The 114,961-nt window shown below is 43.7% G+C and overlaps 5 protein-coding genes and 1 non-coding gene across 11 annotated transcripts in view; 5 read left to right on the top strand and 1 right to left on the bottom strand.

Annotated features, from left to right (window-relative positions):
• Positions 1 to 5,140: 5,140 nt before the first annotated feature.
• LOC110498967 lies at positions 5,141 to 34,925 on the bottom strand. 3 transcript variants are annotated; one of them, XM_036955771.1, is made up of 12 exons: positions 34,827 to 34,925; positions 21,127 to 21,169; positions 20,053 to 20,255; positions 19,685 to 19,766; positions 19,040 to 19,324; positions 17,725 to 17,933; positions 14,846 to 14,881; positions 14,297 to 14,377; positions 13,812 to 13,925; positions 11,816 to 11,860; positions 9,245 to 9,364; positions 5,141 to 7,498 (listed from the first exon to the last, which is right to left on the bottom strand). In XM_036955771.1, exons 1-12 carry the CDS (start codon positions 34,845 to 34,847, stop codon positions 7,379 to 7,381), a joined length of 1,359 nt encoding a protein of 452 aa, XP_036811666.1. In that variant the 5' UTR covers positions 34,848 to 34,925; the 3' UTR covers positions 5,141 to 7,378. The 3 variants fall into 3 exon arrangements, with proteins under 3 accessions (XP_036811666.1, XP_021431382.1, XP_036811667.1); XM_021575707.2 differs by lacking the exon at positions 34,827 to 34,925 and adding an exon at positions 23,582 to 24,102; XM_036955772.1 differs by lacking the exon at positions 11,816 to 11,860 and having other exon boundaries at positions 34,827 to 34,924.
• A 198-nt stretch (positions 34,926 to 35,123) lies between these two features.
• Positions 35,124 to 45,849, top strand: LOC110498965 (metastasis-associated protein MTA3). The gene is made up of 14 exons (XM_021575705.2): positions 35,124 to 35,591; positions 37,102 to 37,169; positions 40,173 to 40,266; positions 40,432 to 40,570; positions 40,738 to 40,801; positions 40,915 to 41,032; positions 41,124 to 41,226; positions 41,313 to 41,412; positions 41,535 to 41,723; positions 41,923 to 41,997; positions 42,142 to 42,200; positions 44,757 to 44,875; positions 45,050 to 45,207; positions 45,371 to 45,849. The coding sequence occupies exons 1-14, from the start codon at positions 35,564 to 35,566 to the stop codon at positions 45,614 to 45,616; spliced, it is 1,560 nt and encodes a 519-aa protein (XP_021431380.1). The 5' UTR covers positions 35,124 to 35,563; the 3' UTR covers positions 45,617 to 45,849.
• A 151-nt stretch (positions 45,850 to 46,000) lies between these two features.
• Positions 46,001 to 52,336, top strand: LOC110498966 (metastasis-associated protein MTA1). 2 transcript variants are annotated; one of them, XM_036955770.1, is made up of 6 exons: positions 46,001 to 47,364; positions 47,530 to 47,691; positions 47,779 to 47,807; positions 48,184 to 48,314; positions 50,044 to 50,071; positions 51,659 to 52,336. In XM_036955770.1, exons 1-6 carry the CDS (start codon positions 47,244 to 47,246, stop codon positions 51,716 to 51,718), a joined length of 531 nt encoding a protein of 176 aa, XP_036811665.1. In that variant the 5' UTR covers positions 46,001 to 47,243; the 3' UTR covers positions 51,719 to 52,336. The 2 variants fall into 2 exon arrangements, with proteins under 2 accessions (XP_036811665.1, XP_021431381.1); XM_021575706.2 differs by lacking the exon at positions 50,044 to 50,071.
• Positions 52,337 to 56,783: 4,447 nt separating this feature from the next.
• trnai-uau lies at positions 56,784 to 56,878 on the top strand. Its single transcript has 2 exons — positions 56,784 to 56,821; positions 56,843 to 56,878. It is a non-coding gene; the product is annotated as a tRNA-Ile (tRNA).
• A 3,975-nt stretch (positions 56,879 to 60,853) lies between these two features.
• Positions 60,854 to 85,470, top strand: LOC110498963 (protein phosphatase 1B). Of its 3 annotated transcripts, none has more exons than XM_036955769.1 (8): positions 60,854 to 61,200; positions 73,379 to 73,873; positions 81,356 to 81,529; positions 81,649 to 81,822; positions 81,998 to 82,115; positions 82,349 to 82,460; positions 82,631 to 82,688; positions 84,867 to 85,470. In XM_036955769.1, the coding sequence occupies exons 2-8, from the start codon at positions 73,391 to 73,393 to the stop codon at positions 84,888 to 84,890; spliced, it is 1,143 nt and encodes a 380-aa protein (XP_036811664.1). In that variant the 5' UTR covers positions 60,854 to 61,200; positions 73,379 to 73,390; the 3' UTR covers positions 84,891 to 85,470. The 3 variants fall into 3 exon arrangements, with proteins under 3 accessions (XP_036811664.1, XP_036811662.1, XP_036811663.1); XM_036955767.1 differs by lacking the exon at positions 84,867 to 85,470 and adding an exon at positions 83,214 to 84,402; XM_036955768.1 differs by lacking the exon at positions 84,867 to 85,470 and adding an exon at positions 83,214 to 84,402 and having other exon boundaries at positions 60,855 to 61,200; positions 73,382 to 73,873.
• A 23,092-nt stretch (positions 85,471 to 108,562) lies between these two features.
• The window catches only part of LOC110498742 (protein kinase C epsilon type), an 18,412-nt gene continuing 12,013 nt past the window's right edge, over positions 108,563 to 114,961 (top strand). The window contains exons 1-2 of the mRNA XM_036955766.1: positions 108,563 to 109,786; positions 109,885 to 110,031. Coding sequence (XP_036811661.1) covers positions 109,586 to 109,786; positions 109,885 to 110,031 — 348 coding nt within the window. The 5' untranslated portion in view covers positions 108,563 to 109,585. The remainder of the gene's footprint in view (positions 109,787 to 109,884; positions 110,032 to 114,961) is intronic.

The raw sequence follows: 114,961 nt of genomic DNA, 5'->3' as shown, positions 1-114,961 counted from the left end.
AGAGACTTATTTATGGAAAGGTGGATTTATAAAAGTAGAAGCTCGAATTGTTTGGGCACAGACCTGGATAGTATGACAGAACTCTGCAGCCTAACTCCGCCCCCTCTGGCAGTTCTATCTTGATGGAAAATGTTGTAGTTGGGGATGGAAATTTCAGAATTTTTGGTGGTCCTAAGCCAGGATTCAGACATGGCTAGGATATCAGGGTTGGCGGCGTGTGCTAAAGCAGTGAATAAAACAAACTTAGGGAGGAGGCTTCTGATGTTAACATGCATGAAACCAAGGCTTTTACGGTTACAGAAGTCAACAAAAGCACCGCCAGCATTCAAAAGTGACCAAAACATCAGCCAGGAAGCATAGGAACTAAGAAGTGGTCTGTGGTCACCACCTGCAGAACCACTCCTTTATTGGGGGTGTCTTGCTAATTGCCTATAATTTCCACCTGTTGTCTATTCCATTTGCACAACAGCATGTGAAATTTATTGTCAATCAGTGTTACTTCCTAAGTGGACAGTTTGATTTCACAGAAGTGTGATTGACTTGGAGTTACATTGTGTTGTTTAAGTGTTCCCTTTATTTTTTTGAGCAGTATATAACATTCTATTGGTTGCAAGAATTTTGTATAGTAACTTAAATTGGAAATTTCGAAGTTTTGAATCCGGCGTTGTTTTGCGTATCAATTCATAAACCATGTGCCATGGAATGGGTACATCGAAAATCTCTTCCCAACTATTTTGCAATTTACAGTGCCTTGCGAAAGTATTCGGCCCCCTTGAACTTTGCGACCTTTTGCCACATTTCAGGCTTCAAACATAAAGATATAAAACTGTATTTTTTTGTGAAGAATCAACAAGTGGGACACAATCATGAAGTGGAACGACATTTATTGGATATTTCTAACTTTTTTAACAAATCAAAAACGGAAAAATTGGGTGTGCAAAATTATTCAGCCCCTTTACTTTCAGTGCAGCAAACTCTCTCCAGAAGTTCAGTGAGGATCTCTGAATGATCCAATGTTGACCTAAATGACTAATGATGATAAATACAATCCACCTGTGTGTAATCAAGTCTCCGTATAAATGCACCTGCACTGTGATAGTCTCAGAGGTCCGTTAAAAGCGCAGAGAGCATCATGAAGAACAAGGAACACACCAGGCAGGTCCGAGATACTGTTGTGAAGAAGTTTAAAGCCGGATTTGGATACAAAAAGATTTCCCAAGCTTTAAACATCCCAAGGAGCACTGTGTGCAAGCGATAATATTGAAATGGAAGGAGTATCAGACCACTGCAAATCTACCAAGACCTGGCCGTCCCTCTAAACTTTCAGCTCATACAAGGAGAAGACTGATCAGAGATGCAGCCAAGAGGCCCATGATCACTCTGGATGAACTGCAGAGATCTACAGCTGAGGTGGGAGACTCTGTCCATAGGACAACAATCAGTCGTATATTGCACAAATCTGGCCTTTATGGAAGAGTGGCAAGAAGAAAGCCATTTCTTAAAGATATCCATAAAAAGTGTTGTTTAAAGTTTGCCACAAGCCACCTGGGAGACACACCAAACATGTGGAAGAAGGTGCTCTGGTCAGATGAAACCAAAATTGAACTTTTAGGCAACAATGCAAAACGTTATGTTTGGCGTAAAAGCAACACAGCTGAACACACCATCCCCACTGTCAAACATGGTGGTGGCAGCATCATGGCTTGGGCCTGCTTTTCTTCAGCAGGGACAGGGAAGATGGTTAAAATTGATGGGAAGATGGATGGAGCCAAAACAAGCCAAAACTGCTGTTCACAAATGCTCTCCATCCAACCTCACTGAGCTCGAGCTGTTTTGCAAGGAGGAATGGGGAAAAAATGTCAGTCTCTCGATGTGCAAAACTGATACAGACATACCCCAAGCGACTTACAGCTGCAATCGCAGCAAAAGGTGGCGCTACAAAGTATTAACTTAAGGGGGCTGAATAATTTTGCACGCCCAATTTTTCAGTTTTTAATTTGTTAAAAAAGTTTTAAATATCCAATAAATGCCGTTCCACTTCATGATTGTGTCCCACTTGTTGTTGATTCTTCACAAAAAAATACAGTTTTATATCTTTATGTTTGAAGCCTGAAATGTGGCAAAAGGTCGCAAAGTTCAAGGGGGCCGAATACTTTCGCAAGGCATAGCATAGCATAGCGAAAGTATATGGCACAGCTGTCAGTTTTTGGTCCTGAAATTAAATTGGTAAATGTTTTTATTTATCACACTTTTCTTTAACCATTTATGTTCTTTAATACAGGGCCGACATACAACTTCCTTACTTTTCTCCCCTTCTACTTGCCTCTTCCATTTATGTGGTAATGCTGCAATTAATTTGTTGTAATTTTGGGAAGAGCAGACATGTCCATATGTCTGTGTTAGCTGTATGTGTGACATAACTCCACCAGTCCTATTTATGATATCATTTACTAAAATTATATATATTTTTTTTATTATTCGAAAAATATGTTTTTTTAAATCAATTAGTAGTATATTTGAGTTTAACCACAATATTTGTTGTATTATTTGTTCTGTCTTTTCAGGTGGATTAAACTGAAAGTGCAACCAACTTTCTAAGGCTGGTAAAAAATAATGATATTTTGGAGAAAGTGAGCAGGTGTAATCTGAATAAAGGGAAAAAGGCCCTTCTTGAACATAGGATGAGACATTCTTACCAATTTACTAGAGAACCAGTTTTGATTTAAGTATAACTTTTGTATGACTGATGCCTTTAGTGAGAGGTCTAATGCTTTAATATTTAATCATTTCTGCCCTCCAAATTCATATTCGTTATATAAATAGGCCCTTTTAATTTTGTCTGGCTTGCCATTCCAAATAAAATTTAATATTTTTGGTTCATATAATTTAAAAAGCAGGTCACTCGATGTAGACAAAACATTGAGCAAATAGATAAACTGTGATATGACTAAAGCGTTAATCAGGGTGATTTTTCCACAAATAGACCGGTATTTTCCTTTCTATGGTAGCAAGATCTTATCTATTTTTGCTAACTTTCTATAAAAATTATTGGAGTGAGATCATTTCTTTCTTTTGGGATTTGTATACCGAGTATGTCCACATCTCCGTCATACCATTTAATTGGTAAACTACATGTTAATGTAAAATTAGCATTTTTTTTGTGATCCAATACGTAGTATCACTTATCATAATTTGGTTTTAATCCAGAGAGGATAGCAAAAGTATTTAGTTCCTCTGAGGCCGTGGAGAGATTCTAATTGTGTTTTTTAAAGAAAGCATGAATCATGAGCGTACAATGGTACATTAGTTTTTAAGCCACGGATTTCTAATCCCTTAATATTATTGTTTGATCTGATCTTACCAGCTAACATTTCCATGGCAATAATAAATAGATATGCCGATAGTGGACAACCTTGTTTTACTCCTCTAGATAGTTAAAAACTTTCTGAGATGTAGCCATTATTTACTATTTTACACCTAGGGTTACTATACATAATTTTAACCCAGTTTATAAGAGATTCTCCAAAATGTAAATGTTCTAGGCATTTATATATAAACTCCAGTCATACTTTATCAAAAGCCTTTTCAAAATCAGCTATGAAAACCAGGCCTGGTGTCCCCAATATTTCATGGTATTCTATTGTTTCCAGTACTTGTCTTATATTATCTCCAATGTAAAAAACATCCATGTAAAAAACCTGTCTGATTAGGATGAATAATATCTGACAATACTTTTTTAATTCTATGCGTCAAGCATTTTGCTAGGATTTTTGCATCACAACACTGAAGCACGTTGTGTTAGCTAATCCAAGTTTATCATTTTAAAAGGCTAATTGATCATTAGAAAACCCTTTTGCAATTATGTTAGCACAGCTGAAAACTGTTGTTCTGGTTAAAGAAGCAATAAAACTGGCCTTCTTTAGACTAGTTGAGGATCTGAAGCATCAGCATTTATGGATTCGATTACAGGCTCAAAATGGCTAGAAACAAAGACATTTCTTCTGAAACTCATCAGTCTATTCTTGTTCTGAAAAATGAAGGCTATTCCATGTGGGAAATTGCCAAGAAACTGAAGATCTTGTACAACACTGTGTACTACTCCCTTCACAAAACAGAGCAAACTGGCTATAACCAGAATAAAGAGGAGTGGGGGGCCCCGGTGCACAACTGAGCAAGAGGAAAAGTACATTGGAGTGTATAGTTTGAGAAACAGACACCTCACAATTCCTCCACTGGCAGCTTCATTAAATAGTGCCTGCAAAACACCAGTCTCAATGTGTAGAGGCGTCTCTGGAATGCTGGCCCTAACGAATACAGTCATGTGTCGTAACTCTGCAATTCATTCGAAAGACACTCTGGGAAATATGCAAATAAGGCTTTACACTAAGCAGTGTGTTAATTTAACACTGACAAGTGTGGACCCATACAGACACTGGACTAGTGTTAAATTTAACACTCAGTGTGGATTTAACACTCAGAATTTGCTGTGTGGCTCCCTGATGAGAAAAAAAATAACATTCATTACTGTAATAACATTCATTACTGTAGTTTTAGTCCTCACGTGATTACGTGAGTGAGACAGAGAGATTATTCATAAGGAGGGATTGAATAGTAATAGAGAGATATATGGGTGGTGCTAATTGTTGCAGCAGCTCTTACCTCCCCAAGTATCTACGCCTGCTTCAGACTGGGTGGGGACAGCAGTAGTTGACAGACAGTTTAAACAGCTCAGTCTGACTACCACAGAGGAAGATACCTGGTCCTGCTCTTCTACCGTCTGGACCTGTAAGTCTTACCACTGGCCTGCTGGTTTCAGCTCATCTCCTCGAGACGAAGTGAAGCCAGAGTCCCAGATAACGTTCATGAAAGTTGAGGTGTAATGGTGCTTCGATAATTCCGTCTCTATACCCTTTTTCAATAGTTTTTATTGAATCATGTCAACGGCAGTACAATTAATAAGAAGCAGTAGTTTTTGTTGTTGTTATGTCTCCGTTTATGAATCGTTTGGTTCCATTTTGTATGATAAAGCATTTGCCTTTTTTTTTTCATAATGTTACTAAGTCGTTTTTTTTGTGTGATAACAGAATTAACTGCAGATGTGATTATCTTGTATTTAAAGCACACAAACGGACAGGCAGAGCAGGGATTTTGTATTATGTTTATTGAGGTGGATATGTGCATGTCCTACAGACTATTCTACTATAAATGCTAACGATATTCATAGAATAAAAACAAACGGAACATTCCACAAGGTCTAATGATATTGCTTTGGAAATCATCTAGACAGTTACAAAGTGAGAAAAGACGTTCTGTAAGATTGCTTTAAAAGTTACTCCAAAAGCTCATGTGGTATCCCTAAAGAGTGAGGTAACAAAATGTAAATTAAAAAATGAGTATCGGGAGCCTGGGTTGTAATCATCAGCGCACTGCGCACACCGTAGCAAACTAGCGAAACATTTGCAACGGAAACTGTTAACTCCAAACGCTTTACAACATGACACAATTCCATTGAAACACATTTCACTAGTCTACACTAATGAATATGTCCCTGGAGTAGCAAGTTTGTTTACAGCTCATGAGGGTATTGGTAACCGACAAAAAAACAAATGCAGTGGTAGAGTAACCTTAATACACTTGGGCCCTGGTCAAAAGTAATACATTTTTATAGAGAATAGGGTGCCATTTTGGACACATCCATGGCTTCATTCTAATTGGTATGATAGTGTGGATATTGGAGTAGAGCCTATATGTGCATAGATGAAGGAATGAGAGGTAGAATGCCAACTCTGGTTCCTTGGCAGTGTCACATTGCAATGGGGTTGAAAGATGACTAACGACAATGTAATGATGAGAACAAAGAACTAGGCCAGGAAATTTTTCTGGTCAGGTCACATGGTCTGGAAATGCTCGTCGCCCGTTAGCGTAAATGTCATTGCTGTTCATCATGTTAAGTTTGTACACCGCAAATTAAAATGTTCCTTGAATATTTATACATACTACATATTTTAACATAATTAATATTCATATATTAATATAATTCATATTAACATGGCTGATTATATACAGTAATAAAGTGGTAACTATTCCAACTTTGTGATTTACATAGGCTCTTGTGGAACTCATACGCCTCTGTTAGCCTTGTTGACGCTACAAAACTGTCCGTGTTCAACCTAACGTGATGACAATACAAGAGAACAGATGCACAGGAATGACATTTACTCGGGTCAAAAGTAGTGCACTATGTAAGGAATAGGGGGCTATTTGGGCCTAATAGAATAGCACCCGCCTCCCAATTGTTTTTAATCATAAGCTGCCAAAACAGTTAATTAACTCTCCATACCCGGTTGAAATGACAGTAGTTTCATATAAAGTACTAAAATGGTCCATCATGCATATAATGACAAACTAAACTTTGGAACATAAAGGCATTTGTGATTGTATTTACATGTATATACTTGTTTATAGAGAGCTTTGCTTTGTCTATCCAGAGTGATGATGAGTTTTCCTGGTACCATCTGATTGGATCATGACTGGGTGTGATGTAGGTTCTCTGGTTGGATAATGATCGTGTTTGTTTTTTTGCGAGATGGTTGGCAGTTGGAGTGTTTCATAGATACCATCTTTACTGTTGAGTTTAAAAAAAGACAAGTTAGAAAAATCTAAGGCTACACGTTTAAAACAATAAATGTAACATAACCAACCTTTTCTACTGCCTTCCCAACCCTCGCCCCTAGACTCTGGCTACATTCCAATTTTCTACCCTTCTCCCGAAGTGTGCACTCGTACAATCCCCCTAGTATATTTAAAATAAATGGACAGGGAATATGGTGGTAACTACCTTCAGCCATTCTTGCACCAATCCCATGATTCCATTGTCCGTTTCAGCCATTTTGACAGGCTCTGTATCACAGCTAATGGACACTTCCTGTCCCTATACAGGAAATAGGGGCATATTCCAATTGCCTACTTTCCTTATCTCCTTTCCTTCACTAATACCCCATTTACACAGAGACAAAACCCCTTATTTTTACATTTTGTTACCTTTGTTTGTTTATGTGAAAGGGGTAGGGGGTAAAAAAAAAAACACAGTGAATAAAAACACAGCTCGGGACCTAGTTATGTCAGCTGTTTTTTGTTGTTGTTGTGAGAATGGATCACTGCATTTTCGTTGGTAAATTCATTAGCACTTCTCTTGTTTAACACCTCCCTAAATTGAATCGCAAACAGCCCCCATGGTTTATACCTCCCATTAATATCAGTGGTCACACAGGGAAAGCAACGAGGAAAGGAGACGAGGAAAGAAAGCAATTGAGACGTATTGGGACGAGCCCCCATTACGTTGAAAAGGCCGCTCCTGATTGGGCCATTGGGTGGTGTTCTACAGGAAGTTGGTGGTGTTGGTGGTGGTGTTCTTTCCTGTGTCGATGTTAAACTGGTAGGCTCCGTCCGAGGAGTGGAGGACGTCAGAGGCAGGCACGGGGGCGGAGGGCGATGACGCCTAAGGAGTGAAGGTTGAGAGTTGAAAACCATGTTTCGATAAAGTACAGTGCCTTGCGAAAGTATTCGGCCCCCTTGAACTTTGCGACCTTTTGCCACATTTCAGGCTTCAAACATAAAGATATAAAACTGTATTTTTTTGTGAAGAATCAACAACAAGTGGGACACAATCATGAAGTGGAACGACATTTATTGGATATTTCAAACTTTTTTAACAAATCAAAAACTGAAAAATTGGGCGTGCAAAATTATTCAGCCCCCTTAAGTTAATACTTTGTAGCGCCACCTTTTGCTGCGATTACAGCTGTAAGTCGCTTGGGGTATGTCTCTATCAGTTTTGCACATAGAGAGACTGAAAATTTTCCCCATTCCTCCTTGCAAAACAGCTCGAGCTCAGTGAGGTTGGCTGGAGAGCATTTGTGAACAGCAGTTTTCAGTTCTTCCCACAGATTCTCGATTGGATTCAGGTCTGGACTTTGACTTGGCCATTCTAACACCTGGATATGTTTATTTTTGAACCATTCCATTGTAGATTTTGCTTTATGTTTTGGATCATTGTCTTGTTGGAAGACAAATCTCCGTCCCAGTCTCAGGTCTTTTGCAGACTCCATCAGGTTTCCTTCCAGAATGGTCCTGTATTTGGCTCCATCCATCTTCCCATCAATTTTAACCATCTTCCCTGTCCCTGCTGAAGAAAAGCAGGCCCAAACCATGATGCTGCCACCACCATGTTTGACAGTGGGGATGGTGTGTTCAGCTGTGTTGCTTTTACGCCGAACATAACGTTTTGCATTGTTGCCAAAAAGTTCAATTTTGGTTTCATCTGACCAGAGCACCTTCTTCCACATGTTTGGTGTGTCTCCCAGGTGGCTTGTGGCAAACTTTAAACGACACTTTTTATGGATATCTTTAAGAAATGGCTTTCTTCTTGCCACTCCTCCATAAAGGCCAGATTTGTGCAATATACGACTGATTGTTGTCCTATGGACAGAGTCTCCCACCTCAGCTGTAGATCTCTGCAGTTCATCCAGAGTGATCATGGGCCTCTTGGCTGCATCTCTGATCAGTCTTCTCCTTGTATGAGCTGAAAGTTTAGAGGGACGGCCAGGTCTTGGTAGATTTGCAGTGGTCTGATACTCCTTCCATTTCAATATTATCGCTTGCACAGTGCTCCTTGGGATGTTTAAAGCTTGGGAAATCTTTTTGTATCCAAATCCGGCTTTAAACTTCTTCACAACAGTATCTCGGACCTGCCTGGTGTGTTCCTTGTTCTTCATGATGCTCTCTGCGCTTTTAACGGACCTCTGAGACTATCACAGTGCAGGTGCATTTATACGGAGACTTGATTACACACGGGTGGATTGTATTTATCATCATTAGTCATTTAGGTCAATATTGGATCATTCAGAGATCCTCACTGAACTTCTGGAGAGAGTTTGCTGCACTGAAAGTAAAGGGGCTGAATAATTTTGCACACCCAATTTTTCAGTTTTTGATTTGTTAAAAAAGTTTGAAATATCCAATAAATGTCGTTCCACTTCATGATTGTGTCCCACTTGTTGTTGATTCTTCACAAAAAAATACAGTTTTATATCTTTATGTTTGAAGCCTGAAATGTGGCAAAAGGTCGCAAAGTTCAAGGGGGCCGAATACTTTCGCAAGGCACTGTAAGCAAGTGTGTATTTGTGGGACGGAGATGGAGAGAGAGAGCAAGAAAAAGACAGAGAGAGAGAGAGAGAGGACTGACCTGGGGGGGTTGTGGGGGGTGGGCGAGGAGGGGATCAGCAGGAGACATGTTCTCCATCTTTATCTCCTCCTTCACTGGTTCACCTGGAGGCATGGCACTGTACATCACTGGAGCATACCCCTGAAACACACACACAATTAGTCACACAAATACAGGTCATGTACACACACACACACACACACACACACACAAACTACACACTGAGATGAGAAGGATCCAAACCGGAGCAGCGTATGACAGATACAGATGTCAGTTCTTAACTTGATCACTCTTTTGTCGCTAAGAATTTTCCTGCTGCATCAAAAAATTTGAATAAGCCTCGACAGTCCCTGAAAAAAAGAGCAGTAATCTTTCCTTCCATGAGGGGACAGTCCAGTCATTGGGATCAGAGTTTGCTATCAAAATCATTTTCTCTCTCTCGCTCAAACGCTAGACCTAGGCCCTGTTACTACAACATTGAAATGTACAAAATGTATCTGAAATGAAGCCATACACATCAACATCTGTCGTTTTATATAGCCTAATAACACAAGATAGATATTGGTCTCTACTTGGCGACGACGTACAAGTGTCAAGTTGATCAGGTCAACATTTTGAATTGTGCCCTGGGGTGGTCTAACGGTTAGGTCTGCTTTCTTCAGTGTGTACATAAATGTCTATGGCGTCGGCTTGGGTTTGATTCCCGGCCCACACTCTGATGACACAAAGAACTCAATCCCCCCGATTGACTTGATTTATTTACACATTTCAAGGACAGTCGATCGTGATAAGAAATGACCATACCAGACACTTTTGGATAACCTACATAGGAAACAAATAAAATAATAGCAGTCGGCTACACCAACATTAGTTTTCCGTTCATTCAAAAAGTGTGGGGTAAAATGCCACAGTAGATTTGCCGTGGTAAACTATTAAATACTTTATTTTTATCGTACGGAATGCTCGTTAAATAGATACATCGCCCTTAGTCTGTTAAAAAATAACTCAATTGTTCCGATTACAATACCAACCAGAGGGCAAACATATCTCAAAAGACTTTGATTGCAAGCAGGACTAAGGACCACCGATCCTTTAGGGAACAGTAATGAGGTGACTACTAATGGTTGCAATTGCGATCAGCTGTGCGGGGGAATTTAGCGCATATTGATGGTATAACAAGACATCCGCTGGCGATAATCTAGTGCCATTGACGGTTGCAATAGGATTATATTCCAATAGGCTACATTCTGTAGACTACCCATTAGCCTATCCATTATCACATAATGAAAGGAGTGAGAACTGATAACAGGCTTCTGTGTTTCCCTGGCTGAGTTGATCAGCTGATTTGGGCCATCAGTTGATTGACAGATGTAAGACTACCTACCGTATGTTCGCCCTCCCATCCACGTTTTATAGTTAAGCTATGTAGAATTTGTCAGTATAGTTCTGGTCTTTGGTGTGGTTTGAAAGCCTGTATTGTGTGGCTTTAATATTTAACTTCGTAAAGCTGTCAAGATGTTTAGGCATTTGAGCCTATCCAAAGATGATTTTTGTTGAGCTGAGACACTTTTGTATAATATGTAAATGATTAGACTATTTGCTTTACTTATTGAAATAAATGCAATTCACAATGTAGGATCAGCCTGGTCACTATCTCACCCAGCACTGGGCACAAACTCATTAGGTTCAGAGTTGGAGCATGCTGCTTAGACCACTGCACTACGACAGTTCACTATACTTTCACAGGCACGAAGAATACTATAAATACTGATGAAACATAGGCGCGTAGTTTTACATTTTTTGTTGTTGTTTTAAGCCTTTCCTCAACCATAGCCCTAACCGTAACCACTCAGAAAGAATGCCTAAACTGTGAACCTTTGAATTATTTCTGCTTGAATTATTTCTGCTTTAACGCGGAGTTAATGTGTTAATGTGTGTAATAGACATTCATCCATTTTTTTACCTTTATTTAACTAGGCAAGTCAGTTAAGAACAAATTCTTATTTTCAATGACGGCCTAGGAACAGTGGGTTAACTGCCTGTTCAGGGGCAGAACGACAGATTTGTACCTTGTCAGCTCAGGGGTTTGAACTTGCAACCTTCCGGTTACTAGTCCAATGCAGTGGGCCGGATTAAAACCCATGCCAACTCTGGCATATGTGTGCTATGGTCCACACAGACACTGAGGAAATGTATAATTTATTCTGCCTATTGCTTGCCTTCAACATATAATAAAACAATTAATCTGAAAAAATGATTTTCCCAAACTAAAAATACATCTACCCCCTACAAATATGTCAATTTATTATAATTCACATAAGAATTCACACGAGATGCCCTGTAGCCTGTACGTAGCCTACATAAGGTACAATGTAGGTACGGTGTGCATTGCTCACAAACACCGCTTCCAGCTGCCCCCTGGTGGCGATTCTAAATATTTATTCAGATATTCAAAACCTACTGCTGGATTATTTTCCTCCAGCGACTAATGGAGTCAAATTAAGATTTGACATCTGTTGACACAGAGGACATGGGTGATGGGGAGGACTGGGAAGAGACACTAGACTATGGTTAAGTAGAGTAGATATATACCATCGGAGCCATGGGATACTGATACTGGTTAGGCGGCCCACTCCACTTAGGGGTCAGAAGGAAGGCAGCGTGAGATAGATTGTAGAATAGAGGGAATAGGAGTAGAGGCTGAGTAGAGTTTTCAATAATATAACCAAATATGGTAGAATAGGGTATAGAAAGTAAAGTAGAATAGAACGGAGTAGAGTAGAAAAGATTAGAGTAGAATAGAACAGAGTAGAATAGTAGAATAGAATATAGTAGGGTAGAATAGAACAGGGTAGAAAAGATTAGAATAAAGTAGAACATAACAGAGTAGAGTAGACTAGTAGAATAGAATATAGTAGGGTAGAATAGAACAGGGTAGAGTAGAAAATATTATAGTAAAGTAGAATATAACACAGTAGAGTGGAATAGAATATAGCACGGTAGAGTAGAATATAACAGAGTAGAGTAGAAAAGATTAGAGTAGAGTAGAATAAAACAGAGTGGAATGGTACAATAGAATATACACGGCTCAAAAAAATAAAGGGAACACAAACAACACAATGTAACTCCAAGTCAATCACACTTCTGTGAAATCAAACTGTCCACTTAGGAAGCAACACTGACAATAAATTTCACATGCTGTTGTGCAAATGGAATAGACAACAGGTGGAAATTATAGGCAATTAGCAAGACACCCCCAATAAAGGAGTGGTTCTGCAGGTGATAACCACAGACCACTTCTCAGTTCCTATGCTTCCTGGCTGATGTTTTGGTCACTTTTGATTGCTGGCGGTGCTTTCACTCTAGTGGTAGCATGAGACGGAGTCTACAACCCACACAGGTGGCTCAGGTAGTGCAGCTCATCCAGGATGGCTTGTGGCAATAAGGTTTGCTGTGTCTGTCAGCGTAGTGTCCAGAGCATGGAGGCACTACCAGGAGACAGGCCAGTACATCAGGAGACGTGGAGGAAGGCAAAAACCCAGCAGCAGGACCGCTACCTCCGCCTTTGTGCAAGAAGGAGCAGGAGGAGCACTGCCAGAGCCCTGCAAAATGACCTCCAGCAGGCCACAAATGTGCATGTGTCTGCTCAAACGTTCAGAAACAGACTCCATGAGGGTGGTATGAGTGCCCGACGTCCACAGGCATTTGCCAGAGAACACCAAGATTGGCAAATTCGCCACTGGCGCCCTGTGCTCTTCACAGATGAAAGCAGGTTCACACTGAGCACATGTGACAGACGTGACAGTCTGGAGACACCGTGGAGAATGTTCTGCTGCTTGCAACATCCTCCAGCATGACCAGTTTGGTGGTGGGTCAGTCATGGTGTGGGGTGGCATTTCTTTGGGGGGCCGCACAGCCCTCCATGTGCTCGCCAGAGGTAGCCTGGCTGCCATTAGGTATCGAGATGAGATCCTCAGACCCCTTGTGAGACCATATGCTGGTGTGGTTGGCCCTGGGTTCCTCCTAATGCAAGACAATGCTAGACCTCATGTGGCTGGAGTGTGTCAGCAGTTCCTGCAAGAGGAAGGCATTGATGCTATGGACTGGCCCGCCCGTTCCCCAGACCTGAATCCAATTGAGCACATCTGGGACATCATTTCTCGCCCCATCCACCAACGTGGCGTTGGTGGATGGACTGTCCAGGAGTTGGCGGATGCTTTAGTCCAGGTCTGGGAGGAGATCCCTCAGGAGACCATCCGCCACCTCATCAGGAGCATGCCCAGGCATTGTAGGGAGGTCAGACAGGCACGTGGAGGCCACACACACTACTGAGCCTCATTTTGACTTGTTTTAAGGACATTACATCAAAGTTGGATCAGCCTGTAGTGTGGTTTTCCACTTAAATTTTGAGTGTGACTCCAAATCCCAATTTTTTTGAGCAGTGTAGTATAGTAGAATAGAACAAAGTAGACTAGAACAGATTAGAATAGAATAGAACAGAGTAGACTAGAACAGATTAGAGTAGAATAGAACAGAGTAGAGGAGAAGAATATAATAGAAGAGTGTATGGTAGAGTAGAGAGACATACCATAGGAGGAGCACCAGGGTTATACTGTGGCTGGTTGGGGGGCGGGCCGTTCCACTGCAGGGGCTGGGCGGGGGGGTACATAGGGTCCTGTGGGTGGTAGCCTGGGTTGAACCCCTGAAACAAAACACAGCAAAACAACACCGTCTCAGAGAGACATATTGCTTGTTGATGAATATTGACCAATTGAGAGTATTAATCAACTGGGACAGACAGAACCTTATTCCTGGAAGGTTAGTGTAGCGTCACAGCCCCTAACTCAGCCCCAATCCTCCTGTACAGAGAGTGGATGTGTCACAAATAGCACCCTATGGGCCCTGGTCAAAAGTAGCACACTATAAAGGGAATGAGGTGCCATGAGGCCAGACATTTTCTCCCCAGCTCCTTTGTTTTCAGACCTTACAGTTGTGCTGCTAAGTGATCAAATGAACAGATGGAGAGAGAGAAGGCGTGAAGGAGAGAGAGGAGAGATGAATGGATTGACTCACTGGTTGGAATGGGGGTCCAGTCCACTGAGGCTGGCCAGGCATCCCAGGGTTGGGGGGAGAGTAGACCTGGGGGTAACCTCCCTGTACATGGAGGAGCACCACAGTTCCTACAGTTAGACAGAGGGACTGAAATATACTTTTATATAATCATATTCAGGGATGGAATTTAACGATTTGGGGTCCAAATCTGTGCCATGCAATGTTTGGCCTATTTACTACTAGCCCAGTCTGAAAAGTACTAGACTCGGGCTAGCTTAATTTCCATCCCTGCTTAGACTATATATCCATGACAGTATATACTCATACACAACCTGAACATACACAGATACTGTACATGGATACCCACAGATAGACATAGGGACTTCTACTCCAATACACGCATGCTACACGCACAGTGCTCATGACATGACTAAGACGGAAATAAGAAAATTATGTACATACGGAAGGCATTATTGCTTGTCGTTCAGATCAGTGACACAAAGCCGATAACCAACCACACACACACACCACAGTGTAGTTAATTGAGTAATAATAAATTGCATCACGTACCATGTTAGGATCTGGGCCTGGGCCATGATAAAATACCTGCAACCATCACAACAAAAACACAATTTATGTTATTATCGACCGTTCATTCACAAAACCTTACTGCGATGTCACTGTGATCGTACATCAAGGAGCGAGAGGGGAGACATGAGGAACATAAAGGCAACGTGTGGTCCTCTGTAGCTCAGTTGGTAGACCGTGGTGCTTGCAACGGCAGGGTAGTGGGTCTGATTCACGACACCCCCCCCATACCTTAAAATGCTTTGGATAAAAGTGTCGGTAACACTTTACTTGACACCCAGTGTCATAACACGTTATGACACAGTCATAACAGATTACATAACTTGTCATAATATGGTCATAACACATTACATGACGCATATATTTACACTTGTTCTGACAAGTATTTATTTCAATAATTTCCCCCCCCTGCCAACAAGTTTCCCTTCGTTTGAAAGCTTGTTCCTTAAATCATTTGTCGTTGTTGTACTCGATTTTTTACAGTCGTGTTTTTTTTCAACATATTTTATATAACTAGATAATACACTGTATGACGCTGTCAAAAAAGCATTATGACCATCCTGTGTCACTTTACTTGGACTAAGAAAATACACTTTATGACACTGTCCAAGGAGCATTATGACATCATAATCATGATTAACCAGAGAGGCCTATCACGTACATGCCCTTATGTCAATTAGTATTCCGTCAAAAAGAGAATCTTGTCCTGCTCCTGAAATCTGCTACGGCATTCATCCTAGTCATCATTCATGTGTGCACAAGAACAATGATCATTTAATATGGTCAATTAAAAACAATATATATATATATATATATATATATATATATATATATATTCACATAAACATACTGTTGACATGTAGGCTATGGTGTAATGGAATGTTTTGCCTTGTGTGGTAGGTTTTGACACTCTTATGTAGGTGTCATAACCAGCCATAAAATAACGCAGTATATGTCACAACAAGTCTAAATATATGGATCATGACATACAAACAGTGTTCCATACATGACAGTGTTATGACCATATTATAATGTGTGTTATGACCCCTTCTCGTCAGTTGTTATGACATGGTTATGACATGGTTATGACCATAAAGTGTGACCAAAGTGGGTACTACATGGCATGTAGTATTATGTACAGTGCATTTCAGAAAGTATTCACAGCCCGTGACCTTTTTCCACATTTTGTTGTGTTACAGACTGAATTTAAGATGGATTAAATTGAGATTGTGTCACTGGCCTACATGTCAAAATGGTATTATGTTTTCAGCCATTTTTACAAATGAATAAAAAATGTATTCAACCGATTTGTTATGACAAGCCGAAATAAGTTAAAGAGTTCAAATGTGCTTAACAAGTCAAATAATAAATTGCATGGACCCTGTGTGCAATAATTGTGTTCAACATACTTTTTAAATGACTACCTCATCTCTGTACCCCACACCTACAATTATCTGTTAAGGTTCCTCATTCAATCAGTGAATTTCAAACTCATATTCAACCACCAAGACCAGGGAAGTTTTCCAATGCCTCGCAAGGTAAGGCACCTATTGGTAGATGGGTAAAAAAATAGAAAAAAAAGCATACGTTGAATGTACGCTGGGGGCGGCAGCGTAGCCTAGTGGTTAGAGCGTTGGACAAGTAACCGAAAGGTTGCAAGATCGAATCCCCGAGCTGATAAGGTGCAAAATCTGTCGTTCCGCCCCTAAACAAGGCAGTTAACCCACTGTTCCTAGGTCTTCATTGAAAATAAGAATTTGTTCTTAACTGACTTGCCTAGTTAAATAAAGGTTAAAAGAATATATAAGAAAAATGTCCCTTTGAGCATGGTGATATTAATTACACTTTGGATGGAGTATCAATTCACCCATTTTCTTCAACGGAATGGAGCTAAGCACAGGCAAAGTCCTAGAGGAAACACAACAGTCTGCTTTCCACCAGACACCAAAATACTGCGTTATTTTATGGCTGGTTATGACACCTACATAAGAGTGTCAAAACCTACCGCACAAGGCAAAACATTCCATTACACCATAGCCTACATGTCAACAGTATGTTTATGTGAATATATATATATGAATTCACCTTTCAGCAAGACAATAACCTAAAACACAAGGCCAAATATACACTGGAGATGTTTACGAAGACGACATTGAATGTTCCTTAATGGAAGAGTTACAGTTAACTTGAAAATCTATGGCTGTCTAGCAATGATCAACAACCAACTTGACAGAACTTGAAGAATTTAAAAAAATAATAATATGGTAATATTGTACAATCCAGGTGTGTAAAGATCTTAGACTTACCCAGAAAGACTCAGCTGTAATCACAGCCAAAGGAGATTCTAACATGTATTGACTCAGGGGTGTGAGTACCACAATATGTAAATTAGATATTTTTGTATTTCATTTTCAATAAATGTGGAAAAATTTCTAAGAACATGTTTTCACTTTGCCATTATGGGGTATTGTGTGTAGATGGGTGAGAGAGAAAATATATATTCAATCCATTTGGAATTCAGGCACAACAAACGTCAAGGGGTATGGATACTTTCTAAAGGGGTATATAACAAGGGTTGTGTCCCAAACGACGCCATATTCCCTATAAAGTGAACTACTTTTGACCAGAGCCCATCGGTGCAGTACTTTTGACCAGAGCCCACTAAATAGGGAATAGGGTACCATCAGCCATGGTCAAAAGTAGCGCACTACAGTATATAGGGTAGCCTTTGGCACTATTCCCTACATAGTGTACTACTTTTGACTAGAGCCCTATGGGGTGCTTGGTCAAAAGTAGTGCACTAAATAGGGAATAGGATGCCATTTGGGATTTCGCCAAGCCACCATCAAACTACCCCTTACCGGGCCACCAGGTCCAGGGGACACCCCTCCAGGGATATTGTAGCCGGGAGGAGGGTGCAGAGTCTCGGGGGTCCCCTGGAGGACTGCTGTGGGGTGGGGGGCTTTCTTCTTGAAGATCTTCTTCTGGCAACAGCAGCAGATACCTGCGGGGATCCCCAGCAGGAGGAGAAGGGCCATGAGGGGGTTAGCCGCTTCATAGTCATGGTGGTCTGGAGGGGGAGAGAGAGGGGACAGAGGAGGGAGGACGGTGGGAGGAAATTAGAGTAGGAAGGCAGGAGAGGGAAGAGGACAGAGAAAGAGTGCGACAGAATAAGAGAGTCGGTGTGAAAGACAGGGAGAGAAAGGGGAGAAATCAGGAAAGCAAAAATAGAGAAAGAGTTCAGAGAGTCAGTTACTGTAGGTGCCTATGAGGTCTTTCTCAAATAGCCCCAAAAGCAGAAACTAAAATACAGACCGTGATAATTTAGCGCAAAGGACACAAAGAGCATGTTTATTAGAAGACTATGCTTAGTACATGCTTGGGGGAGGCAGGTAACCTAGTGGTTAGAGCGTTGGGCCAGTAACCTAATGGTTGCTAGGTCGAATCCCCGAGCTGACAAGCTAAAAATCTGTTGTTCTGAACAAGGCAGTTAACCCACTGTTCCTAGGCTGTCATTGTAAATAAGAATTTGTTCTTAACTGACTTGCCTAGTTAAATATAAATCAAATAAATACAAGTACAGAAACACAGTTGAGACCAGTAGAAGTGAGTGTCTGTGGAGACCAAATGGCACCCTTTTGCATATTTAGTGCACTCCTTTTGATCAGGGCCCATAGGGCTCTTTAGAGGAAATAGGGTGCCATTTGGGACATATCCAGCGTATATGCAGACCAAGGTTTGGAGAAACTAACAATGCCAATAATTCATTCAGAACTATCCGTAATGATGGTAGCATCCACATTAATGTAGAAGTTTCATCGTTGTATCATTTCAAATCCAAAGTGCTGGAATACAGAGCCAGAACAACAGAAAATGTGTCACTGTTCCAATACTTTTGGAGCTCACTGTAAATAGCACAATTTATATTCTAGAATAAAATCCCTTCTATGTCTATGATGAGAACCATATATACACACACCCTACTGTTGCTGCTCCCAGGCAGGGTTGAGGTTAGGTATGTGGGGCTAGGCCATTTGGGAAACAGCCAGCATATATGCAGACCAAGGTTTGGAGCAACTAACAACGCATGGTGACACAGCAAAAAAAAACACACACACACACACACACACACACACACACACTCCCCTTACACACGCCCCCCACACACACCCCCACCTGTGAGTTCCATCCTGATGATGGAGACCACCCTGTCTCTCCTGTCCCTCAGCGTGTAGTAACCCACGTCCGTGGTGTTGACGTTCTCGATGGTGATCTTGGTGGAGTAGGTCTTGACCCGGTTCCAGTAGTCCGGGTGGTCCTGGGCAACCACGGCCCCATCATGCACCAGGGTGACATTGGCGTCGGCGCCAGAGAAGGAGAGTTGGGCGTCGGCTAGGTCAATGCCCTCCAATGAGATGTAGAGGTCCTCGCCCGCCACGCACTTCGGGTACTCATGCCTGGCTGGTGGGGCGAGAAAAGGTGTGAGAACGTGTTACGGGTGAGAGAGGTGTTGGAAACAGAGATGGGGCAGGCACATGAAGGGGTGAGAGAAAGCAAGAGGAAAATTAGCATTAGAGAAAGAGAGTGAAAGAAAGAGAGGGGTAGTACATGAGAGACGAGAGAGGGGGGTGGGTGAGAGCGAGTAGGTGGAAAGAGAGAGAAAGCGTGAAGGAGCAAGCAAGAGTGAGAGCGAGAGAAATGGAGAGACAAAAAGGCAAGAAGGATCTGTACACCAACTGACAACAACAAAGGACAATATTTCAATAACATGCAAAACAAAAACTCCCCACCACCCCACCGTGCACCCCCTCCTGCACTCACTGTTCACGGCCACTTTGAGTGAGGAGATCTCCTTGTTCCAGTGGTCTCTCTGGACGTAGGTTCCCTGGTCCTCGTACGTCACCTTCAGAGGGCAAAGATCAAATCTAAGTGCATTTAAAATTGCTTCACAATAAAAACAAGGCAATTAAATTAAAGAGATAGATAGAGGATGGTAATCACATTAGCGGAGGTGGTGTAAATGTATTACTAATGGTCAAAATCAAGTGGACCTTTTTGTTAAGAGGCGGACACCCCCCCCCCCCCCCCCCCCCCCCCCCCTCAATTGGACGTCTGGTGGTATGATATGATATACTTTATTGTCTCCTTGGGAAGATTTGACTTGGACAATTGAAGAGTCAGTCAGTCACCTTGTCCAGATACCAGCGCCTGTCAGTCCCTGTCCCAGACACCCGTCCCTTGTTGGTCCGGGCACCATGGTCCCAGTACAGGTAGGTCTTCGCGGGCTCTGCAGCAGGGGTGAACTCCAGCTTTGAAGAGCTCTTCGGGAGGTAGATCTTCAGCTGACGCCCGTGGGACAGACGCTCGTGCAGGTCGTGCATCGCATAGCCATCTGAGAGACAGAGAGAGACGGTGGGGAGATAGGAAGGCAGAGAGAGATGGTGGGGAGATAGGAAGGCAGAGAGAGATGGTGGGGAGATAGGGAGGCAGAGAGAGATGGTGGGGAGATAGGGAGGCAGAGAGAGATGGTAGGGAGATAGGGAGGCAGAGAGAGATGGTGGGGAGATAGGGAGGCAGAGAGAGATGGTGGGGAGATAGGGAGGCAGAGAGAGATGGTAGGGAGATAGGGAGGCAGAGAGAGATGGTAGGGAGATAGGGAGGCAGAGAGAGATGGTGGGGAGATAGGGAGGCAGAGAGAGATGGTGGGGAGATAGGGAGGCAGAGAGAGATGGTAGGGAGATAGGGAGGCAGAGAGAGATGGTGGGGAGATAGGGAGGCAGAGAGAGATGGTGGGGAGATGGAGTGAGAAAGACAGGATTAAAACACTGTAAATTGAAACCCTTTTAATTATGTATTTTCTCTACAGCTGTTTCCAATATGGACCCTGAATAAAAGTAGTGCCTTATACAGACCCTATGAGCCCTATGCTGCTGACTAATGCCGAATGTGAGGTGAAAGTTAACAGGTACAATAATGGTGTAGGTTAGGCCTTATTGTACACAGTAGTTTACCTTTTAACATTGCAGCCTATTCATCTTGAAATGTCAACAGACCTCCTCCTTGGCTATGTACCATACCCCCTCGGGCTTTATTGCTTAAGGAATTTGTTCATCGACGTGTTTTCTGGATGACATTTCATTGGAATGTAAAAGAGCTAATACAGTAAGCTAAAACTTCCACATGCGTCTTTAGGTTCGAAACTTGTACCACATTTTGTACTTCAAAAATAAAACATTTTAAATTATGGAAAATAAATGACTCACCCACACCGAGAGTTCCCAACAGGATCCACAGACTCCACATCATCTGCGTGGGAAATAGAGATTTTTTTGTGAACAAATTACCAGAAATATAATGAATTATAGTGTGAACGGGTCGTTGTGGGGGGTATAACACAGACAGATGATGAATCAATAAAGAACGACCAAATGAAGAAATCAGTGAAAAGAACACGCTCTGGGGTTGTTTGCTGCCTCTGGTACTGGGGACCTTGAACATGTGCAACATACAGCCCTTAGCCGTGGTATATTGGCAATATACTACAAACCTCCCGAGGTGACTTATTGTTATTATAAACCGGTTATAAACTTAATTAAAAGAGTCAATCAGCATTCAGGGCTCGAACTACCCAGTTAATAAAATATTTTATAAACAACTTTATAAACTGGGTTGTTCGAGCCCTGAATGCTTTTGGCTGACAGCCGTGGCACATCAGACCGTAAACCAAGGGTATGACAAAACATGTGTTTTTCTGCTCTAATTATGTTGGCAACCAGTTTATAATAGCAACAAGGCACCTCGGGGGTTTGTGGTATATGGCCAATCAGTATACCACAGCTATGTCATCATGAATTCAGCAGATCATCAGGTGTTTTGGACTCCAATGTTCAACACAGGGTCCGAAAACTGGGTCTCCATTGAACGTTGTGGGTCCAGCAGGACAATGACCCCAAACACATGACAAAAAAGAGCAACCAGGAATGGTACAAGATGAAACACTGGACTGTTCTGGAGAGGCCAGCGTCTAGTTCAGACCTGAATCACATTCAAAACCTATGGCAAGATCTGAAAACAGCAGTAGGTGGAGGGCAGCCCTCAAACATGGAAGAATTCAAGCAGTTTGCTGCTTAAGAGTGGGCCAAATTACCAGTAGAAAGGTGAAGCAAGCTCATCAATAGCAACAATAAGCATTTGACTGCCGTTATATTGGCCAAAGTGCTCCGGGTGGCAATCATTTTGTCCATGTCATTTGTCTTTATTTTCTCAAATAAAACGTAAGTTTACAAAATAGTGCAGTGCACTACTTTTGACCAGGGCCCATAGGTCCAGGAGTTCGGCTACCTGGTTAACGTTGGCCAGTCAAACAACTACCTCCCCTCCACTGTCTCAGACCAAACTTTACAACCGTTCATGTTATTGTAAGGTGGTCCAACCACCTTGCGCGCACGCAATCCGCATCCTTTTGAATTTGGAGCGCATCCGTCAAGTCAAGGGCGGTGTGGGGTCGTGCGCGTTTCATAAATGTGTGGGCCACAACAATCGTTTAATAATTGTCACACAAGGCCCGCCATTCAATTGTACATGCAATTGAGATTTGTTATTTAACTAGGCAAGTCAGTTCAGAACAAATTCTGATTTACAATGACGGCCGAGGAACAGTGGGTTGACTGCCTTGTTAACTGCCATAAAGACAGATTTTTACCTTGTCAGCTCGGGATTTCGATCCAGCAACCTTTCGGTTACTGGCCCAACGCTTTAACCACTAGGCTACCTGCCGCACCGATTAGAGATAATGATTAGAGATAATGAAACAAACATAATTTCCATGATTACATAAAATTCTACAATAGGCCTACAGGGCCACAACAGCCCATGCAATTTATAACGTTATATATATATTATTTTTTTTACAATTATTACTTCTGTATTCATTTGTATTATTATTGTAAAGCCATACATACAGCTATTATTTGGCATCTCTCGCGCCTGATAAGCCTATATGAAACATTGGGCTTCAACCTGTTGAGGATCCACAGAATATCAGGCTACATTGAGGAGCCTAACGGCTATCTCTCCAGAGAGCTAGCGGTTCACGTGGGGCCGTAAAATCTACGGAGGGTGCCGCGCCTTTCATTTGGGAAGGGGAGAACGACGACAATAACTCTCGGAAAAAAAACAATAACAAAAAAAATAACAAGGATGAACCATATCGAGATGATTTAAAATAAAATAAGAACATCTACTATATGATGATCTTTTCAGTAATGAAAAGCTAAACATGATGTTGGGTAGATAGATAGAATACGATTAAATCGCTGTGTGACTCGGTGCAACGGGTAGAAAGCAATCCCAACACAAAATAATATGCACACGCATACGGTATATAACCGCACACACCTACAACCACCTCTCTCCTCTCCTTGCTAGACAGAGGCTCGCACGCAAGCGCCCAGACCACAAATCACCATGCGACAAAAATAACAAACATCACTAACGGAGGCAATGCAACAACAAAACATGATCAACGGAGGAGAGTTTATTGTTCGCCTGTGTTGCAAAAAAATAAATAGACAAAATAAAACTAAAAGCCGCTACTGCTGCATGGAGAAAGCAGACAGCTGCAATGAAAAATCGAATTATGAGCCATGAACATGGCCATCGCACAAACATTCTTATTGTGCATGCAGACGATATGTAGTAGGCCTATAGGCTACATACCTTGATAGGAAAGAATGTAGTTGATTATTTCCCTGTTTTTCTCCTCGTAACAATGTATCTATGACGGGAGTGTCACGCGGTGACTCGATAGGCAGCGGATAGTAAGTAGTAGGCCAAGTGTACGATTGATGCCGGAGCTCTGATGCTCCGAAGCGGTTTTCAAAGCACTTCTCATCCGACCAACGAAACTATAAACCCTAGATGACAATCCACTGTTTTGAAGCGACTGCGCTGCCAGTAGGTTATATAGTGGGGTAGGAACTCGTCTAGGCAGTATTATATATTACTGTTTTTTTAAACCACACAGCTGCACATTGGTGTTAAATTAATTTGTTTTATGTGCTATAATGTTAAGCTATTCGTCTTTATCATGCAATAGATCCACAGAAGCTAGGTGGTAGTTTAACTAAATTCAAATCTCCATAGTCTTTTCATTAGCTAATTACTTTTTTTGCCATGTAGCATTGTAGCTAACTACTTGAACTACCCACACAATTGTTAACCCCCAAAGAATAAAAAACTACAATCATAATTTTCGCAAAAAAACGATCCCCTATTTTTCTCTCTCTCCCTGACAACTGGGCTAAGCCAATTGCACTCACTCTATGGCTGTCACTGATACCTCACTACACTGTTAACATCTGACTCCAGAGTGATGTGTTCGGTTACACTTTATTGTAGGGTACACATATTAGCCACTAATTTGTAATTTATGTCATGACTCCACTTTCATTAATCTGATGACAGTTAGTTAATTAGATAAATAACAATGTTTAATTGTTACCCGGTTAAATTAATCATGTAACAATTAACCAGGGTTGGGTAGGTTCATTTCTAAATGTAATCCATTACAGTTACTAGTTACCTGTCCAAAATTGTAGTCAGTAAAGTAACTTTTGGATTATCCAAACTCAGTAGCGTAACATTCAGTTACTTTTAGAAAAAAATGTATGTCACCAATTGAACGACATCTATTGCAGGATCAATCAATGTTAAAGTTTACATAGCTGGCCATATATGGATGTTAAATTTGACTTTATGGGTTGGTTATGTAGGCTTCTTCCAACCCATCACTTTCTACTACATATAATAATACGATTAAATTCTTTCTTTACATTAAAAACCAAAGTCTATCAGAATTCTAATACATTTTATACCCCTTGATGTTCAAGAATAGGACGTGGAAATATGGAAGTATAGATTAGCCAAATTGTTTTACCTGAACATAACCTCAAAACTAAAACGATCTACGGTCCGGAGTCCCCGGCCACGATCTACGGTTCGGAGTCCCCGGCCACGATCTACGGTCCGGAGTCCCCGGCCACGATCTACGGTCCGGAGTCCCCGGCCACGATCCACGGTCTGGTTCCTCCGGCGACGATCTACGGTCCGGTTCCTCCTGCAACGATCCATGGTCTGGAGCCTCTGGCGATCCACAGTCCGGTTCCACGAAAGCAGAGGGATCAATGAGCGGAGCGGGGTCTACGTCCCGAACCGGAGCCGCCTGGCAGCTGTCTATCGTTGTCTCTGATTGGGGATCACACTTAGGCAGCCTTTTTTCCTCCTTTAGTTTGTGGGATCTTGTTTGTGTGTAGTTGCTTTCAACACTGTATGTAGCTTTACATTCGTTTTTGTATTTTAAATTTTTTTTGGTGTCATTTAATAAGAGTAAAATGTACGCCTACCACGCTGCACCTTGGTCCAATCCATCTCTAAACGATCGTGACAGGTGCCTTGTGAGAATTTGTCAGCGAGTGGGTAACCCGCCTCTACCATCCTTTCTATTGGCCAATGTGCAATCACCGGAGAATAAACTCGATGAGCTCCGTTTGAGACTGTGCTACCAACGGGACATTAAAAACTGTAATATCTTATGTTCCACTGAGTCGTGGCTGAACGATGACACGGATAATATGCAGTTGGCTGAGTTTTCCATGCATCGGCAGGACAGAACAGCTACGTCCAGTAAGACGGGGGGGGGGGGGGGGGGGGGGGGTCTATTTGTCAATAACAGCTGGTGCGTGATGTCTGAGGTAGAGTAGCTCATAATAAGCTGTTGACCACACTATCTACCAAGAGAGTTTTCATCTATTTCGTAGCTGTCTATTTACCACCACAAACCAACGCTGGCAGTAAGACCACACTCAACGAGATGTATAAGGCCATAAGTAAACAAGAAAAATGCTCATCCAGAAGTGGCGCTCCTAGTGGCCGACTTTAATGCAGGCAAACTTAAATCCGTTTTACCTCATTTCCTCATGGGTGGTTAGAGCGTCGGGCCAGTAACCGAAAGGTTGCTAAAGCGAATTCCCAAGCTGACAAGGTAAAAAAATCTATCGTTCTGCCCCTGAACAAGGCTGTTGTTGTAAATAAGAATTTGTTCTTTCCTGACTTGCCTGGTTGAATAAAAAAATACATAATAATTTCTACCAGCATGTCACATCTGCAAACAGACTCTTGACCACCTTTACTCCACACACTAAGATGTGCATTTGGCAAATCTGATCATAATTCTATCCTCCTGATTCAGAACAGAAAGTACCAGTGACTCGCTAAATATGGAAGTGGTCAGATGACGCAGACGCTATGCTAAAATACTGTTTGGCTAGCACAGACTGGAAAATGTTCCAGGATTCATCCAATGGCATTGCGGAGTTGTTCAGTAATTTTGTAATCAATGTTAATAAATTCCAATTATCTTTATCTGTCTGATACCCAGAGGTTGTAAAGTTATGGTCTTAAATAAAACAGACAGAATTCCCAGCTCACAATTGATCAGATCCAGGTTTATTTGCGAGAGCTCTCCCGTGCATACACAAATACATTCCTTTCATACCATTCTAACCTAAGCACATGCATACACACCAACATAAGGATTTTCTCATGAGTCACACCACAGTTTATAACCACTCAGCTGACAGTTCCAGTCTCCCCCAGATACTAGAGTTCAGGGGAGGGGCTCTCCCTGTCTGTCACGCCCTGGCCTTAGTTATCTTTGTTTTCTTTATTATTTTGGTTAGGCCAGGGTGTGACATGGGTGATTTATGTGTTTTGACTTGTCTAGGGTTTTTTGTAGATTTATGGGGTTGTGTTCTTTTAGGTGTCTAGGTAAGTCTATGGTTGCCTGGATTGGTTCTCAATCAGAGGCAGGTGTTTATCGTTGTCTCTGATTGGGAGCCATATTTAGGCAGCCATATTCTTTGGGTATTTTGTGGGTGATTGTTTCCTGTCTTTGTGTTTTATGCACCAGTTGGGACTGTTTCGGTTTTCACGTTTATTGTTTTGTAGTTTGTTCATGTTTGAGTTTTCTTATTAAAGAACCATGAACTATAACCACGCTGTGTTTTGGTCCGCCTCTCCTTCCCAGGAAGAAAGCCGTGACCGAATCACCCACCACAACAGGACCAAGCGGCGTGGTGACAGACAGCGCCAGCAGGAGCAGCGCAATCAGGACTTCTGGACATGGTAGGAAATCCTTGACGGGAGAGGACCCTGGGCAAAGCCAGGGGAGTGTCGCCGCCCCAAGGTGCAGCAGGAGAAGCGGCAGCAGGAGCAGCGCAAGGAGGAATGGACATGGGAGGACGAGTTGGACGTGATGGACCCTGGACACAGCCGTGGGAATATCGCCGCCCCAAGGCAGAGCTGGAGGCAGCCAAAGCGGAGAGGTGGCGGTTTGAAGAGGCAGCACGGAAGCAGGGCTGGAAACCCGAGTGTCAGCCCCAAATATTTCTTGGGGGAGGCACACAGGAAGTATGGCGAAGCCAGGTAGGAGACTTGCGCCAACTTCCTGTGCTTACCGGAGAGCGAGAGAGACCGGGCAGGTACCGTGTTATGCTGTGGAGCGCACGGTGTCCCCAGTGCGGGTGCATAGCCCGGTGCGGTACATACCAGCTCCTCGCATCGGCCCGGGCTAGAGTGGGCATCGAGCCAAGTGCCATGAAGCCGGCTCTACGCATCTGGTCTCCAGTGCGTCACCTTGGGCCGGCGTACATGGCACCAGCTTTACGCATGGTGTCCCCGGTTCGCCTGCACAGCCCAGTGCGGGCTATTCCACCTCGCCGCACTGGCAGGGCGACCGGGAGCATTCAACCAGGTAAGGTTGGGCAGGCTCGGTGCTCAAGAGCTCCAGTGCGCCTGCACAGTCCGGTCTATCCAGTACCACCTACATGCACCAGCCCACCGGTGGCAGCCCCCTGCACCAGGCTTCCTGTGCGTGTCCAGAGCCCAGTACTCCCTGTTCCTCCTCCCCGCACTCGCCCTGAGGTGCGTGTCCTCGGCCCAGTACCACCAGCGCCGGCACCACGCACCAGGCCTACCGTGCGCCTCGCCTGTCCAGCGCTGCTAGAGCCTTCCTCCTCTCCAGCGCCGCTAGAGTCTCTCGTCTGTCCAGAGACGCTAGAGTCTCCCGTTTGTCCAGAGCCGCCGGAGTCTCTCGTCTGTCATGAGCCGCCGGAGTCTCCCGTCTGTCATGAGCCGCCGGAGTCTTCCGTCTGTCATGAGCCGCCGGAGTCTCCCATCTGTCATGAGCCGCCGGAGTCTCCCGTCTGTCATGAGCCGCCGGAGTCTCCCATCTGTCATGAGCCGCCAGAGTCTCCCGTCTGTCATGAGCCGCCAGAGCCGCCAGTCAGCCAGGATCAGCCAGAGCCGCCAGTCAGCCAGGATCAGCCAGAGCCGCCAGTCAGCCAGGATCTTCCAGAGCCGCCAGTCAGCCAGGATCTTCCAGAGCCACCAGTCAGCCAGGATCTTCCAGAGCCGCCAGTCAGCCAGTATCCTCCAGAGCCACCAGGATCTTCCAGAGCCGCCAGTCAGCCAGGATCCTCCAGAGCCGCCAGTCAGCCAGGATCCTCCAGAGCCGCCAGTCAGCCAGGATCCTCCAGAGCCGCCATTCAGCCAGGATCCGCCAGGGCCGCCATTCAGCCAGGATCCGCCAGAGCCACCATTCAGCCAGGATCCGCCAGAGCCGCCATTCAGCCAGGATCCGCCAGAGCCGCCATTCAGCCAGGATCCGCCAGAGCCGCAATTCAGCCAGGATCCGCCAGAGCCGCCATTCAGCCAGAAGCCCTCAGTCCAGTGGGGCCATTTAGTAGGGTTGCCAATCCTAGGTCGGAGGCGGGGGTCGCCGTTCCTAGGATGCTACAAAAACTGACTAAGACTATGGTGGAGTGGGGTCCACGTCCCGCGCCAGAGCCGCCACCGTGGACAGAAGCCCACCCAGACCCTCCCCTATGGGTTTAGGTGTGCAGCCGGGAGTCCGCACCTTTGGGGCGGGGGGGGGGGGGGGGGGGTACAGTCACGCCCTGGCCTTAGTTATCTTTGTTTTCTTTATTATTTTGGTTAGGCCAGGGTGTGACATGGGTGATTTATGTGTTTTGTCTTGTCTAGGGATTTTGTAGATTTATGGGGTTGTGTTCTTTTAGGTGTCTAGGTAAGTCTATGGTTGCCTGGATTGGTTCTCAATCAGAGGCAGGTGTTTATCGTTGTCTCTGATTGGGAGCCATATTTAGGCAGCCATATTCTTTGGGTATTTTGTGGGTGTTTGTTTCCTGTCTTTGTGTTTTATGCACCAGTTGGGACTGTTTCGGTTTTCACGTTTATTGTTTTGTAGTTTGTTCATGTTTGAGTTTTCTTATTAAAGAACCATGAACTATAACCACGCTGTGTTTTGGTCCGCCTCTCCTTCCCAGGAAGAAAGCCGTGACACTGTCTTATCTTATCTCCCCAGATTTACAGCCAGGTCGGTTCAAAAATATGTTAATGAGCCCCTTCATTCTCTTTCTACACCCACAAACATTCCTTTCTTCATAGATCTATGCTACATGACCCCTTCCTAATGAACAAACATTATTTAACACTGCTAGAAAGACAGGGTAAAATTCTGTTAGTTATAATTCTACGTTAAATGTATACATCATTTAGTCATTATTCATAAAAATCCCATAACAGGAGTATACCACCTTAGTTACCGGCTTCATGTTTAAGTGCATCGATGACATCATCCCCACAGTGACCGCACGTACATATCCCAACCAGAAGCCATGGATTACAGGCAACATCCGCACCGAGCTAAAGGCTAGAGCTGCCGCTTTCAAGGAGAGCATGAGAGCACCAGCTGTTCCAGACGATTGTGTGATCACACTCTCCGTAGCCTATGTGAACAAGACCTTTAAACAGGTCAACATTCACAAGGCCGCAGGGCCAGACGAATTACCAGGATGTGCGAACCAATTGGCAAGTGTCTTCACTGACATTTTCAACCTCTCCTTGACCGAGTCAGTAATACCTACATGTTTCAAGCAGACCACCATAGCCCCTGTGCCCAAGAAAGCAATGGTAACCTGCCTAAATGACTCTGCCCCGTAGAACTCACGTCGGTAGCCATAAAGTGTTTTGAAAGGCTGGTCATGGCTCACATCAACAGCATCATCCCGGAAACCCTAGACCCACTCCACATCTGCCACGCTGATCCTCAACACGAGTGCCCCTCAGGGGTGCGTGCTTAGTCTCCTCATGTACTCCCCGTTCACCCACGACTGCGTGGCCAAGCATGACTCTAACATCATCATTAATTTGCTGACAACACAACTGTGGTAGACCTGATCACCGACAATGATGAGCCAGTCTATAGGGAGGAGGTCAGAGACATGGTAGTGTGGTGCCAGGACAACAACCTCCCCCTCAACGTGAGCAAGACAAAGGAGATGATCGTGGACTACAGGAAAAGGAAAAGTTCCTTGGTGTCAACATCACCAACAAACTATCATGGTCCAATCACACCAAGAGAGTTGTGAAGAGGGCACGACAACACCTTTTCCCCCTCAGGAAACTGAAAAGATTTGTCATGGGTCTCCAGATCCTCAAAAAGTTCTACAGCTGCACCATCGAGAGCATCCCGACCGGTTGCATCAGCGCCTGGAATGGCAACTGCTCGTCATTTGACCGTAAGGCGCTACATATGGTAGTGAGTATGGCCCAGTACATAACTTGGGGCCAAGCTTCCTGCCACCCACAACCTATATACTAGGTGGTGGAAGGCCCAAAAAATTGTCAAGGACTCCAGTCACCCAAGTCATTGGCTGTTCTCTCTGCTACCGCACGGCAAGCGGTACCGGAGCGCCAACTCTAGGTCCAAAACACTCCTTAACAGCTTCTACCCCCAAGCCATAAGAATAATTCATCAAATGGCTACCCGGACAAATTACATCGACTAACCTGTACCCCCGCACATGGACTCGGTACCGGTACTCCCTGTATATAGCCTCATTATTGTTATTTAAAACATTTTTTTTTTAACTTTAATTTATTTAGTAAATGTTTTCTTAACTCTACTTTCTTAAAACTGCATTGTTGTTTAATGGCTTATAAGTAAGCATTTTATGGTATGTTGTATTTGGCGCATTTGATAAATACAATTTGATTTGGATCCTATTTCAACACTGTGTAATCAGGCAAATTTGCAGAACTGCTAAACCCAGAACCAATCAGAACTCCCATACATACCCCTGGTGATGAAGGAAGCTAATGGCCTGCTTCTATACAGGATGTAAACACAGCCTCAAATGAAAACTGGAGCCTGTTTCTGTATCATGTGTGATGAGCTCCCAAAGACTGAAATAAGATACCTGTTTTTGAGTGCACTTGAAATATGCAGCATGTGTTACCAATTGTCTTGATCATATGAAGAGGTAACTCCGTTAGCACGATCATATGTCTCATTTCAAGCAACTTGCAGCAGGCTTAAAGAAACACTCAATCATATACTTTGTATATAAAACCAAATAAAAGCATGTAGATAGAAAGATGTGTGTGTCATGTATGCTGGAATGGAGGTTTAAAAACTACAGCTGCATATACATATTAGCCAACACAGCATATCCTACACATATAGCGTACCTTGCAATACAATCTTCTCTTCATAACAGCTCAGCAAAAAATTATACAATGTGCTCTGCAATACGATGACCAGCTTCCTTTCCCTTTTAGCTTCTAGACCAGATGAGTTCTCAAATGTCAGAAGCTGCCCAATAGCATGGTGGGCATGCATAATGTTGGATGCACTGGAATATAAGGTATGGAGAACAATAAAGAGTCTGCAGGAAGGATGATAGAAAAAGCAGCTGAAGAATTCATGTTTTGCGTTCCAAAATACTAAATGTTCAGTGAATGTGAATATATTTAGGTGGTTAAAATGATTAACTTTCCTACTAACCTTCTAAAAGTTGCCCGTGTCAAATTCTTGCCAATCCATTATTCCGACTACCAAATAGGAAGAATAATCTTGAAGAATCTACAGCAGCGTTTTGTATAGTTAAACCTGTAAGGTCCCGTAATGGATAACAACAGTCTTTGGTTATATCACATTATCAGGTGTAGCTACAATCTGTAGCTAACTCCAACTAGGCCTATTGGCAGGGATAAAGTGGCATTTCTTATTTGTCAGGATAAATACAATTTGTGAGTCCTGTCTTGATGACTGTATGAGCTATACAATACCTTCCCTATAGAATTTTGTAGTCTTAAATTATTACTTGGAATAATGATAGCTAAAGCTTCCTGTCCCGGAATGACATGCTAATGATAAAGCCAGATAGAACAATGAGTAAGATACGCTCGGTGTTTCCACTCACTACTAAATATGGTAGTGAGAGGAAGCCCAGTGGCCGGTAGTGGGAAAAGATTGAAGGAGATGGATTTTGTCCGTCATTCTGCAACTTCTCATCGATGAAACATTTGATCTCAATACAGTTTTCTGTTTCCAAAAGTAGAACCTGTTATATAAACATAGTGGACTAAGTTTTGTAGACTTTACCCATTGCTCTATGTCTTTAATGACGTTGTACTCTTTCAACAAATTTCCTGCATTCCCTTCTCCCTCATACTAGATCTCAGTACACTGTACTGTACACTGTACACCCACACTGTAGAAATACATGCTCCACGGTCTCTGTTTCCTGGCAATAATCACACTTTCCTGTTGGATGCTTTCCTAACACATTTAAAGTATTACTCAAACGGCTGTGTCTCACCCTCAACCTTGTAAAAAAAGCCTCCCCTCTTCTGTCCCTTCCTACCGTACTCCCCTCCCCCGACTTTCCTCTGCACTTGAAATAAATGCCTGCCCTTAGTATCTCTTGTCCACTGCTCCTGCCATCTCTGCACCATCATGGTACATGGCAGGTGCCTTGCTCATTGAAACTACAACATCCCCACTACTAAGTGCCTTTTGAGCCAGTATATCAACTGCCTTGTTCCCCTCCTCCCCCACATGGCCTGGGATCAAAGTAAATCTTATCTGTGTCCCCATGTGTCTAATCCTGCCATGGGTTTGTAGTACATCATAAAGGAAGTCTTGTCTGCTACGTGAGCTAAAGGACTGGAGACTCATCAACACTGCACATGAATCAGAGCAAATAACTACTCTGTCTGGCTTCCTTCACCCACTGCAAGGCCAACAGTATGGCCATCAGCTCTAACGTACAGTATATACAGTCAGATGATCTGTCAAACGGTTCCTGACTGACACCCCACATTCCTGCACTACAAATGCTAACCCAGTACGTCCTGTCCTTGGATCTTTTGAACCATCTGTGTAAATGGCCACAAAATCCTGATACACAGTATCCAGATGTCTCTTAAACCAATCAGATGGATCAACACCCTCCCAATCTTTCCATAGTCCCTCCAACACTTCTAGATCAACTAGGGTATTACCCACCCACCCAAAGCTCGTGTTCTGTCCTCGCTCATGTACCCAGCAAGCCTGTAAAATTATTTTCGCAGGATGAGGCACACCATGTCCCTGTAGGTTGACCCAATCATTCTTTGCCAGCTGCTGTCTCCTAATGTGCAATAGCATATCCCCCATCTCCACCTGTAGTGCAGCCACTGGGGAGAGACGAAACGCCCCACTATATATTCTGAGTCCTTGCCTCTGTATGAGCCTAACTAATAAGGTTGGGGCTGCGGAACCATATGCTATACTGCCATAGTCTATTACAGATCAGATCAATGCAACATTCATGGTCCTCAATGAAGAACGCCCAGACCCCCACTCCTTCCCTGTCAGACAGCACATCACATTTAGTACCTTCTTACACTTTCCCACCACTCTCTCAATGTGTTCTGCTCAGGTCAGCCTAGTGTCAAAGTCTACCCCAAGGAACCTGAAGGCCCCCACCCTCTCCAAGTTTCTCCCATATAACCTCAAGCGTACCTCATCTCCGACCTTCCTCCTGGTAAAGAACAATGTCTGAGTTTTCTCTACAGAGAACCTGAATTCCCACATTAATGCCCACCGCTCTACCTCATCAATTGCTTCCTGTACCTTCCTGATTATGCATGGCACATTTCTTACTCTTTTCCCCTCCATTAGGCCCCATCATCTGCAAATAACGACCTTCCAATATCCGGCCGGACCTGAGAGTAAACATCAACGATCATGATTGAGAACAACAGAGGACTAATCACGCTCCCCTGCAGTGTACCGTTATCCACCAGGTAGCTGATAGAGACTTCCCCACACTCACCTGGATAGACCTTCCAAACAGGAAATCCTTTATCCAGTTGTACGTTCTTACTCCAACCACCATAATATCAAGCTTGATTAACAACCCCTCCTTCCATATCATATGCCTTCTCCACATCAAAAAAGACAGCTACAACAGTCTCCTTCTTGACCTCTGCTTCTAAGCAGAGTGCTGTGTCCATAGTACCCCTCCCCTTTCTGAACCCACACTGATGTGGCGATACTAGCCCTCTGCTTCCTTGTCTAGTGCCTCATCACTAAGATGGGCCAACATAACATCGCACACCTCATCTTTCCCAGGTGAAGTTAACCCAGTGTTACCTATTGCCCTTATCTCTGCCATGGTAAAGGGTGCATTCAATGCATCATTTACATCCTTCCCCCTATCCAGCACTCCAGGGTGCTCCTCTCTCATTCTCTCTCTCCCCCCTGCCCCTCCTCTGACAAATTTGCTGAGCTATGCACTTCTACAAACGCTTCGGCCTTCATCTCTTACTGCCACATCCTCCCCACTCGTCAACACTGGATAATCCCACTCCCTCCTGACCCCACTCATCCTCTTAATCATCCCCCACACTTCTCCCACTGGTGTCGCCCTTCCAATTGTGTCACAAAACCGACGCCAACGTGACCTCTTTGCCTGACAGATAGTTCTCCTCACCAGGGCCTGCTCATACTGAATCAGATGTTGGAAGTTGTAAATGCCCTGTTCCTACTCCTCACCATTGCCCCACACTCCTCCATCCACCATGGGACTGCTTTCCTCCTTCTCCTCCCAGAACTATTAGGTATAGCCTTAGTAGCTGCCCCCACTAAAGCTGTTATCACAGCTCCTGAAACTGATCGCTCTATGTGCATTCGAAAGTGTCACATAAACTTAAAAATGTAATGCTCAAGGGGGGCAGTTCATGCAGGAACCAATTGGGTGCTGGGAGGGAGGGAGAAGGGGGGTTCCTGCAAATAAAATAATGCCCACATGCAGGAACGCCCCTAATTGCGGGCTGCAGTTGCACACTATTGGTCCAGCTAGCGAACATAAATGTATTTTGAAAAAATGGGCAAGAATTGACATTGCCAGCAAACGGAAACGTGTTAAGAAGAAATACATATACACAATATTTAAAAACCAGCTCTTCCCTCTCCAGGGACCGATCATCTCGAAAACTAAAGCATATACGATGCGTCGGCCCACAAACAATGTGGTTTCGGGTTGATCAGAGTCTTTTGGCTGTGTGTTGGGCTGTCTGCCTACTGTATTGTACTGTGAGAAGGCAGGCAGATAGGGGGCACCTCACCAAAATCTCCCGCTCAACTCCACATTCAACCCCCCCACCAATTTACCTTCTAACTTCAACGCATTTTAAAACCGACCACAGGATTTAAACATCTGATTGCTTTATTTATTGATTCTATTTTCGGTTAGTTTATGGTTTGTGTTTTTACACTCCGGGAGGGCAGAAATGGCCGCCAACATGTACCGGGTCGGAGGTATGTCACATTGTTTTTTTTTAATGAAGTCGAAACATGCAGATTTATCAATGCAGCAAATGTGTTATTTTATCTTATATATATATACCTGTGGTGTCATTTCTGATATTATACTTGCAAACGTGTGCTGTCATTTCCCGGAGAAACGCATGGATTTCCCAATATTTGCGATTCTAATGGGTCAGGCCTCGCGACTATCGTGGCCATACCAGTTAGCCCTTAGCTCGCATGCTACACCATAAACATTTACTATTTTCTTCTTTAGCTTTATGCACGTAGTTTCACTTTATATCCCATTTAATCCACACATGCACGGCCATGCATTGCATGATTTGCTGTGTGCGTGTTTGATTTAATTTGTTGTTTGGAATAGGTGCCTTTGTATTTGGCTCCTTTTTGGCACGCATCCATGTATTACGGCTCCTTATTGCGTTTGCTAGCAACTAGCCAACTACCCCCCCCCCCTTGGTTAGAAGTGCAGGCTTTGTTGCCAATGCACTTAATTATCGTAACCGTTATAATAACGCTCTATTGTTTGACAGTGTGAAGGAAATGTCCCATACATCTTTATTTGGTCGTCTTACTGTTGCTCATATTCGGATGGCTACATAACTAGCTATGTGGTTAGCTTTACCAGGTTAGCCACCTAACAGTTAGAAAGCTGTTGATGGCATCCGACATTGTCTCATGATGGCGTCGCGGGAATGACTCTTTCACGTTTGCGAGGATAGCCAGCTACTGTTTTATGATACTTATCCCACAACATCTGTGCAACAAAAGTCGGCGGTAAAGGAAATTGTATTTCACCTTATATATATACACACACGCTGCTGGGTGAAAATATTTACTGGCAACAATGTAACGATTTTTTTCTACTTGGCTACAGAATATTGGAATGTGTCACGTGATGTCTAATTTGTTGTCATTTTGAAGCTAGTTGTTGGTGATGTGTTTTCCACCGGATGTCACTGTATATATTTCATAATGCTTCAATATGAAATTATTGCTATGATATTATATCAACTCTGTTAATATGTAATCTGGCTATGGGTTGAGAGTGGTTGTCTGTGTATGGTCTGTCTTTCTGAGTAGAGATGTGAACTGTGTGTGTGCAGTATGGTAGCAAGCCATTTTGATGACGGTTGACAGGCATCTCTATAGGTAGAGGTGCCACTCAGATCTGATTGACTTGTTTAACTCTGACCTGAACCACCAACTCTCGGAAGGAATTTTGTGTGTGTGACTGTGTACCCTGGCTCCCAGCATTTGACTACTGCAGCCTCTGCCAAGGGTTCTGGATCTTTATGGCACAGACAGGACACAGTGGCCTGGCCCCTTAACTGCAGGGTCACTGGTTTAAGCCCCATTAGGTTTGTTCCACCCTGTTGTTGAATTTGGTGTTAGAACAGGGCTGGAATAAAAGCCTGCACACCTAGTAGTTGTAATGGATATATGTAATGGTTATATGGCAGGCTGTGTGTTAATGTGATGTTATTCTGTTCTCTTCCAGACTATGTATTCTTTGAGAATTCCTCCAGCAACCCTTACCTGATCCGCCGGATAGAAGAGCTCAACAAGGTACTGCTCGCCCTGGAGTGTGTGTTTGTGTGTGTAATTCAAGTACTCTGGCCGATGTGCCTGAGGAGGGAATAGGTGGAATGCCTGTCTGTTTTGTGACTTTCCCTCTCCTCCCCTGCGCTAGTGTGTGTGCGCGTGCATGTGAGATTGTGTGTGTAATATGATGCGTAGCAGCAGATGTTACCTGCCTACAATTGTCATTTTCAATCGGCAGGTGAGAATGGGCACACTTCCTCCCTTCCCCCTCGCTCTCCATCAGTATTAGAGATGTGACCAACGGAAACATTTTATTAACACTTAAACCTCCATTTTTCTATCGGTTTTCCGCTAAAACGATACAAATTCATAAAATTCCACGTGAATTCACAATGTAGATGGGCTACATCACGCTTCCCTTAGAGAGAGACAGATTTATAATATATGCTGCTGGTGCTCTTGCTTTTAATGAGTGTAGCTTGTTTGTAATCACAAGTCATCAAACCGACACTAGGCTATGGTCATAGAGCCTCCGGGTGGCAAGATATTAGGAGATATCTAGGCTAATAGATGGAATTAAAATGACAGAACTAAAAGTTAAACAATAAGGACAAGCTACAACACCAAGAGCCAAACAGGTAGGCTGCTATTAATTAGTCTATCAGCGTGAGTGAATTTTGTTGCAATCTCTCTCTCTCTCTCTCCCCCCCCCCCCTTCCCTGCTCCCCTCGTCACTCACAATTGAGCTGCTTCTCTGCTTCAAGCCTCTCACTCTACCTTGTACATTACAGCTCTGGTTAGTAAAGTAGCTAAATATACTGCTCAAAAAAATAAAGGGAACACTTAAACAACACAATGTAACTCCAAGTCAATCACACTTCTGTGAAATCAAACTGTCCACTTAGGAAGCAACACTGATTGACAATACATTTCACATGCTGTTGTGCAAATGGAATAGACAGCAGGTGGAAATTATAGGCAATTAGCAAGACACCCCCAATAAAGGAGTGGTTCTGCAGGTGGTGACCACAGACCACTTCTCAGTTCCTATGCTTGCTGACTGATGTTTTGGTCACTTTTGAATGCTGGCGGTGCTTTCACTCTAGTGGTAGCATGAGACGGAGTCTACAACCCACACAAGTTGCTCAGGTAGTGCAGCTCATCCAGGATGGCACATCAATGCGAGCTGTGGCAAGAAGGTTTGCTGTGTCTGTCAGCGTAGTGTCCAAAGCATGGAGGCGCTACCAGGACACAGGCCAGTACATCAGGAGACATGGAGGAGGCCGTAGGAGGGCAACAACCCAGCAGCAGGACCGCTACCTCCGCCTTTGTGCAAGGAGGAGCAGGAGGAGCACTGCCAGAGCCCTGCAAAATGACCTCCAGCAGGTCACAAATGTGCATGTGTCTGCTCAAACGGTCAGAAACAGACTCCATGAGGGTGGTATGAGGGCCCGACGTCCACAGGTGGGGGTTGTGCTTACAGCCCAACACCGTGCAGGACGTTTGGCATTTGCCAGAGAACACCAAGATTGACAAATTCGCCACTGGCGCCCTGTGCTCTTCACAGATGAAAGCAGGTTCACACTGAGCACATGTGACAGTCTGGAGACGCCTTGGAGAACGTTCTGCTGCCTGCAACATCCTCCAGCATGACCGGTTTGACGGTGGGTCAGTCATGGTGTGGGGTGGCATTTCTTTGGGGGGCCGCACAGCCCTCCATGTGCTCGCCAGAGGTAGCCTGACTGCCATTAGGTATCGAGATGAGATCCTCAGACCCCTTGTGAGACCATATGCTGGTGCGGTTGGCCCTGGGTTCCTCCTAATGCAAGACAATGCTAGACCTCATGTGGCTGGAGTGTGTCAGCAGTTCCTCCAAGAGGAAGGCATTGATGCTATGGACTGGCCCACCCGTTCTGGGAAATCATGTCTCGCTCCATCCACCAACGCCACGTTGCACCACAGACTGTCCAGGAGTTGGCGGATGCTTTAGTCCACGTCTGGGAGGAGATCCCTCAGGAGACCATCCGCCACCTCATCAGGAGCATGCCCAGGCGTTGTAGGGAGGTCATACAGGCACGTGGAGGCCACACACACTACTGAGCCTCATTTTGACTTGTTTTAAGGACATCAAAGTTGGATCAGCCTGTAGTGTGGTTTTCCACCTTAATTTTGAGTGTGACTCCAAATAAATTTGATTTCCATTGATAATTTTTGTGATTTTGTTGTCGGCACATTCAACTATGTAAAGAAAGGAGTATTTAATAAGGATATTTAATTCATTCAGATCTAGGATGTGTTATTTTAGTGTTCCCTTTATTTTTTTGAGCAGTGTATATATATTTTTTTCCCTCTTGCTAAGGTCACAGCATTATTGCATTAGGTATTTGTCCATTTTTTTCATGTTCCCGCTGATGATGATTGGGACCTGTTAGTGGTAGTTTTGTGATAACTGCACTGTGATTTTAATTTGTGAAGGGGGAAAAAACAGTTTTTCGGTTAGGGAATTTGTCGTCATGTTAAGACTCCCAATTTTGTTTAAAGTTCACACCCCTAATCCGTACCTCCCTCCCCTCTCTCCTCCTCCATGCTTTTCCTCCAGTGTGTTTAATCTCAGAGGAGACAAAACATCTGTCTGACCAATCAGGCAATCAATCAATGTATAGTATCGTTTTTTGTATATAATGTATGTAAACCTTTGTGTAAATTCCTGTGTCTGTTTCTGTCTCTTTGTTGTCTTTTGCTAGTAGCGCCATATTACCGGGTAACATTCTGGATATGCGTAAATGTAAAATGTACTTTGCAAATAAATCATCTTTCAGTCAGTGTTGTGGCTCCTGGGCCAGGGAGCAGCGTCTCAGACTTGTTACTTAGTCCCAGCCCCTCTCTCATTTCAAATCAAGTGTTTATACTCTCTCTCCCCCTCCCATAGACAGCCAGTGGTAATGTGGAGGAGTATCATTTAATTGTGATAAATCTGTTGTTTTAAGAGTTCACTTTACGTCTCTCTCTCTCTCTCTCTCTCTTCAGACGGCCAGTGGCAATGTGGAAGCCAAGGTGGTGTGTTTTTACAGAAGGAGAGACATCTCACACAGCCTCATACAGTTGGCTGACAAACATGCGAGTAAGTGGCTCTGTGCGTGGGGCTGGTCCGTCCGTCCATATGTGTGCTTTTGTGTAGTAGTGTAACAACTGGCGGTAGCTGAATGTCTGGAGAGTTTCCTGATCCTTACAGCAGGGGTCCAGGTTCAGACGGTCGTGTTTAGTGTGTGTGTGTGTGTGTGCGCAGAGGACTTAGAGGAGGAGAAAGAGGAGGAGAAAGAGAGTCCGTTGGAGGCAGAGCTGACAGACAAACAGAAACATCAGTTACGCCACAGAGAACTGTTCCTCTCCCGTCAGTATGAGAGTCTACCAGCCACACACATCAGGTACACACACACACCCTACTGTAACAGGCAGTACCCCTGCATACCCACTCACCCAGCCATAAAACCATGTTAACACAGACAACGGTGCTCGTTTTCTCTCCTTTCACTCCCCCATCTTTGTCTCGCCCCTCGCCATCTCTCTCCTCTTTCTGTCTTTTTTTTTTCAGGGGGAAGTGTAGTGTGGCATTATTGAATGAGACTGAAGCTGTCCTCTCCTACCTGGACAAAGAGGTAAGGGGGCTTGTGTGTGTGCACCATGCATCCACATCTGCCATTAAAATGCCTACGATGCGTCATCTTTGTGTGTGTGTATAATGTAAAACGTGTGTGTGTGTTTAATGTAGGATACATTCTTCTACTCGCTGGTCTACGACCCTACCCAGAAGACACTGTTGGCTGATAAAGGAGAGATCAGAGTGGGACCACGCTTTCAGGCCGATGTACCTGACATGCTACAGGAGGGTAGGCACACACACACACACACACACAGACATACTTACCATACGTTCTTTACACACACTCACACCCTCTGACTGTATTAATCTCTTTGTAGGGGAATCAGATGAGTGGGACCAGTCAAAGTTAGAGGAGAAGCTGTGGGATCCTGATTGTCCTCTCTCCAGCAAACAGATTGACCAGTTCCTGGTGGTCGCACGGTATGACATTTAACCTCTAACCCCTGACCTCTCAGTTCCTTGATCTCCTTGATCTCTAGCCCCTGACCTCAAAACTGTGTTTGTAGGGCGGTGGGAACGTTTGCCAGAGCGCTGGACTGTAGCAGCTCGGTCAGACAGCCCAGTCTACATACAAGTGCAGCTGCCGCCTCCCGAGACATCACACTGGTAAGACACACACACCATTTTTAATTGTCCTGGGTTTGGCTGTTGGTCTACGACGGTAACCTCTCACATCCACTGATCAACTCTATAACGGTCGATCTGCCTGTGTGTATGTGTGTGTCTAGTTCCATGCGATGGACACGCTGCATCGTCATGGTTACGACCTGTCCAGTGCGTTGAGTGTGTTGGTGCCGTCCGGTGGGCCGGTGCTGTGTCGGGACGAGATGGAGGAGTGGAGCGCCTCGGAGGCAGCCATGTTTGAGGAGGCTCTGGAGAAATACGGAAAGGACTTCAACGACATAAGACAAGACTTTGTAAGTGTGTGTGTGTGGAGGTCAGGTGCTCATGAATAGCCATACATGTGAGATTGCCTGTGTATATAGTAAACTGTGTTTTGCGTCTGACACGTTGGGTTCAGAATTACCCTGGTCAGCCTGCTCAACTTTTTTTTTTGAGGGATCTGACCCACAGACATCAAAAACATGAGTTAATAATACTTTTCTCTCACTTTAGCTACCGTGGAAGTCTCTGACCAGTATAATAGAGTATTATTACATGTGGAAGACAACAGACAGATACGTACAGCAGGTAAGTCTCGGTATCTCTACACCACTCCTGCTAACTAACTAGCTAGCTTAGCTGTTAGCCACAACGTAGCATCCAGTGCCAAGCTATCCTCTGGTGTTTCCTTGGCTTGCAGTCTAACTCTCCTCTCTGTTTCTCTCCGAGCAGAAGAGACTGAAGGCAGCAGAGGCAGAGAGCAAACTGAAACAGGTTTACATCCCCACATAGTAAGTGTATGTTTTAGAGGTCGACCGATTATGATTTTTCAACGCTGATACCGATTATTGGAGGACCAAAAAAGCCCGATACCGATTTTTATATATATTTGTAATAAATGACAATTACAACAATACTGAATGAACAATGAACACTTTTATTTTAACTTAATATTATACATAAATAAAATAAATTTTGTCTCAAATAAATAATGAAACATGTTCAATTTGGTTTAAATAATGCAAAAACACAGTGTTGGAGAAGAAATTAAAAGTGCAATATGTGCCATGTAAAATTTTTAAAAAAAACTAACGTTTAAGTTCCTTGCTCAGAACAAGAGAACATGTGAAGGCTGGTGGTTCCTTTTAACATGAGTCTTCAATATTCCCAGTTAAGAAGTTTTAGGTTGTAGTTATTATAGGACTATTTCTCTCTATACCACTTATATTTCATATACCTTGACTATTGGATGTTCTTATAGGCACGTTAGTATTGCCAGCCTAATCTCAGGAGTTGATAGGCTTGAATTCATAAACAGCGCTGTGAAGCAAGCATTGTTAAGAGCTGCTGGCAAACGCAGTAAATTGCAGTTTGAATGAATGCTTACGAGCCTGCTGCTGCCTACCATCGCTCAGTCAGACTGCTCTATCAAATATCAAATCATAGACTTAATTATAATATAATAAACACACAGAAATAAATACGAGCCTTGGGTCATTAATATGGTAAAATCCGGAAACTATCATTTCGAAAACAAGACGTTAATTCTTTCAGTGAAATACGGAACCGTTCCGTATTTTATCGAACGGGTGGCATCCCTAAGTCTAAATATTGCTGTTACGTTGAACAACATTCAATGTTATGTCATAATTATGTAAATTTCTGGCAAATTAATTACGGTCTTTGTTAGGAAGAAGTGGTCTTCACACAGTTCGCAACGAGCCAGGTGGCCCAAACTGCTGCATATACCCTGACTGCTTGCACGGAACGCAAGAGAAGTGACACAATTTCAGGCACCGCATCGATTATATGCAACGATGGACAAGCTAGATAAACTAGTAATATCATCAACCATGTGTAGTTAACGAGCGATTATGTTATGATTGATTGTTTTTTTATAAGCTACGTTTAATGCTAGATAACACCTTACCATGGCTCATTGCTGCCTGCGCTCTCGTAACAGGTGGTCAGCCTGCCACGCAGTTTCCTCGTGGAGTGCAATGTAATCGGCCATAATTGGTGTCAAAAAATGCCGATTTATGAAAACTTGAAATCGGCCCTAATAAGTCAGCCCTTCCAATTAATCGGTCGACCTCTAGTATGTTTGTGTGTGTGGGTGCACAATGTCCATATACACTACATGAGCAAAAGTATGTGGACACCTGCTCGTCAAACATCTCATGGGTATTAATATGGAGTTGGTCCCCCCCTTTGCTGCTGTAACAGCCTCCACTCTTCTGGGAAGGCATCCCACTAGATGTCGGAACATTGCTGTGGGGACTTGTTTCCATTCAGCCACAAGCATTAGGGCACTGATGTTGAGCGATTAGGTCTGGCTCGCATTCGGTGTTCCTTTCATCCCAAAGGTGTTGGATGGGGTTGAGGTCAGGGTTCTGTGCAGGACAGTCAAATTCTTAGATTCCCAGATTCGTGCCAGATAGTGAAGCTTGAATCATCACTCAAGAGACGAAACGGGCCTCCCGGGTGGCGCAGTGGTTAAGGGCGCTGTACTGCAGCGCCAGCTATGTCATCAGAGTCCCTGGGTTCGCGCCCAGGCTCTGTGGTAACCGGCCGGGACCGGGATGTCCGTGGGGCGACGCACAATTGGCCTAGCGTCGTCCGGGTTAGGGAGCGATTGGTCGGTAGGTATCTCCTTGTCTCATCGCGCACCAGCGACTCCTGTGGCGGGCCGGGCGCAGTGCGCGCTAGCCAAGGTCGCCAGGTGCACGGTGTAGCCTCCGACACATTGGTGCGACTGGCTTCCGGGTTGGATGCGGTACTGCGGTAAGCAGTACGGCTGGTTGGGTTGTGTATCGGAGGACGCATGACATTCAGCCTTCGTCTCTCCCGAGCCCGTACGGGAGTTGTAGCAATGAGACAAGATAGTAGCTACTACAACAATTGGATACCACGAAATTGGGGAGAAAAAGGGGTAAAATTCAAACAAAAAAAAAAAGAGCGTGTTTCCACTGCTCCAGAGTATAGTTGTGGCGAGCTTTACACCACTCCAGCCGACACTTGGCTGCTCGGCCATGGAAACCCATTTCATGAAGCTCTGAACGAACAGATCTTGTGCTGAAGTTGCTTCCAGAGGCAGTTTGGAACTCTTTAGTGGGTGTTGCAACCGACAACAGGCGCTTCAGCACTCGGCGGTCCCGTTCTGTGAGATTGTGTTTCCTACCACTTTGTGGCTGAGCCGTTGTTGCTCCTAGACGTTTCCACTTCACAATAACAGCACTTACAGTTGACCGGTGGCAGCTCTAGCAGGGCAGACATGTTTGTCTTTAGTCGTTACATAGGATTGAGATTGTAAGCTTTGTTGTCTCCACTTTCCTCTCGTTTCGCAGCAATAAGCCCAACCCTAACCAGATCTCAGTGACCAATGGGAAGATGGCGACGGTGAATGGGGCGGGGCCTGGAGCCTACCATGCAGCGGGGGGAGGACGGGCCTGCGAGAGCTGCTACTGTAAGTACACTTTCCTCCCTTCATCCATCCATCCATCCAGCTCTCCATCCCTGATGAGACTGATGAACAGTGTTTGAGAGGAAACATATTGATGGACTGTTAGATATTGATCATGTTTATTGATTATGCATTGATAAGGTGTATGAGTCCTTATATACGTGTGTGTGTGTACAGCAATGCAATCAGCCCAGTGGTACTCGTGGGGGCCGCCCAACATGCAATGTCGCCTGTGTGTCTCGTGCTGGATGTACTGGAAGAAGTACGGTGGCCTTAAGATGCCAAGCAGAGCGGAGGTGCCTGAGGAGAAGACCCCACCAAGCCCTGTGCCCAACGTAAGACTTCACCTTTAATTACCCCCACACGTCCTCTTTAATATTGTACACCACTCAACATAAAACCAAATTCTGCTTATACAATGTTACTGAAAGTTCAGAACAGTTGATCTTCTTGGTCATGGAGAACAGGTATTCATGTGTGCCTTCTCTCCTTCTCTAGGAGCCTCGGTCGCGCGGCCATGGCCCCCGCCAGTCCAGTCACATGGTGCCGGTGCGTAACAGCGGCAGCCCCAAGTCCTCCACAAAGACCAAGCAGGCCTTCCTGCTGCAGGCCACCCGCCTCACCAAGCTGGCACGCCACATGTGCCGCGACATCATCAGACTGCGACGCGCTGCGCGGCGCCCCTTTGTGCCCATTAACTGTGGCGCCATAAAGGCAGAGTGTAAGAGCTCCTTCAATTCCTAACTTCTGCCTCATGACACACACACACGCACGAACACACACACACACACACACCGCCCCCCTCCTTCACCTTGACACCCCCCTTTTCACCCCACCTCGCTGTCTCCGCCCCCCCCCCCCCCCCCCCCCTCCCTGTCTGTCTCTCTCTCTGTTTTTGTTATATTGTATTATATTATTATTATTATTTTGGTTTTTGTATTCTCCCCGGTTTCAATAAAGACTGCCTGTCCTCATGACTTTTGGGTTTCATCATCTGTTCGTTTGTCTGTTTTTGGTTCGTTTTTAATTGTTTAAGCCACTGAGCCTTTAGAGCCGTTTGGAATCCATACAAGCACACAATCTTCTCTACACCTTTTCTCAGAAGTCATTTTCTATACATGCATGCCATGCACTATTACATGCCCACCCATAGACAAACATGGATGCATATAATTGATGCTCTTCCTACTTTCCTGGCCAGGGTACATGATGGTTGTCGAATGTACGCGTATATTTAAGGTTGGTTAGAAGTAGAGGAGACGTATTTTACTAAGAGAAGCTCTATTTTGCACAGTGCGTGTTACACTTAATGAGCCTTTTTGTATGTGTGCTTTTCTGCGTGTGTCGGTGCCTTTTTCGGGACAGTAATTGAGTGTATGTGTGATTTGCTTGAGAGCAGTTTGATTTAGAGCTCAACTGACGACCAAGGAGGGCGATAAAGCGGAATTGGACATAAGGGAGGGAGGAGGGGGAGTTCAGGCAGTAGTAGATTCTATGAAGATGGTGGTAATCAGATCTCCATTCTCTGCTTTTCTTTCTGAGTTTGAAGCTTGTTTATCATTTCCTGTTTCTGTGTTGCTCTGTCAGCCTACTCCCATTCCCGTCCTATAAGCAACTCTCACATGCCCATATCGGGACTTTCCTCTGTCCCAGTCATATGGACTCATCTCTATTTCTCCTACCTTGTCTTCCTCTCTCTCTTGCTCTTCAACTGTCTCTCTCTTCCTCTCTCCAGCGCTCTCTCTCCATCTCCCTCTGAATGAATGTGACGGTGGTTAACTAATAAAGTCACAGCTGAAACCATCCTCTCTTGAGTCCTTGTGCTTCATGTGTCTGTGTGCCTGTCCATCACGACACCAAACATACCGATTGGCCAGAGGACCAGACGAGGCCTGCCCCAACAGCATGGACTCAGCCTCCCTGCCTGCTTCCATCACACCCTCAACATGCTGTGTGTATGTGCATGTATGTGTGTTTTTTGTTTTGTTAGGTGTTGTGTTTATACTTATATTCAGTTTGTGTGTGAGAGAAAGCACTGCTACTACGTCTCCCCATAACCATCTTATTCAGAAAGTCGTCTATAAAACACGCGTTTTTCTCAAACTGACTGCTCTCAACTCGGACGGAAGCTAGATGTGTTAGCAGATCAGTAGTTGCACAGCTATTATTGGTGGGCTACAGTTAGTTTCGAAGCCTTCAGGTAAATTCCGCCTTAAGAGATTAAACGATACCAGGAAACTGCACCGCTTGCAACAGGCACCGGTAAAGAAACTGATGTTCACACCTTTAGTCTCTGAACATGTCTCCATATTCTTGACTGAATGACAGTACAGCTGCTTTGTTTGTCACTGGCGGTGTGGTTGGTCAGTAGATGAGCTGCTGTTTGGTGATTGGTCTAGATATGTTGCGGGTGTCGGAGGGGCAAGTCGGGCGACCACCTAGAATCCGGACTGCCCAGAGGAGCACCCTGGCCAGCGTCTTGCAGTTTCTGGGTAACACACACACACACCGACTCACAATACCTAAATGATGGAGCAAATACGTCCCACGGCGTGTTCCTATGACATGAAGTAATCTGTAAGGAATGACATACTCCTATGATAACAAGAAAATAGTTGGTAATATGGGTGTCAAATCTGTGATGTAATGTGTTCCAGAGTCCCGCCCCGCGATACACGCGCCCCGTTCTCACCGAACCCTCGGCTTGCAAGCCCCTCCCCCACGCCGCCTCCTCTCTTCTCTCCCTTACGGTCCCCACGGCCTTCTGGGTAAACGCAGCTTCCACCACCACACCAGAGCCGAGCCGGAGAAACGCCCAGGTACACACTCACACACTTACACGCACACAAACAATCGCACACACTCCTATTCATCTCTATCGTTTTGTCTCCTGTGTCCTTCTGTAGAAAACCCAGGGCAGACAACAGGACCAGTGGTGAGTAACAGTCTTTCTTTTACGTAACACTTTACATACTGTAGGTGGCGCTCCTACTTGACTTCATTGCAGACTCATCCCAGATCTCAAAACACCTGGAAAGGTTTTTAATATATCTGCTAATCACATCATATGACATACCAATCTGCCCAATTGCTGCCAAGTTGATGACGAAGCAACTCAACCATTGGTTGATGATGCAATGCAACGCCTGCAATGTCGTCGGGCAGCAATTCAACCACAGACTTCAAATACAGCCATTTAAGGTTGTCTCCGCAATATTACATAATTTAACATGGCAGTTTTTTCTTGGATGATTATGAGGTGCTTGTATTTGATTGGCTCATTCTAATTGTTTATGATTGGTTCTTCCCAGCACAACGGCCGCAGCAGTGGTGGCGGAGGGACCAGGGGCAGTGCTAGGGGCGGAGTCATGATTAGGAAGCGACGCCCAAACTTGATCGATGCCCCTGACGACAGCTTTTTCGTCGTCTCCCGGGAGACCAGGTAGGCATGGCCTCTGATTGGCTGCTGGGCTAATGATACGTTAGACTGTCTTATATGTGATTAGAGCGTGACGGCTGATTATGCCTGGGACTGACAGCTGATTGGGTTGAAGAAGCCATGTCCTGACAAGCTTCGACAACCATGACTCACCGAGCACAGAAATAGAATAATAGAGATCAGGACGTAGAAATGAAATGAATAAACAGGCCACTGCTGAGGGTTGAGATGCATCAGAAGTTGAGTCTGGGTCAAAATGGGTCAAATTGGTCTGTAGATGCACACTAGGAAATGAGGGTTCCTCAAGGGTTCTTTGGGAAGGGTGATGGTTCTATGTGGAACCATACTGACCCAAAGCACCCTTGGAGCTCTTCAATGGTTCTTTGCACTTCAAAAAAGGGTTCTTTCCTCTTTTAGTGATAATTCAAATGTAGGGGTGGCGGCTCATTCAAATATTTTGGGTCGAGGTTTGCGCACACAGCTATTTTTGTGCAACCGTGAGTGAGTGTCATTACAGTTTATCTAATCTGTTATGTTATGCTATTTCATTTTGACTTATGACTATGGCCAATGATGGTGTCGTGTGAAAGACTCACGTAAAACTCACGGTTGACTACATCAGTAGTTCTCAATTCTCTCCTCAGGGACCCCCAGCCGTTCCAGAGCTAGCTCACCTAATTCAACTTGTTCAAACACACAATAATAAAATGTATGGAATTTTAACAATTTAATATGGCTAATAAACCAGAATTAAAACCCTGCATGGTTCTACAAAAAAAAGTTTGTATTGAGAAAGGTTCTTTATAGAACCGTTCTCCATAAAGGTTTTATAAAGAACCATAAAAAGGGTTATTTTTAGCTCCCAAAAGGGTTGTACCCATAGCGGAACCCTTTTTTAGTGCTCTACAGAACCTTTTTCAATTGTTCTTTATAGAACCTTAGGAAAGGGTTCTTTATAGCACCATACAGGTTCCATTTAGAACCTTACGAGCGGGGTTCTTTATAGAACCTTCAAAAACCTTCCGCTTGGTTACAAGCCAAAGAACCCTTAGTTGCCACTATATAGAACCATTTGTTTTTAGTGTGTGGTCTATGGAAATGGTTTTGCTATGCATCAACTTTTAAGGGATAGTTAGTTGAACATCCTTTACAGGGGATCATAACTGTAGGGTAGACAGGGCTGAGACTGAGGCCACTGCCAAGCTGATGAATGGGACTCCACAGGTAACCAAATAGGCTCATCTCATACAAAACACACTCACATAATGTTATGTATCTTAATGTACACACACACACACACCTGGGCCCGTATGCAAAAAGTATCTCAGAATAGAAGTGCTGATTCAGGATCAGTTCCATATAACGGTGTTACGACCTCAAATGCAAAATCCTACTCTCTTAGGAAGAAAAGGGTTCCAAAAGGGTTCTTCGGCTGTCCCCATAGGATAACCCTTTTGGATTTCATGTAGAACCATCTGTGGAAAGGGTTCTACATCGAACCAAAAAGAGTTCTACCTGAAACCAAAAAGGGATCTTCAAAGGGTTCTCCTATGGGGACAGCCAAAGAACCCTTTTAGGTTGTAGATAGCACCTTTTTTACTAAGAGTGTACATTAGCACTCCTGCTCTGAGACTCTTTGGGAATACAGGCCCTGACCTCTCGTGCCCTGTTGCATCGTGGGTCGGCGTGTGTTTCCCTTCGTGTCAGTGACTGGCTGCTTGTTTCATTTCAGTGCTGCAGCCGTTACACACCTGTTCACGGTAAGCCCCCCCCCCCACACACACACACACACACACTCACGTACATACGCACGTGCAAGCACACACATAAACACGTGACCTGGGTTACCTGTGGAGTCTGTTTCTCACTTGTGGATCGTACAGTCCAGTCAACGGGATAATGCACTCACACACAGACAGGCACACACACAAACAGACACACACACTCACTGTGTCCATTAAAAATTGCCAACCGCATAACCCCCCTTGTTCCCTGGATGAAGGGTTATTTTAGTCTAACTGTCTGAAATTGACCAGGCTTCAGTGGAAATATCATTACTGCACCACTGGAGCATCCACTCACATGCCACTGTTTGTGTGTGTATATGTGTGTGTGTGTGTGTGTGTATGTGCGCCAGAATACTTCCTCTTCCCAGAATCACAGCTGGAATATGCTAATGAGTCTCATCTGATTGGCTGACACTAACGACAGATGATGGAGATGCTCTATGCTTTATTAGACCCAATTAGAGCTCAGGTAGAGGTCAGGCTGGTGGTTTGTGTGTGTATGTGTGTGTGTGTGAGAGATTACATATGCCCGATATTTCTAAACAGGTAGAGATTAGTCTCCCAAGGGCCGGCAGACAGCTTGTCTCCCACAATGACAGTGTTCCAATTTACAGGTGTGCCAAGGTTCATGCGTAGGTTGGGCAAGGCAGAAATGGACATACATCCGTTCTGAGCCTTATGCCTTATACATCCCCACCGGACACAACATTTGTAACTAGCCCGATGGAGCTTGCAGACAATATTTGTATTTCCCAAGTAACTAGTTTGCATGCACCATGACAGCTAACGTTAGGGTAACTAGCTTACAACCAATATAATAAGCCTAACTACTGTATGTGCACCCGCGTTGTGTCTACCTCTGTCATGTTTCCGAGATCATCATTGTTCAAGAGCAAGAATTACCATTCACATTTTTTTTCTTCTCCCCTTTCGAAGTTACCGAGAAAATCCCCCATATTCCCCAGACCTAATGCTGTTGCTCTAGGTCTGGGATTTTCGAGACTATGAAAGAATATATTCAGTAAAAGACTGTGTGTGTGGAACACATGCATTTTCCATGACTCTGTGACTGGTCCTGCCTCACTAGATGGAGTGATCGATATTACTGATTATATCACAGAGAAATTCTCTAATAAACACTCAGACATTCACCAGACAGCGCTGCCCTCAGGACCCATATCTCTCTTCATCTCCCTCTCTCTTTCCTTGATGCAGTAAAACACAATGGACAACACAATCTAATATGCACGCACACACTCACACATAGTGCCTATATTAGCCTAATTAAATCCCAGCGTGCGCTGTACTGAAGGAAATTGATACATTTTTCTGTTCAGAGAAATGATGAACAACCCTGAGAGACCGAGAGAGATAGAGAGAAATGCTGTAGTAATAGACTCCCTGCAACAACTGCCCTTTACTTCATGTATCCTTCTCTGTGTCTCTTTCAATGTTTTGGCAGAATAAAAGGTTAGAGTGAGACGTGTGTTCTAACGTTCTGTTGAGTTCCCCTCTGATGTCATATCCTGTCCTCTCTGATGTCATGTCCTGTCTCTCCAGGAGGGCCAGGCGGCTGCTGTCACGGTCCCAGCTGAGGCGCGCCTGTCGGCAGCCCTGTGAGCAGATCACCCTGCGCAAGGCCTCCCAGGCACTATCGCAGGGGCCGCTCCTCGCCCCTCCACACCCCCACCCCAGCCTCAGGATGAGGGGACCCATCGTTATCCACGACTGACCACTGACCTCTGACCCTATCTCTCTGCCATGTTTGTCACCTGCCTATGCTCTACATGCAAGACCCCAACCCTAGTTTCACCTGGCCCCCAACCCCCGCCCTGCCCATCGCCCACTTAAAAAAAATATTGTGAACCTCCCCACCCTACGGAGTCTGACCCTTCACCTCGGGAGGAAGTGATGTGCTGTGTTGCCGTGGGGACAGACAGAAAGTGGTTCCCCCCTGTACAGATTAAACTTCCCTGGGACAGAAACCAGTGTGTGCGTGTGAGAATTGATGTGTTTAAGCACGAGTGTGCACGCGCAAGGATATGAGCGTGTGCACGAGTGTGTGAACTTGATGTTTTTTCTTCTTCTGTACCTGCTACATGCCAGTGAGTGGGGGTTGTGAGATATATATATATATATATATATATACACAGTGCATTCGGAAAGTATTCAGACCCCTCGTTTTTCCACATTTTGTTACGTTACAGCCTTATTCTAAAATAGATTAAATAAATACAAATCCTCATCAGTCTACACACAATACCCCATAATGACACAGTGAAAACCATTTTTTTTAAAGTGTACATTTATTACAAATAAAAACAGAAATATCTTATTTACATAAATACTCAGACCCTTTGCTATGAGACTCGAAATTGAGCTCAGGTGCATCCTGTTTCTATTGATCATCCTTGAGATGTTTCTACAACTTGATTGGGGTCCACCTGTGGTAAATTAAATTGATTGGACACTATTTGGCAAGGCACACACCTGTCTGTATAAGGTCCCACAGTTGACAGTGCATGTCAGAGCAAAAACCAAGCCGTGACGTCAAAGGAATTGTCCGTAGAGCTCAGAGACAAGATTGTGTCGAGGCACAGAACTTGGGAAGGGTACCAAAATATTTCTGCAGCACTGAATGTCCCCAAGAACACAGTGGTCTCCATCATTCTTAAATGGAAGAAGTTTGGAACCACCAAGACTCTACCTAGAGCTGGCTGCACGGCCAAACTGAGCAATCAGGGTAGAAGGGCCTTGGTCATGGAGGTGACCAAGAACCCGATGGTCACTCTGACAGAGCTCCAGAGTTCCTCTGTGGAGATGGGAGAACCTTCCAGAAGGACAACCATCGCTGCAGCACTCCTTTATTCACAAATTTGTATAAGCCATTTCTCAGTAAATGGCACATGACAGCCCGCTCGGAGTTTGCCAAAAGGCATCTAAAGGACTCTAAATGACCAAAAGGCATCTAAATGACAAACGAGATTCACTGGTCAGATTAAACTAAGATTGAACTCTTTGGCCTGAATTCCAAGCATCATGTCTGGAAGAAACCTGGCCACCACCCCTACAGGGAAGCATGGTGGTGGCAGGATCATGCTGTGGGGATATTTTTCAGCAGCAGGGACTGGGAGACTAGTCAGGATCAAGGGAAAGATGAACAGAGCAAAGTACAGAGAGATAATTGATTATAACCTGCTCCAGAGCGCTCAGGACCTCAGACTGGTGCGGAGGTTCACCTTCCAACAGGACAATGACCCTAAGCACATATCCAAGGCAATGCAGTAGTGGCTTTGGGACAAGTCTCTGAATGTCCTTGAGTGGCCCAGCCAGAGCCCAGACTTAAACCAGATTGAACATCTCTGGAGAGACCTGAAAATAGCTGTGCAGCGACACTCCCCATCCAACCTGACAGAGCTTGAGAAGATCTGCAGAGAAGAATGGGAGAAACTCCCCAAATACAGGTGTGCCAAGCTTGTAGCGTCATACCCAAGAAGACTTGAGGCTTGTAATCGCTGCCAAAGGTGCTTCAACAAAGTACTGAGTAAAGGGTCTGAATACCTAAGTAAATGTAATATTTGATAAAATATCTAAATACCTGCTTTTGCTTTGTCATCATGGGGTATTGTGTGTAGATTGATGAGGGGGGAAAAGTATTTAATCCATTATAGAATAAGACGGTAATGTAACAAAATGTGGAAATAGTCAAGGGGTCTGAATACTTTCCGAATGCATGTATACATACAGTGCCCTCCATAATTATTGGGACAGTAAAGCATTTTTTATTCTTGAAATCAAACAAGGACTATGAGGTTAAAGTGCAGACTGTCAGCTTTAATTTGAGGGTATTTTCATCCATATCGGATGTAAATACCCTCAAAGAATTACAGCACTTTTTCTACATTTTGTACATCCCCCATTTTAGGGGAGAAAAAGTATTGGGACACATTCACTGATATGTGTATTAAAATATTCAAAAGTTAAGTATTTGGTCCCATATACTCATAGCTCGCAATGACTATATGAAGCTTGTGACTCTACACATTTGTTGGATGCATTTTCTGTTTGTTTTGGCTGCGTTTCAGATGATTTTGTCCCCAATATAAATGAATAGTAAATAATGTATTGTGTCCTTTTGGAGTCACTTTTATTGTAAATAAGAATAGAATATGTTTCTTAAACACTTCTACATGAATGTGGATGCTGCCATAAACTGACCTTCTCACTCATTATTATTCACGAATGTGTCACAAGCTAGATGTAATGCTTTGAATATGGGACCAAATACTGCACTTTTTACTACTTTAATATACATAAGTGAAGTTGTCCCAATACTTTTGGTCCCCTATAGTGGGGGGATTATGTACAAAAAGTGCTGTAATTTCAACAACAAAAAAGCACAAATATCACCCCCCCAAGACATGCTTACCTCTCACCATTACAATAACAGGTGAGGCATTTTTTTGTGGCCGGGGGGGGATGATATTTGTGCATCTGTAACTTTCTCACTCATCATTATTCATGATTCATTCAGGATGATCCGTAATCATGGTAGCATCCACATTCATACAGAAGTGTTTAGAAACATATTCTATTCTTATTTCTATTCAATAAAAGTGACTCCAAAATGACACAATACATTATTTACCATTGGGAGCAAAATACACAACCAAAACAAACAGCAAATGCATCCAACAGATTTGTAGTCACAAGCTTGATGAGTCATTGTGTGCTATGAGTATGGGACCAAATATTTCACTTTTTACTACTTTAATACACAAAGTGAATTTGTCCCAATACTTTTGTTCCCCTAAAATGGGTGGACTATGTACAAGAAGTGCTGTCATTTCTAAATGGTTAACCCGATATGGAAGAAAATACCCTCTAATTAAAGCTGACAGTCTGCACTTTAACCTCATGGTCATTGATTGATTTTTGAGTGTAGAGCCAAAAGAAGAAAAAATGCTTCACTGTCCCAATAATTACGGAGGGCACTGTATATACTGTATAGCTCTCCTTCGTGTGTCAGAGAGATCTAACCAGATATCAACTAACCAAATCGGATCAACTAGATTTAAAGGGATGGTTTGATCACAAACTAAATGGTTAAAGGGATTGCTATCATTTAAAAGGATAGCTGCATCATTCTGTAGCCTACAGTTCCATGACACTGCAAACCTCTGAGGCAACAACATAGATATACGCTCCTCTCCCTCAGAGTCATTGTATATTACTATACCCATTGCCACACTGTACAGTCTAGCCACTCTATTTCTATGCTCTACCTAAGCCCTGCTCTAGGTAGAACGCTTCCTCTTTGCTCAACAGAACCTGGGACTGTCATGACAGATCTAATCTGATTTGGCACCCTATTCTACTTTTGGCCAGAGCCGTCTGGTGCACTAGGGAATAGGGTGACTTTTAGGACATGTCTCCTGCAGCAGCATGCCTCTGAGGTCAAACCTCCTGATCAGCTGATCTTTGATTACTTCTCCACTATGTTTATGTTGGTGTTCCTGTACGTCACGTGTTCCTGTACGTCACGTGATTAAAAACAAAACACATTACAGATTTTTCTCTACTCGCCTCCTTTATGTTTCCTCGTCTCCTTTCCGTGTCTCTTTGTGTCCTTTCCTTCAGAGAGCCTGACGGTTGAATTCATTCAACTGTTCTATTCCCAGGGGTCAGTGTGTGTGTGTGTGTGCAAATTTCGGAACATATTGTACATTTTGCAAATTCGTTACATATTGTACAAATTGTAATTAGTAACATATCATAAAAAATGAATGATAAATGAATACATACTATACGAAACGTAACATATTATATACTATATTAGACTGTCTCGGATTTACTACACAATAATAAGAAATGCTCTGAGACCACATTTGCCACAGGGATGTGTGTGTGAGTGTTGGTCTGTGTGCCTGTGTGTTTATTTGTGGGTGTGAGAGAGTGAGAGAGAGAGAGAGAGAGAGAGAGAGACAGAGAGAAATGGTGGGCAGAGAGTGTTTGTGTCTGACTAACTCCATTGTGACGGCCAGTGAAAGCTATAGACTACACAATGGGACACAGAGAGTTGGCCTACAATACATTATCTATTTTTCACAGAGGAATTTCAATAAGAACCTCACAACCACAGATGAATAAGGGAAATACGGTTAGCTATGAGAATAATCTTTGCCCCAGGATACTTGCAAATAAACTATAGCCTAATACAATACACATAATTCACTCTGTCTCTACAGTCTGTTTAGTGTGTGTTGGCCTTGTGGTGATGGTTGGTCTCAGGGAGGAAGGCCCAAGGATGGGAGCAATGAGAACTAATTCAAGTCTGCGCCTCAGGTGTCAAGTTGGTCCCTGTTATTCCACAGATACTGAGATATTTAGGAAGAATATTTCGAATATTATTAGCCAATTGTTCATGTTTGTAACCTTTATTTTCCATTAGCCTCATATGTTATCTGACCCAACATTCTCCTGTATCCTCCTCTTTTTTCATTTTTCCTCTCCTCCCCTCCCTGCCAGTGATTTCACTGCATACCGTCGTAGTCAGTTATTGTCAGCCACACAATTAGCTGCAAGCTACTCGGTTGGATGTAGAAAAAAGGAAAAAAGAAAAAGTCGTCTCCCTAATGAACAAACATGACATTCTTAAACGGTATTCCTAGTCGGCAACATCGGGGCTCCAGTGGCGCAATCGGTTAGCGCGCGGTACTTATACAGCAGTATTTCAGTTGAGCTATGCCGAGGTTGTGAGTTCGAGCCTCACCTGGAGCAGAGAATTTTTAACTGATCCCGCTTGACCGAACGGCGGAGAAAACAAATAAATACACAACCAATTATTTATATATACACAGGATCAATGACCAGGTGTGCTGTTTTGAAGTCACCTAGCCTCCATCTTGGAACTCCCCAAGGAGTTGAGAAAAATATTTTGGGAACTATAGAAAAGCATTTATTAATGTCTACATTCATTTTTTCCACGTTTATGATATTACAGACACTTTAATGCTTACATTAAAAATAATATTATGTGAGCTAAACATAGACATAAAACATATATAAAACCATTTTCCTTAAATCATACTATTTCTAATGTTACTGTGGCCACTACCACAAAATAATACCTAAATACATGTAATTGTGTCCTTGAAACATTTAATTGTATATTTATTGCGCAATACTGCAGATTTCCATTCATTCCTATGGAGATTGCTTCTTCTGAGCAGGGCTCTCTAATCGTGTTCAGCTAAGTACCCTCTTACATGTTTTCGCTCCAACCTCAGCTGTAACTAACCTGGTTAAGTTGATCAACCAGCTAATTATTAGAATCAGTTGCGCTAGATACATTTTGGAATGAAAATCTGTTGGTTGCTCTCCAGGAACCGGGTTGGGGAGCCTGGGAAGTGCTAATATGGCCGACCAGTGGCTTCAAAGTCTCTCATTGGCCAACACATACCATTAGCAATTCAGGGTTTATTGGTGCTTTCGATACAACTGGAAACTCGGGGGAAAAAAATGGGTCAAATCATGATGTCAGCGATCTTGAGGTCGTATGGCGGATCTGAGAAAGATGTTTTTTTCGACTTGAAATTCCGAGTTGGGTGACCATTCAAAAATATTTTTCCCAGGCAGAATTATTTTTCCCCCAGTTGTTTTGAACGAGGCATAATACATAATTGATAACAATGGTGTCATCTCTGTATTTATGATGTTTTCAATGCCGAGTTCAAAACAACTTGGAACTCGGAAATCTCTGACTTCCGACTTCAGTGCACTCAAGACAATATTGTGAACGAGCTGCAACGATGAAAAATAGTTTTTTACGTTCATCCAAGTCAGAATTCTAACTCGAGAACTCGGGCCTCTAGAGCTCCGACTTTCCGACCTGAGGATAACTGATTTTATGATTTGACCTCGTATTTTCCGAGTTCCCACAAGACAGCTGGGAACTCCGGAAAAAATGAGGTCAAATCATTACATCAGTGATTTTCAGTTCGGAAAATTGGAGCTCTCGAAAGATGCCCAACATTTTGCGTTGTGCGTGTTCAAGTAGTGCTTTAATAGCTGCTCAAGAGTACACCCTACTGGTAAACAAGCAACTGACTAGCAGAGGGTCTCTCTACCCGTTGGAAATATGTTAAAAGGTTTACTTAAAAGGTTGAAAGGAAACATTGTTTTGCTGTTGCAGATGTTAGATGTTTCCATTGTGCATCTGTCGTAATGAAAGTACTGTATGAAACGACTGTTTCATAATCATAACAATGCAAAATGCGTGTGATCTGTACTTCTCCACCAGAGGGAAGCATATATCACAACCAGCCCCAACCCAGTCTTCCCAAATCTTTGTTTTGTCCCTTTGCCACGGTATAGTAGCATCTTATTACATGCTACTTACATCTTATTTTAAATCAAATCAAATTTTATTGGTCATATACACGTGATTAGCAGATGTTATTGCAGGTGTAGCAAAATGCTTGTGCTTCTAGCTCCGCCAGTGCAGTAATATCTAACAAGTAATATCTAACAAATTACACAACATATACCCAATACACACAAATCTAAGTAGCAATGAATTAAGACTATATACATATATGGACGAGCCTACTCATTCAAGGGGTTTTCTTTATTTTCACTATTTTCTACATTGTAGAATAATAGTGAAGACATCAACACATATGGAATCATGTAGTAACCAAAAAAAAAAGTTAAACAAATCATAATATACTTCAGATTTTTGATTCTTCAAAGTAGCCACCATTTGCCTTGATGACAGTTTTGCACACTCTTGGCACCGCCCACCACTAGAGGGATATCTTCAACCACCAACTTACCATCCTGAGACAAGGCCGAGTATAGCCCACAAAGATCTCCGCCACGGCACAACCCAAGGGATGTTTTTTTTAAGTCAGTTAATTCGGGTAGTTAATTGAAATTCAATTGATGAAATGAAAACTGACCAGTAATTTCTATGAATACATTTAAATTAATGAATTAAAGACTCAGACTTTTGTGTTTCCATGGCTGAGGCCAGGGCCACCCAAAAAAGATTGGAGCCAGGTGAGGGCAGGTTGCAATGTAAAGCTTGCAGAACATTGTTTAAAGGGGCTAGCCACCAAGTAACTGTTAGACCTTTTACATATTTGTGACATTTCTATTATCAATGTTTCATTGTGCAAATATGTCAAATCAAATGTCAAATCAAATATGTGTATAAGTGTGTGTGTGTGTGTGTGTGTGTGTGTGTGTGTGTGTGTGTGTGTGTGTGTGTGTGTGTGTGTGTGTGTGCACGCACATGTGTGTGTGTAAACTCTGTAAAATGTGTTAACTGGGAATGAACAAGAATAATATTGTAGTAATGATGTGACATAGATATCTGATATCTGGACTGAACATGAGACTGTACATCTGTGTCCCTTACCTATCCTTCATTCTTCCCTCCCTCCCTCTCTTCCTCTTTCTTTCATCCGGCCAAGGACACAATCACTGATCACAGTTTATCAGTGCTCAGATTTCAGTGTGTGTGTGTGTGTGTCACACTATTTTCTCCCTGCAGATTAGACAGGGCAGTTTTTAATTTAGGATTCTGATCTGCTGCTATAAGACTCTAAATCCCCTGAAGGGGCCAGAGCAACACAGCCCCTGACCCCCGGTTTCTTTCACACACACACACACACACACACACACACACACACACACACACACACACACACACACACACACACACACACACACACACACACACACACACACACACACACACACACACACACACCCCTAACCCCCAAGCTGACCAGAGCCTGCGTGTGTTTGTGTTTGTTCAGGGGAGTAAACTGAGATTGAGCATCCTGAGAACAGAGAAAAATTCTACCCACGCTAATCCTGCATTTTAGCAAATGAAAATACCCACTCTACTCACTCACTCACTCACTCACTCACTCACTCACTCACTCACTCACTCACTCACCCAGGCCTGTGGCTGAGTGTCATAACGCTTGTTGGCCTCGGGGGAAAGCTGCTGTGATATCTGATGAGTAGTCCATTAATAAGACTGAGATTAATCCTGCTGAAAAAGACAAAGAAACACTACATGAAAACAAGCTCCCCTGGTCTTACAAGGAGGAGTAGTTGCTGATTATCACCCTAAAGACCCCAGACTGTCTGTCTGCACAATCTATTGTCGACCTCCCTCATCCTACTTCCCTATAACTCTTCTCTCCCTCTCGTTTCTCTTTCTTTGGGGCTCCTGGGTGGCGCAGTGGTCTAAGGCACTGCATTCTGGTATCATAACTGGCTGTGATTGGGAGTCCCATAGGGCAGTGCACAATTGACCCAGTGCTGTCTGGGTTTGGCTGGTGTAGTCTGTCATTGTAAATAAGATATTGTTTCTAAACAGACTTTCCAAGATAAATTAAATGTTTTAAATGTATTTACTGTCACTCCCTCTCCTATGTGTGTATGTGTGTGTTAGGTGTTTTGAATCATCTAGTTGTAAATATTTTGAAGTATGGGAAGATCACATCATTGTCTAAAACTAAAAACTATTTTCTTTTTTTTTTACTGACTTTCAAGCCCTGAGCTCATCTGCTGATTTCGGGACATGCCAACGGGGAAAACGAGCGCACATTTGCGAAACGTCAGACGGTTACACATCAACCAATGAAACGGCAGATTTGAACGGGGGCAGAGCTGATTGAAAGCAATTTCAACCAATCAATGTTAGCACCCTCAATAATTCTTGACCAATCACCGAACAAGTACCAAAAATAGCACCTCCTCTTGTTCAGCACCCAAAGGACGAAAGTGCGAGATTCGCCTGTGTTGTCTATTATAACCAATTCTTACTGTCCATATTTGTGTAGAAACGTACTGAACAGTTTTTTTTTTTTGATGTGAGAAACCTATTTGGTGTCAAACATGCGTAAAAACCTACGCCATCCAAGCAGGGAACCGCCGAGAAAGGAATTATCGCCGCTCATCTGAGGCCAAACTCGCATATTTTGTTTTGTCAAGTAAGGAAACAAAACAATATATCACCACGACGATACCCACTAGTCAGGGACCTAAAAAACATCTACATTCGTTTTACAGTTGGAAACGTAAGTATAAATTAAGAGGTTTAGCTAGGGGGCAATCGTTGTGTTGGCTAGCTTGCTAACGTTAGCCTAGCATGGCCTATTCGCATTTAACTAGCTTACAACTGTAGCTGACGTTATCGTCACCAGTGATTGATTCTCGCATGAATTTGTGTGACGAATAGCAGCTAACGTTTAACCTTAGTTACATGCTTTTGACTGTCAACATCGTCTAAGAGGTACATCACTTGTTTTCAAATGCTGTGCTTGGGCAGGGAAAAGTCATTATTTTGCCAACTATTTAGCTAAATAGCTAGCCGCTTATTTTTTTAGGTGACACCTTTCTAACTAACGTCAGCTATCTAGCTAAATGTGGCGTTTGGTTTGTCCGTTTTAACGCAACCAACAAAAACATTCGTTTGTGGAAGAAATAATCTAATCTGATCAAACGTAATATTAGCACAGTTAATTATATAATCCAGTGGTTCCTAACCTTTTTCGTTTACTGTACATTTACCACCAACTGAATTCTGCTCTAGCCGAAGTATCCCCTCATGTTCTTTTTACCTGTAGTAAGCATATTGTCTCATGAGTCTTAAGTACTCCCTGTGGCTAGGCTAAGTACCTCCAGGGGTCCTAGTAGCCGACTATATATCGTTGTAGGGTTATTTAACGTCGCCGCACAACGCAGGGAGTCAAACCAACAGACTCCCGACGTTGTCCCATTCACCTTGCCAGAAGATACTGACCCTACCGGTATACCTACTTGTTTACACTGAGCTGTACTGAGTTCGGAACACAATCATGGTTACATGACGTAGAGCACACACACAGAGTAGTGACACTAGGTGCAATGATGTTAACTTAGACAGAACCTTGTCATTTACACATCCCTATCTTTATTACTCTAGGAGACTGATAGGTATATTTATTATTTAGAATATTCATGTTTAATTTGGTCAATATTCATAATGTACATAATGTTGTTTTTTTTACATTAAAATACTACTCATACTACAGAGCAAGCGGACAAGCTTAATATAACACCAATTTTGGCTTTGTAGCATCTACAGATGAAACATGGGGTCTTAAAGGAGGCCTGGGTAAGGCCAAATTTGATTCATTTTTTTCTCAATTATGCTTTTACATACAGTGCTCTCCACTTATATTGGCACCCTTGGTAAATATGAGCAAAACAGGCTGCAAAAAAATGTCTTTGCTGTTTTTCCTCTTGGTCTTTCATTCCAAATATTCACAAAAAATCAAACTTTTTAATTGAAGTAAAATTATTGGAAAAAAAATAAATGTGAAATAAATATTTTTCTCAAACAATTACTCAATTACTGGCACCCCTAGAAATTCTTATGAGTAAAATCTATAGTATATTCCCATTCATATTTCACGTTTTTAAAGTCACTTGAGGGTTTAGGAATACTTAAGTGGTATGCCATGACTTCCTGTTTCACTGGGGTATAAATATGAGGTGACATACAGGCCAAGATCATCCATCACTATGGGAAAGACCTGAGAATAGAGTACTGATGTGCGACAAAAGGTTGTTGAGCTGCACAAATCAGGAAATGGCTATGAAAAAATAGCTCAACATTTGAAAATGCCCATTTCCACTATCAGGGCAATAATTAAGAAGTTTAAAGCACCTGGAGATGTTAACAATCAGCCTGGAAGAGGACGTGTGTCTATACTGACCGCACTCACAGTGAGGAGGCTAGTTAGTGGCAGAAAAATATCCAAGGATCACAGCTGGAGAATTGCAGATGTGGGTCTTGGGGTCAGAAAGTCTCAAACTACGATCAGACGCCACCTACGTAACCACAAGTTGTTTGGGAGGGTTGCCATAAAAAAGCCTTGGCTGTCATCAAACAACACTCAAGCACCTACAGTTTGCCAAACGTTAATGGAACTTTCAATGGGACCGGGTTCTATGGTCAGATGAGACCAATTTAGCCATTTGGGGAAAAAACACAGTAGTGGGTTTGGCGTAGACAGAAAGATATCCATGCAGAAAAGTACCTCACCACCACTGAAGTATGGTGGTTTATCTTTGCTGTGGGCCTGTTTTTCTTCCAAAGGACCTGGACAACTTGTTAGGATACATAATATCATGGACTCCAAGTACCAGCAGATATTAAATCAAAACCTGACTGCCTCTGCAAGGAAGTTTTAACTGGGCTTTGGTTGGATCTTCCAGCAGGACAATGAACCAAAGCACATCTCAACATAAACACAAAAATGGTTCACCGACCACAGAATCAAGATTTTGCTTTGGCCGTCCCAGTCCCCTGACCTGAACCCCATAGAAAACCTGAGTTGAAGAGGAGAGTCCACAAGCGTGGACCTCGGAATCTGAAGGATCTGGAGAGATTCTGTATGGAGGAATAGTCTCATCATAGTCCAACCTCATTACCCATTACAGGAGAAAACGGCTCTGAGTTATCTTGGCAAAGGCAGATTGCACAAAGTATTGAATGAAGGGGTGCCAATAATTGTGGCACACATATATTTGAGAAATATTTGTTTTATGTTAATTTATTTGTGTAAATGATTTTACTTTAAATAAAAGTTAGAGTTTTGTGAATTTTTAATGAAAGATCAAGAGCCTGTTTTGCTCATGCTGTTGAAGTCGGAAGTTTACATATACTTAGGTTGGAGTCAATAAAACTCATTTTTCAACCACTCCACACATTTCTTGTTAACAAACTATAGTATTGGAAAGTCGGTTAGGACATCTACTTTGTGCATGACACAAGTAATTTTTCCAACAATTGTTTACAGACCGATTATTTCACTTATAATTCACTGTATCACAATTCCAGTGGGCCAGAAGTTTACATACACTAAGTTGACTGTGCCTTTAAACAGCTTGGAAAATTTCAGAAAATGTCATGAATTTAGAAGCGTCTGATAGGCTAATTGACAGCATTTGAGTCAATTGGAGGTTCACCTGTGGATGTATTTCAAGGCCTACCTTCAAAGTCGGTGCCTTTTTGCTTGACACCATGGGAAAATCAAAAGAAAGAAATCAGCCAAGGTCATAGAATTTTTTTTTTGTTGTAGACCTCCACAAGTCTGGTTCATCCTTGGGAGCAATTTCCAAACACCTGAAGGTACCACGTTCATCTGTACAAACAATAGTAAGCAAGTATAAATACCATGGGACCACGCAGCTGTCATACCGCTCAGGAAGGAGACACGTTCTGTTTCCTAGAGATGAACGTACTTTGGTGTGAAAAGTGCAAATCAATCCCAGTACAACAGCAAAGGACCTTGTGAAGATGCTGGAGGAAACGGGTACAAAAGTATCTATATTCGCAGTAAAACAAGTCCTATATCGACATAACCAGAAAGGCCGCTCCGCAAAGAAGAAGCCTCTGCTCCAAAACTGCCATAAAAAATCCAGACTACGGTTTGCACATGGGGACAAAGATCATACTTTTTGGAGAAATGTCCTCTGGTCTGATTAAACAAAAATGGAACTGTTTGACCATAATGACCATCGTTATGCTTGGAGGAACAAGGGTGAGGCTTGCAAGCCGAAGAACACCATCCCAACTGTGAAGCACGGGGGTGGCAGCATCATGTTGTGGGGGTGCTTTGCTGCAAAAGGGACTGGTGCACTTCACAAAATAGATGGCATCATGAGCAAGGAAAATTCAACATCAGTCATGAAGTTAAAGCTTGATCACAAATGGGTCTTCCAAATGGACAATGACCCCAAGCATACTTCCAAAGTTGTGTCAAAATGGCTTAAGGACAACAATGTCAAGGTATTGGAGTGGCCATCACAAAGCCCTGACCTCAATCCTATAGAACATTTGTGGGCAGAACTGAGAAGGCGTGTGCGAGCCAGGAGACCTACAAACCTGACTCCGTTACACCAGCTCTGTCAAGAGGAATGGGCCAAAATTCACCCAACTTATTGTCGGAAGCTTGTGGACGGCTGCCAGAAATGTTTGACCCAAGTTAAACAATTTAAAGGCAATGCTACCAAATACTAATTGAGTGTATGTAAACTTCTGACCCACTGGGAATGTGATGAAAGAAATAAAAGCTGAAATAAATCATTCTCTCTGCTATTATTCTGACATTTTCACATTGTTAAAATAAAGTGGTGATCCTAACTGTCCGATGTCAGAAATTGTGAAACTGAGTTTTTACATCTATTTGCCTAAGGTGTATGTAAACTTCCAACTTCAACTATATTTACCAAGGGTGCCAATATTAGTGGAGGGCACTGTACAAATGTCAAAATATGTCAGCAATCCTTCCTCCAAAAGACTATTGTATGGATTACATTTTGTGAAAGTCCCCTAAATCATTTTGTTGTCTGGGTTTCATGAGGAGTCACTCGTAGGGAGAAGACGGACCAGGAGAGTAGAGCTGTGAATTGCCAGGGACCTCACAATATGATCATGATACTTTAGGGAATTTTTATTTTATGTATTTTTTTTTACATCTATTGCGATTCTCACGATTTTACACTGAACAAAACTATAAACGCAACAGAAGATTTAGAAGATTTTATACTGAGTTACAGTTCATGTAAGGAAATCGATAATTAAATGGATTTCACATGACTGGGATACAGATATGCAACTGTTGGTCATAGAATACCACAAAGTATGGGCGTGGATCAGAAAACCGGTCAGTGTCTTGTGCTACCACTGTTTGCCTCATGCAACGTGACACATCTCATTTGCATAGTGTTGATCAGGCTGATTGTGGCCTGTGGAATATCGTCCCACTCTTCAATGGCTGTGCAAAGATTGCTGGATATTGGCGGGAACTGGGACATGCTGTCGTACATGTCAATCCAGAGCACCACAAACATTCTCAATGGGTGACATGTCTGCTGAGTATGCAGGCCATGGAAGAACTGGGACATTTTCACATTCCAGGAGTTGTGTTCAGATCCTTGTGACATGGTTGTGCATTATCATGCTGAAACATGAGGTGATGGTGGTGGGTGAATGGCATGACAATGGGCCTCAGGTTCTCGTCATGACATCTCTGTGGCCATCGAAGGTGAGCAATTTCCCGCTGATCCCGCAGGGGAAGAAGCTGGATGCGTTTCACTACACCCGCAGTAACGTGCTAAATATGTGGCCAATAAAATAAGATTTGATGTGAAGGACCTGGGCTGGTGGTCTGCGGTTCTGAGGCCGGTTGGACGTACTGCCCAATTCCCTAAACCGCGTGATCATTACACAGGTGCGCCTTGTGCTGGTGACAAAAGGCCACCAAAATGTGCAGTTGTGTCACCACATAATGCCACAGATGTCTCAAGTTGAGGAAGCGGGCATTTGGCATGCTGACTGCAAGAATGTCCACCAGAGGTGTTGCCAGATAATTTTATGTTAATTTCTGTACCATAGGTTTAATCTGTTTCTTGATATGCCACGCCTGTTAGGTTATTGGATAATCTTAGCAGAGGAGAAATGCTTACAGGGATGTAAACGAATTTGAGCAAAATAATATTTTTGTGCGTATGGCACACTTCTGGATCTTTTGTTTCGGCTCATGAAACATTTTATGCTATGACATTTGATACAGTTAACTAGACCTCTTTCTCCCATCACTGAGGGATTGAGGGAAGTGGAGTGCGAGGCTGAGTGGTTCAGTACAGGGGCGTGTTCAGATGGTGTGACTGGTTTGCTTCTGTGCGTCTCCTTGCCCCAATCGTCACCCACGAAGCGTCGTTACCTATTGCTCCACAAAAGCCTAGTAAAGCCTTTGCATAGCAAAGGAAACAACTACTTCAAGTTTTCAGAGCGGGTGACGTGACGTCACTGATTTAAATGCTACTAGCGCGCACTGCTAACTGGCTAGCCATTTCACAGCGGTTACATCTGCACAAAAATATATTTTGGAACAAGACTTTGTATTTCTTATTGGATAGGTAACAATACTTGTTTTCTCCCCTGGTCCTGGAGAGCTACAGTTTCAGCAGGCTTTAGTTCCAGCCCAGCACTAACAGGTGTGATTTTAAACTAATCAATTCATCAAGATCTCTGTTGGCTATATCAGGTGTGCTGGTATGTTGATCTGAATGGACTGGATAGGTTTCTACCCATTTTGAGGGCAAGCTGAACCAGTTGTCTTAATGCTTACAAATCCAATCATCCTACCTATGTTTGTTACATTTATCCAGTCTTTTTTGTTTAGTTGCTACGGTTTGAGGAGTTGATTTGGGACAGCTACGTCCGCTACAGTTCTATGTCAAATAAAACGTTCAATGTGGCACTGTCATAGGATGCCACCTTTCCAACAAGTTAATCAAATGTCTGTACTGCTAGAGCTGCCCCGGTCAACAGTAAGTGCTGTTATTGTGAAGTGGAAACGTCTAGGAGCAAAAACGTCTCAGCCACGAAGTGGTAGGCCACACAAGCTCATCGAACGGGACCGGCGAGTGCTGAAGCGCGTAGCTCATAAAAATCGCCTGTCCTCGGTTATAACACTCCCTACCAAGTTCCAAACTACCTTTGGAAGCAACGTCAGCATATGAACCGCCAAAGAACACAAGCCTAAGATCACCATGCGCAATCCAAAGTTTTGGCTGGGGTGGTGTAAAGCTTGCCGCCATTGGACTCTGGAGCAGTGGGAAGTGATGAGCCACACTTTACCATCTGGCAGTCCGACGGACAAATCTGGGTTTGGCGGATGCCAGGAAAACGCTACCTGCCCCAATGCGTAGTGCCAACTCTAAAGTTTGAAGGAGGAATAATGTTCTGGGGCTGTTTTCATGGTTCAGGCTTGGCCCCTTCGTTCCAGTGAAGGGTAATCTTAACGCTACAGCATACAATGACATTCTTTGTGGCAACAGTTTGGGGAAGGCCCTTTCCTATTTCAGCATGACAATGCCCCTGTGCACAAAGGAAGCTCAATCCATACAGAAATGGTTTGTCGAGATCGGTGTGGAAGAACTTGAATGGCCTGCACAGAGCCCTGACCTCAACCCCATCGAACACCTTTGGGATGAATCGGAATGCCGACTGCGAGCCAGGCTTAATAGCCCAACATCAGCACCCGAACTCACTAATGCTCTTGTTGAATTGAAGCAAGTCCCCACAGCAATGTTCCAACATCTAGTTGAGAGCCTTCCCAGAAGAGTAGAGGCTGTTATAGCAGCAAATGGGGGACCAACTCCATATTAATGCCCATCATTTTGGAATGAGATGTTCGACGAGCAGGTGTCCACATACTTTTGGTGATGTAGTGTAATTAGCACGTTATCGCAGGTGCAGCGAAATGCATATGTTTCTAGCGCCAACAGTGCAGTGTTTACCTACCAATACACACACATCCCCAAAAATGCTTTCTTAAGAAATATCAGAAAGGGCAATCTCCAGAAATGATCAAATGACAACCCTGTTTGTAAACCTTTTAAATATCAATCTCAACTGTATCTTTTCCAGTGACGAAGACATGACTGTCTCATGGTGGTGTATGAAAAAGTCACTTTCTGAGCACTTATACAATGGGGAAATATTTATGGAAGGTTTTGATCAAATCAAAAGGGGTTCTGTCAAATGATTGAATTCAAATAGGTTGTAATGTCACATGCACAAGTACAGAGAAATTCCTTTCTTGCAAGCCTAATGGAATCCTCTAAATGGATCTGTGAACAGTTGGAAAAGTGACGTATGTGTGTGACCACAGAGCTGTACTCTGCGCTCATTAGAGTTATGTAATCACTGGCCTCCACTTCCCTCTGCAGAGCCAGTGGTTCTTGACAACCACGTGTGGCTGTGGGAGATCTGAGTCCTGGTTTCGGCTTGTGGTTTTAAGTTGGGTGACATCAGTTTCGAGGGTTGAGTGGTCGAGAGTCTGTGGTTTCGTCCCTGAGCTGGGGTGTATGTGTCTCAATAACACCTATGTCTGTGTGTGTGTGTGTGTGTGTGTAGCAGTCCATCCAAATGTCACTGGAGAATAAAGGGGATACTAAGAAGGAAGCTGGAGCTTTGTGATTCCCTGCCGTTTCAGGCTGGGCAATGTAACTAGTTCCTCCTCGAACACACACACACACACACACACACTGCTCCCATTTTTTTTGAGAGTGTGTGAGGTAGCTGAATGAAGCCTAGATTGCATGTTTGGTTGCTAGGCAACAGTAGTGAGTTTGTTTTATTTTAGAGTTGTACTGCCTAACATGACAGACGTTCTGTACAAACACACACACACACATTGATATAGACCCAGTCGGTATTAGATAGAATATCGCTGCCCACCTGTGGGGGAAAACAACCTGTGGTAACCTAGGTTACCCCATTGGCTAGTAGCCAATTGAGTGAATGCTACCAACAATAGAAACAGACTGTACAGCTACAAGTAGTGATTGGAGTTACAAACGGACTGTACTAAACAAGTTAAATATCTTACATGTGAGAATGTTTTCCACACACATAGAGCTACGTGTAGCCTACTTAGACGCCGTGTTTCCACTTTCTCACGCCTAACAGCCTGAAGCCACAGGGCTCTTCTCACAGGCTCTATTTCCTTACCTGGGAGCATTGTGAAACAGAAGTCAGGATTTTTGACCTGGCTACATGTACAGTACAAGTCCAAGGTTTGGACATGCCTACTCATTCAAGGGTTTTTCTTTATTTTTACTATTCATTGTAGAATAATAGTGCAGACATCAAAACTTTGAAATAATAACCATGAATAATTAAACAAACAAAAAAAACTTGAATGAGTAGGTGTGTCCAAACTTTTAACTGGCACTGTTCATTGAACAACACAGCAGCTTTTCGGCATGTTTTGTTGATTCTGTATAACAAAAATTGTACGTCTAAGTTGGCTCCTTTTTAAATGGGGCTCAATTGGAAATAATGTTTGTTTTGTCCAATTTGTGGGCGTAGTTGGTGAATTCTTTATTACGTGGATATCGACTCTGAGTATAGGGACGAAGGGGTAGCCTAGTCTTAGAAGAGAAGGAGTGATGGGGGGCTCGTAGGGGGATAGTTGGAGTGATGGGGAATAGGCCGCTAGTAGGAGGGGTAGTAGGGGGGGTAGGGGGCTAGTAGGAGGGGTAGTAGGGGGGGTAGGGGGCTAGTAGGAGGGGTAGTAGGAGGGGTAGGGGGCTAGTAGGAGGGGTAGGGGGCTAGTAGGAGGGGTAGGGGGCTAGTAGGAGGGGTAGGGGGCTAGTAGAAGGAGTGGTGGGGGGCTAGTAGAAGGAGTGATGGGGGGCTAGTAGAAGGAGTGATGGGGGGCTAGTAGAAGGAGTGATGGGGGGCTAGTAGAAGGAGTGATGGGGGGCTAGTAGAAGGAGTGATGGGGGCTAGTAGAAGGAGTGATGGGGGGCTAGTAGAGGTATGAATGGAGTGTCTTTCCCACCTTTTAGCTTGAAACCCAAACCACACACTATTAATAGACTGTGTTTTTACAGAGCATCATGACTTGTGTGCTCCCCACTGGCTCTCACCCACCCGCACACACACACACACACACACACACACACTCTCTCATTCTTCCGAGGCCAGCTGGGGAGTCATTCTTTGTGCCTACCAACCTTTTTTTGGGCACAAGCCTGTCATGCCGTGTGTGTGCTCACAATTTAGGGCTGGTCGAAATGGCATATAAATATTTTTTTTTCAAACTTAATATCTCAGTTTTATTTTTGTCTATAAGCTTTATTGCACAGTTTTTAAAGGTCAATAGACTGCATTTTCAAGCAGTCAGCAATCTAATGAATTCAGGGCTTGTGTAATTATACCTAGGCTACATATAGGCCTTCCACAACCAAAAGACCCACTAATAATTGTATCAAAATGCGTTTATCTGTTTTTTTGTAATCACTGATCTGGCTTTCAAGTCTCTCTGAAAATGCCCTTTTTGTTACAACTTTAGCCAGAACCATGCATAATTCAATAACAATGACCAACTTCTTATAGCAGGCATTTAGAAAATCAACAAATATCTCATAAACAATCTCCAGCACAAGCCCATGTTCTAGTGAGTAGCCAACTCATCTTTATTTCAAGTCGAGTCAACTTGGATCTATTTGCAAGCTAACAAGGCAAAACAGTTGAACTGTTATGAACACACCCTCCTGTCCGACTCTAGCTTTTTGAAATTTGAACAGCATGCTAGCCTGTCCACTTTGCTTAGATGTTGAAATCAATAAATGCATATTTTTTTTATATTCATTGCAAATGTATAAAACACAAACTAGAAAGCCAGAAAATAAGTCTATGGCTATAATCCTGCTGGCGATACTTGGCACTGCACTGCCGCGCTCGACAAACGTAGAATACTTTTTCCAGAATCAGTGTTCATGGATACTCCAGTGTTAGTAGGGTCTGCTCTGCGCTAACATTCTCATCCTATTACAGTAAAATAACATCTTTGTTTCATTGTCTACATGACCTATTCCGATGGACCAAACCTCAAATGCAAATACCGAGATGAAACGGCTTTTCAGAGAAGAAGAAGTGATCTTTTATCTCTGTTGTGAGTGGCAGGGGAAGTGGCTTGGCGTGTGTGAGAGAATGGGAAGGTACACACAGCACAGGACGAGCGAATGAGACAAGTCAAAAAATACATAAATGCTCCATGAAAAACGCTTTTTTTTTTCTTGTGATACAGGCATTTGGAATTTTGTGCTAAAACAAAGAGATTTAATCAAATTAATTCAATACAGTGCCTTCAGAAAGTGTTCATACCCCACACATGTTACAGCCTGAATTTAAAATGGATTAAATATTTTTTTTCTCTCACCCCTCTATACACAATACCCAATAATGACAAAGTGAAAACTTGTATTTCGTTTATTTTTTAAATAAAATATAAAATCTAATTTACATAAGTATGCACACCCCTGAGTCAATACTTTGTAGAAGCATCTTTGGCAGTGATTACAGCTGTGAGTCTTTCTGGGTGAATCTTTAAGAGCTTTCCACCCCAAAATATATTTTAAAAGTTCTTCAAGCTCTGTCAAATTGCTTGTTGATCATCGCTAAACAACCATTTTCAGGTATTGCTATAGAATTTCTAGTAGATTTAAGTCTAAACTGTAACTCGGCCACTCGGAAACATTCACTGTCTTCTTGGTAAGCAACTCCAGTGTTGACTAGCTAGCCCCACATCTTTTTCTGTTGGGTTTATCGGCAGTTGGCGTCCAACTTTCTGATGCGTTGCCGCCACCTACTGTACTAGAGTGCCCCCACCTCCCACCTGTGTACAGGAGTCCTAGCATACAAATTGACCAATAGAAGTATAAAGAGGGGTTCCTGCAGATGCAGGAATGTCCACAAGCAGGAATGCTCCAAATTGCAGTCCTCAGTTGCATCTTTCTCAAGCAGATCATGCAAGCCCAGTAGTGTGTAATTTAGACCCACAGTTCGGGGTGTTCAAGGTGTGTGGGCTTTCCTGCTAGCACCCAGTGTTCGCTAATGCCTGCCGAACACCTACCCTGGCCGTCGTTAACAGAACTGCGGGAAAACAGTGCCCAGCAGGCGGGGGCAAAGTGCACAGTCTACAAGTGTGCTAGCTAGCTACGTGTCTTGCCTGCTGTGTACCGGAGTTCTTGCACAGCGTGTCCACATGCCGCTCCGGAGCCAGTTCTCTTCTTCCTTTGCTTGTAGTTCAGGTTTTCACTCTTTAATCACACTTTAAAAAAAAATAAAAAAATAAATGTAAAAATAAAAAAATGTTATGGTTTATGCATTGCTGTAGACTTAAAACATATCAGAAGACCGCTCTTGAGGTCTCGAAACAATCAAATACATCTTTGGGGGGGGGGGGGGGGGGGGGGGGGGGTGTAGTTGCCCTTTTATTCAATTGTGCACCTTCCAGGAGAATGTTGTTAGGCTAGATGTATTTTTGTACGATGTAGGCTACATGTAATGGCAGAATGCCCTGTGATTTGATACTAATTATCACGATATCATTCTGCCAGGGAGGGCCTACTTTGCAGTCAGTTTTTGGGAAAGCAATTAAATGTTTTTCAATCAGCGCATGATAACCGAGTTGCGTATTACAAAGATTCAACCAAGACTTCAGACCAAACTTTTTGAATACCTTGTCTGCATACCCAAATTGTGACGATAATAATAAAATAGGGAACCAAAAACTAACATGACCAGCTGAAAAACATTTCAGTGGCACCCTAGCCACCATTGGCCTATTGAAGTATGACTGCGTTGATAACGTAGCTTCGTGTATTTATTTTCTCTCCTGTCAGCAGTTTGAAGGTATGGGGGCATTCCTGGACAAGCCTAAGACAGAGAAGCATACGGCCCATGGTGAGGGTAATGGGCTGCATTACGGCCTGAGCTCCATGCAGGGCTGGCGGGTGGAGATGGAGGATGCCCACACCGCCATGGTGGGCCTGCCCCACGGCCTCACCGACTGGTCCTTCTTCGCCGTCTACGACGGGCATGCCGGCTCCCGCGTCGCCAATTACTGCTCCGCCCACCTACTGGAGCACATCCTATCAGGGGGGGCGGAGTTCACCCCGGGGACGGGCTCAGTGGAGGGTGTAAAGGATGGGATCCGCACGGGCTTCCTGAAGATCGACGAATACATGCGCAGCTTCACGGACCTGCGACAAGGGCTGGACCGCAGCGGCTCCACGGCGGTGGGTGTGCTGCTAAGCCCTTTCCACCTCTACTTCATAAACTGTGGCGACTCCCGGGCCGTGCTGAGCCGAGATGGACGAGTTGGATTCTCTACACAGGTACAATATATTACACTAGATTAGGGATGCAAATTAGGGATGCAAGCTATGATCCCTTATTGATGTCAGTCAGTCTAGATGAAGGGGAGGAGACTGGTTAAAGAAGGATTTTTCAGCCTTGAGACAATTGAGACAGATTGTGTATGTGTGCTATTGAGGGTGAATGGGCGAAACAAAAGATTGAAGTGCCTTTGAACGGGGTATGGTAGTAGGTGCCAGGCCCACCGGTTTGTGTCGAGTCTTTTAATCAAAATATCACAGATTAGACAAACATTTTCACCTGCCCATTTAAGTGTGGGAGGTTACTGAGGTTGCGCAACTCGTCATGTTTGTGCTTGTGGAATTGAGAATCTGCCTAGCATCCGCATTGCTTCGCTTCTCTTAGCAGTTGAAACTCAAATGTAGAAAGACAACCCAGCTTGTGAAACATCTATTTTTTGTTTAAATAGCCAAGGAAGGACTAAGCCTCACTTCAGTAGACTTTAGTTTCAAGTCAATTTGACCAACTTTTATACCTGTTCATAGCGCTTTAAAAAATATCTATTTTTCACCCACCTTCACATGCACACAGCCCCCAGCCAGGCATTGTTGCATAATTTGTAGTTCTTTGACTTAGTGGGATTAATTTACTAGCTATGATGCTAAACAGCAGAAATCATTTTTATAAAGCTAGTGCAGCATTTATTTTACTTTAAATGGGTTCATACTTTACTATTTTTATTCAGAAATGTGAGTGAAATGATCGTACTGTAGAGCCCTGACCACCCGCCAACGTGGATGGGGAAATAGACATCTTACCCGCCTGTGGCGGTGGGCGTTAGGCCCTAAAATTACGTTCAATGTTCTCTACCTATAATATATATATATATATATATATAATTCTGAATATCCCAATTCATGTTAAGTTCAAAAGAATACAAGATCAAAATGGCTGACTTCATTCAAACAAATGGGGGTTCTCAACTTTAAAGACATATCTCTGGATCATCTTTTGCAGATAGAACCTTAAGGTATGATTTTGATATTGAGGTAAAAACGGCTGCATTGGACCTTCTTTTGAAGAGTTTAATTGTAACGTGACACAGTGTCATCTCACAGTGCCTTCAGAAAGTATTCATTCTCCTTACGTATTTCAAATGTCACAGCTTGAATGAAACCACACAATACCCCATAATGACAAAGTGAAAACATGTTTGAATTTTTTGCAATATTTTTTGAACTGAAATACAGAAATGATCTAATTTACTTAAGTATTCACACCCCTGAGTCAATACTTTTGTAGATGCGCCTTTGGTGGTGATCACAGCTCTGAGTTTTTCTGGGTAAGTCTCTAAGAGATTTTACACACCTGGGATTGTGCAACATTTGCACCATTTATTAAATTTTTATTTCTAAAAGCTCTGTCAAGTTGGTTGTTGATCATTGCTAGACAACCATTTAAGTCTTGCCATAGAATTTCAAGCTTATTCAAATCACAACTGTAACTCGGCCACTCAGGAACTTTCACGGTCTTCTTGGTAAGCAACTCCAGTGTATATTTGGTCTTGTGTTTTTAGGTTATTGTTGTGCAAAAAGGGGAATTCATCCCCCAGTGTCTGGTGGAAAGCAGACCAGGTTTTCCTCTGTTTTTGACCGTGCTTAGCTCCATTACATTTCTTGTTTATCCTGAAAAACTGCCTAGTCCTTAACAATTACAAGCAAACATTGGGTTGTTATTTTAACTTGAAGTGCACAAAGTTCTCTTCTCTGACAATTAATCCATAGATAAAAGGGTAAACCGAGTTTTTCTAGTAACCTCTCCTCCAGGATTCTTCTTTGGAGTTTATATGGCGGTTGGCAACCAACTTTAAGGTACATTACCACCACCAACTGGACTGGAGTATGGCCCTCAGTTCATCTTTCAATCACCCCTGTGGGAATACTCTCCTAAAAACCAATTAGCTGGGATAGGCGGGAATTGCAGCCCGTCAAGCGTCACAAATAGAAGCAAGTTCTATTTTTAACGCCTGACTACAGACACGCGTGAGCAGTGTGGGTGCAATGATTGAATAACATGTATGTGTACATTTATTTAGCAGAGTATGCGACGCAAGCGGTGTGGTCAGCATGTTACTTTCGTGCCTTGTTGCAAACAGGATGGATGTTTGAAATGTTTGTATTATGTACAGGCTTCCTTTTTTTCACTCTGCCAATTAGGTTAGTATTGTGGACTGACTACAATGTTGATCCATCCTCAGTTTTCTCTTTATCATGATCACCATTGGCCGTGTTAAACACTATTATTAACCCCCTAGAGTCGATTGACGCACCAGTGCGTTCATCTAAGTTACATGAACAAAAAATCTCCATCAAAATCAGTTAGTTTAATGCAACCGCTGTGTCATATTTCAAAATAACTTTACGGAAAAAGCAAACCATGCAATCTGAGTATAGCGCTCAGACAACAAAGCAGCCAAAAATATATCCGCCATATTGGGTGGTCGACATTAGTCAGAAATAGCATTATAAATATTCACTTACCTTTTGATCTTCATCAGAATGCACTCCCAGGAATCACAGTTCCACAATAAATGTTTGTTTTGTTCGATAATGTCCATCATTTATGTCCAAATATCTTCTTTTGTTAGGGCTTTTGGTAAACAAATCCAAAGCGTGTTCAGGTCCAGCCGAACGTCGGACAAAAATTTCAAAAAGATCCGTTACAGCCTGTAGAAACTTGTCAAACTAAGTATAGATTCAATCTTTAGGATGTTTTTGGAACGAGAGCTAACTCTCTCGTGACCGCGCCTCAAAGCCTGTGGCAATCTGCCAGACGCCTGGCTCATTCTTCTCTCATTCGGTCCCACTTCACAGTAGAATCCTCAAACAAAGTTCTAAAGACTGTTGACATCTAGTGGAAGCCTTATGAAGTGCAACAACCAATTTCCCACTATCTGCAATAGGGGCTGAGTTTTAAAAAACTACAAGCCTCAGATTTCCCACGTCCTGGTTTTTCTCAGGTTTTCGCCTGCCATATGAGTTTTGTTATACTCACAGACGTCATTCAAACAGTTTAAGAAACTTCAGTGTTTTCTATCCAATACTACTAATAATATGCATATATTAGCATCTGGGACAGAGTAGCAGGCAGTTTACTCTGGGCATCTTATTCATCCAAGCTACTCCATACTGCCCCCCTGTCACCAAGAAGTTAAGCTAGAGATGAGTTTTTTTGCATTGAATGCATCTCTATCCACCTCATCTGCCAGTGTCGCACTTCCGCATCTGCGGTGAAAGGTCTCATGGTGTGATAAACACTGCTCTAGCTCTGCCACATCTGAAAATCACTCTTGTTACGAAATTGTTTGTAGCGTCCTAAGGGGGAGCCTCTCACAAACACAATGGTGTTCTACGTTTTGCTCCACCACCCCCACAAGTGTCGTGACTCGTCTGAAGGTAACCGGTAATAAAAAAATAAAAGTTAAATATGTGTTAACAAAATGTAAATGTATTTACATTTCCCAAGTTTTTTTTTTTATCCTAGATTTAGGACAGACGTGTCGGGTTCAAGTCTGGGCCCTGGCTGGACCACTCAAGGATATTCAGACATTTGTCCCAAAGTCACTACTGCATTGCCGTGGCTATGTGCTTAGGGTCATTGTCCTGTTGGAAGGGGAACCTTCGCTGCAGTCTCAGGTCTTGCGCGCTCCGGAGCATGTTTTCATCAAGGATCGCGCTGTACTCCGTTCATCTTTCCCTCGATCCTGTCTCCTAGTCCCTGCCGCTGAAAAACATCCTGACAGCGTGATTCTGCCACCACCATGCTTCACCATAGGGATGGTACCAGGTGTGACGCTTGGCATCTAGGCCAAAGAGTTCAATCTTGGTTTTATCAGACCAGAAAATCTTATTTCTCATGGTCTGAGAGTCCTTCAGGTGCCTTTTGGTGGAGTGCTGCAGAGATGGGAGAGCCTTCCAGAAGGTCAACCATCTCCACAGAGGAACTGGAGCTCTGTCAGAGTGACTATTGGGTTCTTGGTCACCTCCCTGACCAAGGCCCTTCTCCCCCTGGCGGCCAGCTCTAGGAAGAGTGTTGGTGGTTCCAAACTTCTAACATTTAAGAATGATGGAGGCCACTGTGTTCTTGGACCTTTTAATGCTGCATAAATGTTTTTGTACCCTTCCCAAGATTTGTGCCTCGACACAATCCCGTCTCGGAGCTCTACGGACAATTCCTTCGATCTCATGGCTTGGTTTCTGCTCCAATCAAGTTGTAGAAACTTCAAGAATGATCAATGGAAACAGGATGCACCTGAGCTCAATTTTGAGTCTCATGGCAAATACTGATGTAAATAAGCTATTTGTGTTTATTTTTATTTTTAAGATGTTTAAAAAACAAATCTAAACCTTTTTTCACTTTGTGACTATGGGGTATTGTGTGGAAATGAGGGAACATGTATTTAATCCATTTTAGAATAAGGCTGTAACTTAACAAAATGTAGAAAAAGTCTAGGTCTGAATACTTTCCGACGACACTGTATATGTACATGCAAACTGCCTCCAGCGCATATTGAAAGGTAGTGGGTGACTCACTGATCCTACCGTATCACGCAGTGCGCACTCAAATGGCGAGTTGAGGATGTTTCCAACGGTCTTTTTAACCAAGGGCTACTCCGCTTGTAAAAAGGTGCAGTTGCTTTAATATAAGGAGGGAAGAAAAATGTGTAGCAGTAGAAAGCTGTTTTAATAGGCTGGTGGCCAACATCGTTTTCACTCAAAGTGCATTTAGAATTGTTGTGCGACGACTGGGTTTATGTGATTACATGTTTCATTTCAAGCTGCAACCAGCTGGAGGAGGAGCTTGCACAACAGGTGATTGTTGCTTGTGTGATAAATAAGATACATTATTTCGTAAATGCACACCGGACAATTTCATTCCACAAAATTATGCAAATTAGCCTATAGACCAATCGGTCAACTGTGTTTTCGGCAGCTAACCGCTTTTAACGGTAATCATCTCTACACTGGTACAATATGCAGTGCCTTGCAGAAGTATTCGTCAAAGCACTTTTTTCACATTTTATTGTGTTAAAGCTGGATGACAATGTACACAAAATACTTTTTTTATTTTTTTATTCTTACCCCGTTTTCTCCCCAATTTCGTGGTATCCAATTGTTTTAGTAGCTACTATCTTGTCTCATCGCTACAACTCCCGTACGGGCTCGGGAGGGACTAAGGTTGAAAGTCATGCGTCCTCCGATACACAACCCAACCAAGCCGCACTGCTTAACACAGCGCGCATCCAACCCGGAAGCCAGCCGCATCAATGTGTCGGAGGAAACACCACGCACCTGGCAACCTTGGTTAGCGCACACTGCCCCCGGCCCGCCACAGGAGTCGCTGGTGCGCGATGACTCAAGGACATCCCTACCGGCCAACCCCTCCCTAACCCGGGCGACGCTAGGCCAATTCTGTGTCGCCCCACGGACCTCCCGGTCGCGGCCGGTTACGACAGAGCCTGGGCGCGAACCCAGAGTCTCTGATGACAGCGCCCTTAACCACTGCGCCACCCGGGAGGCCCCCGCAAAATACTCTTGTCCAAGTGGTATATTTGTTTAGATTTTTTTGGGATGAATAAAACATTTCAATAACTAAAATAGATGTTGCATAAGTATTCAGCCCCTTTGTTTAGGCAAAAGTAAATTTGTTTAGGCAAAAGTAAATTAGTTCAGAATAGGGTTTATAATAGGGTTTGACATGATTTAATGACTAACGCTTACTCTGTCCCCCATACATAAAACACCTGTAAGGTCTCTCAGTCAAGTATTGCATTTCACACACACGTTCATCTACAAGACCAGGGAGCTTTTCAAAAGCCTCATAAAGGGCAGTGATGGGTCACAATAACAAATCTGACATTGAATATCTCCTTAAGCATGGTCTAGTTTATAATGACGCTGAGGATTATGTGTTAAACCACCCAGACACCTCGGATTAATATTGTAGTGACTCCACATTAATGACCAAGTGAAAAGATTCCAAAAACATGCATCTTGTATTTAACTTTAAAAAAATTTTAACTAGGCAAGTCAGTTAAGAACAAATTCTAATTTACAATGACTGCTTAGCGGGGAACAATGGGTTAACTTCCTTGTTCAGGGGCAGAACGACAGATTTTTACCTTGTCAGCTCTGGGATTCGTTCCAGCAACCGTTCGGTTACTGACCCAACGCTCTAACCACTAGGCTACCTGCCGCCCCTACACTCTAACCACTAGGCTACCTGCCGCCCCTACACACTAACCACTAGGCTACCTGACGCCCCTACACTCTAACCACTAGGCTACCTGACGCCCCTACACTCTAACCACTAGGCTACCTGACGCCCCTACACTCTAACCACTAGGCTACCTGACGCCCCTACACTCTAACCACTAGGCTACCTGACGCCCCTACACTCTAACCACTAGGCTACCTGACGCCCCTACACTCTAACCACTAGGCTACCTGACGCCCCTACACTCTAACCACTAGGCTACCTGACGCCCCTACACTCTAACCACTAGGCTACCTGACGCCCCTACACTCTAACCACTAGGCTACCTGACGCCCCTACACTCTAACCACTAGGCTACCTGACGCCCCTACACTCTAACCACTAGGCTACCTGACGCCCCTACACTCTAACCACTAGGCTACCTGACGCCCCTACACTCTAACCACTAGGCTACCTGACGCCCCTACACTCTAACCACTAGGCTACCTGACGCCCCGTATGGAACAAGGCACTAAAGTAATAATGCAACTAAACATGGCAAAGGAATAAACTTTTTGACCTAAAAGCAAGGCCCTATGTTTGGTTCAAATCCAACACAACACATTACTAAGCAACTGCCTCCTTATTTTCAAGCATGATGGTGGCTGCATCATGGTATCGGTATGCTTGACATCGGTAAATACTGGGGAGTTTTTCAGGAAAGAAAGAAAGAATTGGGATAGGGCTAAGCACCGGCAAACTCCTAGAGCATAACCTGCTTCAGTCTGCTTTACACCAGACACTGGGAGAGGAATTCATCTTTCAGCATTACAATAACCTTCAACACAAGGCCAAATCTACAATGAAGTTGCTTACCAAGAAGACCGTGAATATTCCTAAGTGGCCAAGTTACAGTTTTGACTTAAATCTGCTTGAAATACTATGGCAAGACTCAAATTACTGTCTAGCCATGATCCCCAACATCTTGACAGAGTTTGAAGACCCACAGCTGTAATTGCTGCCCACAGTGTTTCTAACATGTATGAACTCAGGGAGCTGAATACTTATACAATATACTGAGTGAGAGGGAGGGAGTGATGGGGAGAGAGACAGCAGGGGATCAGTTTGAGCCTGGCAAGACGCATGATCTCTGACCCTGATCATGTAATGAGTAGTTATTTAGAATGCAAGGTCATGTTGTAGATCAGCAGCCTCTTATCTCAAACGCTTTCTATTTCTCACTGCAGGACCACAAGCCGTGCAACCCCAGAGAGAAGGAGCGTATCCAGAACGCAGGGGGGTCAGTGATGATCCAGAGGGTCAACGGTTCCCTAGCCGTGTCCAGAGCCCTGGGGGACTATGACTACAAGTGTGTGGATGGGAAGGGTCCCACAGAACAACTGGTCAGCCCAGAGCCAGAGGTGTGTGTGTGTGTTTAAAATGCCTTTATTACTGTGCACAGCTTGTAGTAAACTCAAGGTCTTTCTCCTATTTGAGGTGTGTGTGATCTCTCCAGCTGAGGTGTGTGTTCCTCCCACAGGTGTGTGTGTTGGAGCGTGCTGCGGAGGGGGATGAGTTTGTGGTGCTGGCGTGCGACGGGATCTGGGACGTGATGTCCAACGAGGAGCTGTGCGAGTTCGTCAGGTCCCGGCTACAAGTGTTTGACGACCTGGAAAGAGTCTGCACTGCCGTGGTGGACACCTGTCTGCACAAGGTACATACACACTCTATCTAACCCACACTCTATCTAACCCACACTCTATCTAACCCACACTCTAACTCACCCACACTCTAACTCACCCACACTCTAACTCACCCACACTCTAACTCACCCACACTCTAACTCACCCACACTCTAAGCCCCGGTCTCTGTATGTGTGTTTCTCCAGGGCAGCAGAGATAACATGAGTGTGGTGTTGGTGACTTTACCGGGAGCTCCCAAGGTGTCTGAGGAAGCCCTGAAGAGAGAGGAGGACCTGGACAAATACCTGGAGACACGTGTAGAGGGTGAGAACACGCACATACACCCCCATCCTTTCTAAGAGCTTAGACACACTACATGGACAAACGGCTAATAGCAGCGAGAAGCTGTCGCCGCAGTGTGTAATAGTGACCACCTGCTTGGTGTCGACGGGTAGAGGCTCTTTCAACGTGGACGTGACGGCCAATATTCTGGTCAGAGGCAACTGTCCGTCTTTTATTCTGTTGCCTTTCCACTCTAACCCTGTGTCTGTCTCTAGATTTGCTGGGTAGCTGTGGAGAGGAGGGGGTTCCTGACCTGGTGTCTGTTCTGAGGAACATCGCCTCTGAGAACATCCCCAACCTTCCACCTGGAGGAGGCCTGGCCTGCAAGTAAATACTACACACACTGAAGACAACTGCTTTATTGTCCATGTCTCCCCCTTCTTTCTTCATGAAAGTATGAGAGACTGTCATGATTTATTGATCCAACTTCTCAATAAAGCTTCACACAAGTTCACAAATAAGAATGTCTAATTGTGTGTGTGTGTGTGTGGGGTCAGGCGCAGTGTGATCGAGGCGGTGTACAGCAGGCTGAACCCACAAAGAGAAGAGGAAGGGGTGAGTAACTCTTCTTTGACCGCTCACCCCTGACCTCCCACTTCCACAATGACCCCACTCCAGCCCAGTCACAACAGCACCACTCTTCTGGCGTGTGAATGGGCTTCGAGGACCGTCAAAATACCAAACATGATCAAAATTGAATATTTCATCTAGAGTCAAGACTTGGTTTCACATCACATGAATACAGCTCCCTGATGTTCCTTCCTACCGTGTCCCAACCTTTTATCACACAAAAGTCCTGGACGTCTTTTGAACATGAACTATTTTGCCTAGTCTAGTCTGTGTTTGTGTTGTGTTTGGGGTGTTGGGAGTTGTAGGGGGGAACGGGAAGGCATTGTTGTATTCTCCTCTCCCTCACTGGACAAAGACAATGTCACTACGGGTAGCTGGCCACAGGGGTAGGGGTAGTATGGTGTGAGACAGTGTGTGTGCCTGTGTGTGCGTGTTTGACGCTGGTGTGTGTCTGACACTAGCTTGTGTGTGTGTGTGTGTGTGTGTGTGGCGTGGTGTTGCCCCGGCCAGGCCTGTGTTGGAGGTGGAGGAGAGGAGGAGAGTGAGGAGGGAGGAGGCAGCAGTACGGCGACCAACCTCTTGGAGGCGCTGCGTCAGTTCCGCCTGCACCACCGGGGGCAGTATCGCTCGGTGCTGGAGGAAGCCCTGGCAGTCTACCGTCTGCCTGGGGAGAATACAGCCGACATGGGAGAGGAATCCTCCTCTTTTACCGCTGACGACCTCCCTGACTCCCCCCGGCCCTCACCCCCCTCTCCCCCTCCCTCACCCGTCGTCATCGAGACGCCCTCATCCCCGGAGACAGAGAAAAGCAAAGACACGCCCTCTCCAAACATCGACCAACAACCACCTCCGGCTGCAGACATCGACCAACCTGAACCTCCAGCGGTAGACACTGACCAACCTGAACCTCCGGCGGCAGACCTCGTCCCACTATATCCTCCAGCTGCTGAGCTTCGCCAACCAGATCCACCCCCCTCCTAATTCACCTCTGATCTCTGTTGTTGTTGTTGACCCCCCCCCCCCCAAATCTAGTCTAGTCCATGCGTGCTCTCACAGCGTCTAGTCCATCCGTGCTCTCACAAACGCCATAATGGGTAGATATAAAGATGAGTGGTCTAAGTCAATGGACCGATCATGTCTGGACCTCTACCTGACAGAGAGAGAAGGCCGACTGGACTGTCCATATAAAAACACAAGTTCCCATAAACCACCTATACCTGTTCTCACAGTACCCACACACAACACACTCACTCTCTGTGTGTCTCTGTGTGTCTGTGTGTCTCTGTTTGCCTGTCTCTGTCTCTCTGCGTCTGCCTGCGTGTCTCTCTGTCCGTCCGAGAGAGAGAGAGACGGGTCTTAGCAGCCAGCTGAGGTGTGTGTGTGTGTGTGTGTGTGTTTGTTTGGTAGAATTTGTTAAGGTGTGTGTCCACTACAGTACTGTAACTACTTCAAAATTCTGGAACAGTATACAAAGTTCTAAAAAGTTCAAAATACCAAAGTAAAAAAAGTGTGTGTGTCATTGTATTGCTAAAGACTGAGTTGTATTTCTCTCTGATGAATGGTGGCACTTACTGTATGCAACAAGACACAATTGTGTGTGTGTGTGTGTGTGTGTGTGTGTGTGTGTGCTGAATCTGTTCCATACAGCAATATGTGAATGAATAAAATAATCAATAAAAGTGATTTGAATTAATAATAATACTAAGATCTGTCCATCTGATTTGGTTTGTCTCTTGACTGTCAGATTTGGTCAGTGTCTGACTGTTATGGTATATGATCACTTTTTCCTGTGAACATTCCATTGTGGGTCTGAAATTGCTTTTCATGTGCTGAATAGTGCACAGAGATTTCCTGCTACATGGCACCATGGCATTTATAGCATCATCTACAAATGTTTAATTCTTGACAACCAAAAAAAGCCTATTACATAGGCTGTAGCCTAGTATAAGAATTGGGACACAGCCGGTCTTTCAGTAGGCCACCAACAGGTGAGTCCAAGATCGGCTCATCCCACAGATTGACCCACATACCAACCCCTCACATTCTCAGCTCCCGGTCCACTTCCACACCCGCTTCTCAACATCAATACGTTAATAACAGTTTTATATTGTATGCACTATGGCGCCTCATAAACATTTCTCTCTCTCGTTCTCTCTATCTCAGTGTGATCTGGAGGACCCCTGGTAGTCGTGGTAACTGCGACCCGGTCTCCTCCTGTGATTGGTCTAGCCACCCAGAGGGAGAATTGCCTCCTCCACGTGCCCAGTGGACGACGTGTGTGTGTGTGCGTGTGAGGATGAACACACCCACACACACACTCTGCTTTTCCTTGGGAGGAGTGTGTCTTTGGAGGTGTTGCGGTTGTTGTAAGGACTGATGAAGAGTCTGGATGGTAGACGTTTTTTACCATCCAGGTTTTCTGGTGTTACATTTTTTTTGTTGTTGTTGACATTGATCACCTGACTACATGGACATGACCTGGGATGGATTTATGTGTTTGTGTGTGTGAGAGAGAAAGGAAATTTGGAGGTGGGGATTGGGACCCAGACTGGTTCAATCTGGTACTTGTCTTGGACTCTGTGCTGCCTGAAAACCCCAACCGCCCGAACACACACACACACACACACACCCTAAAACCTGACACACCAAGCCCTGCAAATGTACATTGGGGAGAACAAGTATTTGATAACCTGCAAAATCGGCAGTGTTTCCTACTTACAAAGCATGTAGAGGTCTGTAATTTTTATCATAGGTACACTTCAAATGTGAGAGACGGAACATAAAACAAAAATCCAGAAAGTCACATTGTATGATTTTTAAGTAATGAATTAGCATTTTATTGCATGACATAAGTATTTGATACATCAGAAAAGCAGAACTTTGTTTGGTACAGAAACCTTTGTTTTCAATTACAGAGGTCATATGTTTCCTGTAGTTCTTGACCAGGTTTGCACCCACTGCAGCAGGGATTTTGGCCCACTCCTCCATACAGACCTTCTCCAGATCCTTCAGGTTTCGGGGCTGTTGATGGGCAATACGGACTTTCAGCTCCCTCCAAAGATGTTCTATTGGGTTCAGGTCTGGAGACTTGCTAGGCCACTCCAGGACCTTGAGATGCTTCTTACGGAGCCACTCCTTAGTTGCCCTGGCTGTGTGTTTCGGGTTGTTGTCATGCTGGAAGACCCAGCCACGACCCATCTTCAATGCTCTTACTGAGGGAAGGAGGTTGTTGGCCAAGATCTCGCGATACATGTGCCCCATCCATCCTCCCCTCAATACGGTGCAGTCGCCCTGTCCCCTTTGCAGAAAAGCATCCCCAAATAATGCTCTTTCCACCTCCATGCTTCACGGTTGGGATGGTGTTTTTGGGGTTGTACTCATCCTTCTTCTTCCTCCAAACACGGCGAGTGGAGTTTAGACCAAAAAGCTCTATTTTTGTCTCATCAGACCACATGACCGTCTCCCATTCCTCCTCTGGATCATCCAGATGGTCATTGGAAAACTTCAGACGGACCTGGACATGCACTGGCTTGAACAGGGGGACCTTGCGTGCGCTGCAGGATTTTAATCCATGACGGCGTAGTGTGTTACTAATGGTTTTCTTTGAGACTGTGGGCCCAGCTCTCTTCAGGTCATTGACCAGGTCCTGCTGTGTAGTTCTGGGCTGATCCCCCACCTTCCTCATGATCATTGATGCCCCACGAGGTGAGATCTTGCATGGAGCCCCAGACCGAGGGTGATTGACCGTCATCTTGAACTTCTTCCATTTTCTAATAATTGCGCCAACAGTTGTTGCCTTCTCACAAAGCTGCTTGCCTATTGTCCTGTAGCCCATCCCAGCCTTGTGCAGGTCTACAATTTTATCCCTGATGTCCTTACACAGCTCTCTGGTCTTGGCCATTGTGGAGAGGTTGGAGTCTGTTTGATTAAGTGTGTGGACAGGTGTCTTTTATACAGGTAATGAGTTCAAACAGGTGCGGTTAATACAGGTAATGAGTGGAGAACAGGATGGCTTCTTACAGAAAAACTAACAGGTCTGTGAGAGCCGGAATTCTTACTGGTTGGTAGGTGATCAAATACTTATGTAATGCAATAAAATGCAAATTAATTACTTAAAAATCATACAATGTGATTTTCTGGATTTTTGTTTTAGATCCCGTCTCTCACAGTTGAAATGTACCTATGATAAAAATTACAGACCTCTACATGCTTTGTAAGTAGGATAACCTGCAAAATTGGCAGGTTATCAAATACTTGTTCTCCCCACTGTATCTCTCTCTCTCTCTCTCTCACACACAGAGGGTGGGGGGTCCACGTGCTACATGTTGCGGTTATACACCCCCCCCCCCCATCCCTCACAACCCTCTCTGCTCCACGCCACAGCTACTGAACAGGTATTGGTTCAAACTGATCCGACCTGACTGCCTCTGATTGGTTCCTCCTGATGGAAGGAGATTTCTGATCATTTTTATTTTCTGTTTGCTGTAGGATAAACGAAGGAGAAGAGCAGTGAGAGGGAGAGGAGTGCTGAATCCCAAACCAGTCCCTTCCACTCGCTCCAATGCCCTCGATTTGTGCATTCATGTGAGCCCGCCATATGCACGTGTCCCAAAGCCGAGGGAGTGGAAATATTGAGGGGTTTAGGTCTAATTAGTCTCTCCGATAGACACTTCAACCTGGCTTCACAGCAAAGTAATATTCCAACACGCACCACAAAGTGCAATTTCATAAATAACATTGAAAAGTCTTGCCTAATGATAAGGCACGTGCATTTATTTTGTGAAGCAGTGACATACATCCCAAATGAAATGTTCAACTGTTAGTGTGGTTTAAATCTCATTAAACAATGGGGAATTTCTCAATTTGACTTGCATGTCCATTTTTACATGTCCATTTTATTGAACTTGAAATGAATCGTTCAAGTCATCACTTTGTCCCGAAGTTGGTTGGGGTTATTGATTTGACACGCTGGAAACCAGCATCAGTCTTGTCAGGAAGTGTGACAATGGAGTGATTTCTGAGAGTTGGTAGAGGCGAGGGACTGGTTTGGGACTCGGCAGAGGACTACAGCGGTTTCTGTTCTCTCTGGTAGGGGTGGGCTCACAATGGTGGACTCTGGGCGTGGTGGGGTTCCGTGTGATGATGTCTGTGTCACAGGCTGGACTGGGGGAGGGAGGGTTCAGGGGTTAGGGTAGAGTTTCTCAAACTGTGGCATGGGGACCCCAAGGGGAGCACATTTTAGTTTTTTTGCACTAACACTACACAGCTGATTCAAGCAATCAAAGCTTGATGATGTTCATTATTTAAATCAGCGGTGTGGTGCAAAAAACTAAACGTGGACCGAGTTTGGGAAACACTGGGGTTAGGGTGTCACGGTTGGACCTGCTGCATCAAAAACAGACCGCAGAGGATCAATAGTTAACCTGATCACTTTGATCAAAAACGGACATCTCCTGGACCCCACCGTCTCACCTTATTCCCCCTCCGCTCTGCCCACCTGAGTAAAGCAGGATCAATAGTTAACCTTGGCCCGGTTTCCCAAGAACGTTAGATACGTTGTCGTTAAATCTGTGAGCCGTTTCCCAAAACCATCGTTATTAACGTTGCACTTGAAGATGCTCGTAATCTAACGCCTGCGTCAGATCACCTCAGAACAGCCGAGTTAGATGCTTTTTTTTGCCCTCCCACGTCACTTTATACACAAGATCTCCGCTAAACATAATCACATGGTTTATCAGTCTCTGTGACCACCTATAACTTCAGAACAAAGTTGACTACAAATACAAAGTTGCCAATGTCTTTGCCATTGAAACAGTGGGAGGCGACATATAAAAAATGCTTCAAATGTACTGTACTGTAGGATACTGTCTGTAATTTGTATCAATATATTTCATCACGTGTAGCCTAACAAATCAGTGATATGGTGCATTTGTTATTGGGTAAGCGTTAAAAAATAACCCGCCTCGATATTTGCAACTGTAGGTGGTAATGTGTCTCTAGAAGCTGATCCGTAGTCAGTTTTGTGAAATAAATATAATGTAAAGGAAAGATTTGAATGGATAAAGCTGATCTGAGAGCAGCACTCCCGTTCGATCCTATCAGTATCAACACATGCTCCAACGATGCATTTAGCGACCGTTCTCTACGCGTGGTGTTTTTGGAAACGCATGTTATATCTTCGGCGGTTGTAGGAAAGTTGCATCGTTAAAACACTTGTAAGCCTAAGTAAGGTCCATCGCTATCGTGAAACCGGGCCCAGATCACATTGAGCAACATTCACGCGCGTAGCTGTTGATTTTTACGGAGTATTACCAAGCTAAAGTTGAATTCAAATCAGTCTCTGTAAACTAGGAAATGTGGAGTTTTTTCAGAATATTTAGGAGCTTTAGCTAAATATTTGGTCCTGCTTTGTGACATCAACCCCTGGTTGGCCGCCAGACGCCCTACTCCACAATGTGATGTCATCATAGACTGCAGGGCAACTTCCTGGTTACGGAAATCACCAACACAATTCAAATTTGCCAAAACTGACACTTGACTCTTCCCAATGTGATCAGTCTTCTTGGCAGATAAAAATGTTGCTGTTGTCTGTAAAGCAGAGCGCTGCCCCATTTTGTGTATGATGTTAGATGGTGGAGTGTACCTTTTTTAAACCCAGGTAGAGTCCTAGTGTTAATTCTGTGTACCTGGTTCAGACTACATCGGTAATGTTTGTATTTGCTGTTGTTTGATTGCACTCACATTTGATTACAGAAAGCGTCTATATATGAAATAAAATACCTGCCAAGGACCAGTGGTCAGTGTCTCTGGATTGTGTGTACATGTTTCTGCGTCTGCCTTAGCGTATGAAAGAGGGCACCCTGTTTGCTTATTTCATACACAAATCCATTCCATTTAAATCCACGTGGGACAGCGAATGAGTACACTTCAGGGAGAATCCAGCTGCTGCCCTTCTTCCCCCTATACCCTTGGCTAATCCCCCTCTCTCGGGCCTCTCATCACTTCATCATAATCTCCAATCACAATTTTCTCAATCTGAGCTCGATTAAGACATTATGGGCGTTATGGGTCATAGGTGCGTTTTTTAATTTGGTGATGGGTTACTTCTGCTTTTGGCTGCTTTTACATCCTCCTTTCAATGTATCTGCTTCTCATGAACCCCGGTACAGTGCATTCGGAAAGTATTCAGACCACTTGACTATTTCCATATTTTTTTTACGTTACATCCGTATTCTAAAATAGATTAAAACAATATATCCTCATCAATCTACACACAATACCCCATAATGACAAAGCAAAAACAGGTTTTTAGAAATGTTAGCAAACTGAAATATCACATTTACGTAAGTATTCAGACCCTTTACTCAGTACTTTGTTGAAGCACCTTTGGCAGTGATTACAGCCTTGAGTCTTCGAGTATGAAGCTACAAGCATGGCAGACCTGTATTTGGGGAGTTTCTTCCATTCTTCTCTGCAGATCCTCTCAAGCTCTGTCAGGTTGGATGAGGAGCATCGCTGTACATACATTTTCAGGTCTCTCCAGAGGTGTTTCATTGGGTTCAAGTCCGGGCTCTGGCTGGGCCACTCAACATTGAGACTTGTCCTGAAGACTCCTGTGTTGTCTTGGCTGTGTGCTTTAGGGTCCTGCTTCACCATAGGGATGGTGCAAGGTTTCCTCCAGATGTGACACTTGGCATTCAGGCCAAAGAGTTCCATCTTGGTTTCATCAGACCAGAGAATCTTGTTTCTCATGGTCAGAGTCCTTTAGGTGCCTTTTGGCAAACTCCAAGCGGGATGTGATATGTCTTTTATTGAGGAGTGGTTTCCGTCTGGCCACTCTACCATAAAAGCCTGATTGGTGGAGTGCAGCAGCGATTGTTGTCCTTCTGGCAGGTTCTCTCATATCTACAGTGGAACTCTGGAGCTCTGTCAGAGTCACCATCGGGTTCTTGGTCACCTCCCTGACCAAGGCCCTTCTCCTCCGATTGCTCCAGGCAACCATTTCTAGGAAGAGTCTTGATGGTTCTAAACCTCTTCCATTTCAGTATGAAATTATGGCCTTCAATGCTGTATACATTTTTTTTGTTGTACCATTCCGTAGATCTGTGCCTCGACACAATCTCGTCTCTGAGCTCTCCTGACAATTCCTTCGACCTCGTGGCTTGGTTTTTCTCTGACATGCACTGTCAACCATGGGACCTTATATAGACAGGTGTGTGCCTTTCCAAATCATGTCCAATCATTTGAATTTACCACAGTTGACAGTGCCTGTCAGAGCAAAAACCAAGCCATGAGGTTGAAGGAATTGTGAAGTTGCAGAAACATCTCAAGGATGATCAAAGTAAACAGGCTGCACCTGAGCTCAATGTCGAGTCTCATAGCAAAGGGTCTGAATAGTTATGTAAATAAGGTATTTACTGGTATTAACTGACTAGGCAATTCTTATTCACAATGACGGCCTATCCAGGCCAAACCCGGACGACGCTGGGCCAGTTGTGCGCCGCCCTATGGGACTCCCAATCACGGCCGGATGTGATTTCATTTTTATTTAAAAAAAATGTAGGCCCTGACCCCAGACACCCTAGTCATAGCCTGTTCTTTCTGCTGCCGCACGGCAAGCAGTACCGGAGCACTAAGTCTCGGTCCAAAAGGCTTCCCAACAGCTGCTACCTCAAGCCATAAGGCTCCTTAACAGCTAATCAAATGGCTAACCAGGCTATTTGCATTGCCCCCCCCCCCCCCCCCCCCCCCCCCTCTTTTACGCTGCTACTATTCTCTGTTTATTATCTATGCATAGTCACTTTAACTCTACCTACATGTAACTCTACCCCCGCACATCTATACCGGTACCCCTGTATGTAGCCTCGCTATTGTTATTTTACTGCTGCTCTTTAATTGTTACTCTTATTTCTTATTTTTTAATTAACACGTCTTAACTGCATTGTTGGTTAAGGGCTTGTAAGCATTTCACTGTAACCTGTTGAATTTGACAAATAAAATGTGATTTGATTGAGGGGAATAAACCATTTTATTCCATTTTAGAATAAGGCTGTAATGTAACAAAATGTGGAAAAAGTCAGAATACTTTCCGAATGCACTGTATTGGGTGACATCGTCCTGCAGTTCTTTGTTTTCTGGAGGGTCCTTCTACGTATAGATGGTGTTTGTCACTGACAGCATGTGATTTCGAGTGGGGTCATTTAGCAGATGAGGGCAGGCCATTGTTAGAGGGATAATCTGCTCTGACTGCTCAGATGGGTTAACACGCTCCTGATTAGTGCAGATTATTATCCGCGCGCTCACACACACACACACACACACACACACACACATACACACCCCATGCCCCCATCTGGCCTTTCTCTCTAACCCTAGTCCCCTCCCTCCAAAGCACCCATTTCCTGTGCCTCTCTCGGTCCCTTCCTCCTCTTCCTGTCTCACTCCTTTTTGTATAAGTCCTGTACTTTTTCCCCTGTACATTTCTCTCCTCTCTCTCTCCTTCCCTTTCTCCTTGCCTCTGTTTCTCTTGCTTTTGCCAATTTGTGAATACTGAAAACAGACAGCTGTTTGTGTTTTTGGCTGCTGGTGTCTTTGTCAGGCCAGTTGTATGTGGAGACAAAAGCATACATCTACACACGCTTAACCATTTAAAAACAACCTGGTTAATGTGATGTCACCACATTTTACTGGATAGCGATTTAAATACAGAGTCAACATCTGCCCAGCTCCCCTCTCTCGCTCTCTGTGTGTCTGAGAGAAAGGGTTTGGATCAGAGACGAAGGCTTGTTTGGGAGGAAATATCTTATAATAATCTTGTGATTATGTTTATAGGGGAGTATTTTGTGCTTTTGGGTGTGTGACGGGTGTTTGTGTGTAATTGAGTGGTAACACCTCTCCTCTCTTTTTTCCTCTTCATATTTATTTATTTATTTATTTAACCCTTTAATTCACCAGGTAAGTTGACCGAGAGCACGTTCTTATTTACAGCAACGCCCTGGGGAATAGTTACTGGGAAAGATTAGGTGACCGTGATGGTATGAGGGCCAGATTGGACATTTAGTCAGGACACCCGTTTAGCGGCCCATCCGAAAGACGGCGCCTTACACAGGGCAATGTCCCCAATCACTGCACCTGGGGCGTTGGAAGCTTTTTTTAACCTATTTTTTTAGACCAGAGGAAAGTGTGCCTCCTTTTGGACCTCCAACACCACTTCCAGCAGCATCTGGTCCCCACCTCTAGGGACCAACACCGCTTAGCTTCTTTGGCAAGCCAGGAGTGGGATTCAGGGTGGTATCCTATATTGTTCTCCTGTAATAATGTGCTGTATGTTCCTGTACAGTTCCTATTTCTCTACGGGGAGATTGAGGGGACAATATATGTGTTTTGAAGCGAGAGTTAAGAAATACCTGAGAACCAGCCCTATATACAGCTATAAATACACATCATTGATACCTGGTATAGAAACCCTGACGTACGTTTAGCTGGTGGTCCTGTTCTGTTATAGAGACCCACCAGTCTGCTTTAGGCACCACTTAGTCATGAAGTGGATCTGTGAACAACAGCTAAGGCGTCTCGAGTAGTAATCGTGTTGGAGAGTATGGAATGAATGGAACCAGCCTTGACATGTCCTGACCCAGAAGTATCAGCCTGAGAGAATAAACCACCAACACATTCCTAGAGAATAGAGAAGCACTCCACACACAGTGTGACTGGGCTCAGACAGATCCATCTGCCTGTGGGTGGTAATTGGCATTATTCATTGAGCACAGGCAGGAACCCCAGCTTTTTTGTTTCCCCGGATGTTTTTGTCGTTGGTCTTCGTGTCAATCACCTATCTGGTATACGGTGGTTTTTGGACAGGGCACAACAATCTTGCCCCATCCCAAATCAACCCCTAGACCTCATTGGCACTCCTGTAGATCTGAGAGGATTGGACAGGTACAATAGCTTCATCTTGCCCTCTGAAATCAAATCCCGCTGTGTGATCTCTGAAGGCAGTGGACACACTGGGCACTCTGGACAAAGATAAGCACACACACATAGCAGTGTTATTATGGCCCTCCGGTCCAGGGTGTGATTTTTTTTGTCCACCGTATCGCCGGTAGGCTGCGTGTGTTTCTCTAAGTGGTTTTCCAATGATATAAACCATTATTCTCATCACTGTTCTGCTTTATCATATTTATCATTTGAGTGTTAAGCCACCCTACATTCTAATATAGTCAGATGATCATATCTAACAGTCTGATAGACAAACACATTAAATCTGCATTAGCACAGATTCAGTTAGGCTCAGCCATATGGTCATGGTTCGTGTTTCCTGATAGCCATGGATCAAATGCATACAAGTGTTTTTAAAAGATGGATGTGAAGTTTTTATGTAAAAAAAAATCTCACGGCGCTAGTTTTCTGGGCATCCGTGGCTTCACTAAGTAGGAGCCAAGTGCAATCCCAGAGTATATTTGGCTGAAAGAAGAGCACATACCTTGACAGCTCTCTCTTCTGAAAGATGTTACTGCCAAAGGTCCAATGGGAGCATTTGCACATCTTGTAACACTGGTGTTTCAAAATGCGGGCGTATCACATAACAGGACAAGCTTCTTTTTTTTTTTTTTTACAAACAAGGAAATGGTTGAGCTGTTTTGCTATCAAAATGCCATGGAGTGAGACCTACGTCATCAAATAGTGAGCAGATGGATGTTCGTTCTAATCAAGAGTTTTATGAAACCGTAATTGTACGAGAATGCCCAGTTTGTAAGAGATGCACAAAACACCAATCTAGCCAAGACTTAACATCTCAAACTTTCCTAAGATTTCCTAAGATACTCTTTGAAGAGGCAGGGTTTCAGATGTTTTCAGAAGATGGGCAGGGACTCAGACATCCCAGCTTCAGGGGGAAAATGGTTCCACCATTGGAGTGCCAGGACAGAGAAGAGCTTGGACTGGGCTGAGTATGAGCTGTGCCCTTCTGTAGGGGTGGGAGGGCCAAGAGACCAGAGCTGGCAGAATGGAGTGCACGGGTTGGGGTGTAAGGTTTGAGCATAGCCTGAAAGTATGGACGGGCAGTTCCTCATGCTCCTCTGTATGCAAGTGCCATGGTATTGCAACGGAGGCGAGCTTCGACTGGAAGCCTTTGGAGTTTGTGGGGGAGTGGGGTGACATGGGAGAACTTGGGAAGGTTGAACGCCAGGCGGACTGCAGCGTTCTGGGTAAGTTGCAGAGGTTTGATGGCACAAGAGGGGAGCTCAGCACATTGCACTAGTCCAGATGGGATATAAGTGCCTGGATTAGGACCTGTGCCACTACCTGTCTGCAGTAGGGTCATACTCTACGGATGAACCTGCAGGAGTGAGTCGCTGCTTTGATGTTTGCAGAGAACGACAGGGTGTTGTCCAGGGTCACGCCAAGGTTCTTTGCGAACAGCATGTGTACAGCACTACCCATTGTCTACACTGGCAAGGCAAGACAGTGAACTTGGGGCTTGTATTCCCTGAAACCTGAGAGAGCTCTTCATGACAAAATGTTCAGTATACCAATACCAGAGATTTGTCTCTACCGTTCATTCTGACCGCGGTTTGTTTCTCCTGTGCTGGTGTTATACATAAGGAGTTTGATAAAAGGTGAAGTTAAAATGTTCTTTCGAGAATGTAATCGTCTAACAGTCAAGGACGAGGTCGGAGTATATGAAAGTATATTATAGTGCTCCGAATGGCATCTCCCGTAATAGCCTTTATGGTTGACGAGTTTCATGTGAAATGACTATTCAAGGCAGCTGCAGTGCAGAACCTTTGCTCTATAAACGTAATTCATCTACACTGAACTAAAATGTAAACGCAACATGTAAAGTGTTGGTCCCATGTTTCATGAGCTGAAATAAAAGATCCCAGAAACGTTCCACACTCACAAAAAGCTGCATTTTTCTCAAATGTTGTGTATAAATTTGTTTACATCCATGTTAGTGAGCATTTCTCCTTTGCCAAGATAGTCCATCCACCTGACAGGTGTGGCTGATTAAACAGCATGATCATTACACCTTGTGCTGGAGACAATAAAAGGCCAGACTAAAATGTGCAGTTTTGTCACACAACACAATGCCACAGATGTCTCAAGTTTTGAGGGAGCGTGCAATTGGCATGCTGACTCCAGGAATGTACACCAGAGCTTTTGCCATAGAATTTAATGTTAATTTCTTTACAATAAGAGAGCATAGTTTTAGAGAATTTGGCAATACATCCAACCGGCCTCACAACCGCAGATGTTTATGGTGTAGTGTGAGTGGGCGGTTTGCTGATATCAACGTTGATGGCAAAAAATAAATATGTAAAAAAAAACCTGTTTTTTTGTGATATCCAATTGCAATCTCGTCTCATCGCTGCAACTCACTAACGGCCTTGGGAGAGGCAAAGGTCAAGTCATGCGTCCTCTGAAACATGACCCGCCAAACCGACTCTCCTTAACACCCACCTGCTAAACCCAGAAGCCAGCTGCACCAATGTGTCAGAGAAAACATTGTTCAACTGACAACCAAAGTCAGCCTGCAGGCACCTAGCCTATCACAAGGAGTCACTAGAGCGCAATGAGCCATGTAAAGACCCCCCCGGCCAATCTTCCCCTAACCCGGACGACGCTGGGCCAATTGTGCACCACCCTTTGGGACTCTCAGTCACAGCCGGTTGTGACACAGCCTGGGATAGAACCCAGGTCTGTAGTGACACCTCAAGCACTGCGATGCAGTGCCTTAGACCGCTGCACCACTTGAGAGGCCCTTATCGATGTCAATTTGAATGCACAGAGATACTGTGACGAGATCCTGAGGCCCATTGTCGTGCCCTTCATCCGCCGCCATCACCTCATGTTTCAGCATGGTAATGCACAGCCCCATGTCGCAAGGATCTGTACACTCAATGTCCCAGTTCTTCCATAGCCTGCATACTCACCAGTCACCCATTGAGCACATTTGGGATGCTCTGGATCAATGTGTATGACAGCACATTCGCAAGCCATTGAAGAGTGGGACAACATTCCACAGGTCACAATCAACAGCCTGATCAACTCTATGCAAAGAAGATGTGTCGTGCTGCATGATGCAAATGGTGGTCACACCAGATACGGACTGGTTTTCTGATCCATGCCCCTACTTTTTTTTTTTAAAGGTATCTGTATTCCCAGTCATGTGAAATCCATAGATTAGGGCCTAATGAATTTATTTCAATTGACTGATTTCCTTATATAAACTGTAACAGTCAAATCGTTTAAATGGTTGCATGTTGTGTTTATATTTTTGTTCAGTGTGTATATTCCATGCACTGAGAACCACCTCTGCAGGTTACATGTTTACAGTAAAGTCGTCACGAATGACTTTTCAAGTCCATGCATGCTCTCGTGTGTAGACCCATGTCTGTTCATTCCACTTTCCATGATCAGTATGGCGTGTTCAACACACATCGGGGATTATTGAAGATGTTAGAACTGTCCACATGAACTTTTCGTCAGCCAACAAGATCAGTAACAAACAGCAAAAGCACTAGCCTATGTCATTCTACTATCCCCATAGTACAGAAGTTGACCTATTCTATTGGTCAGCTTGTTGTTCTGTGCCGAGCAAGAAATATTCCTAACATACTCTGGGACAGTTGTGGGACGTCGTGATAGATCCCAAATGAATACAACCACTGTATCAAAATACATTTTAAAAGGCAATGAGGCTGATGCAACAGATCAGAACCTTTAGATTCAAATGTTGATCAACTATTAGGCTATTTCTTTACATTAAGCACAGCATGCACAAATGGCAATAAGCCGAATGTTCAAAAAAGCAATTAGCTGTAAACACTACTCTCAAAAGTGAATCGCAAATGCGAGCGCGCTCATGTGACAGAGATGGGAATATTCTTTGGAAATGTAGAAAGAGGTCATCCGAAAGACGCAACAACAAGCATGGGTTGTTAATATGACTATGATTGTGTCTTTGGCTGCTGGACACCAGAAGAAAGTTGAGAATGAGAGAAATACTGGTTTCAATGGCATATGAGGAAGTGTTTATAAGAGAATCCCCTTTGCATTCCTATGGTCAGAACCTGTCATGCCTCATAAAATGACAAAAACTCTCCAGGTTTTAAACAGTTAGGTTTATGGTTAAATAGTTTCAGAATGTTGACTGCCTCGACTCAGATTGCAAGGCGGATGGCCTTTCTCACTGGTCTTTCTCATTTCCAGGTGCCTCCCTCGTGTCAGCATTGATCTGGACATGACAGGCTGTAGCTAATATGCATAGGCTATCACCTATGCAAATAATTGATGTACATTTAAATACACTTGTGTTTTTCTCAACAGAATAGCTAGTGTTTTTTTTTCGATTTTCAAATCAATTAAATTGGCTATTTTTGTTAAGGGCCTTGGTGCCCTAGCAGATGGCCTGGGTGCCCTGGCAGATGGCCTGGGTGCCCTGGCAGATGGCCTGGGTGCCCTGGCAGATGGCCTGGGTGCCCTGGCAGATGGCCTGGGTGCCCTGGCAGATTGGACACCTCGAACCGCTGAACAGTTAATCAAATGGCCACCCAGACTATTGCATTGACCTTTTTTTTTTTACACTTACACTGACTCTATGTATGCACACTCATTGGACTCTATCCACACGCTCACACATGCTTATACTCCAACACACACACTACATACGCTCAAAAACACAAATCACACACACACACACTATCCACATAGCTGCTGCTACTCTGTTTACTATCAATAGTGATTGCCTAGTCACGTTTTCCCCTACCTACATGTACATATTTCTTCAAATACCTCGTACACCTGTTCATTGACTCGGGACTGGTACTCCTTGTATATAGCCTGGTTATTGTTATGTATTGTGTTCCTGTTTTCTATTCTAATGGGTAGGAGAGGGGAGGTAGGAGAGGGGAGGTATGAGAGGGAAGGTAGGAGAGGGGAGGAGATGGTCTGACGCCTTCTAGACTGTAATTGGCATCACTGTTTTTACAGCCCCGCCCCCTCCAGTAGGACACCCAATGGAGATGCAGATTAAGGGTCCCATCCTGCCCTTCAGGTGAGCTATAGAAAGACTCCAGACCAGCAAGCTCATAACAGAAAACTGTCTTTTTCCTCTCTTCTTCTTCTCTATTCTCTTCATTGAACCAATGGTGTTCAGGTCTCCGCTCGAGCTCTTTCACGCCCATCTCTTCCTGCCCCGTGTAAACGATGTGAAATGGCTATCTAGTTAGCGGGGTGCGCGCTAATAGCGTTTCAATCGGTGACGTCACTCGCTCTGAGACCTTGAAGTAGTTGTTCCCCTTGCTCTGCAAGGGCCGTGGCTTTTGTGGAGCGATGTGTAGTGATGCTTCAAGGGTGAATGTTGTTTATGTGTGCAAAGGGTCCCTGATTCGAGCCCAGGTAGGGGCGAGGAGAGGGACGGAAGCTAAACTTTTACATTGATCATGTTGACCGGTTGCTGCGGAAAAGGAGGTCAAAAGGAGGTTAAAAAGTCATTATTCTCCCAGGCGCACTTCCTCCTTGTGGCCACGAGATGGAGACAACAGACTGTAGAATGCACTGGGGATAAAACAAATGTGGGATGCATGCCTGCAAAGCCACAACACAACACTAAACAATAGATTAATTGCACTATAACGGTGCCCACAAACTGTTAGGGCCTACATAAAGCTGTCCCAACACCTTACCACTGCTACATCTGGCTATCAGCAGAGCCTTGTCTGGTAGTGAAACAGTTAATTCATGCCTCATTTACTGCCTTTCAAAAAAATTGCTGATATGGCTGACTTGCTTAAACAAATGTGGTTTCTACTGACAATTGAAATGTACTAACTATGGCATAAGGGGACAACAAGCAGATAAGAGGCAAACCATAATTTCGATTAAGAAATGAATGAGCGAGCTAGGACGGACATCGTCAATATAACTTTGTTTGGCACTTTTGAAATGTACATCGACAGAATTCAGAACATGGGCCATTCTTACTGTGTTCTCCCTGTACACCAAATCAGAACAGTAGGATAAATATAGGGGACAATTAAGCAGCCAGTGAAAGCTCTTACAATATTCGACGACTACATTTCTAAAAAACAGGTTATAGGCTACATGTACACCACCAACTCAGAACAGTAGGCAAAATTAAGAGGTGAAATAGACCAAATTATTTGTGTGAGGCACATGGGCTACTAACAGCTTACTACACAACATACACTTAGTATTACTTTCTTAGCTACAGTATACATACCTCCCTGGCATATTACATAATTTATGCAGCAGCATACAAGACAATTTTGGACTCACCTTGTTGTGCTGTGCTCACTTGAAAAGGAAGGTGGCGTGGCTGTCCTCCGTGGGAAAATGTTGTCATCAAACTTTAATCAAAGTCTCAAAGTCTCTGGATTTATGGTGCTTTTAAGACAACTGGGAACTCAGGGAAAAAAAGGTTGAATCATAATTATGTCAGTGATTTTCAGGTCAAAGCTTTAGAAAGAGGACTGAGTTCCGAATTTACAATTCCGAGTTGAATGACAGTTCAAAACGTATTTTCCCAGTCATAGCTCATTTTTCCCTAGTTCCCAATTGTTTTGAAAGGGAAAGTGAAAGGGGGATACCTAGTCAGTTGTCCAACTGAATCTATTCAACTGAAGTATGTCTTCCGCATTTAACCCAACCCCTCTGAACTCACTAAAGTCAGATTTTGCAGTTCCGAGTTAACAGTTGTTTTGAGCGCTGCACAAACCATGCTTCATTGACAGCATGGCCAATGTTGAATGTTTATCATTTTAAACTTGGAAAATAGACCCTTAATCTTAGACTTGGGACCACAAAGCCACTACACTGAATAGCAGGCCAATGATTGCTTTGCAATGCTTGAGGTTAGCCACTGATTCCTTCCAAATCTCTCATTGTTGAATTTGCGATTTCCAACTTGTTGTGTAATGTTTATGTCCAATGGCCGATGAGCACTGATACGTTTTATCTTTACTTTCTCTTCATTATTTATCTTCTTAGGATTCAAAAGGATTTGCTAGTAGATTGTCAACTTGATTCATGATGATGACTGCTAGCTAAGAAGTTGAAAGTATGATGTTGACAGTCCAATCAAAGCTACTGTAGATATAATGTGATTCGATGTCATTTTATCTGTGGCCAATGACATTGAGCCTTCTTGGATGGGCACTTCTAATGTAACTCTATGGCAGCACCCAATCGGCTTGAATTTTCTAGCTCCACCCTTAGACTTGGCGGTGAAGTAGTGTCCCCATGAGTGACAGAACACTGGGCCAATCACGGTGCAACATTCCGTATTTTCTGCACTATCACCACAGAAAGCGCTGAGCTAGGCTGAAACACTTGCATTTTGGTATTGCCTTAATAATCAAGAAAACAAAAAAGAGACCATGTTTGTATGCGGCTTTATTAACTCAATGATATATATATTTTTTTTTACATTGTTTGCAAACTGATATGTGACACATATTAACACCTCACAAGTCCTCAACTGGCAGCTTCATTAAATAGTACCCACAAAACACCAGTCTCAACGTCAACAGTAAAGAGGCGACTCCGGGATGATGGCTTTCTAGGCAGAGTTGAAAATAAAAAGAAAGCCATATCTCAGACTAGCCAATAAAAATAAAAGATTAAGATGGGCAAAAGAACACAGACACTGGACAGAGGAACCCTGCCTAGAAGGGCAGCATCCCGGAGTCGTCTCTTCACTGTTGACGTTGAGACTGGTGTTTTGAGTGTACTATTTAATGAAGCTGCCAGTTGAGGACTTGTGAGGTGTCTGTTTCTCAAACAAGACACTCTAATGTACTTGTCCGCTTGCTCAGTTGTACATCTGGGCCTCCCACTACTCTTTTTATTCTGGTTAGAGCCAGTTTTCCCTGTACTGTGAAGGGAGTAGTACACAGCGTTGTACAAGATCTTCAGTTTCTTGGCAATTTCTCGCATGGAATAGCTTTAATTTCTCAGAACAAGAATAGACTGACGAGTTTCAGGAGAAGGTACTTTGTTTCTGGACGTTTTGAGCCTGTAATCGAACCCACAAATTCTGATGCTCCAGATACTCAACTAGTCTAAAGAAGGCCAGTTTTATTGCTTCTTTAATCAGAACAGTTTTCAGCTGTGCTAACATAATTGCAAAAGGGTTTTCTAATGATCAATTAGCCTTTTAAAATGATAAACTTGGATTAGCTAACCCAACGTGCCATTGGAACACAGGAGTGATGGTTGCTGATAATGGGCTTCTGTACGCCTATGTAGATATTCCATTAGGAATCTGAGGTTTCCAGCTAAAATAGTCATTTACAACATAAAAAATGTCCACACTGTATTATTTTAATGGACAAAAACAGGAACATTTCTAAGTGACCCCAAACTTTTTATATACACTACCGGTCAAAGGTTTAGAACACCTATTCATTCTAGGGTTTTTCTTTATTTTTACTATTTTCTATTTTCTATAATAATAGTGAAGACATAAAAGCTATGAAATAACACATATGGAATCATGTAGTAACCAAAAAAGTGTTAAACAAATCAAAATATATGTTCTATTTGAGATTCTTCAAATAGCCGCCCTTTGCCTTGATGACAGCTTTGCATGCTCTTGGCATTCTCTCAACCAGCTTCACCTGGAATCCTTTTCCAACAGTCTTGAAGGAGTTCCCACATATGCTGAGCACTTGTTGGCTGCTTTTCCTTCACTCTGCGGTCTTACGCATCCCAAACCATCTCAATTTGTTTGAGGTCGGGTGATTGTGGAGGCCAGGTCATCTGATGCAGCACTCCATCACATTGCTTCTTGGTTAAATAGCCCTTACACAGCCTGGAGGTGTGATGGGTCATTGTCCTGTTGAAAAATAAATGATAGTCCCACTAAGCCCAAACCAGATGGGATGGCGTATCGCTACAGAATGCTATGGTAGCCATGCTGGTTAAGCGTGGCTTGAATTCTAAATAAATCACTGACAGTGTCACCAGCAAAGCTCCCCCACACCATCACACCTCCTCCATGCCTTACGGTGGGAAATACACATGTGGAGATAATTCTTCATCCACACTGCGTCTCACAAACACATGGTGGTTGGAACCAAAAAATCTCAAATTTGGACTCCAGACCAAACAACACATTTCTATCGGTCTAATGTCCTTTGCTCATGTTTCTTGGCTCAGGCAAGTCTCTTTTTCTCATTGGTGTCCTTTAGTTGGGCTCCCAAGTAGTGCAGTGGTCTAAGGCACTGCATCTCAGTGTAAGAGGTTCGAATCCAGACTGCATCACATGATTGTGATGGGTGTCCCATAGGGTGGTGCACAATTGGCCCGGGGTAGGCCAATTAACTGACTTGCCATGTTAAATACATTAAAAAAACTGTCATTTCTGAGGCTGGTAACTCTAATGAACTTACACTCTGCAGCAGAGTTAACTCTGGGTCTTTCATTCCTGTGGCGGTCCTCATGAGAGCCAGTTTCACCATAGTTTTTGCGACTGCACTCAAAGAAACTTTCAAAGTTCTTGAAATGTTCCGTATTGACTGACTTTCATGTCAGACTGACTTTCATGTCTTACAGTAATGATGGACAGTAATGATGGTATTTTACCCAATAGGGATATCTTCTGTATACCCCCCTACCTTGTCACAGCACAACTGATTGGCTCAAACGCATTAAGAATGAAAGAAATTACACAAATTAACTTTTAAGAAGGCACACCTGTTAAAACCTCTTACAGCTACCCCCTACTTTTTTCAATTTCCGCCTGAAGACATACCCAAATCTAACTGCCTGTAGCTCAAGCCCAGAACCAAGGATATGCATATTCTTGATTTCATTTGAAAGAAAACACTCTGAAGTCTGTGTAAATGTGAATTGAATGTAGGAGAATATAACACAATAGATCTGGTTTAGATAATACAATGAAAAAAAGCATGTTTTTTATTTTTATTGTTGTATCATCATCTTTAAAATGAACAAGACAAAACAAACATTCAGATAGAATGATGGGGACAATTTCAGTGAAAAACATAAGAGGGCAACAGTACTTGTGCAAAGTTTCAGAATGATAACTTCCAAAATGAGTGTGCTACATGACATTTATCATGAAGTCACCCAGGTGTCCTACACAAGTAGCCCAAATGTACCCAAGTGCCCAAATTGGTGAAGTTATGCATTTTGAATGGAATAACTATATACAAAATACCAAAATGGTATTCTAACACACACCCCAAAAAATGGAGAAAAAACATGAAAAAAATATATATAAATTCACAAAATAACACTTTCAATATTTGGAAGACCCACAGTCCTCTACTCAATATTGTGCTGCTGATGCCAGGTGCCATAGCAGTCTCTTTCTGCTGTAAAGCAGAGGGTCACCAAGCATGTGGTGCAGGTGATGGGGGACTTAATTTTGCAAAGAACACAGAGACGCCTCCACGCTGTGCCCTTTTGGCCCTAAGGCAAATCCATGCCTGCAGAAATAAATTTGGGCAGATGAACACCACTTGTGGCAGGAGCAGAAGGGACAGAGGTAGAGGGGCCAGAACGTGGTGCAGTGGTGCTGTAGCCAGCAAGCTCCTTGATGAGCAGCTCTCTGAAGGCTAGCTGTGCGATGGGGGGCTTTCCACAGCTCTTAGCCATTTCCTTGTGCAGGATGAATGCATTCACCACAGCAATGTCGATGAAATGATAGAATGTCTTGTACCATTTCATCATCTTATGGAGAACATTGTAATAGCCTATCAGCGCATCTGACAGGTCCACACCTCCCATGCTCTCGTTGTAGTCCTTTATTGCAGTTGGAATGGGGACATTTTTTGCGGCCCATGCCCCAGTAGCGCTGAGGCAACAGGTGTCCGGCTGGATGAACCAGCTTCAGTGGGGGATGGACACCTTGGCACTGGGGGCTCCCATTCGGAGTCAGTGTCACTGTGAAAGAAAATGTTCAGTTAGAATAGTTTCACATATGAGCTCTGTATCAACCGGTATAATAAACAGATATATATAGAGTACATGGAACATAAGGTTGAATATACAGTGCCTTGCGAAAGTATTCGGCCCCCTTGAACTTTGCGACCTTTTGCCACATTTCAGGCTTCAAACATAAAGATATAAAACTGTATTTTTTTGTGAAGAATCAACAACAAGTGGGACACAATCATGAAGTGGAACGACATTTATTGGATATTTCAAACTTTTTTAACAAATCAAAAACTGAAAAATTGGGCGTGCAAAATTATTCAGCCCCTTTAATTTCAGTGCAGCAAACTCTCTCCAGAAGTTCAGTGAGGATCTCTGAATGATCCAATGTTGACCTAAATGACTAATGATGATAAATACAATCCACCTGTGTGTAATCAAGTCTCCGTATAAATGCACCTGCACTGTGATAGTCTCAGAGGTCTGTTAAAAGCGCAGAGAGCATCATGAAGAACAAGGAACACACCAGGCAAGTCCGAGATACTGTTGTGAAGAAGTTTAAAGCCGGATTTGGATACAAAAAGATTTCCCAAGCTTTAAACATCCCAAGGAGCACTGTGCAAGCGATAATATTGAAATGGAAAGAGTATCAGACCACTGCAAATCTACCAAGACCTGGCCGTCCCTCTAAACTTTCAGCTCATACAAGGAGAAGACTGATCAGAGATGCAGCCAAGAGGCCCATGATCACTCTGGATGAACTGCAGAGATCTACAGCTGAGGTTGGAGACTCTGTCCATAGGACAACAATCAGTCGTATATTGCACAAATCTGGCCTTTATGGAAGAGTGGCAAGAAGAAAGCCATTTCTTAAAGATATCCATAAAAAGTGTTGTTTAAAGTTTGCCACAAGCCACCTGGGAGACACACCAAACATGTGGAAGAAGGTGCTCTGGTCAGATGAAACCAAAATTGAACTTTTTGGCAACAATGCAAAACGTTATGTTTGGCGTAAAAGCAACACAGCTGAACACACCATCCCCACTGTCAAACATGGTGGTGGCAGCATCATGGTTTGGGCTTGCTTTTCTTCAGCAGGGACAGGGAAGATGGTTAAAATTGATGGGAAGATGGATGGAGCCAAATACAGGACCATTCTGGAAGAAAACCTGATGGAGTCTGCAAAAGACCTGAGACTGGGATGGAGATTTGTCTTCCAACAAGACAATGATCCAAAACATAAAGCAAAATCTACAATGGAATGGTTCAAAAATAAACATATCCAGGTGTTAGAATGGCCAAGTCAAAGTCCAGACCTGAATCCAATCGAGAATCTGTGGAAATAACTGAAAACTGCTGTTCACAAATGCTCTCCATCCAACCTCACTGAGCTCGAGCTGTTTTGCAAGGAGGAATGGGAAAAAATGTCAGTCTCTCGATGTGCAAAACTGATAGAGACATACCCCAAGCGACTTACAGCTGTAATCGCAGCAAAAGGTGGCGCTACAAAGTATTAACTTAAGGGGGCTGAATAATTTTGCACGCCCAATTTTTGATTTGTTAAAAAAGTTTGAAATATCCAATAAATGTCGTTCCACTTCATGATTGTGTCCCACTTGTTGTTGATTCTTCACAAAAAAATACAGTTTTATATCTTTATGTTTGAAGCCTGAAATGTGGCAAAAGGTCGCAAAGTTCAAGGGGGCCGAATACATTCGCAAGGCACTGTATTATTATAGACCTGCTAGATCTACTGTCTCGTTTATATTATGACAGACCAGCTAGATCTACTGTCTATTTTATATTATGACATTTCAGCTAGGTCTACTGTCTCTATTATGTTATGACAGACCAGCTAGATCTACTGTCTTTATTATATTACAACAGACCAGATGCATCTACTGTCTCCATTTCACTTTGGCCATTGTTGTGGGCCTACCCTCCCCTCAACAGCCTCAAATAGGCTATTTCATGTGGGGGTGGGGTGGGGTGGAGCGGCAGACACACGCATCTCGGCCATGCTCCCTCTAATCCACAATATGTATATATACACACACAAACATAGGCTATGGGTCATACATGTACATACAAACATAGGCTATGGGTCATACACATATATACAAACATACCCTCACCCACAATGTATAGCCAACGTGTACTTTACACATTTCATAACATTTTTATATAGTGCAACTAAAATGTAAAAAAAATAACAAATAATATATTATTAATTTCAAACAACGGCATTAGCATGAGAAGAACTTACCAGTCCAAAACGATGTCCTCTCCGTTCAAAAAATATTCCTCCATTTGGGAATCAAAGCTATGCTAGCTAAATGAATCGTCCTCCAACAATCTCTGTCTCACTTTCCCGATAATTTTTTTCTAAAATTGTGTGTACATCTGTATATCTAGACTTAGATTTAGCTTTCCCTGACTTAGTCGCCATACTGATTGATATATAAACAGCTGAAGATGCGCTTTACCAAATAGTGCTGTGAGTAACATGCGCTCCTTCCAGTATGAATCTTCAATGGTGAATGACCCTCTTTACACCGGAGTTTACTACATGGGTTGGTCTTCCAACACATAAACATTACATATTGCCGTTTACCTCAGCTCATTGGCTATCTACCCAGCTAGATTTCAAGACGATCAGTGGTAATTGGGTTAAAATACAGTCAATCAATGAAACAGCGGTCATATCATTGGTGCACAATGATGTCATTACTTGTTGTCTTCAAATCGGTTTCTTTCAGTCAATACGTCCCGCGAAATGACCCATCATGTTTGGTTTTGTTACAAACAACCAGTTGATTGCAATGAAACCAAACATGACTGGAAAAGTCACGTTTAGTGTGTGTATTTACATTGAATGTGTCGTCGAAAATTGAATGAGACGGAATTCACGACACAAGCGGTTCACAAAATGTTTCGTGTTAGGCTATAAAAATTGATTTTATCAAACAAAATACTATTTATGTAGCGATCACCGTATGTTGTCGAATTTAATCCCGCTAACGGGTTCGGTGCGCAGAGAGGTTAATTGAAATGTATTCCAGGTGACTACCTCATGAAACTGGTTGAGAGAATGCCATGAGTGTGCAAAGCTGTCATCAAGGCAAAGGGTGGCTATTTGAAGAATCTGAAATATACAATCTATTTTGATTTGTTTAACACTTTTTTGGTTACTACATGATTCCATATGTGTTATTACATAGTTGTGATGTCTTCACTACTATTCTACAATGTAGAAAATAGTAAAAATAAAGAAAAACCCTTGAATGAGTAGGTGTTCTAAAACGTTTGACCGGTAGTGTATTTCTTTTTTTTTGTTGCTTAAAATGTGGGGCTCAAACCCATCTGCCCTTAATGACGGGTCGCAACTGCACACATGCATGGCTCCAGTAGAATGTCCTTGGCCATTTACATCGCTGGCAGATGAAAATCTAATCTCCAAAACAGAACATTTTCAGGAAATCAAAAAAACGGCCATATTTTTCCATGAACGAATATACAATTATACAACTTCAGAAGCTATTTCAAATAGGCCTACATTTTCTTGGTCCCAGAGTCATGAAATGTTCAGAGTAGGCTACATTTGAGCGGAGTTAGCCAACTGCTTTCAATAGCCTATCCCTGCATGTAAAAAAGGGAAAATAGGCTAAAATTGAGTAACATGGTTTTCATCCAACAGCGATGGGATGAACTAAAAGCCCTTTGCGGATTCCCTGTGTGTGTGTGTATATATATATATGTGTGCGCGCGCATGACAGTAGACATCACTGACAACACGGAGATGGATATAATGTATGACATCATAGCAAGGACACAGTCAAGCTTTCATCAACACACTCTTGTGTCCTTAGGTAAACCACTGGATTTGAACCGTGGTTGTCTGCGCAGTCAGTGCGCCACAAGACTGTTAGTCCGCTGAGCTAAAGCCAAACCATTAGGCTATTCATCAGTGTACCGAACCATCTCTTCTACACGCGTTTGTGTGTGTGTGTATCGTTAAGTTGGGCAGAGAGGCTGTCTGATTGACCATATTGGGTGTGGTATCTTGCACACACAAACACACACACACAATCCCTTATCCGGCGCAGAGGGCAAGCCGCGCGGCTGACGCGTTTTGCGCATTTCCTGAAGCTCGCGCTCACACTGGGAAACCGCTGCTGGCTGGAGAAACGGGTGAACGCGCACAGGGAGAGATAGAGGGAGAGAAAGAGAGAGAGAGGAAAACGACAGACAGATTGAGGGGGACCGATAGCCTGTCACTGGTTAGCACTTTAAACCGTGGGACCCACCGGATAAGCAGACAGACATCCCGGGAAAGAAAAGAACCAGTGCTGTTCAAGACATATTCTGTCGGAGCTGTTTACTGAGTCGAGCTGCTTACAGCCGGCACGAGACACGGTGGAGGGATCGCGGATGTCTAGGTCTCCTCCCCCGCCCTGAGCCCGGGACAGCAGCTGCTCTACCGGGTACAGTCTCTGATCAGATGATCAGGACCGGAGCCGTTCTCTGTGATTCATCATCGGGCTTCTCTCCTTTCCTCCCACCACCGAGACCTATTCTATAGCGTCGTTATTCGTTATTTCTGCTAACGACAACCCTCTCTCTATCTCTGCCATCTGCACGGGACGGACTGTAAACAAACAGAGGGCACCGTCTGTCGTCTGGCCCGACCTGGTTTGGCGCAAGCAGGCTCGGTACCTGACTGTGGGGTGTGTTCTATAGACTATATTAAGAGCGAAGAGGGGTGTTTTTACACATGTTTACGTTTTAACATGGCCGTGTGTGTGAAGCAGTGTGTGTATCTGTGACAGTGTGTTGTAAATGTCTGACTGTTTGAATAGATTCTGGGATGTAGGATTACCTATCTAATATGGTGACTAGTTAGAAAGAACAGACTTACAGACAGACGGACCATCTGCACACACATACACGCCACCATGCCAGTGTTCAGTGGGGTGTTGAAGGTGCGTGTGTGTGAGGCGGTGGATTTGAAGCCCACCCCCTGGGCACTCCGCCATGCAGGGGGGAAGAACTCATCCTCATTCCTCCTGGACCCCTACCTCACCCTCAACCTGGACCAGACACACCTGGGACAGACCTGCACCAAGAACAGAAGCAACTCACCTGCATGGAACCAGGTACTGTACCAGATCCACTTCTCCAGGGCAGGGCAGCATTGGTGGCACACTTATAAATGGACAAAATATATATTATTCTAGTCTATTTTTTTTTGTAGGACTTTACAGCCCAGATGACGGACGGACGGAAATTGGAGATGTCAGTGTTCCATGATGCACCAATTGGATATGACGACTTTGTGGCTAACTGCACCATACAGCTGGAGGACATTCTGCAGAACGGCAGCACGCACTACCAGGCCTGGGTAGGAAGACACGTGTGTGTGTGTGTGTGTGTGTGTGTGTGTGTGTGTGTGTGTGTGTGTGTGTGTGTGTGTGTGTGTGTGTGAGAGAGAGAGAGAGAATCATGACTATCCTTGCCTGAAACATTAATACATGCTTTAGCTCTGCAGGCTAACAGAGTTTGTGGCACACAGGCTAAATTAATTTCGTAACATTTGTGTCTGTCCGTACCTGTGTGTGACGTGTAGAGGTTGAGGGGGCCTGCTGAGGGCTGGGCTGGTGAGTATGTACAGTGCCTGCAGAAAGTGTTCATGCTGCTTGATTTATTACACATGTTGATGCGTTACAGCCTGATTTCAACATGGATTGATATTGTCTGCACACAAAATCCCATAATGACAAAGTGAAAACCTGTTTTTTAGAAATGTTTGTAAATGTATTGAAAATGAAAATGAAATACACAAATATAATATCTCATTACATAAGTATTCACACCCCAGAGTCAATACCTGTTAGAATCACCATTGGCTGTGATTACAGCTGTGAGTCTTTCTGGGTAAGTCTCTAAGAGCTTTGCACACCTGGATTGTACAATATTTGCAATTTTCAAGTCTTGCCATAGATTTTCAAGCTGATTCAAATCAAAACTGTAACTAGGCCACTCAGGAACATTCAATGTCGTCTTGGTAAGCAACTCCAGTGTCTATTTGTCCTTGTGTTTTAGGTTGTTTTCCTGCTGAAAGGTGAATTAATCTCCCAATGTCTGGTGGAAAGCAGACTGAACCAGGTTTTCCTCTAGGATTTTGCCAGTGCTTAGCTTTATTCCGTTTCTTTATAACCCCCAAAACTTCTGAGTCCTTGCCGATGACAATCATATACCCATAACATGATGCAGGCACCACCATGCTTGAAAATATATAGAGTGGTATTTTTTTTTGTCATTTTTATTCTGTACCGGCTTCCTTCTTTTCACTTTGTCATTTTTATTCCGTACCGGCTTCCTTCTTTTCACTTTGTCATTTAGGTTAGTATTGTGGATTAACTACAATGTTGTTGATCCATCCTCAGTTCTTTCCTATCAAAGCCATTAAACTCTGTAAAAGTCACAATTGGCCTCATGGTGAAATCCCTGAGCGGTTTCCTTCCTCTCCAGCAACTGAGTTAGGAATGCCCTTCATTGGAAAACTTCCCTGGTCTGTGTGGTTGAATCTCTGTTTGAAATTCGCTGCTCGACTGAGGGACCTTACAGATAATTGTATGCGTGGGGGTACAGAGACGAGGTAGTCATTCAAAAATCATGTTAAACATTATTATTGCACACAGAGTGAGTCCATGCAACTTATTATGTGACTTGTTAAGCACATTTTTACTCCTGAACTTATTTAGGTTTGCCATAACAAAGGGGTTGAGTACTTATTGACTCAAGACATTTCAGCTTTTCATTTTGAATACATTTCTAAAAACATAATTCTATTATGGGGTATTGTGTGTAGGCCAGTGACACAAAATCCAAATGTAATCTTTTTTAAATTCAGGCTGTAACACCCCCCATCCCAGGGTTTCCTGTCCTGCTCTGTCAACCAGTATGAGGTCAGAGTGTACAGATCAATGGATCCCTCTGATGATCGATCAGTTTTTATTGAAGAGCCAGCCAAGTCAATACTCTCTCTCTCTGTACTGCTACAGCTAGTTACCCTCTCCCCTCCTCTCCTGTCTCTGTGGTGACATCACTGACTATGGCCTCCTGGGTAATAACTGGATGGTTGCCGGGCAGTGACATCACTGGCTACGCCCCTCAGTGACCCTCTGTAGAAGTAGGGCAGACTGGGCTTAAGATGCCCTTGTAAACACACACACACACACACAAATGGGCCAGTGCATTCACAAGCACAAACGCACTGGAAAAGGAAACCTGATCAACAAGACAATGTGTGTGTGTGTGTATCTAGTGTGTGTCATATATGGCCTTCGTGAAAGGGAAGCAATAGGGTGAAATTTGAGAACTCTCTTTCTGTGTGAGTTGACGTGTGCGTATATAAGTGTGTGTGTTTGCTGAAAATGCTGAAATCTCAATTCTGAGAATTTGTCTTTGATGTTGGAGGCTGTCATCGAACCCAAACTCTCCAGAGAGAGGGAACGGATGGATCTTTATTCAGACATTTTAATTGATCTATTTAAACAACGTATCAACATTTCTGTTGCCATTATTACAAATGTACCCACTAATGAATTTCCCTATTATATCTCGAGATGTACTAGTCATCAGTAACAATGCATGTCATTTTAATATGATGTTATTGGGATTTCACTGTGATTTTTAAAAAGTGATTTTATTAATAAATAGCATTTGAAACTGGAGGGAGAAGAAGAGGGACAGAGAGATGATGACAGGAAGGGGTGCAGACACAGTAGAAGTGTAACGTGAGGTGTGTGTGTGTGTGTGTGTGTGTGAACTGCCCGTGTGTGTGTGTGAACTGCCAGTGTGTGTGTGTGTGTGTCAGGTAGTGAGAACTCAGATGTGTATTTAATGCTGGCCTCAGTCTCCAACCTACTTTAGGTTCCCTAGACACCAGACACTTACAGATCACACTCAATGATACAGTGTGTGTGTGTGGCTAGGGCTGTATCCCTGCATTCTAATTGGCTAACCGGATTAATGAGGTGAACTAATTTTTCCATGTCCATGGCGACAGTAAAGTACTTAAAGTCTCAGCCAGGCAATGTCTCTGAGTGTGTGATTCTAACTTAGCCATATTGTTGTATGTGTGTGTGTGTGTGTGTGTGTATGTGTGTGTGTTTATATTAGGTCTACATATGTATTGTTCTGTGTGTCTGTGTGTGGTGGCAGATCTGCTGTATGACAGGCAGAGCGTTGCGTAAGAGGATCTACGGCTGTCCAGAGCTTAACCTAGGATTTAACCCCCATCCCTCTCTAAATCTCTATCCCTCTCTATCACTCTCTATCACTCTCTATCACTATCACTCTATCATACTCTATATCGCTCTCTATCACTCCATCCCTCTCTATCACTCTCTATCACTATAACTCAATCACATTCTATCACTCCATCCCTCTCTATCACTATCACACTCTATCACACTCCATCCCTCTCTATCACTCTCTATCACTATCACTCTATCACATTCTATCACTCTCTATCACTATCACTCTATCACACACTATCACTCCATCCCTCTCTATCACTATCACTCTATCACACTCTATCACTATCACTCTATCACTCCATCCCTCTCTATCACTCTCTCTCTATCACTCTCTATCACTATCACTCTATCACACTCTATCACTCCATCCCTCTATCACTATTACTCTATCACACTATCACTCTCTATCACTATCACTCTATCACACTCTATCACTCCATCCCTCTCTATCACTCTATCACTCTCTCTCTCTATCACTCTCTATCACTCTCTATCAATCCATCCCTCTCTATCACTATCACTCTATCACACTCTATCACTCCATCCCTCTCTATCACTATCACACTCTATCACCCTCTATCACTATCACTCTATCACACTCTATCACTCCATCCCTCTCTATCACTCACTCTCTCTCTCGATCACTCTCTATCACTATATCACACTCTCACTCCATCCCTCTCTATCACTCTCTATCACTATCACTCTATCACTATCACTCTATCACTCCATCCCTCTCTATCACTATCACTCTCTATCACTATCACTCTATCACACTCTATCACTCCATCCCTCTCTATCACTATCACATTCTATCACTCTCTATCACTATCACACTCTATCACTCCATCCCTCTCTATCACTCTCTATCACTCTCTCTCTCTCGATCACTCTCTATCACTATATCACACTATCACTCCATCCCTCTCTATCACTCTCTATCACTATCACACTCTATCACTATATCACACTCTATCACTCTCTATCACTATCACTCTATCATACTCTATCACTCCATCCGCCTCTATCACTCTCTATCACTCTCTCTCTCTCGATCACTCTCTATCACTATATCACACTCTCACTCCATCCCTCTCTATCACTCTCTATCACTATATCACACTCTATCACTCCATCCCTCTCTATCACTCTCTATCACTCTCTCTCTCGATCACTCTCTATCACTATATCACACTCTATCACTTCATCCCTCTCTATCACTCTCTCTCTATCACTCTATCACACTCTATCACGCCATCCCTCTCTAAATCTCTATCCCTCTCTATCACTATCACTCTGTCACATTATCACTCTCTATCACTATCACTCTATCACACTATCACTCCATCCCTCTATATCACTCTATCACTCTCTCTCTATCACTTTCTATCACTATCACTCTATCACACTATCACTCCATCCCTCTCTATCTCTATCACACTCTATCACTCCATCCCTCTCTATCACACTCTATCACTATCACTCTCTATCACTCTCTATCACTCCATCCCTCTCTAAATCTCTATCCCTCTCTATCACTCTCTATCACTATCACTCTATCACACTCTATCACTCCATCCCTCTCTATCACTATCACACTCTATCTCTATCACACTCTATCACTATCACTCTATCACACTCTATCACCCTCTATCACTATCACTCCATCCCTCTCTATCACTCTCTATCACTCTCTCTCTCTCGATCACTCTCTCTATATCACACTCTCACTCCATCCCTCTCTATCACTCTCTATCACTATCACTCTATCACACTCTATCACTCCATCCCTCTCTATCACTATCACTCTCTATCACTATATCACACTCTATCACCCCATCCCTCTCTATCACTCTCTATCACTCTCTCTCGATCACTCTCTATCACTATATCGCACTCTATCACTCCATACCTCTCTATCACTCTCTATCACTATCACACTCTATCACTATCACACTATCACTCTATCACACTCTATCACTCCATCCCTCTCTATCACTCTCTATC

Source organism: Oncorhynchus mykiss, chromosome 20, assembly GCF_013265735.2.
Source record: "Oncorhynchus mykiss isolate Arlee chromosome 20, USDA_OmykA_1.1, whole genome shotgun sequence".
Lineage (NCBI taxonomy): Eukaryota > Metazoa > Chordata > Actinopteri > Salmoniformes > Salmonidae > Oncorhynchus > Oncorhynchus mykiss.
The sequence above is the reverse complement of the archived record's forward strand: the minus strand, read 5'-3'. Positions and strand labels throughout refer to the sequence as shown.

Bases quoted from the DNA above. Each gene is read 5' to 3' on its own strand.
- LOC110498967 (XM_036955771.1), bottom strand. From the start codon at position 34,847: ATGGAGGAGTGTGGGGCAATG. The intron at 11,861-13,811 runs GTATGTCTCTCT...CTGACCCCTAAG, and splicing joins ACCCTGGTGCTCCTCCTATG to TGGAGTGGGCCGCCTAACCA. The intron at 9,365-11,815 runs GTATATATCTAC...TGTGTGTTTCAG, and splicing joins AGTATCCCATGGCTCCGATG to GGGTATGCTCCAGTGATGTA.
- LOC110498965 (XM_021575705.2), top strand. From the start codon at position 35,564: ATGGCCGCCAACATGTACCGGGTCGGAG. The intron at 35,592-37,101 runs GTATGTCACATT...GTTCTCTTCCAG, and splicing joins CAACATGTACCGGGTCGGAG to ACTATGTATTCTTTGAGAAT. The intron at 41,033-41,123 runs GTAGGCACACAC...ATCTCTTTGTAG, and splicing joins ACCTGACATGCTACAGGAGG to GGGAATCAGATGAGTGGGAC.
- LOC110498966 (XM_021575706.2), top strand. From the start codon at position 47,244: ATGAGCTGCTGTTTGGTGATTGGTCTAGATATGTTGCGGGTGTCGGAG. The intron at 47,365-47,529 runs GTAACACACACA...AATGTGTTCCAG, and splicing joins CAGCGTCTTGCAGTTTCTGG to AGTCCCGCCCCGCGATACAC. The intron at 47,692-47,778 runs GTACACACTCAC...GTCCTTCTGTAG, and splicing joins CGAGCCGGAGAAACGCCCAG to AAAACCCAGGGCAGACAACA.
- LOC110498963 (XM_036955767.1), top strand. From the start codon at position 73,391: ATGGGGGCATTCCTGGACAAGCCTAAGACAGAGAAGCATACGGCCCAT. The intron at 81,823-81,997 runs GTACATACACAC...GTGTTTCTCCAG, and splicing joins TGGACACCTGTCTGCACAAG to GGCAGCAGAGATAACATGAG. The intron at 82,689-83,213 runs GTGAGTAACTCT...TGCCCCGGCCAG, and splicing joins CACAAAGAGAAGAGGAAGGG to GCCTGTGTTGGAGGTGGAGG.